This window comes from Diuraphis noxia, unplaced genomic scaffold (assembly GCF_037042655.1).
Source record: "Diuraphis noxia isolate RWA-SAM2 unplaced genomic scaffold, SU_Dnox_SAM2 contig0001, whole genome shotgun sequence".
NCBI classification, from domain to species: Eukaryota; Metazoa; Arthropoda; class Insecta; order Hemiptera; family Aphididae; genus Diuraphis; species Diuraphis noxia.
This window is the reverse complement of record NW_028301711.1, coordinates 53,547,204-53,691,382: the sequence shown is the minus strand read 5'-3', so window position 1 is coordinate 53,691,382 and position 144,179 is coordinate 53,547,204. Positions and strand designations below refer to the sequence as shown.

The 144,179-nt window shown below is 27.2% G+C and overlaps 9 protein-coding genes and 1 pseudogene across 22 annotated transcripts in view; 6 read left to right on the top strand and 4 right to left on the bottom strand.

The window, feature by feature from the left end:
- The window catches only part of LOC149060902 (uncharacterized), a 25,842-nt gene extending 5,588 nt beyond the window's left edge, over positions 1-20,254 (bottom strand). The window contains exons 1-13 of one of the 3 annotated variants that reach the window (XM_089217609.1): positions 20,083-20,254; positions 19,912-20,017; positions 19,567-19,768; positions 17,642-17,829; positions 17,354-17,434; positions 16,841-16,948; positions 14,375-14,473; positions 12,904-12,942; positions 10,842-10,931; positions 9,562-9,732; positions 8,950-9,174; positions 3,573-3,806; positions 3,230-3,334 (exon numbers count right to left, since the gene is read on the bottom strand). In XM_089217609.1, the coding sequence (XP_089073735.1) occupies positions 3,230-3,334; positions 3,573-3,806; positions 8,950-9,174; positions 9,562-9,732; positions 10,842-10,931; positions 12,904-12,942; positions 14,375-14,473; positions 16,841-16,948; positions 17,354-17,434; positions 17,642-17,829; positions 19,567-19,669 (1,443 nt within the window). In that variant the 5' untranslated portion in view covers positions 19,670-19,768; positions 19,912-20,017; positions 20,083-20,254. Of the gene's footprint in view, positions 1-3,229; positions 3,335-3,572; positions 3,807-8,949; positions 9,175-9,561; positions 9,733-10,841; positions 10,932-12,903; positions 12,943-14,374; positions 14,474-16,840; positions 16,949-17,353; positions 17,435-17,641; positions 17,830-19,566; positions 19,769-19,911 lie in introns of all 3 variants that reach the window. The other 2 variants (XM_089217610.1, XM_089217611.1) reach the window with 2 other exon arrangements.
- Positions 20,255-29,785: 9,531 nt separating this feature from the next.
- On the top strand, positions 29,786-35,607 carry LOC107162211 (BUD13 homolog). Its single transcript, XM_015509009.2, has 6 exons — positions 29,786-29,965; positions 32,054-32,147; positions 32,701-32,980; positions 33,872-34,023; positions 34,752-34,948; positions 35,267-35,607. Exons 1-6 carry the CDS (start codon positions 29,953-29,955, stop codon positions 35,437-35,439), a joined length of 909 nt encoding a protein of 302 aa, XP_015364495.1. The 5' UTR covers positions 29,786-29,952; the 3' UTR covers positions 35,440-35,607.
- Positions 33,193-33,769, bottom strand: LOC149060901 (uncharacterized; annotated as a pseudogene).
- A 719-nt stretch (positions 35,608-36,326) lies between the features above and the next one.
- Positions 36,327-42,673, bottom strand: LOC107162214 (carbonic anhydrase 1-like). The gene is made up of 5 exons (XM_015509012.2): positions 42,526-42,673; positions 39,513-39,663; positions 38,651-38,756; positions 37,926-38,153; positions 36,327-36,880 (listed from the first exon to the last, which is right to left on the bottom strand). The coding sequence occupies exons 1-5, from the start codon at positions 42,671-42,673 to the stop codon at positions 36,392-36,394; spliced, it is 1,122 nt and encodes a 373-aa protein (XP_015364498.2). The 3' UTR covers positions 36,327-36,391.
- Positions 42,674-48,010: 5,337 nt separating this feature from the next.
- Positions 48,011-56,538, top strand: frj (membrane bound O-acyltransferase domain containing farjavit). 9 transcript variants are annotated; one of them, XM_089216869.1, is made up of 9 exons: positions 48,011-48,029; positions 49,439-49,713; positions 50,336-50,462; positions 50,693-50,849; positions 50,927-51,078; positions 53,094-53,308; positions 53,403-53,570; positions 53,653-53,794; positions 54,668-56,538. In XM_089216869.1, the coding sequence occupies exons 2-9, from the start codon at positions 49,505-49,507 to the stop codon at positions 54,854-54,856; spliced, it is 1,359 nt and encodes a 452-aa protein (XP_089072995.1). In that variant the 5' UTR covers positions 48,011-48,029; positions 49,439-49,504; the 3' UTR covers positions 54,857-56,538. The 9 variants fall into 9 exon arrangements, with proteins under 9 accessions (XP_089072995.1, XP_015364482.1, XP_015364488.1 ...); XM_015508996.2 differs by lacking the exon at positions 48,011-48,029 and adding an exon at positions 48,804-48,956; XM_015509002.2 differs by lacking the exon at positions 48,011-48,029 and adding an exon at positions 48,808-48,956 and having other exon boundaries at positions 49,444-49,713.
- Positions 56,539-59,237: 2,699 nt separating this feature from the next.
- LOC149060900 (52 kDa repressor of the inhibitor of the protein kinase-like) lies at positions 59,238-60,789 on the top strand. Its single transcript, XM_089230774.1, has 5 exons — positions 59,238-59,597; positions 59,688-59,846; positions 59,920-60,115; positions 60,203-60,534; positions 60,635-60,789. The coding sequence occupies exons 1-5, from the start codon at positions 59,238-59,240 to the stop codon at positions 60,746-60,748; spliced, it is 1,161 nt and encodes a 386-aa protein (XP_089086900.1). The 3' UTR covers positions 60,749-60,789.
- Positions 60,790-63,293: 2,504 nt separating this feature from the next.
- On the top strand, positions 63,294-79,075 carry LOC107162225 (uncharacterized). 2 transcript variants are annotated; one of them, XM_015509030.2, is made up of 9 exons: positions 63,294-64,335; positions 65,281-65,426; positions 76,317-76,458; positions 77,217-77,389; positions 77,512-77,694; positions 77,792-78,015; positions 78,081-78,325; positions 78,395-78,539; positions 78,650-79,075. In XM_015509030.2, the coding sequence occupies exons 1-9, from the start codon at positions 63,933-63,935 to the stop codon at positions 78,951-78,953; spliced, it is 1,965 nt and encodes a 654-aa protein (XP_015364516.2). In that variant the 5' UTR covers positions 63,294-63,932; the 3' UTR covers positions 78,954-79,075. The 2 variants fall into 2 exon arrangements, with proteins under 2 accessions (XP_015364516.2, XP_015364515.2); XM_015509029.2 differs by having other exon boundaries at positions 63,295-64,335; positions 65,212-65,426.
- An 8,046-nt stretch (positions 79,076-87,121) lies between these two features.
- On the top strand, positions 87,122-112,914 carry LOC107162197 (uncharacterized). The gene is made up of 6 exons (XM_089217930.1): positions 87,122-87,571; positions 95,099-95,236; positions 102,028-102,142; positions 103,224-103,640; positions 105,843-106,120; positions 112,033-112,914. The coding sequence occupies exons 1-6, from the start codon at positions 87,122-87,124 to the stop codon at positions 112,564-112,566; spliced, it is 1,932 nt and encodes a 643-aa protein (XP_089074056.1). The 3' UTR covers positions 112,567-112,914.
- On the bottom strand, positions 88,850-91,406 carry LOC107162199 (MAPK/MAK/MRK overlapping kinase-like). The gene is made up of 3 exons (XM_089227154.1): positions 91,007-91,406; positions 90,310-90,947; positions 88,850-89,260 (listed from the first exon to the last, which is right to left on the bottom strand). The coding sequence occupies exons 1-3, from the start codon at positions 91,404-91,406 to the stop codon at positions 88,850-88,852; spliced, it is 1,449 nt and encodes a 482-aa protein (XP_089083280.1).
- Positions 112,915-114,952: 2,038 nt separating the features above from the next.
- LOC107162220 (NFX1-type zinc finger-containing protein 1-like) lies at positions 114,953-137,338 on the top strand. 3 transcript variants are annotated; one of them, XM_089215650.1, is made up of 16 exons: positions 114,953-115,098; positions 123,253-123,367; positions 127,429-130,324; positions 130,384-130,467; positions 130,549-130,820; positions 130,886-131,029; positions 132,344-132,611; positions 132,675-132,876; positions 132,995-133,142; positions 133,221-133,373; positions 133,451-133,711; positions 133,766-134,003; positions 134,437-134,602; positions 134,668-134,779; positions 134,873-135,090; positions 136,069-137,338. In XM_089215650.1, the coding sequence occupies exons 3-16, from the start codon at positions 127,474-127,476 to the stop codon at positions 137,126-137,128; spliced, it is 6,177 nt and encodes a 2,058-aa protein (XP_089071776.1). In that variant the 5' UTR covers positions 114,953-115,098; positions 123,253-123,367; positions 127,429-127,473; the 3' UTR covers positions 137,129-137,338. The 3 variants fall into 3 exon arrangements, with proteins under 3 accessions (XP_089071776.1, XP_015364506.2, XP_015364503.2); XM_015509020.2 differs by lacking the exon at positions 114,953-115,098 and having other exon boundaries at positions 123,133-123,367; positions 132,404-132,611; XM_015509017.2 differs by lacking the exon at positions 114,953-115,098 and having other exon boundaries at positions 123,134-123,367.
- The last annotated feature ends 6,841 nt before the right edge of the window (positions 137,339-144,179 follow it).

Genomic DNA, 144,179 nt, shown 5'->3' with positions numbered 1-144,179 from the left:
TCGAAGCATTATTTCGACTAGTTATGCTGTACACAGACACAAAAAAAAAGAAAAAAAAACACATTCAGAATCTAAAATGAAAGAAAATGTTATATTATAAAAAAATTTTATATATTTATATTTATATTTCTTATTTATTTTATATTTAGAACATATTGATTATTCGGAATTCAATCTAAAAATGTGGACTGACAGATCTCAAGTAGACATAATAACTAATTCAGATCAATTTTTTGAAATATTATCGCATAGTTATTTCAATGGGTAGAATCAGTGGTTGAATTGGAAAAACAAATAAAGGTGGACTCTAAATGAAGTTTAACAATTAAGCAAATCAATTTAATGGTAACCCTATTCCTTGATGAATATAATGGGGTACGCTATAATTTGAAGACAAAATGAAGAGTAGCTCAGTCAACCCCCGCGTACTCCCCCAATTCAACCACAGGGTAGAATGGAAAAAAGTTCACCTTATGTGAGCAACGCCGAGGCAGCGGCTTGTATAGGCGCGTACAGTAGAGTTCAGTTAAATCTTTAACACACAGTCACACAACCTATTGATCACTTAATATGCATACATTTACAAGACTCGCATGCATGCAATTTGAAAATTGCCAATTTGAACTTATTAAAAACTGTTCACTGACCCCTTTAATTGCTATGTATACTAATAACAAATACCCATATTATAATGTGTATTTTTGAAAATATTAAAATTATGAAAAATAAATTGTAATTAAAAATATATGATTTTTTCTAAAATAAGTGAATGCATTTAAAAATTTTATATTTTGAAGTCTTCATTGTACTTCAAAGATTTCTAATTGGGTCTAATATGAATCATTAGTATAGAGAAAAATATGCAACTTCAACAACTCTTGAGGCAATCTGAGCTTTAATAATTTTTATATTCAGTACCTCTCGACAGGCTCAACATACTATAAATGAAATAGTGAAAAAAATAGTTTACTTAAATATATTTAAGTTTTCAATCTTTAGGTAGTAATGAAAATCTATTAGTATTTGAATGAATGTTATACCTGGGGTTAAGCCCCCTGCATCACCCCTCTTACCCTATCTTTCCCCTAGATCTGGACCTGAAGTCAAACGCATACTAACTGAATGCCTAAAGTTTGATGACCCAAGACAACGCAACATATCACATCAACTAGGAAAAGCTTTACAACTCGACTTCCAATCAAATACTAATGTCATAAACTTCTTACAGGAAATAATATAAACATGAGCTTAACTGTAAAATAAATATTAATATACAGTGTAAATTAATAGCCTAGTAGCAGATAAAACTAAGCCAAACAATAAAAAAAAAAGCGGGTAAGTGGATATCGCTCTGCTGTACATTAGGTGGTGGGGTGAACCTCTGACTAGGGTAGGATAGATTTGAATGCAATGATAGGTTTTTTATGTGAACTTTTTGAAGTGTTGGTAAAAAAATTTTGGACGACCAAAAAAACTTGAAAATTTAGTACAAGATTACTTATGAGTTGTTCTTATTATAGCAAAATTAAAAATCGTTAGACACTATTTTTTTTATAAGCGTTTATAATTCAAATTTTTATGAAATCTGTCGAAACCGCGAAAATTTGCAAGTAATTTTGAAGTTGAAAAATCATAAAATTTGTTGTGTTTATAACTAAGGATAAAAATACAATACTAAGTTTTCTATTAGTTTTCCTTCAAGTAGCTATAGAGAAAACTCAAAACATCATTATAGGAAAAATTTTAAGTGCGTTTGAATTTTAAATTTTTACGAAATAGCATAACGATAACGATTTATCCTGAAACAATTTTAAATATTTGTTATTATTCAAAAAATATAAGTCGCAGATACTTGAAAATTTTACCAGTTATTTAAATTGGCATTTTCTTTACACGATTAATTTTTAAAATATTTTGAGATATTTATAGACAACTGAAATTTTCAATTTTTCTGAAAAAATTTTTTGGCCATATAAAAATACTTGAAAATTTAACACAAAGTTCCTCATAAGTTATTCTTATAGTGATTAAAAAATTATAAGAATACATTTTTTTTTCTATTAGCATTTGAAGTTCAAACATTGAAAAAAATTCTTCAAAATATTTTTGCGAATTATTTTGTAATTCAAAATTCATAAAATTGTTTGTATTTATATCTAAGGTTAAAAAAATCGACAAAAAGTTTTCCATAAGTTTTGCTTCAAATAGCCATAGAGAAAATTTGAAGCGTTATTATAGGAAAAATATTTTGAGGGTTTGAGTTTTAAATTTTTATTAAATCGCGTAACGATAACAATTTATCCTCAAACCAGGTATATGTATATTTATGATAATATAAAGTATTATGAATTATGATAACTACATGCAATGTTTTTGGAAAAATTGATTAACCATGCCTTATGCAAAATGCGTCCTAAATGAAAAATAAAATATTTGTTTCAAAATAGAATATATGACAATATTTAAATATAATATATCCTAGATTGACAAATCATCTCTGTTCAGAATCGATTTCCGTACCTATACAATGATACCTATCATAGCATTCAAATTTAACCTACCCTAGTCAGAGGTCCACCCCATCCCCTAATGTACAACAGAGCGACATCCACTTACCCGCTTTTTTTTATTGTACATTAAGTATGATAAATTTTTTGTGTTTATTTTTTAGTATTGAAAATAAAAATTTTTTTTGGATAAATTCAAAGTAGCCTACTTGTGAATCTTGTTATAAGAATAATTTTTATGGTAAAAAGATTTATCTAAGTCAAGAGTTAATTTCTTAGAATTTTTTTAGAATTCAATATTTTTTTGGTTAAATTAATTTTGAATGTAATGACTTTTTTGAATATATGATTCCTAAGAATTTGTTGACATGAGTAGATTTCTTAAATTATTTACTAATCATATAATATTAACAATTTTTGTTATATGTTTAATTAACATAATTAACATAATTTGATTATTTGTTTAGGATAAACTCGTAGATTTTTATTTCAATATGTACAATGAGTATTATAATTATGATTATTATTATTTATTAATATTTATTCATATTATTGGTATCATTTATTAATATTATAATTATTTATATTATTATTTATTTGATTAAGCCAATTAAATTTTAATTTTATAAATATACTTATTATATGTGATTTATAGCAAAACAATTATATTGAATTTTTAAGTAAATTTTAATGTTGCCCTCTTAAAAGCAAATTTAACTTACTTGACTTGGAATTCTAACAAGACAAGGATTAACTTTATACAGATCAATTAGTGTATCTATCTCAACAATCTTGAAACAGCCGTAGTCAATAAAAAATACTTTAATCTAAAATTGGAATAAAAAAAATACATAGATTTTAACTTTATTTTTCCAAATAGAAATTAATACCTATGTCATAAAACTGTTATTTTATTTTTATAACACATAATATAGATTTATTATTAGTTATTTTTTGAATTAAAAACCATCTATTAAATAGTATTAAATGATAAAAACTTTGTTTTAAAATATTAATATAACATGTACTATATTAATTTAAAATACAATTTGCATAATTTATTACCTGATTATCATTGACGAAATACTCCACTTTAACTCTACCCTTAATATTTGGTTTGTAATAAGCCAAATATGTATCTTTATAATCAATATCTCTGGAGTTTTTTAAATGAGGTCCAAAAAATTGATCAGATGAAAAAAGTTTTTCCAGAGATTTTATAAAATCTTGATTAAACTGTAAATAACAATATCCAGCTTCAAATGATATTAGTTTAGCTTCAACAGAATCAAATCTATCCTAAAAAAATATATACATATACAATTTTAAATTATATTTATCATAATGATATCATAACAGGTAGATAAAAAATATTTATTTTGACAAGTCCCGGTCTGAGGGCAGTTAAGCATGTAAAAGAAGAGGGGAAAAGAAGATAGGAAGTAAATTTTTTTTTTCAATGGGCCAAAGCTTTTTAACAAAAGTAAAACATTACATAAGATAATAAGTGATATTAATAAAATTAAAAGTAACAAATAAATACAAAACATTTTAGTCTATAAAATAAAGTAATTAGACATTATGTCCTAAAAATAACAAAGTTTTAGCTTTGACTACTTCATGAGAAAAAACAAAAAAAATCTAAGACTGTGGAGATTCTATTGGCGTTAAAAATAGCTTTTGAAAAAAATGAATTTTTTCCACTAATAGTATTAAAATTAGGTATATGGAACAAATCAGAATTTCGTGTACACCAACTAGGGATTCTAGGGCATCTGGGCAGTTTATATTATAATTTAAAATATCATAAACAAACAAAATATCTATTTAATCACACGCCTGATGTTAAGAGAGTCAATACCCATAGAGTCTTGAACCAAAAGGAACTAATCTCTGGAGATAGTACAATGAGTAATGAAGGCAATACTATTCAGAAATTTATTCTAAATATTATTAAGATCATTCGAGTCAGTTGAATAAAAATATTAATATTAATTATAAGACCAAATTAAAGAGCCAAATACTAGGTTTAATCTAACTAAAGTAGTATACAAATTTTTAAAACATATAGGATTTTAAAAGTCCGCAGTATTTCTAGTAATATGACCCAAAATTTATACTCTATTAGATTCTGAACGAAGTGATGAATGTATTGATTTTACAATGTTTTTTTTTTTTTTTTTTTTTTTTGTGTCTCTGTACAGCATAACTAGTCGAAATAATGGTTCAATTTCTGTTGTAACGTTGTTACTACTGTATTATTTATTAAGTCATAGTTATAGGTTATGTTTATAAAATCATATATTACTTGTACACACGTTGTTATTACACAATACACATGTTAATACATTCTGCGATATTAAAAAACAAACTGAATTAGACCCAGTTTTAAGCAAACTAATTGAATTTTACTTTACTGGATAGTGGATGGCCGAATAAGCCACCTTTAGATAACTCAGTCAAATTATACTATAATATGAAAAATGATTTAGTAGTAAATGAGGGTATCATATACTTGGGAGATAAAATCATAATTCCTTACAAATTAAGACCCTTTATACTTAAGCTACGACATGAAAGCCACCTAGGCATCACAAAAACAAAAATGAGAGCCAAACAAATAGTATTTTGGCCAGGAATGTTAAATGAGATCAAACAATTCATTGGCAATTGTAACACCTGTAATAAATTTAGCAATTCTAACAAAAAAAGTTCTCTAATACCGCATGAGATCCCATCATACCCATACGAAAAAGTAGGAGCGGATATACTAACTTTTGCAGGTTCAGATTAAATAGTTATAGTTGATTACTTTTCTAAATGGTTTGACTTAATCATTCTCAAGTACAAAACGGCTAAAGAAGTAATACAAAAATTTAAGCCAACTTTTAGTACTCATGGCATCCCTAGGCTATTCATTGCGGATAATATACCTTTCAACTCTGTTGAATTCACATCTTTTGCTAAAGATTGGAATTTAACTCTAATCATTTCAAGCCCACATTACCCCCAAAGTAATGGTCTGGCTGAGAGATCAGTACAGACTTGTAAAAAATTGTTAAACAAATCTCTAGAAACTGGAATTGATATTGAATCAATGCTTTTAGAGTATACACCCATAGTCAGTTTACAAGCTTCTCCCTCAGAACTACTCTACAGCAGACTGCTGAGAACAAAAATTCCATAAGCTCACTCTATATTGAAACCTAAACTCCAAAATCAGGTCAAATATAAATTAAAACAACAAAAAATTAGGTACAAAGCAAATTATGATAAGTCGGTTGTAACTAACAAACCTAATTTCAAACCAGGTTCCAATGTGTTAGTCCAAAAAAATAAGAGGTGGTTTCCAGGAGAAATAATTACTAAAGCCCCAACTCCAAGATCTTATATCGTTAGAAATAAAAAGGGAAATATAATCAGGAGAAATATCAGGCATCTAAAAAATATTAACAATGTTCCAAAACTTACAAACTTAATAGCACATCCCAGTAACCACAATGAAGAAGCACTAGTTGAGGAAAATAGAAAAGATAGTTTAATAGTTGAATCTAAAAGGCCAAAAAGAACTATTAAAAAGCCATCAACGTTTAATGATTTTATCTTGTATTAAGTATTTATTTTATAAGAATATTAATTATTTTGTATTTGCCTTGTCTTTGTCACTACGTATCTCTCTCATTTTATTTTATTATTATTTTTATTTGTACTAGTATGTATTATTATGTTAAAGAGAGAGAGATGTTGTAACGTTGTTACTACTGTATTATTTATTAAGTCATAGTTATAGGTTATGTTTATAAAATCATATATTACTTGTACACACGTTGTTATTACACATTATAATACCTCATTATGTGAATATCATTAAATATATAAAATACGTTTAAAACAATTTCAAACTTCGGGGATGGTTTCCGATGTAAAAGTGAATATCTTTTGGTGCATTATAGAGGTCAAAAGTAAACATTTTCCAAAAATTTTCAAAAAAATCGAGAAAAACAAAAAAAAAATGACAGAAAAACGGGAAATATTTCGCAAAACCAGTTTTAGACCAAATCGATTTTTTTATATGGTTGTAATTCAAAAACCAATCACTGTAAATACTTGAAATTTTCACCAAATATTTATGTTAGTGTTATCTATATACAGTTTAATTTTCAAAATTTTTTGACGTAAAAAAATGTTGGACGACCAAAAAAACTTGAAAATTTAATACAAGGTTCCTTATGAGTTGTTCTTATTGTAGCTAGAAAAAATTAAAAATCGTTAGTCACAATTTTTTTTTATAAACGTTTATAGTTCAAATTTTTACGAAATCTGTCGAAAACGGGAAAATTTGCAAGTAATTTTGAAGTTGAAAAATCATAAAATTTTTTGTGTTTATAACTAAGGATTAAAAATACAACACTATGTTTTCTATTAGTTTTCCTTCAAGTAGCTATAGAGAAAACTCGAAAAAACATTATAGGAACAATTTTAAGTGCGTTTGAAATTTAAATTTTTACGAAATAGTGTAACAATAACGATTTATCCTCAAACGATTTTAAAGATTTGTTATTATTCAAAAAGTATAAGTCGTAGATACTTTGAAAATTTCACAAGTTATTTAGATTGGCATTTTCTTTACATGATTTAATTTTCAAAATATTTTGAATTTTTTTGAGATATTTATATACAACTGAAATTTTCAATTTTTCTGAAAATTTTCTTTTGAAGTGTCAATAAAATTTTTTGGGCCCTATAAAATACTCGTAAATTTAATACAAAGTTCCTCATAAGTTATTCTTATAGTGATTAAAAAATTATAAGAATACCTACATATGCACAATTTTTTTCTATTAACATTTGAAGTTCAAATGTTGACTTAATACGCAAAAATTACGACAATGTTTAAATTATCTTAGATAGAAATTCATAAAAGTTTTTCCTTTTATATCTAAGATTTGAAAATTTAATACATGGCTCCTATCATATTTTTACAATAGCAATTGAAAAATAAAAGAAATGCGTAGTCACATTTTTTTTTACAAGCATTTAAATTTTAATTTTGACAACATAAGTAAAAATCACAAAAATTCGCAAATTATTTTAAGCTAGAAATTCATAAAAAATTTTTTTCAAAATAGAATATATGACAATATTTAAATATAATATATCCTAGACTGGCAAATCATCTCCGTTCAGAATCGTTTTTCGTATACAATGATACCTATCAATGCATTCAAACTTAACCTACCCTAGTCAGAATTCCACCCACCCCCTAATGTACAGCATAGTGATACCCACTTACCCGCTTTTTTAATGATTATTTTATGATTTATTTTGTAAGACAGATCAAATTCAAAACAAATACCCAAACTGTAATAGAAGAACATCTTTCAAGAGGATGATGATCAATAAGATAATTATAAAAAACAGGACTTTTACAGTGTGAAAAAGTTATAATTTTACATTTATCCTAGTTTAAGGAAAGAAGTTTCTTTTACTCTATAACACAAGCTTATTTAAATTAGATTGTAATTCATTTTGGTCAACAACATTTTGGATTTTACAATAAATTTTAACATCATCAGCAAACATCGAAATGTTCATTGAACTATCTAAAATAAGAGGAAGATCATTAATAAAAATAAGGAAAATAAGTGGTCCCAAATTAGATCCTTGTGTAACTCCCGAGGTAACTGAATATTCATTGAAAGAATGAAAAGAAATTTTAACTACTAGAGTTCTTCAGAGATTAAAATAATACAATTTACTAATATTTTTTTTTTTAAGTAGTTTTTAAGCAGGTAAAGACACTTATCAACAACTATGGCAACAAGTTAAATTGTTGCTTCTCTCTTTCCCATAAACGTATCTAGTTGAAAAAGGATTCAGCGTTGTTGTTCAGCATTTGACGAAACAAAGAAATCATGGACATTTGCAACAAAGGTGATCTACGTTTAGCATTGACCAATATCCAACCAGACATCGCCACATTAGCAGCTACTCATCAGGCTCAGGGTAGTCATTTATAGGTATAATTTTTATATTTTATAACTTTTTTTTTGTATAATAAAGTAAAATTGTTTTATTAAGTGGTGTAAAATATAACCATTACTATCTAAAAATAAGAGTTTTTAATTTAATTAATAATGTTATAATATACTGATGAATAAATATATATATATATATTTATAAAAAGAAAATTTGATTTTACATGAGGGAGGCGTTAGCAGTTGGTTATTACAATAAAAGGAGTCGCTGATCGAAAAAAGGTTAAGAACCACTGGTCTAGCGCATGAGATATTTTTTAAAAGATAATTTGCTGACAATCATTCTTTTAAATATTTTAAAACTTTCTTAAATGTTTAAAAAATAATAATAACTGTAGAATGAAAAATATTCAAACAAAAATTTGTTTTTGATATTGTGTTCATGACAAATAATAAAAACTTACTCCAGAAGTAATCTTTGGTGTTACTTTTTCAAAGTAACTATTGATTATAATGTCATTTAAATTCATCTTAGTTTCCAAATCATATAGAGTCACGGTAGGGGGTTTTGTAATTACACTGTTTGGAATTACAATACACTTGGTTTCCAATAATTTTTCAATTACAATTTCTTTGATGAATGGGAATTCATCAAATATTTTCAACTTATTTAATATAGTTATCACTGCCTGAAAAACATTGAAATTATTAATTGGAAATTAGCAAGTATTTTAGTAATAGCAAGTCATAAAGTTGTGTTTTTAGTCTTAATTTAAAAAATATATGTTTGAAATAGTCTCAACAAATGTGCAATTTAAGTATTTTTAAGGTATATCAGTTTTGATTATTTTTAAATTAAGAAAAACAATACTTAATTATACTATATTATAATTTCATAATAAGCTCAAAATAATTTCAAAGTTATTTTTTATGATTGACACAAAATTGGGGATCTATGTTGTTAATACTAGTTGATGGTTGGGTTATAATGGGCGCACACTAAAATTTGTGAACTTACATTATTGAAACATTTATTATAACAAGTATTTACTAAAACTGATTAATAATCAACTTACAGTAGTATTGCTATTTTCCAAAATGACACAAATGGTTGAAGGACTAAACACAGCTACCACTGTAACAATTTTCTTGCATTTATTTTCAAATGCATACTGGTCGATTTCCAAGTCATTTTCCTTATTATAATATGTAGGAATTTGTTTAGGTTGTATTGTTATACTGCTTACCTTAAGAAATATGATGAAAAAATCAAATAAGATTTAAAAATTGTACATTTTATATTAAATTAGTGATTAATTTAATAATCATAAATAAAACTTGATACTTATCACCTGTTTTTCTTATTTAATTATATATTAAACCAGTTGATCCCCATGCACTTCGTTGCCCGTTAAAAATACCGAATATATGATTCAACATTTTTGGTTAATTTGTCGTTTATACCTGGCTAGTCATGATCAAAACTTCCCATGAAATATTCCAATGAATTTACCCTATCTTAATCTCCATAAAAGATTTATAACACGGTCATTTAAAATACAGGAATAAAAGTATATTCAACCATAATATTTTCTCGCAATTTTAGCTTTGTAAAGGTGGAACAGTTTATAAATTGGTACCTAATAACGGATGTCTCATTTCTTATTCTTTTATATTAATTTGTATAACCAATAGCAACCATATAATACACAAAAATATATTTAATATTATTATTACTTCAATAAAAAATCTCAAATTTGCAATAAAAAAATTAAGGTGAACTTATCATTATAAAATATAGTCTATAGATTCATGGTATTGTGTAGTTTTCTGGTAAAAAATTAAATAGTTAAATAGTTTCAGAGATTAAACTGATCAAACAATTTTTCTTCTATATATTACATAGCCTTTTTAACACTGGCAGGGGTTGAATTTTGAAAAATCCATCTTTAATGGGTGTCTACACCATGAAACAAACAAAACTACTGTCCAAATTTCATACTATAGCTTCAGCAGTTCCGGCTAGTCGATGACGAATCACCCAGGACAAGTCATTTTATATATATAGATAATTAAGTAGTGCTACTAAACTACTAAATTCAATTTTGTTATTACCTAATGATTAATATATATTATAATTGATCGATATTATATGTTTATATATTTTTACTTTGTATATATATGCAATTTAACATTAAGAATGAAATTTAAAAAAGTAGCAGAAGAGAGTAGTTTGTATTACTATTTCAAGCTCGAACCAATAAATATTAAAATTTAATTTTAAAGAGAGAAAATAAAGTATAACACCAAATTCATTGCATATGTAGAGTTTGTCAATTAAAATTTATAAGTTTACCCTTTCACTAATATTGCATTTTTGTGCAAAAATTTCTGAGAGTTCCTGAAATGAATCTTCTATTATAGTTTCATTCTCCAATTCTTTATTCTAAAAAAATAAAACAAAATAATTATTGAGTAATCATAATAGGTACTTAATTGTAATTATTTTGAAGTTTTGATTGATTGAAAAATTAACAAGTATATAAATTCGTGTTCAAAAGCAGTAGCAAAGGTACAAGAAAATTAATAACTAAAGAAAAATAATCTATATCTCTACTAAAATAATATTTTCAAGGACAGCATTTATTAAAATGTTATTAATAGGGCTTGGAAGTTGATGACCTTAAAAACAATAAAAAAATGCCCTAAAAAAATATGTTAAAATGACATAAAAATGGCAAAAAATGGCAAAAAATGTCCTAAAAAAATGACCTAAAAATTACAAATATTAATATTATACATTTTTTTTAAATATTTTACTCTATTTTACTATAAAATTCAAAATATGACATAAAAATGACAAAACTGTCCTTAAAATAGGAAGATAAAAAAATAAAAAATATTTGTTTTATAAATTTATCAAAGCTTACAAATTATTTAAAAATTAAAATCATTGCATTCCACAATTAGAGCGTATTTTAAGTTATCGAAAGTAATTGAACGACGATTATCTGTTAATAAATATTTATAATTGAAAAAAAATTTCTCTCTACGTCTACTGAAGTGATTGGGGAAAATCTGAAATGTACCAAATCATCAGTTAAAATGACTAAAAATGTGGGAAAATGACTAAAAAAATTCAAAAAATGACTTAAAAAGTAATAAACACCAAAAAATGCAAAATAATGCAAAATAAAAATTAGTTATTCATATTCACATGCTTATGAAACAGTTTTGTAGCCAGGAGAGTATCGTCTAAAAAGTTCCAAAAAAAAATGCAAAATGCATCAACTTCCGAGCCCTAGTTATTAACTTTATTAACTATAAACTTACTCATCAATGCATCATGTATTTTATTAATATTTCATTTACATGAAAAATATACAAACATTTAATAGCATACCTTAACAGACTACCAGAATTAGGCATTATTCAAATAAAGAATTATTCTTCATTAATTTATTCTTGATTATTATTTTTATTTTTATTATTATTCTATATTCATGATCCCCCCCCCCAAAAAAAAAAAAATAATAATAATAATAATAATAATAATAAATTTAAATCCTAAATAATGGATCGTAATTTAAATTGCTGGGGGCTAAGCCATCCCCCCAATTTTTACATAATTCAAGTAACGGTATTATAAAATACATAAAAAAAATGTTTTGTGAAAATGTATGATAAAAAAATTACAAATTATTTTTGTGTAGAAATTTACTTATGTTTTATAATATACATATATTTTGGCATATAAAATTATTTTTTATTGTTACTGTAATTTAATTACAAATTTGCTTATAATAGTTATAAATTATAATGGTTTTTTGCTAGTAACATATTTAGTTACCTTTTGTTTGATACTGTAAACCCATACTGTTTTCACATTGCTTAGCCCCAAATATATTTAGTTAACTAAACATCCTAAATATATCTTGATAAGGCACAATTCATGCTCATATGATTGAGATTAGCAGGTATAACACATGAGTTAAAAAATTAAATTAATAGCATTCATAGTTTTAACGAATACATTTATTCTTTATTCAGTGGACTAAAACTATTCAGAATAAAAAATTATTCTTTATTTATTGTTAAATCAATTATGCATGCATTTATTTTGCCCAACTCTGCTAATAACTCTGTGATATGCTTACATCACTTCACAACTGAATCATGAACATAGATTTTAATCAGACATTCTCAAACAAAAACTTTTAAGAGACAAGTAAAAGTTAAAAAACATCACGTTTAAAATTAGGAGTTTATACCGACAACGTTTGGTTAAATAATAATAAAAAAAATTGTTTAACAACTAAAATATTCTGTTCTGAAAGAAAATAAATATAAGGTTAAAAATGTTTAATTATTGAAAAAATCAAATTAATAAACGCAACATGGATTTGTTTTTAACTTACCAACACATAGGAATTAGGCATTTGTTGAAAAAATTCTACCTAGAAATCACCAATGAATGTTTAACATAAGATTAGTATAATGTAAAAAACATGTGAACCTCCACCATTAAGCGAGGAGTACAAAATAGAGAAAATATGGTTACTTTCAAATTCTAAATCTAATTAACTACTGAAAGAAATAATTTGTAACAATAAGCAAACAAAAAATTAATTGCATACATGAAGATTAGAATCCTATCATAACTTAAAATTAAAGTATGTCCCCAAACAAGTTCATTTTCTTTTTAAACCGTATACATAAAACCAATGACTGTTATAATAGATCTTAATTATAATAAAAAACATAGATTAAATTACTAGATTACTCTCAATACTAGATAATTTAAAGGGAGCCGAGATGTCACCAGTAAAATTTCACTAAATATAACTTTGCCCACAAACAACATCCCTATTAAAAGGCCAGTATTAGAAATAATGCAAAATTCATATTGCAAGTTTTAAGTGAGTATTTTGAAATAATTAAAATCACAATGATGTATTGTCATTATTGTAATAATAAACATATATAAAATTCTTAAAAAAATAAAATAATCTTCAATTACAATATTTAAAACGCGAAAATTAAAAACATTTATGCACATTTTTATCATGAAATTTTATCAAACAATTAATTTTTTTTAAATTTTAAATCCAATAAATTTATACTTTGTACATAGCAAAAATTAATTCAAATTAGTCAGACTTAATCTTCTACTAATCACTATAAATGTTGTGTTTATATCTACATAATGCAGACCAATCAATAGACATGTGGAATTACTGTTCTTTCGTAATCATACCCAAGTCAGTAGTTAGTACTAAAAACAAATTACAGTTTCTCAGAATAGGTGTTTAAAATGTATTATATTGAGCCTAATCATGGACATAAATTATAAATCCATGCATCCCTGCTAGTAACTATGTACTTAAATACTATAATACAAATAAAGGTATATTATTAGAATTAATACATATTAATCAATATTTATTTTAATAATTTAAATAATAATAATAAGTACCACTGGGTGAAAAATTCAAAAAAAAATAATGATTGAGGGTCGACAATAATACTAATAATAGTTTATTGTTTTGAGTTATTTGCTGATATACTAGTTTTGAGTAGGGAGGTGAAAAAATACAAATACATTTCAATTTCACGGCAACCATAATTTTTTTTTAATATTCTGTTTTTATATTTTTTATACCATTAAGTATTAAAACCAAACAAATAAATTGTTTTTGGTTACTGTATATCTTTATATATATGCTGTTTGTTTGATTAATTCCAGTTATCAACATCTTAAGATATATCTACTATCATATACCTAAAAACCTCTCACTAAATACTAGATATGCATGTGACATTTTGGTTTTTATTTATACATAGCTTACATTGTATAGTATTACTAAAGTTTGATTCTATCACACTAACCTTAGCATCAATTTGATTAATATCTTTTTTCTGATATTTTTGTAATCGATCTTGAGCATACACTTTTAATTTCTCTTTTTTGTTGAACAATTTATTTTCCTGAAATAAATACTAATTTAAAAAAATTGACAAAAACACAAATTTATACAACGCCAAAGATTAAAATTGCTGTTAGTTTATGCAACTTTAAAATTGATTCTAAAAAGTAAGAGTTGTTGAATCCAGTAATGGTAGTATTTTTATTTATAACTAGAGCTCGGGTTTGTATGTTTTTGCATATTATTTCCTTTTCAATTTTTTTATATTTTTGTCAATAATCTTCACAAATTGGAATTCACAACTAAATTTTTACATTGCATATTTTTGCATATTTGACTGTAAATGTATATTTATCTATGAATGCACAGTTGCAAAAACATTTTGGTCGTTGGGAGTAGTAGGACGCGGAATTATCGACACAGTTTTAGTTATCTTAATTTAAAATACGTATTATATGTAACATGTGACATATACATTAGAAATATTTGAGATAATCAAATGGTTATCATTGATAACTAATCGATGTAATACATTTAATCTATGGAAAATATGCATTTACCTCTCATCCCAGTAATATCAAGATGAGGAACATGAATAGTCGCTGCTATACTACATGGAATATTTTATAAGATGCCAAAAGGTAATTGAAAAGCTCAAAGACGACGCACAATGTGACAAAAAAATACTTGATATTATTAAATATAGATCAGTTGTGAATGAAATAACATTTATTTTTCATTAGTCATTTTTAGTTGAAATAATTAAAAAAACCTAGAAACACAATATATGCTTTTATCTGAAAGTTTTTGTTTAAAAAGTTAATTAGAACAAAAAAAAACGATATTCCTGGACTTAAAAGGCAGCAAAATTATAAATGAAAGAACAGCTGATTTCAAAAAGGTTAATATTCCAGAAATAAGTAAGATAAAACTGATATAGTCATTTTGTAGCCAAAGGGTAATTCGAATTATTATTAATATCTCATATTATTTGAAGGTTAAAGAGCTTAGGTACTAAATTACATATATTGTACAGACAGATTTTTGATTCAAGTAAAAATTATTAAATTATTAATAATATTTTTAATAGTTAAATTATATAAGTAAATAACAGTTTTTTTTTTAGCTTCTCAAAAATTTAAATTTTGGAATATTAACCTTTTTCTAATCAGCCATTCATAATTAAATAATATTTTTTACAAAAACAAGGACCTAAAAATATTACGTAAAATTAATAAAGTATTGTTAGGGGAAACAGAAGCAGTTGAACTCGATGAAAACTATCAAGAGCTCTTTTAAATTTTCTCCAATATCTTCAGTTGATTGTGAAAGATAATTTTTGATATATAAGCATTTATTAACAGATAGATGGCATAATTTTACCTAAGAAAAACTTGAACTTCTTTTAATAATTAATTTTAACAATTAAGAATAAAAACATAATATTTTGAGTTACATATTTTATTTTATTTTTAAACAGGAATGTTTATAAATTTATTTATACGTGTTCTTTTTTATAAATTTATATTTTTTTCAAACTTAATACAACTTTGAACTTTTAAATAAAATTATTTTTACTGCATATTTGTTGCATATTTTAATGATTTTTATTGCATGTAATATGGCATATTTTGATACATTTTAGACTTTAGTGCATACAAATCCAGGCTATATTTATAACAAAGCTGTTGCTTTAACCTATAAGTCAATTTTTTTGGATGCTGGTAATTGAAATAATAGGAAAATAGTGAATATTATTAGGTACAAAAAAATTTATGAAATTACTGTTTCAATTAGTAACCCCGTGATTAGATTTGAAACATTGTTTTAAATTGTAATCTTATTTGATTTTAATGATTATATACATCATAATCAATGATATTTTTAATATTTATAGAATAATTTCATTTAAAAAATGAAAGTAGCTGTTAAGCTAATAAGATTAGTAAATAACAAAATTAATAATCAAAAATTAAAAGATTTATGGAACATATATTGTAATTTTAATTTGAACTCCAAAGTTGTCATCTGGTTGACAAAAATTTAAGTGAATTTATTTAATTTGAGTATAGGTAATCTTGTTATTAGTCGTTCAAAAATGTTATTCATGTAGGTTTTTTATTATATATACACAATTTAGTATCTTAAAATTAAAGGTTTTTATAGAATTATACACTATTATTACAATATTAACATATGATAATTCAGCATATTCAAAAATAAATAAATGGGACTTAGGCCGCTTCAAATAGGTTTATCAGGCTCAGTGTATAGTTAATATATTTAATTTATTAGGTATCAACTACTCAGCTAAGCAACAGATTTTATTTTAACATAACAAGATTTTACCCCCATTTTAGCAGCTTAATGAATATATTCTATATTAAACATAATAATTAATTAAACATTTTGAACAATAAATACATACATATTTTACTTTTGGCAGTTTATAACTTTCTTTTTTGGTAGGATTTACATCAGATGTATGTTTTTCAAAATTACTGACTGGTTGTCTTTTTTTTTTCAATCGATATTGCTATAAATAATCATAAACATGTGTCAAATAATTAATAATATAAGTAATAACAATTCAAAAATTATAAATCAAATTACATACAATTATTTAAACAAGAAAATAGGTAATGAATAGTGTAAGCAATATAATTTTAACTAACAATTAATTAGACAAAAGTTATTATATAAACCTAAAATTAATAAAAATGTGGTAGTAGGAAATACATCAAAATAAGAATTAGTAGGTGATAATAATATTTGTTTTAGAAAATCATTAACATTTATATAATTGTCTTTGAAATACAATTCTACTCTGTTTTTAAATATTTTAGAATATAAATTACATAGGTATGAAAAAATAAAAAAATAATATTTTAATATCTAAATAATTTTTTAAAAACTAAATAATAAAATTTAATAAACTTACCATAGAACTATCCCAACCTTTATAGGTATTATTCAAATTCTTATATGGTACCATAGGTAACTTAGATTTTGAACGTTTAGACTAAAATAACAATACATGAATAAAAATTACTTACACAATTATTAGTAACAACTTACAAAGTATATTGATCATTAAAAATGGGACTGGAAATGAAAAGAAACATAAGTATTAAGAAAATCATATTTAATGAAACTGTATTATTTCTAAAATGATTTTAAATATTAGTTTATATAAAATAAATAATACCAATCATTATTTTTGTACTACCTTAGTTTTTTGTTTATTTATCAATTTTTCTAAGTGTTGAGTCTTTCCATCACTGACAACATGCACAAATTTATTCATTCCTTTATTTTGAATTTTGAATACCTTAAGTGACTCAAGAAATTCTACTAAAGAGTTGTATCCTAGTTTTCGATATGGTATAGGTTCACCAATTAAATTATAATAATCAGCTGAAAACATAAGGAATAATTTAAAATACAATTGTTTGGAAAAATATAATATCTAGGTAGTTGAAAATGAATTTGTATTATAGCTTATTACCTATTTAGATCAAAATGTAAAAGGTACAGACTACAATTATATAATATAAAATATTTATATATTTTACAAGTATGGGGATAGTGTATTATATTTAAATGAATAATGATAAAATAAAACATTTATAAGTGAAGGAAACTATTTATAACTAGTTTCTCAATAACATTAATAAAAGAGCATGTGAAATACATTCATCATACATGTATCTCATCACAAATTTAATATGACATAATTCTAAGGTAAATATTTATATAAGAAGTTATTAGTTAGTCAGTGGGACAATAGATATTGTTACAAGATTAAGAAGGAAAACATTAGCTGCGTTTAGACCAAGAAGATTAAAGATAGTTTTGGAACGCGCCGTTCCATCTTTTGTATTTTAAGCCTTGCGTGTAAATACTAGAAAATGATTTAAGAAATTACACAGTTTTTAGTAGATGAAAAATGCATGTGATGGCTTGTGCGTCTAAACGCTTCACAGGTATATGAGAAGAGGTTCCATGGTCTTACAAAATAAAGATAATGACTTTTTCAATTATACAGAAAATGATAGGTAACAAAACAAATTGTAAAATAAAAGTTAGTATTTAATAAAATTAGTCGTTTTCTGATACAGAAAAATTCAAAATAGAAACTCATACATTAATAACGCAGTTGCAAAATCATAATAAATCAGTGGCGTAGTTACAGGGGGGAGGGTGTAAGAGGTTTCCACCCCCTCCCCCTCTAACCACCCAAAAAAAACTTTTTATATTGGTATTTTATCTTCTGTGATACTGATTATTTTTAAAGTAATCTTTTTTTGAATTTTTTGATGATGAAATTAATACCAATTTGAAACAAAATAAAAATGACGTTTAGTTTAACTAATAACTTGTAATTTGTGTCATAAATATATTTTAAACCTCCCCTCCCCAGAAAAAAATTGTATCTAGGCAGCTGTAATAAATTATATAAATCAATAAATCTATTGTTTGGTTTTTTCTATATTTTATAAAGTTTGGAGACAAAACTCGAATTCATCTGAACTAAAAATGTATGAATTCAGTATTTATAGTATATATAAATGTTTAAAATTAGATGGATAAAAAAACATTTTCAAACATAATATCTTCATAATTGTTTTATCAATGATGATTCTCAACTGTAGTGAGGGACATTAATTTTTCAAGTTTAATTTAATTAAATAAAAGTCAAGGAGTACTGTGTGTTGGAAATAGTTAAACTGCCTATCATTAATCACTAACAAACTATTATCAAGAAAGATTAAAAAGCAGGTTAGTGGGTAACGCTCTGCTGTACATTAGGTATCTAGAGAGTAACTGCAATTTGAATTCAATAATCATTATTATACAAAAATAATTCTGAGCTAAGAGTCTGTCAGCCAATATAATCATTACTAAATATTATTATGATTAAAATAACTTATTTTACTATTACAAATTAATACTACAGCTATTACGCTATAAATAGTTTTAAAATTAACCTACCAACATAATTGAAAATATTGTTTAAATATTTTTTTCTACTTATTTTAAGTCATTATAGCACAAGATTCAGGTACAATGTACACACTACACACTTATATCAACATAAAATATACCTAGGGACAGTAATACTAATTATATCTGCTAATAGTTAGTACTTACATTCAATACAATTTAATTGTACACCACCTTTATTTGATGTGATGGTTGCTCTTAAATTAGAAACTATCTCAACCTGATCAATTTCGTTTGAATTCGACATCATGGAATATGTAAAAATAACGACTCTAAAACGTCAATTAAATTCAATCTTTAATATTTTATCTACGCATTTATCTACGCAAGTATGGCAGCATAAAATGCACTGAAACACAATTAAATACGAACGTTAATTAAGAGCTCAAAACATAAATCATTGTTTAATAAAAAAAAATAATGTACAATGAAATAGGTTACTATAGTTCCCATAACAAATTTAATATTCGTATCGGAAATTGCATTACTTACGACTTGTGATTTAAAAACAGCGATAACTACAAGTACGGTAATTATTGAGAAAACTCAAAAGCAATAAGCATGAGCTCCGTGTCAACGTTCAGGAATAAAGTAATAACTACAATTTAAGTTAAACTTAAAACAAAAACGATATTGAATAATATTAGGTTATGTGATTATTACTTTTTTGTAGCAAAAATGCATGGTATCGACGACGTCATGTTACGTGGTTCAACGGTTGTAAACATCCAAATTGGATTCAAATAACAGCTATTATAGTTTATAGATAATAGATATTATCGTTAATCGCAGTACATGTGACAAGTCTACAACTGCACCTTACGGACAACGGCACTGCCACTGCCACTCTGCGCAGACGTCAAAAAGTTACGATCCACGTATTACCGCGTTGGTCAAAATATAATAATATCATATTATTGTCCATAGTATATACTGTAGTTTGTCTTTGTGTGAGTTATTAGCAAAGTCATTGATTTTGTAATGTACTATAAATAAAATATAAATATACAATAAAATCCTAAACACAGCCTAATTAGCCTATACTATATATATACCTATATATTTATGCTATATTATGAATTTGTGTATTAAAATATACATTAATTATTTATAATTAGTTATTTATAAATAATATTTTTAATTTTCATATTGCTCGTCGTGATAGGTGTAGTGTACTATTGTAGTTGTCGTATATATAGTATATTATGACTAGTGGTCGGATTTATATTCTCTTAAAATCCTTAAAATATGATGTTTTTATGTCGCATAAATTAGGCAATATATTCTCTTAATATTCTTTTAAAATACCAGATATATGATGTTTTATGTCCTTTAATATGCAAAATATTCTTTTAATATTAAAAAAAATTCAGTTTAAATTTATTTTAGCTAACGAAATAATTTACGTGCTATCGTCATCGATAAGGAATACCTGGAGATTAATTTTTATTAAAATCCAGAAATTAATTATTTATAAACAGAATTATTTAGTGAACATTATACCTATCAAAGTGCTGATATACGTAAAATATATTCATTATATGCCGACATTACAAAAATATTCTCAAATATTCTCTAACGTGTTAAATATTCTCTAACCCATAAAATATGCTATTTTATGCAGAATAAATTTTTTCCTATGAATTCTGTTTTTCATGAATCGTAAAGATTTCTCACTCCCACTTAACTGCATAAACTAGAAATAAATATGTAAAATCATAAAAATCCGACCTCTAATTATGACGTACGTTTATTAACAATTTAAATATTGTCAACTGACTAATAATAAATATAAATATATTGTATTCCAAATTTCCATGGACGTATAAGATTAATTAAATATACCTAGAGAGTAGAGAGTCTTAATATATCTCTCTAGATTTATGTGAGATATACCCGTGGGCCATGTATAAGCCTTTAACCTATACATTGGGCATTGGCTATACATTATTATTTATTATTTATTACTATTATATTTGATTAATAAAAGATATGTCCATAATCAACATGACTCGTTCCCTAAAACGATTACTAACACAACTACACAAGTCACAAGTGTAGTTTCAAAGTATTATTAGTATTAAAATTTGAATTTTAAACCGTTCGAATACACAGTCAATTTAGACAATTTAGTCAACAAGAGGTTTGTTATCGTCCCGCCTGCAATGCTCACCGTATTATGTTTAGTTTGTGATTGTTAAACTATTTTAAGAAATATTTTAGGAAATAACTAAATTATTTATCATAAGTGGGTTGAGTACAGTTAATACGCGTGCCGGATAAACCGCCGTCGCAAGTGGTGCATTGCACCAGGGCCTCGATAGTCGATATTATAAATATCAAGCTATAAAAAAAATAATATAAGAGAATAATATAGATTCTAATTTCCAACATAAAATAGGTTCTTGATAACGTATGTTTTGTTTTTTACAAATAGTATAATATTAGATTTTGGTTTGAAACTATTTTTAATTTATTCCCATCGGTATTCGATGAGTTAATAATAGTGAATATTTCATCGATTGTTTGGTATTTTTTTTTTTCATATTCTTTATCGAGTTCGAGTATGCTGGTTGATCATTACGGCAAATAACGATAACGTCACGCGTCAGCACGACTAAAACCAAATATAGATATGTATCGAACATTTCCCAATAATATTATAACAAATAATTACACATCATTGCTTTCGTAGACACACCACGCGACAACACACGCCCAAGGTATACCAATACCATACCAAATGGGAAGCTCGGGATGATGCTGTGTTTTCACTCAAAGGACGTTTTATTGATGTACTTAAGGGCTTTAAGTTAAAGCTTTGACTTGTATAGCCTTTACCAACAAGAAAACAACTGAACGCGCCTTGGCATCGGGTTTGAAAACTAAAATCGAAAATTTTTAATTTGTTTTGATCTTGTGTAATTGGGAACTTGTATTACGGTCATTAAGAGTAATTTCTAAAAAAATGTTAACATAGATATGAACCTAGAAGAAGCTTTTAAAATACTAAATAATGCAGTCAATTTTATTCAAGAGACAAGAAATAGGTACAATGGTCAATGATAATGTACTAAATATCGCAAACTTGCTGTGTTCAAGATGAGGAATCCTCAATAAATTTGCAGAAAAAAGAGAATCATATATCGCCACGGGTGTGTTTCATTGAAATATGTAAAGCCTCTCCAAGTTAAAAAATAAAATTGCGCCTATGCGTTCACGGGAGTATATTACCAATCAGTCAGCGTACCACGATTTAGTATTTGGCGTACCACAGTTTGAGAACCGCTGGTCTAGGGCAACTCGATAGTTTAGCTCGCACTGTGCATCCTAACAGCTTGAGTTTTTGTGACGGTAAGAAGTATCACTACCATAGACCTATAAACTAGTTTATAGGTCTATGATCACTACAGGGCGATTATTCCGTGACTAAATCTAACATTACAGTAAAACGCTGGGTAGGTAATAATTTAAAAAAAAATTAAAAACACTGACCAAGGGGGGCGATCGCCCCCCCCCCTTATAACCGCCACTGTGTCGATACGATTATCAATATCTTTGATGTTCGACTATCAATCATTAGGTACACAAATAAAATATATCAATTAAAATCAAGTCTATATTATTAAAGGTGGCAGTGGCGGCGCGAGCTAAAATTAATATGTGGGCGAACTAGACTTAAAAAGGCCCTTTTTTTAAAATTTTTTAATAAACATTTAAGTAACAATAGTTATTTAATAAATATTAAGATTTACAATTTTTTAAAACAATAAACTCTAATTATTAACCTTTTATTTGCAAAGTAGTCAATATAATTTTAATATTTTATTTATACATAATTATATAATTAAATACATATTTTTTTTAATTAATAATACTGTTAGAAGTTTCATTTTTTTTTATTTACAAGAAATGGACTTTTCGGCTTTTTGCTTCACTAAATGTTTTAAGTATATCTTCGTAATTTAAATTATTTGAAATTTTCGTTTCATTGGACAAAACTGCTAATGCTGAGAGTCTTTCTTGTGTCAACGTATTTCGTAGGTAATTTTTAATTATTTTAAGCTTCGAAAAACTTCTCTCTGGTGAAGCTGTACTGACAGGAATAGTGAGCATAATTCTGACTGTTATATAAACATTTGGATATATTTCTTGTAAATTATTTTCTATTATGTATTTGATGAGTTGTTTTGCATCCTTAATAAAGTCTGGTTAAATTGAATATAATTTTCGGTAATCCATCGATACAGAAACGAGGATAAAACGCAACAAATTGAACTAACAACAACTGTCAAAATGAAATTATGTTATCGAGTTTAGATAAAATCGGTTCGCCGAATCGGTCAGTCTGGCCCCGATAACGCGGTTTATATGTTAATTATAGAATAGTCGCGGTCGTTTGCCGATCGGCAACCGACAAAACGCTTAGTGTGATCTGGTACTTTTAGTAATGACTAAATATGACGAAATATAACATTTATGCTTATGATTTTTTTTTTAAGGGGGCTCCAGCGTATCATGTTTTAAGGAGTAATATTTAGGCAATTCACATAACATGAACATTTGGGCTATGTCTATGTGTGAGTAGTAAATGAACATTAGTGTGTGTAATCCATTATCGCGTGCCACGGACATTCGGTCGTCGACAGTATTACGAATTCCCAGAACTACGTATACCTAATTAAAAATATATCATGTTCAATTGCGCGCGTTATCTTTTACCACGGTTTAAGATATATCGTATATATTATATATTAGTATTATATATATTAGTATTATATTATTATTATTATATATTAGTATATATTATATATATAGTATATCTTAAACCGTGGCTTTTACTATTATATTACCTACTAACTACTCGGCTTTCGCTGCAATTCGCAAAAATGTACAATTACATTATACTACACAAGAGAATCACTTTGTTATTTCATAGTTATTAACTATTACATTGCTTAACATTTTTATACAAATACAATTATTTAAAAAAGTAGTGTTAAAAACCATCCCCGATAGGAAAAGGAAACTCACGTTCATTTACTAAATCAATTAATTCTAAAACCATATAAAAAAATAAAAAACTTAAAAATTGATACATTTTTTTTCTCGAAATATTCAATATAGCCAATATGTAAATTTGATTTTCAGAAAAATTTATATGGTTAAAACACTTATTTAAGTCAAAAGGCTGATTTTTTAAAAAATTTTTAAATATAAATATTTTCGTTAGGTAAATTATAATATAATTTTTAGTTTATACATCACAAATTATTAAAATAAATACAATAAAAAATTAATAAAATTTAACATGCACTTATTTAAAAATGTTCTTATAAAATATTTTTTAAAAACTTTATTATTATTTGAAATTACAAGGTTTCTAACATAATCTAGATCGTAATTTACATAACGAAAATATACTTACTGTTATTATACTTTGTATTTCCTTGAAATTTTAATATATGTGGGTTGTATTAAATTTGGAAAAATATAATTATTATTGTCGCCCATTAGTAATGTTCTATACCTATCCAATAATCTTTATCGGCTAATTGTTTCCGACTTCCGAGCATCTATGACGGCCGGTCGGCAGCCGCGAGCCGCCGCAGAAATAAACTCTCGCACGCGCAGGAACATGTCAATACTTTACGAAAAGTGAAATATAATATTCATGTTTGCAATGCTATAAAAACTACTAAAAGCGGTAGTAAATTAAACATACTTCCTGAAGGCCGATTGTAATTTTGAAAAAATGGTTGAATTTATAAACTTCTAGACTATGCTCTTTAGGAATCACTTTTTTGATTTAAAATTAGATGTGCCAAAAATAAATACAAATGTAACGTAATTATTTCATGGAATTTTTGAAAAAAAAATCGTTATTTTAAGGTCTTTTAAAATTGAAAATTGAAAATCGACTTCCTAAATAACCTAGATATTTTGTCAAAGAGTTCATACATGTATAAAAAATTAAAATCGGACATTCCAAAGTATGTGTAATTTACTACCGCTTATTGGTCTAAAACGCTTGAAAAATTCGTCTGCTGCGACCCCCTTTATAAAATAATTTCATGGATACAAAAATTTTTGTATAGATACTTCTCCCATATTTTTCTATGGTTAATTATAAGTCCCTTTGAAACGCGAGGCCCTTTGAGGTAAGAGGCCGTGGGCAATGGCCCACTTCGCCCACGCCTAGCGCCGGACGTTTTACGCTAAGACTTTTTTTTCCGTCTACCTTAATTTAGTGAGCCGTGAACGATACGTTATCGTCATACTAACGTCACTATAGTTTTTTTCAAATTGAACGTGAACATAAAAAAAGCGGGTAAGTCGTGTATGTTGCTCTGCTGTACAGTAGGTTACAAGTGGGTTACTGTAATGGATGGAATTAAATTTGAATCCAATGATATTATATCATTGTATATACAAAAAACGATTCTGAGCGAAGAGGGTTTATCTGTGTAGGATATATTATAGATTATTAAAAATTTTCAAATCTTAGATTTAAAAAGAAAAATTTTTATGAATTTCTAGTTTGAAATAATTTGCGAATTTTCGTGATTTTACATATGTTGTCAAAATTCAAACTTTGAATGCTTGTAAAAAAAAAATTGTGACTACGCATTTCTTTTATTTTTCAATTTTTATCGTAAAAGTATATTATGAACCTTGTATTAAATTTTCAAATCTTAGATATAAAAAGAAAATTTTTTATGAATTTCTAGCTTAAAATAATTTCTGTATTTTCGTGGTTTTTACATAATATGTTGTCAAAACTCAAACTTAGAATGCTTAAAAAAAATTTATGACTATGTATTCCTTTTATTTTGCAACTGCTATTGTATAAATATGTTAGGAGCCTTGTATTAAATTTTCAAATCTTAGAATTAAAAAAGAAAACTTTTATGAATTTCTATCTAAGATAATTTGAACATTGCCGTAATTTTTACGTATTTAGTCAAAATTTGAAATTTAAATGCTTATAAAAAAAAATTGTGACTATATATTTCTTTTATTTTTCAATTGCTATTGTAAAAATATATAATGAGCCTTGTATTAAATTTTCAAATCTTAGATATAAAAGGATAATTTTTTATGAATTTCTAGCATAAAATAATTTACGAATTTTCGTGATTTTTACATAATATGTTGTAAAAATTCAAACTTTGAATGCTTATAAAAAAAAATTGTGACAATGTATTTCTTTTATTTTTCAACTTCTATTGTAAAAATATGTTAGGAGCCTTGTATTAAATTTTCAAATCTTAGAATTAAAAAGAAAAACTTTTATGAATTTCTATCTAAGATAATTTGAACATTGCCGTAATTTTTACGAAGCCTTGTATTAAATTTTCAAGCTTTTCTACAGAACAAATACATTTTTATTGATATTTATAGAAAAAAAAAACTAAAAAAGTTGAAAAATTAAAATGTCAGTAAACAGCTCAAAACAAATCTAAATATTTTGAAAATTTTATCAAATATATAAAACGCCTATATAAACATTCAGTCAAAATTTCAAGTATCTGCGGTAATTTGTTTTAAAGTTAAACCAAAATAAGGAAATCGCTAAAAGTGAAAATCCAATGTTGTAAAAATTTAAATTTCAAATGCTCATAAAAATTTAATTTGAATTTCCGGTGGAATTTTTATTTGCGATAAAGATTGAACAACTTGTAAAGAATCTTGTATTACATTTTTAAATCTTAGATTTAAAAAGAAAATTTTTTATGAATTTCTAGCTTAAAATAATTTGTGAATTTTCGTGATTTTTACGTATTTTGTCAAACTTCAAACTTTGAATGCTTATAAAAAAAAATTGTGACTATGAATTTATTTTATTTTTCAACTGCTATTGTAACAATATGTTAAGAGCCTTGTATTAAATTTTCAAGCTTTTCTGCCTAACAAATAAATTTTTATCGATATTAATTTTAAAAAAACTGATAATGATCGAAAATTTGAAATGCCTATGAATAGTTCAACTTAAGTCGAAATTTTTTGAAAATTGCATGTATCTATGATCATTTGTTTTAAAGTTACATCAAAAACCAAAATCGATTTTGTCGAAAAATGAGTGTGCGTAAAATTTCCCGTTTTTCTCTTAATTTTTAGTTTGTTTTTCTCAATTATTTAGAAAAGTATTAAGAATTTTTTACTTTTGACCCCCCAAAGTACCAACTAGATTCACTTTCTGATCGAACGAGGTACTGAAGTCAAAAATCGAAGCATTTTTACTTCCCCAAAACGTGATGACAGACACACAAAAAAAAAACACACATCATGGTAAAATCAATACATTCGAAATCCATGCTTTAACGAAATTAGTGTAATTTAAAATATACGTAAACAATAATTTATTAAATTAAAATTTATTACATATCTAGATTACACACTGATTTACGATCTATACCTAATGATTAGATACACTAGAAATTTACTATAGTATAGATACAGCAGATTTACTTATTCAGTTTTTTTTACTTGCTATATTTTACTCATAAGTTTTTAATTATTTGAATGACAATTCACATTTTTGATTTCATTCCTACCTTTTTATAAATTTAAATTAAATTCCTAACGAGTAGATCATTAGTTACAACTGTTATAAGTAACTTTAAATTATTTACATTTTGATTATATGCAATATAACTATTTGTTCGCAGTTCTATTTTATGCATTGAAGTTTTCAGAAAAATTAAAAAATAATAATGATAAAAAAAGTAAAAAGTAATTTCTTCAACAACACTTTTTTCTCATGACTTTAATTAAAAAATCTTGAAGTTAAAAATGATTTAAAAATTCAATACCGGTAACAAAGTAATATACATAGGTAATATATACAGGGTGTTCCGGGAGGATTTACCAATTATAATATCTCCTGAGATGATAAAAATATATCATAAATCTGATTTTTTTTTTATAGACTCGTGTGGACAAGGGCAACCTGTATTTTTTTTGATTGAGTAAATTTGTATGATAAAAAAGTTAAAACATTATTTTTTAACTTTTTAATTTTTGAAAAAAAAATAATTAATCTAAAATTAAAATAAATAAAAAAATAAACGTAAATGTTTATATTTTAATAAATTTGAACGATTTTTAAGACGCTCAATGTATCTATTTATCTATATACCTTTTAATTAATATATTATATAAAATAAATAAATAAATAATATTATAAACTAATACTTTCTTATTATAATTTCTGCATGTGGTAAGAAAATTAAAAATTAAATTAACGCATTCGTTTTTTCAAAAAACGTGAATGTGAACGCGTCCGTCTAAAAAAATCACAAACGTGAACACGAACGATTTCTTTTTTTAAGAATTGAATGAGAACGTTAATGTTTTATTTTTTACTGTACATTCCTGAACACTATATAATTGTTAAACTGTAAAGTGTAGTTTGTAGGAAAAGGAAACACACTATATTATGTCTGTATGCGGGGATCAGACACGTTATTCTGACGGTTTTATTATTATTTATTTAAGTAAAAATATCTTTAATTTCATTAAAAAATCAAGACAACGACAAGTTCGGAAGAAAAATTCGCTATTAACTTTAATCATAGCAAAATAACCAAATTATGTTACACATATTTCTAGTATTCATTTTTTTTAACTAGTTGTTAAAAGTTATAAAAAAGTTACTGATAATATAACTTTTTAACTACCTAGTTACCTACTGTCCAGCTTTGGATACCTCTATACTTTCCAATTAAAATAAAATCAATAGTATTTAATTATAATATGCTCAGAAAAATCGAGCGGTGTTTAAAATCCCAAAAAGTAGGTGGTTAGTTAATAGCTATACAATATACTACATCGGCGTAATTCCATTAAATTTCAACAGGTGCAACATTTTTATCGGTCCAATAATCGTAATGACAAATTAATTCATATTACTCATATTTAAAGCTAATTGCATTGCTCGCGTGTACTTTTTATATTTGATAACAATATAACATAAACAAATATCAAAATCTTTAGGTACCTATATTTTAAATACTATATGTGCTGTATCTGTATATTATATTATATTATATTATTATTATATTATATTTTATTATATTATTATTGCCGATAATAGGACCGACTAGACTATATTATTTTGTAAATTTATTCATAACTTATTTTTCCTTTTTCAAGTAAACCATTTAATTAAAATGTAATTGGAACATTAATTGTGTATCACATCGTATTTTTCCTTTTACCAAATTGTATAGGTATTATGCAACACTGGTGGCCTTTTTCTACTTTAGTTGTTAGTGGTTCTTTATTATCTATGTTAGTGATCATCGCTGTTATCACTGGCCGTGTTCGTGATAGCACGGTTATCTACAAGTTGCATTGATTATAATATTCATAAATTTCAAATAATATTGTTTGTTATTATTCCGCATTTCCAGAATTTGGTAATTTTAAATTTACATCTTACTGCATTGGTAGGTAAAGATCTGGCTTGCGACTAAATAAGTTCAGATTTGACAGAACTCTATTATTTATTAGTCTGAAGCAGAAAAAATGTCAGAAAAAGGTGAGTCAAACATTACCTAAATGATTTTTTACTTATTTCGAACATCTTTGTTTACTTGTCACGAAAATACTAAAATGTTGTGTTCTTTAACTTAATAATATGTCAGGGCACTATTTGTTTTCTCTCATTGGTCTATGGACAACATAGCAAATTGGTAAATGGTTAGCTAAGTATTGTGAAATTCACCTATTATAAATCAAGAACATTAAGATTAACTGTGTTCTTATATTAACTTTTTTATAATATTTACGGTACTTTTCTGTTATCCCTACTACCACGACCCTCAATTCTGTTATCTTGACTACCGCGCTGATGCCGCGACTACTCAATTCTGTTTATTTCGACTACTATAGTACTATCCAGATAGTTCTGTATTTTAATACATAATACACAATACACATCATGAATTGCCATTTATGTAACAATGTATATTAGTATAACGTTTATGAATAGCAATCACATAAATTATTACAGGTGTAAAACCACAATTTAAGGTAGTACTAACTTAAATCGTGTATAAAACATAAAATCATCAATATTATCACAAACCGTCAAATTATAAATTCTAAAATTATCACAGCAGTGGAAAGTTATTACAATATAAATCAAAAAGTCATCAAAATAAATCAATAGATCAATAAAAAGTCAAGCGGTAGTCGCGGCATCGAGCGGTAGTAGGTATAACAGAAAAGTACCTATTTTACTTTTAAAACATGATATGAGTGTTTTTAAATGATAATATTATACACACTTTAAACTCTTATAATAATTGAAACACTGCAAAAAGGTTAAAGTTTACAAATAGTGCACCAACATTATCTTAAGTGTAATACCTAACTAATACATATCAAGCAGATTTTTGATGTATTTTTAAATTAAGAGTTAACTTAGTCTTTTCAATATTTTATATTGTATGTACATTTGTATTAATATGTATGTTAGTTAATTTGCTTGAGTCGTGATTGTATCAAATCTAAATATTCAAACAGTCATTGTCAACTGTTTTTAAATTTGACAATTTATAAAGAGCAAAGATCATGCTTTGTTTCACGGCACATCCTGAGGTGGTCTGCTCACTGCTGTGTACCGATCCCATTTTGAACAGAGTACAGTTCCAATAGAACATACATTTTAAATTCTTGTAGAACCATTTTTAGGGATATATTTTTAGTACAAACATTTACTAAACTATTAGTTCAAATTTTGAATTATATATATCAAAATGTTCATAAAAACATGATCCACTCATTAAGTAAAAAACGGGAGTTCGTATTTGAAAAACAAAAGTTTGAATCACTACAGAACACTTCTTATGTAGAACAAAAAAAATTCAAGAACTTTAAAAAGTTTTCCTTGAATATATTTAAAAATAACAAAAATCAGATTTTGAATCAATTCTTTATTAAAGCAAAAATGGTGAATTTTTGAAATTTCAGACAAATTTTGATGGTAAAACCAATATTTATAGTCAAATTACTTTTTAAAATTTTTTTAAATATCAATATTTTTGGAGTAAATTAATTTGAAACATATTACATTTTTTCAAAATACTCTTTTTGAGAATTTTCTGATAAATTTGTTTCTCAATAAATTATTATTTATTATCCATATATAATTTTCATAATTATTGTCATTTATTTTTAACTAGTATACAGTATTTTATTAAATTATATATTATGTATTTATGTTAAATTGTGTCATTGTGTATATAAAGATATTATTTTAAGATATAAAAATAAATTAATTGTTGGTTTTCTTTTTCTTCATAAGAGAATTTATACAATTTTGTGTAGGTTTTGTATGCTTTTAAGTTGATAATGATGATTCATTTAAAATTGATAGTAATAAATAGTGGTATAGGTATCTATTTCCAACCAGACATTTTCATGAGGAAAGCGTCAAGAGAATATATATTACTATTAAAATAAAAATTTAGATTAAATAATGATACTGAATAATATACATCAGTGTATAAATACTAAATGGTTAGGTTAGACAGTATCATAAATGTTAATGCAAATTAGCATAATTTAATTTATTGTTTTAAATTATATTTTAAATAGTAATAACAATATTTTATATTTTCAGAGTCTAAAAAAAAGGTTATATCTCAAAAGGATTATCTAAAAAGATATCTTTCTGGCATAAAGAAGAAAAAAGATAAAATCAAAATTCAAAAAAGGTATTTTTTTAATATATGACCATGGGTTTTGGCCCCATTTTTAAGTATTTTTAAGTGAATGTATAAATTTCTGGTTGTATTATTGTTAAATTTTGCATAACTTCCAACTTAATTATTTGTTTTAATTAAGGATTTGATTTTATATAAACAAAAAACTGTAGCTTTTATATAAAGCAGGGGTCTTCAAACTTTTTCAAGGGCCATATAAAAATTCAAAATTTTTTAGTGGTTCAAACATAAATTAGGTATTACATATAATTTTTTATTTTATTGAAATATATATAATATATTAATATTTAAAAAAATAATTCTTATAAGTTATAATATACTTCTTAATATAATTATGAGATACATGTAGGATTAAAATTTTGGGTATTATACATATTTTTAGATCATTAATTATAAGGGTGAAAAATTGTTTGCAGGCCTTTATCTAGCTAAAATTTAAAAGTGAAGCATAAAAACATAACAGAATTTAACACAATGCTCAACTTTACCATTATATACTAAAATACAAACAAAAATACTTATATTTATGACATTTCTGTTGTAGAGTACAAATTATTGATGACAATATTGATTATGTTGAAAATGAAGATGGAAATAACATTGAATTTGATCCTGTTGATGAATTTGCACCTCAAATTGTAGGTGTTATTGATGAGAGACCTCAAGATATTAAGACATTGGACATGTACAAAAATAAAAATCGGTGGAAACGATTAGGTGGAGATAGTGACATTGAAGAAGATTCTACTAAAATCAATGTTGATCAAGTCAACAATTATGTACAGCAAATAAATAAATCCACTTTAAATGATATCATAAAAGAGGTATTTTAGTCATAAGTTAAATTTTAAAATAAACATAACAGCTGCTAGGTATAAAACAGGGGCGTATTTAGATATTTTTTTTTTTGGTGGAGTGGGAGGGCTGTGGTATTTTCTCCAACTGAAATTCCCAATTCAGCCTATTAAAATCATAAGTTTAGAAAATGAGTACACAATTTTTAATTTTTGTTATGATTTTTAATGTTTTAAAAGAATTAATAATAAAATAATAATAATAATAATAATATAACAAATCTTATTAAATTTAAATTTCTTTCTTTGCGCTGTTGGCAAATTTGTCTAATAAAATGTCATCTGGTATGTCAATGTCTCTATGAATAGCTAATAGTACAAGTCCCACTAGTCTGGATTCTGAAGTTGTATTTCTTGTCTTCTCAACGTCGAAAAGCTGCAGTCAGCTGAAGCAGTGGATTATAGTATTATAGATACTATTTTTAGTAATTCATGTTTGGGTAAATTGAATTATCACAGATACTCAAAGTTTCTATAGCAGTTTTGGGCCTTAAATTGTGTTCAATATTCTTCCACTTAACTTGCCAAATTTCATACTCTACTTCTATAACGTCATATTAAGCCCGGATAAATCATTTTCATAAAATTCAACATCTTTTATATAAATTATACCTGATTATACCGTATAATCGTTACGAACAAAATCGCCAGACACATTGCATTAATAACTTGTTCGTTGTTACCTACTAATAATTCTTTATAAAATTATATAGAACTTTTACGATTTACATCTGATAGGACATAATAAGCAGACTTCATAAATAATTCCTGGTTTTCTAGGAGGGGGGGGGAGCTGAAGCCCCCTCATCGCCCCTCCCAATAAATACGCCACTGATATAAAATATTATTCTTAATTTTTAGGAAAATGAAGAGTCAATAGAAAATGGTATGCCTATTAGACGTGACCGAAAAACGGGTAAGAAACGAGACCTCAAAAAAGAAAGAGAAGAAGAAAGAAAAAAAGAAGAAATATTAAAAGAGCATAAAGCAAAATATGCTATATGGGGAAAAGGGTACCTAATTAATTTGTACATTATTAATAATTATTGATGGAATCATTAACCAAGTATTAAATATACTTAAACTATTAAATAAATCCAGGTCCATTGTAAGCTGACATAACAACGGGCAGCCCAAAACAAATATTTCCAATCCAATATTCAGTTTCCCGAATGAAATAAATATTATGTTTAACCCTCTACTTTCTCTTCTCACCATTCTTATACATAAAATTACAGTAAATTATCTATGATTATTATCTCTCATTCATAGACCTTAAACTAATAGATGGAGCATGTCCAGCCGGCGAGGTTGGGTTATATATTATGTATAGTAATATACTGTTTATTATATCATCGCACATGTGTGGTGTGCTACCTTGATCACCACCATTTTGTATAGACGTCAAAACTACTACCACATTGTGTCTATTGGTATAAAGTCTATGGTCCAATTGACAATTGCAATTAATATTATCATTATCATCTTTATTATTTCATCCCTTTTATCTTTTAGCTCTTAGCTCAGTTATAAATGTTTATACAGCCCTACGGCTATATTAAATCGCCAAATAATATTTAGGTATTATTTAATTTTAATTGTTGTATTGCACTATAGTATTGAACTAATAGTTATTTAAAAAAAATGAGTATAATTAAATTAAATTTCTTAGTAATCTAACCGTCTTATGCAGACTGGGTAAGACACATAAATTAATTTTATATAAACTTTATAATTTTAGTGTAAAACAAGTCAAGGATGCTGAAGAACAATACCAATCTGATTTGCATGAAATGCAAAAACCATTAGCAAGATATGCAGACGATCAAGACCTGGAGAATTTGTTAAAGTCTAAAATCAGAGAAGGAGATCCAATGCTTGAATATATCACAAAAAATAAAGGATCAGGTGAAGAGTCTCCTGATGGTGTGAGACATGGTAAATTCCTAGTTTTTAGTATTTTAATAAATGAACCGTGAAGTCAAATTCTTAAAAGTTCTAAAAATTATTTAAATAAATAATATGGAAAATGTTGATGATTTTTTTTTTTTTAATTATTTCTTCTTTTACTTATTATTAAATTGTACAAATGTAATTTCCTAACACACAATGATTCTTTGATCTAACAATGTTTGTAAATTTTAATCACCTGTTAAAACATATTTAATGATAAATAAAATGATTTTTCTCTCAGTCCACAGTTAATATAAATGTAGTTATCATAAAAAATTATAATATTTTTTTATTTTTTTTTAGAAGTAAGAGAGTTTCGAGGATTTTGTCCACCAAATAGGTTTGGCATACGCCCAGGATTTGCTTGGGATGGTGTAGACAGATCAAATGGTTATGAACAGAAATGGCTATTGCAGCTAAATTCTCAGAAAGCTGTGGGAGATGAAGCATACAAATGGAGCTGTTCTGACATGTGAATTTGTGTGATCAAAGTTTCAAGTTTATTATAATTGGCACCTATAATTATGTTAATGTGTATTCAGACCAAAGTCTATTATTATTAAATTATAAATATTTGTAAAATGTCTAAAACAATCAAGTGTGAACATTTTGTTTAAAATAAAAGTGGCTATTATAACCTACAATACTTTTAAAATATTGAAAAATAGTTTAAATTTTTCTTCTGATTCATGTGTGAAAAACATATAAGAAGGATTGGAGCTAGTTTCTTTTTATTTGTGGTCTCAATATATAAAGAAATGTCATAGATGAATTCAGCGATTTTACAATTACAAACAGATATAATGACACAGAATCTAGATCTTAAATTGTGGATAAAACTGATTATTACTTTTTAAAACAAAATGTTAAGAATCGTAATGAAAAATGCTAACACCTGTAGCAATTTATTGTGTATAGTATATAGCATACCTATTGACGATAGACATAAATATAAAAATGGAAATAAATCGCCTACTGACCTAGACCCATTAAGAAAGGATTTTCTGGTAAGCCTCCATCAATACTATACTAGGTGGCCCCAATTCCAAAAAAGTGGGCAAGTAGGTGTTTGTTAATATGTAATGCTGATATAAACAATAGAGGTAGGTTAGCTAAAAAGGGCCAAAACCAAAGTCATACCACTCGCAGCTAAGTGAAAAAATTCACGTTATTTAGTTATTATAATAGGTATATGTATTATGTTTATAACATAACATGTAAGTGCATTACGACAATAGCTGGTCGTAAACTTAAATACGTAAAACATGCACATTGCACAAAGAGTATACACATTGATAATTATAATGCGTAATTTACTATGTTACTGTAACATAACAGGTAGGTGCATTACAACAATATAGTTGGTCGTAAACTTTGGTACACAACACATATGAACAGTGTACATGTGTTGTTAAATATTATGAGGGATTACTTCCACGACGGTCTGGTCACGTAATTGAACGATAACTTCGACCGCAAATGCTTTTCAGATTCAGCATCGGCCTTTTGCTCGGGTTCGGATTGACTATGGCTGCTTATGACAATTGTCTTCGCAGTTGGTGGCCAGTGCTTGTGGACTGACAGTTTGTTCAGGTTATACATTCGCCGCAACAGTTGCGTTTTGGTGGGTTTGACGCACAGAGTCCAGCTCGAATTGCCACCTTTTTCCGATGCGATGATGGCCAACGATCGGCATCTCGAAGTCTGACGTAGTCCAATGGAAGGTGTTGGAGCATCTGTTGCTGCCATCACCACCTCCTCTGTTACGACGTCGCCGTCTGTCGAGTTGCTATCAATGACGTCCAACACCACCAAAAACGGACGAATATTGTTGCCGGGTGGCACTGGGTTGGCCTTCCGGTAATTTCGATTGATCGCGTGTCCGCGCTTGTTCCTCATGCAGCGGAACTGTTCCACCTGAGCGTGACAATTTCACGTAGAAAAGTCGCACATGTACAAATTAGGCACATAATAATAATAATAATTTTATTTTTTCATAATATATAATATTATTTGTATACGTTTTGACAGGTATCTGGTACACGGGAACATTGTATTATTTGTAGATTATAGGGATAGGCTCAACGAAATTTAGTGACGCACTCAAATAACAGTATAAGGGTGTCGGTCGACAGCCCTGCCCCTATCAAAATGGTAAATATAACTAGTAACTATTTAAAGTGTTTTTAATGTAACAACATTGACAAAACAAATTTTTGTTTGGAAATTTAATCAATGATATGATGGTATGTTGTAAAAAATTTTAACACCCCGTACAGAAAACTAGTGTGGGCCACTACTGGAGTATGTGTAACTGCTGTCTGGAATTGCGAGATTGTCTGTTCTGAACGTGTTCCAATAAGTTTTTAGTTGGCGTGGTTGCTGCTTGCCAATAAGACGATAGGTAGGTATAATACTAATAACAGTAATAACAAATAATAATGACTAAGTGTACTCGGGCTAAAAAATAATGTTGTATTAAGTGTTATAACTTTAAATATGTACTACGATATGTCGATTATTAGTTACATGATCCATAACGGGCAATAGATCCACACATCATATTTTAATATTCTGTAGAATTTTAGATTCCGAGCGAAGCGAGTGATAGACTGTTGTGGCGGACTTCCGATACCGACAGCGGTAAATACTGAAAGCTACCTATCCCTAACTAGGTATATTATATGGTAATATGTTACCTGTATATGAAATCTGATTGTTGCATAATTCAAGAAAAATCATCTCATTATTTTTATACTAACAGAAAATTATAGTAGGTAATTAAAAAAAAGAAACAATGACTTTACGCCAATACCTATCTGCTAAAACTGTAATATTAAGTAGGTGATAACGACGTACCTATTTACATGACAAATTAACTATTAATATGTATTAAATTTCTTATGCTAATAACCTATATGTACCTGGTAGGTATATATAGCCATATAAATTATATATGTACCTGTTCACGATTAACATCGAAAGTTTTAGTAAACACTATCCATTGAGTTATGCCACATTTGCATCCACGTTTATCGATTTTGCCCAAGTACGTAAAATACTCACATGGTTGATTATAAATTAAATAGCTTAAAGGAAAAACCGGTATTCTAGCTGTTTGTCCAAATGTTCGTACATTACTCAAATTAGTAGTTATGTGATCAATACCGAAATGTTGGTTTTCTGTCACCTATGAAATATTAAATACCTGTATACTGTTATACTTAACTTATTATATTGGTAAGCGTCTTTACTATTCGATCATTGTAAATTTAATGTATTATACTATAATTTACCTACTTATAGTAATAACTACTTATAAACTGCATTTTGCTAAAGATATTTAAACCCAGCAACCTAGGTATATATTATGCAATATGCATAGAAATAAACAAATTTCAAGTTTATGAAACCTTTGTTTGGAAACTCTCGCGTATTGCACTTAATAGAGATTTGTGGATAATAGGTTAGCTACCCCTGACTTAGATAATAATATTTAGGTATATTTAGCATTAAATAGATATTAGGTAGTAGGTTCATAGCTCATACTAAGAAACAAATAATAACAGCGTGAAAAAGTAGTTCTAGAAACAATATACTCACTAAAGAAAATTATATGGAACACTTAAATTATATTAATATCAGTATAGGAAGGTGGCTGGTAGGATACACGTTCAATATACTTACGTTAAATAAATATGCCAACGTTACTAAACCATTATTTATTGATTCAGCTTCGAAAACTGTTTGACACGACCCTTTGAAAAATATTAAATGCATTTCCAGCTTGTGTCTAGAGAAGGAGAAAGTATATTAATGGTTTTTTTAAAACTCGTTATCAGTGAAAAACTATAGCTTCACCTAAACCTATAGGCTAATAATACCTAGGGTAACAGCTTAAATTTTCATTTGACATTTATCAAGGAATTTAATGTTTAAAGCGTTTCAAATGGGTTTACTGTAGCGTTATTAGAACTATAAATGAAGCATAAATTATTCATTGTTAGGCATATACTATATAATTTAATATACGCGGTATTGCTTTTAGATGGATAAACGAATCATTTGAATAATATGCCCAGTGTGCTGGTTGCTTGGATTCTGCTAAATTGGTAACTTAAAAGTTATAATCTCGAGGGTACATGAATTGCGTATACCAAGTCAGGTAAGCCGTAAATGTCCTTTTTGAATAAATTACGTCCAGGTAAATTACATTACTTTTTCACCCTGCAGTTAATATTCAAAAGTGGTTCCTAAAGTAAAATTGAAAAATACAATTTAAATTTGAAAAATAATTTACTGCAATTTAATGTATGTTATAGATTCTAAACGGAACGATGACTGTATTGCTTTTACAATGATATATAGGTTTTTTCTGTCTGTACCTAAATATTTGTTAAAGTAGAAATAAAGTTTCGATTTTCAACTACAGCATCTTTTCTTATGGGGAAGCGAATCTCGATAAGTGTGTGAAAGCGGATGTAAAAAAATGTGTAATCCCTCCCCTCATCAAACGAACAAATATCCTGAGCGCGCGCATAATACTTGCCCTCGACCGTTGACGATATGTTCGTTGACGACATCACCACTATCGACGTCCGTCCAGTGGAAATGCAAATGAGAAAAATTATACTTGTCGTCTAGATTGGCACCCATGATGCAAGGTTTTCGATCGGCATCCCATAATCCATTCATCGTTACTGTACATTATAATGATGCACGTTTCACACGATGGAAATAATAAATCGTGTTCGACACGAATAATTGCGCAAATTGGGTAACATACTAACATAAGACACATCTAATGTATTATCTAGGTATTCACTATTCACACGGTTTTCGTTAATGATTAAGAAATACATTTATGATCTTTATAATATCAATATTCTATAATTATCATTTTTAATTTTAGATTCTGAGCGGAGCTGAGAGATTTTTAGTGATTATTTACAATGATAAGTGAGTTGTAAAAATGATTCAATCTTTAACTTAAATGTTTTTTTCTGATATCAAAAAAGTTGATAATTTGAGGAGTTAAAGTTCAAAATTCCTATAACTTTTCTTAATAATTAAAAATTAATAATATTGTGGGAAAACTTAAAAATGTTCACTAAATATTATATTAGTGTATTTTTTAACCATAGAATAGTTTAGAATATTTTTATTCTTTTTGCATTTCCAATAGACATTTGGAAATTTAAATTTTTATAGTTTTTTTTCTATGGCTAAAAATTAAAATTAAGTACAAGATTCCTTACAAAATGATAATTCTAGAATTTTTAAGAACTTGAGTGGATCTGTTTTAGAATTTTCACGAAATTAAGTATTCAAGCATAATATATAATCTCATAATATTTCTCATCAAATTATTTTAGATGCATTTTGCTGTAAATCAAAAAGTATTAACCGTGAAACTTGATACATAAATTAATATTTTCTATAATCGATACCAGGGCTTCAAACCGTAGGTAATGATTTTTAGTGGGTAATGGTTTTAGTTCGTCTACTATTCTTTTCGGTTTTAAAAACCGGTTAATATTGGTTTCATATTTTATAGTTTTTTAAAACCGTTTTTCAAAATAATAAAACCGGTTAATTTTGTTCTTTTAAAATTATAGGTATATAATTTTTTTTTATATAACAACTTTATAGGTAGGTACCTCAAACAGATTGTTGTCATGATTATGAAATAATTTACACATTTTTAAAATTTAATTAATTTAATTAATTTAATTAATCTTTAATTTTAAAAATGATAGCGTATTTTCTATAAATAGTGTGGTGGGAAATTAGTAGCCAGACCACAGATATATGCACAATAAGTCAATAACTATATATATATATCTGTGAGCCAGACTAAAATATTAATAAATCGTGGTCCGTGCATACCTACCACTATAATTTTTCATATTATTACAAACAACACAGTCAGACCAACTTAACAAAATCTGTAAAATTAAATATTATTATTCATAATTATTAAACATTTAATTATTTCTGTTTGAGAACTAAAAATATTTCTGGTTAACTATTTCGTTTTCGTTTTATAAAATAACTAATTGTGGTTCCGTTTTTGTTTTCGTTCGTATAAATTTTCCGAAAAAACCAGTTAATAACAAAAACGGTTTTAACCGTTTTGAAGCCCTGAATTCAATACAATATAAAAATAAAATGGCTTAATTGTTTTTATACAAATATTTGTGAAATTTTTTCAGGCGTTCAAATAATAATAATAATGAAATTAAAATAAATTACTATGTATACCTATTCTATATGATCAAATATACGAGTAGGCTGACGGACGGTCTCCGCTCAAAATTGTTTTTTGTATAATAATAAAATAAGCATTGATTAAATAATTACCATTAAATAAATATTTAACATATGCATAACAGTGTCTTACTCAGTAACGATTTACAATTCATCAGAACAAGTAAGTAGGTACCTATACTTACCTTTATTGACTATTGAGTTATATACCTGCACGCATTTTTTTAGCATTGAAAATGTCTACAACCACCGAATTATTATTGTATTAGAAAAGCGTAATCCGTGTAGTCATATAACAAGTCTCCAATGCACAGTGGCGTATTTAGGAATTTGTCATGGGGAGGGTTCAGACAATTTTCATAATACAGATCCCTGGAGGGCTTCGCCCCCCCCCCCCCAATTACTTACTCTTTATTAAATAAATTTACCATATTTTATATTTTTATATAGAAATTCAATTTATTACAATAAATTAACATATATCCATTTTGATGTTAATTATTTATTTTTAAGCATATCAAACAACATTTATATTATAAAATCCAATTTTCTAGGACTTAATGACATTTCATTAATTATTTCATCAACATCTAGATGTATGTCCCGATGAATAGACATCATAGCTAGTCCATTTAGCCTCGTCTACATAATAATACAATAATTAAAAAAAGCGGGTAAGTGGATGTCGCTCTGCTGTACATTAGGTGGTGGGGTGGACCTCTAACTAGGGTAGGTTAGATTTGAATGCAATTATAGGTATCATTGTATACAAAAAACGATTCTGAACGGAGATGATTTGTCAGTCTAGGATATATTATATTTGAATATTGTCATATTATATTCTATTTTGAAACAAATATTTAGTTAATGTAATGCATATAGTAATACGTATAAAAGTAATAAAGAGCTTACAAAATAATTCAGCTTACATATTAGTATACATATGTTATTTAAATGCATACCCCAGACCCCTACATCCCACAAATGACGCCTGCAATGTGTCCAGTAATTACCAAAAAGTAGTTTAGAAAATTTTTACATCGATCGTTTAAACAAATATATGAAGATACTTAAAATAGGTACCTAGTAGTCAACAGCCAGTAGTAACTATACTAGTATAGTCTATATAGTAGGTAAGTATACTGAACGCATTGGACTAAGTATAAACAATTTAATTCAGTTACCTACTACAGTTTCAGAACGTCAATATTTATTGTTAATTAAAACCATAAATAAGATTATAGTAATCTCTATATGGATAATATTTTGTGATTTCGCGATTGTAACCTTACCAGTCAGACCGTTGTTTTGAAGTTTTATTTTTTTGGGCAATACATCAAAGTACCGAAATTCCAACGGCGGCATTGTCGTGACAAGCATGTCGTCAATGTTGACGGCTAGCGGCGACATGAGTATGTCGTCGACGTCTCTTTTCCACATATCTCGCATCATTTGTAATGATTCGTCTACACCATGGGAAATATCTATTGTAGGTATAATCAGTGGTGTATTGGAGGGTATACGGGGGTATACGGCGTATACCCAAAACGTATTTGTCGATCAGAGCGTATAGCTTTTAAAATATACTTAATACGCAGGTATACGCCCGTATAGGAGCTATCCGTATCTATACTATCTAATCAATTACAAGAACGTACAACTACACTTATTCAAGGCCAAAAGCACATTCAAAGAACAATAAGGATTATAGAATCATTTAAAGTTACTCCGGGAGAACATATGTCTGAAGTTTCTACACTTAAAGAAGTTATGGTATTTAAAAATATTCAACTTTCAACTAACACTAAATTAATTACTATTAATCCAAAACAGTTTATTTCAAGCATTACCAATAATCTTAAACATAGATTACTTGAAAATAGCAATGAAGAGACTATTATTCAGGATTTGTTGATTATGGATATTAGCATCTGGCCAGAAAATACTAATATTAGGCACGGGGAAAATGAAATGAAGCGTATACGTAAACGTTTTTTACTTAATGAACAAAATGCTATCAATGGTCTTCGACAACTAACTGAAGATAATACACTTTTGCCAAAAAAAGTCATGCCTGAAGTCTATAATTTGTGTAAAACATTTCCAATATCAACAGCTGAGTGTGAAAGGGGGTTTAGTCTAATGAACAATATTTGTACAAAGCTTAGAGCTAGACTAACAATAGTAAACATAGCTAATGTAATGTTTATTAATATAAATGGCCCTCCATTGGACAACTGGAACCCTGAATATTATGTTAAAACATGGCTGGTTCATCATAGAACAGCTGAAGATTCAAGAACCAAACCCAATCAGCCAAACAAACATAATGTCCAAGAAGAAAAAATAAGTTTGTGGAAAATATTATAGTAACTACTAACTAGTAATAAATTATTTAAAGTTGTATTTGTTATTAATAAATTAAGTTACCAATCAGCTGTTAATATTTGTCTAGAATTTGCTACTTTTTAGATATATGATTAATTTGTGAAAGACATCACCATTTTAAAATCAAAAATTTTGTTAATAAATAAAATACAATTTTATCTATTGAGTGAGTATCTGAATAATAGTTAAAAGTATATTAACAATTAACATACAAACTGAAATACTGTGTATATAAAAATAGAAAAAGCGAAGATTATAGTACAAATTGTTTAATGTAGCTTGTAATGTATTATGTAAGTAATATTTCGAGCGTAGCGAGAAAATTTTTTTTTTTGCAATAAAATATAGCTTAAAGTGCGTATACCCAAAAATTTGTTCACCAATACACCACCACTGGGTATAATAAAATACTGAGTAGAATGCAATAAACATACCTAGTTTAGGTTAGAACATATAGAAACTTTGCACTTAAATCATCGGTACCATGAAAAACAATTACGTGTGTAAAAATAACTAGGTACAGTAAAAATAATATATATGATATTTGTAATTTCACCATATGAAATTTCGTGTGTTAAATTTGAATTTAATAATAGACAATGAAAAATATGTAATTATTATAATGGGGAATATTTCTATCATATTTTATTATTAACTATCATTACTAACTTTTGAATCAATACTAGCTAGGACCTTACCGTAGGATTAAGAGAATGGCGGTTCATGATGGCAGGCCCGTATTGGCCCAACCAGGGTAGACACTAGATAGTAGATACATTAGTCAAAATATAAATATTTAAAAATTACTTTGAGTTAGAAATTCATAAAAAATGTTCTATTTATGTCTTAGATTTGAAAATTGAATACAAGATTTCGAATTAGTCTTCCTATCTAAAAGTTTACGGAAAAGCCTATTAACTTTTTACGAGTGGTTAAAGTTTAGATGTTTTTTCGACTTAAGATATTCAGCTGAAAATTAATGAATTTTAATCGAATGATTTTCTTATTTCTTGTAATTTTTGTATTTTTGTATTTTTTTGTAAAATTCTTTATTAGGTCATTTTTTAAAGAGCTGAACAATAATAAGCTTAATTGATAAGAAACTAATAAATATTAATGTGAAAATAAAATAGTAAAGAAACTTTCAATTTGTATATTGTTTTTAAGTCAAAGACGTGTATATTTTTCATAAATATACATTACAATTTATTTTATGCATTGGTACTTACTTAAAACTCATTATATATTTGGTAATTAGTTTTACAGTAGTTATAGTTTAACATGTTTATCTAGTTCATTTTTAAAAATAACTTTATAATCACTGCATATAACAAACAGTATTTAACAATCCTTTATTTATTATTTTTATATTACTATTAGAATTATGATGTTATATTTATTGTTATGAAAGTAATTATTGAGTATAATAAAATTTATTTTGAATCCTAGATTAATCAATAGATTTTCTAAGTTGAACAAATATTGTCAAATTAAAATATATTATAACAAATAAATACCTAATTTAAATTATTAATTTATCAATATATCGTACAATTTTTAAAATATTTTAGACTTTTGTTTACCTTTATTGGAAATGTGTTGCATATCACTCTTGGGGCAATCTTATACGTATAATCAACTTTCACAAGATTATGTTTTGACCCATAGTATCACAAAATTATATTATAGAAATTAAAGTTGATACTTTAAAAATTATAGTGCATAACTATGGTACCTAATCAATGTTCAAACAAAATAAACTTCAGACAATTAATAAACAAATCAACAATAAAAAAATGTGTTTTTAAGTAGCCAATTACATTTATATTCATAAATCCTTTAAATCTTGTTCTTAGAAATTAATAAAATGAGTCATATAATGGAACCTTAAGGTTTATATCAACTGTCGATTCAGGACATGGTTGAACGTCTCCAGTTTCCGCTATGCTTCTCTAGTGTCCACTGGGTCTCTAAATGTTGTGGTCTGCTGCAAGGAAGAGTACCTTCAGTTAAGAATTATGAATTTATGATGCATTGACTCATAATTGAAAATGTTATACTTACTTGCTTAATTTTTAAAATTATATTACAAACATATAGATATTGTTGTACTAGATATATGGTTAATAAAAGTAATAAGATAATATATAAGTATGATATAAATTTATATTAATTGCTAGTTTGCTACCATATTAATTTTTAACCATAAATATCTATAATTTATTGATGTCTGTCATTTGTAAGTACTAAGTTTGAGAAAACATATGAGAGTGTAGTGTACTAGTGTATATCCTCTTAAGAGGATTCGATAAAGGATTTTAGACATTTTCTTTGCAAAACGTATCAATTGATTAATTGAAGGTTAAATGATAAGAACTGTAACTATACATTTTAATTTGTCATCAATATTGACTTTTCCACATTTTTGATATTATCTCCCAAATTCCTAAAAAATTATATATTTATATACAATAATAAAATAGAAATTAAAAAATTGTCATATTTCAATATTTGAAGAAGTTATAATCAAAAATGTGAACTGAAAAAATAGACTAGATGACAAATTCAAATCTGTTTTCAGAATTTTTATCGCTTCACCATACTGATCGGTACGTTTGGCAAAGAATACGACTAAAATTCTGTGTCACACATGTGACATAAAATTTGAACTTAAAATGCATATAAAAATAAACATATCTTTAATAGTCATTTTTGAACTTTCATTAATAAAACTTGTAAGAAACCTTACATTACAATGTCTAAACTTTTTAACGGTCTCTTAAATTACCTACTTTAAATTTTTAATTAAGGCAACTTAAAAGTACCAACTATAGATTCACTGTTCTATTATTAGAAAGGATGCTGAATCTCAAAAATAAGAGAATTATTACAGACAGAAAAATAATACACATTGCCTACTATAAACAAAATAGTAGAAAACTAGTAAATACAAAACATTTTTAATTCTATAGTTCTTAGTAAAATACTAAAATGTGGTCGCTGCTGAGCATAGAGTAATATAGAGGGGCCGTTGTAATCATAAATTGAAGCCAAAACTCGGACTCCTTTTGACTTAAATTTTGTTATACAAGCATTATAGGGAACGGCCCCTCTATATATATTACTCTGTCCTGCAGAGCCGTATGAATTATACTATTATGTATTGTAATAGTAATAACTAATAGTTAACCTAACTTATATTGATGAAAACAATGTATTTTTTTATCAAAATTCTGAATATATTATTTTGTTTTTGCGATTGCATGTTTTTAAGTTTTCAAAATTAATAAAATTAAAAAATCCATTCATTTTAAACACCTTTTAAAACAATGGATACTGGAAAGACCGTTCAACTCAAAATACACTACCTATTTTAACTTTATCTATAGTCTTCGGTCGATAGTGCAATTATTCCATTATGCAAGTGTATACTTTACTGTAGTAGTGCAGTGGTTCTCAAGCTTTTTTGGTTTACGGCACATCATTATACATTTATACATCACATGTAAACATGTTTTTGCGGCACACTCAACATAAATGTAATGAAATAAATTATCGTTTTCAATATTTTTACTAGCATAATTACAAAAATCAGAAACTTCTCGCGGCACACCTATAGTCGATCTCTCGGGTATATGGACGTTTCCCCCCCCCCGTGCCTTTCCCCCCCGGGGAATTTTAGCGGTACTGGTCATCCCCCCCCCGGACTGAAACGTTCCCCCCCGAATTGATGTTTATATTTTTTTACATAATAATAATTTTTAAAATAGGTACTTTGGTTTTACCAGAAGTATACGATCATCTTAATGTATGATATTGATTATTTAAACACATTTTTTTGCATTTTTTGACAATTTTAATGCGTTTTCTTAGTTTAAGGTATGAATAATAAATTATGTAGTACGACAAGTTATCGTCAATAACAATTTTATCATAGCATAGGCCTTTCCACACAAATTACCACCATTATATACCTATAATTGGTAATTATATTTATATATTGTAATAATAATATTATGTATTACATAGGTAAGTACAAGTTATCGCCGATAACAATTTTCTCATAGCCATATAGGCATCGATAAGTATTACCATTGATTATAAATGGTATTACTGAATTAGTAACCAATTAGTACGTAACTATGGTAACTTTAATACTATAAAAATAAAATATAAAATTTTTAAAATTCCAACCCTTCTTATCATCATTCTCTATGGTTATTTATTACCCAATTTAATTGGCAATGATTGATAAACCTACCTCAAATTATCTATATTCTATATTACATTTCTTGATTTTATGTCTCTTAGTAAAGTTCGTAACATTGTGCGTAAACAGTTCGTTCTTCAGTTCTTGTGACTTGTGAATTTAACAAATTTATAATGGAAATAACTAATACTAAAAGAGGTGGTAAAAAAATAATTTTTGAAAATTTTGTATTATTGATAAACACTTTTATTATATTCCGTGATATTTTTGATTTATATTATTTAATTTTCGTAAGCTGCAGTAGATTTACCTATTTACATTTATACAATTATATTTATATATTAATTCAATCATTTTTAGTTTTTACATTTATTTATTTGCATTGTATATTATTATTATTGTCTACTTTTTTTTTTTGTTCGTGGGGGAAATTGTCCTGTTCTGGGGGGAAACGTTCTAGATTCGATCTCTCGGCACAGTATAGTGCCGCGGTACACTGGTTGAGAACCACTGCTTTACTGTCTTGACTGTCGTAAAAAAAAAATGAAATTAAAAAAACTGTATATGATGAGGTGTATTGATTATTTTTACAATTTTATAATTTTTCGAAAAATATAAGGAGAATATTTGTAGGTTTTTTAAAGAATATTAGCATCATATTTTAAATATTTTAAAAGAATATGAATCCAGACCATATGACTCGTATGCACAGGTATTCGCTATCTCCTTTAAACAACGTTTATTAAGTAAATTAAGGAAATAATTCTTAAATAATAGTGATCACATAGTCCATATATTAATGATATTTATATTTATATGAATCACGATAATTATGATTTATGATTATAAAAGGGAAGTCATTAATCGTTGTTATATCATAATTATGACGTTGTGTTATCATTTTTATCACCAGCTGATAACCAGAAAACGCCGAAACTGATAATATTATTTTGATTCATATGATATCTTTTTGGCATCACTATCTACTATTTACTTGACTAGTTGTTTAATTGTTGTATATTACTGAAATTTAGATTTTTCTACTTATTAAATAACCATAACATCGATTTTAAAACTAATTATTAGATTCACTGTATTGAATGTTGATAAGTTCATACAATTTAGGTAAGAATACATCATTATATTTGAAGTTTGATTTGGCACTATGTGGAATAAAGGTTATCATCAGTAATCAATTCATAATTTACATAAGTAGTCGAAATTATAAACTAAAATAGTGAAACAATTAATATAAATACATTGTTGCGTATCTAATATTTGTTACTATTAAATACGCCTAATTATTTATTCATAAAATAGTGTAAGTAGTTGTAATATTATTAATTATTAATGTGTAAAGTGTAAATACTGATTAATTTCAATAATATTTTAGAATAACTATTGATTTTTGTTGTTTATTCTTTTATTCTTTGGAAATCATTTAATTTTGTATTACTCGAGTAAGTTGAAATAATTGTTTCATTTTTAATGCTGATAATATTTATAAGGTAATATTACAAGTATGAAGTAGATGATTGTTATAAATATTTTTAATTTAAAAACAATGCTTTTCTTGTAAAATTAATTATTGTTTGCCTACTGCCTAGGTTAGAACAGTTAGAAGATGAAGTTATTCGTCCCTAAGGTGCAGTTGATGTGAACTACAATTAACCATGTATTCTGATGACACTGTTTATGTTGGCTTATTGGTTGTATCATTTTTATTTAGCTTTTTATTCAGAAAAGTTAAACACAAAAGTGTTAAACAATGGATGGCTACTGTTTATGGAGCAATTATTGTACTGACAGTTTCTGGCTTACATGTAGTCCATCCGATAATTTGCACACTAGTCAATTCAATTTTGATACAAATCGATAAAAGGTATGACTTCATTAATTACATTAATGTTTGTTTAGAATTAAGTTAATAATTTGAGTAACACAATAAAATGATAAATTCACGACTGGTTAATTTTTAATTTTTAATATACCAACCTCTCCTTAATATTAGGTCTTGTCTTTGTCAGACCTGAACTCTTTGTTTGGAGCACCTGAACATATAGTTTTATTGAATAAAATAAATTAATTTCCGTTTACTATACTTGTACAGTTATACATCAGTACATTAGTACTAAATAGAGTAAAAATTTAAGATAAATCTTGTTTCAAAGGAATTTTGATTGGCTGTATCAACATTAGGACAATATGCATATAAATGTTTTTGATTAAAATTAAATTATAGTTAATTTATACCAGAATAACAGCATATATTTTATATGTTTAGTATGTCAGTTTAATTTTAAATTTTTCTTATAATTTGATTTAAGTAAGAAAATAATATTATTTATTGATTCTACTAAAATTTAATTTTACACTAATTATAATTGCTGGAATCTGATATTGTGTTCAATTTAACATTAAGTAAAGAAATGATTTATATTTATATGAATATGCTTGTATTTTATTCAATCATTCTATAGTTAAAATTATTTTAACTTTTTCAGGCGTTGTCATATATTAAGTTTCTTATTTTCATTTGGATATTTAATATTCTTTCGGATGACAACATATTTTGGAATACCATACCCACCACCTCATACTAACTTAATTCAAATGATGCTTACTCTAAAGGTATGTAAGAGAATTTAGTACCTATGCATCTAAATACCTAATAATTTTTTTAATAAAGGAGTTTCAACACTAAATCATTATTTGTTAAGATATTTTTTGATATATATTTAAATTAATGTTAATATTTTCTTGTTTCACCATTAACTCTTTAATGCTTATATATATATATATAATTTTTTTTTTTAAATATAAATGTATTTGAAAACTTGCAATTAATTATATTTTAATAGCTTGTTGGCCTTTCGTTTGAAGTCCATGACAGTTATCTAATTAAATTGAAACAAAAGGATGCAAAATTTGATGCTGAAAAAAAATTCAAAATGATTTGTCAACCTAGTATTCTAGAAGTATTCCATTATGCATTTTGTTATATAGGCATTTTAACAGGTAAATATTAAACAGGAATTTAAAAATTGATTATAAGAAAAAATTAACTAACTGTTTTTAAATATTTTATATTATAGGACCCTATTTTAAGTACCGTACTTATTGGGATTTATTTAATCATAATTATTGGAGAAAAGCTACTTATATTAATTTATTAATTAAAAAAATTCGTATAATTCCAACTTTAGTAATTTGTTATTTGGCAACTTCGTGGATATTTCCATTAAGTGTAAGTAAATAATATTTTAATAACATTTTTTTGGTATTTAATAAAAATTAATTATAAAACAATTGTATTTAATTAGTGTTGAATTAGAATTTAACAAACTTAGCATTACTCCTTTCTTCTTTATTTTATTTTTAATTGAAGCTTATTCTAAATCTAAAAAGTATTTCTTATTCAATTTTAAAATGATTTAAAGTGATCATAGTTTATATTTTTATTGAAAAAATTTCTTAAGTAAGTATATTAAATGACAACATGATATACTTAATATTTGATCGTAATTATTTATTTAGTACATCTTTTGAATTTAAATTTTTTTAAATTTTACTTTGTATACTATGCTTAAATACATACTACCTATATTAAATTTATAATGAGTAAATGTTTAATGAAACAAATGAAGAGCAATTTTTCAATTTATTCATTTGAAATACTATGTACAATGTACATAATATTCCAATAATATACATTGTTTCTATGTTATACTCATTAATAGTAGTCTTACTTCACTTTTCAAATATATTCAGAATATTTATTTAAATACTTGATTTTGGTGTCATTTGTATATGAATCTAAATACAAATACATTTTAAAAGTTAGTTAAGTTCTTTTTTAATATATTATAATATTTGTATATTTACCACAAATGTATGGTTAAAAATGAACAATTATTAATTAATACATTCTTTAATTGTTTAAATAATTTCAAAAGTCACTTACCTATTATATTTTCAAGTAAAACTTTAGCGAGGTTGATACAAATTTTAGGTTTATCATCTGCATATTTCATGAAATCTTAAAACATCTTATAAGCTTTTGAAAATATTATTTTAAACCCAATGTTTAAAAATCACAAGATACGAAACAAAAATGTTGTTTAATGAAATATGACAATTAAAGTTAAAAATATATATAGTATTTTGGAATAAAATACCAAAAAAAAGTATTTAAATACAATTATTAGAATACTTAATAAAACTTATTATCTTGGTACATATTCAAATACTTCTTAAAAGGCTATTTATTATACATACATATTTATATTGACCCAATATTTTATCCAGTCACATTTGATCTGGTTCAAAAAGAACCCTCAACAAAAAATCAAAAATTTCGTTCTAAAAAACTTCCAGTAAAAAAATTAAAAACCAATAAATAAATATATAAAAATTAGAATTAGAATTAAAGAAAAATAATCTATAATATTATAAAATATAACTGTATTACTTTTATAATTCCAGCATATTATTTCATATTATTACATCTTAAACAATAATTCGTAATTTATAATATATTAACTAAATTATTATTTTTTTTACGTGACATTTTTAAAAATTATGAAAATTAAATTAGTAGGTATTATAACTTCTATATATTTTTATTTTTACCGACTTTTTAGCCTGTGATTATTATTTTTATATTTTTTTACCACACATTTTTTAGCTGGACATTTTTGGTACAGATTCTTTTTGAACCGGATTAAATGCTGCTGAATATAATATACTGTACTAAATGATGTGGAACCCATATTTATATTTATCACACTTAATAGCTTTAAAATACTCGCTAAAAGTATAATGAAAATTAACTTAGTTAAAATGGATTTTATAAAAAGATTAAAACTATAAATATAAGTTATCAAATTTATATTTAAAAAAAAACATTTTTAAAGCTTACAATCATAAATAAACTGTCCGTAAAACATTATAAGACAAATTATTTATCTTTTTTCTTAAAATTAATTTCATACAACTTTAAGACACCAAATTGTATTGCTATTAATGATAATTTTATCATTTAATACATACATATATTATATTATATATATAATACCAATTTACTTTATACAAGTTTTATATATAATTTCTTATGGTTAAGAATTAAATATAGCAATTTATTTAATAATAAATTATTAACAAACAATAGTAAACTAATTATAATACTAATTAAACATTTCAATTAATTTTTCATTTAAATACAAATCAATTGTAATTATGTTTAAATTTAAAATATTTTAGGAATTCAAAAATGACTCTTTTTATTCATCAACATCATTATCATACAGATTGTGGTATATGTACTCTTCATTTTTTATTTTTCGCACAAGATTATATTTGGGCTTTATTTTTTCTGAGCTTATTTGTATTGCTTCTGGAATGGGTGCTTATCCTGAAGTGACAGATCCACAGTCTGGGAGTGGCCCTACTAAAAATTTCGAATCATTAGAAACAGAGTATGTATTTATTTTTTTACAAATTAAAAATATGTATTGATTTGTGTACTACCTTGAAATTTTTAAAATGTTTTGTCATCTGTACTATTCATAGATATTCTGTGAAAGGAGAAGCTTATAATTTTGATTGTATTGAAAGTATTGATATTATGAAAGTAGAAACTATTTCAACAGTTCGTGGAGCTACTAGAATTTGGAATATGACTATACAGTATTGGATTGCTGAATATGTGTATAGAAGAGTTCCTATTAAAAAACTTAGGTAAATATATTTATATTACTTGTATATTGTATGTCATAGATGTTTAATTAATTACAATTACAATCTTTTATTTTTATTGAAGAACATTGGTAGCATTTGGTATTTCTGCATTGTGGCATGGCATATACACTGGGTATTACGTTAGTTTGTGTTCAGTGCCTTTTTACTTAGCAGTGGAAGATATTTATGATAGGCAGTACCGTAATTATGCTGACTCCGCTGGCGTAAGTTTAATTTTTAAATCAATTATGAAAGCATGATTATTGATTCTTTAACAGGATGGCATACTAGTATTTGTTGTTTCCATCTTACAAACGTATAGCATGGCCTATTTTACGTTTATAAGGCGGAGAAAGCAAATGCCTGTTTGGCGCATTAATAACAACCAAAAAGTTAATATATTTTCATAAAAATTAGAAAATTTTAAAAGTTAAGCTAATATTAACCTTCCAGCGAGTGCTGTTGTTAATAATACAAAAGTTTTTGTTATGTATTCTTTAACTTTTATTCTATTTATATTCAAAAATGTTATTCTCTATGTTTTAGACTAAATAAACAAAATATAAATTTAAATTTAAAAAAAAAATTTCAAAGATATGTTGCTATAAATTGCATTTTATAAATGCACTTAAATTAAATAAATTAAAGTTTAAAATGCAATAAATATATCAATATTTGATGTGTTAGTGATTATCATAAATCATTATATTATATTAGCTCTGTTGTAAAAAATAAAAATGCGCAGCTACTCTTGTTTTTAATAATAGTGCTCTTGCTCAAAGGTTTTAAATGGAATATATAAACATTTGCCATTCAATTTTTTTATTCTTTTGAAATATTAATCAAATTGATAAAATAAATGTAGGGCGGTTTTTACTTAAAACAGAAATTTTAAGTTTTTTCTTTACTTAAATAAATAATAGTTTAGTGGACATTTAAAAATTGTTTTTAACGAATAATTAATTATTTTTAACATGATAAAAAAATCATTTTTTTGTTGGATAAATAATTTATTTTACTTATAAAACTCTGTTTAAAAAAATGTAATACATAGTTATGCTTATGACATATTAATACATTGCATTTGTTTTGTATAGAAACGTATATTATGGACATTCTTCTTATACACTATGAAAATGTATCAGTTTTCATTTTGGGGATGCACATTTCAACTGCTACATATCGACCTCATATATAAATACTGCCAATCCATATATTTTCTTCCATATATTGTTTTGATAACTATGTATGCCATTTCTCGATTTAACAACATCCGGACTAGTTGACCAAATAAAACTATTTGGCCTATTGCAGTCAACATCAGGGAAATCCTCTAAAGAACTTAGAGTCTGTTGTGTTATATTTTGTTTTGTTTTGGTAAAGTATACCATAATTTTAAAATTAATGTGTAAGTTGTATATTTTTCTTATATCTAATTGGCCCTTTACACCAATGGGTTTACATGAAAAGAAAATACTGCCTTTTCACCTTGATATGAAAGACATTTGTAATAATATTTTATACAATCTATACAAATATTTTTAATTGCTATTTGTATTACGTTTAATTTCATAGATAAGTGTAAATACACTAGATAATATACTCTTGGTTAAAAAATATATTTACTTTTAATTATTAATTATGTGGCAATATAACTGTTATGTTGAGTAAAATAACTGATAATTTTGGATAAATAATATTAGAGAATATGTTATGTGTTATGCACGACCTTAAGTGCTGATATTAGATTACAATTTATCTGATTACACTTCTTAACAAATTTATTCCTTTATAAATTCTATAACGTTTATGTACATTAAAACTTAATATATATTTTACGAAATGTCTTTATACAGTGTTCCTTTTATAACATTAATATGTGTAATATTTGATATAAGTTTAAAATATAAATATTAAATAAAATGTCAATGGTTAAACTGTTAAAGTAATATTTACTTAAGAGGACGCTACACAACCATTTGTTGTCTCCGTTTTACAAGTGTATAATATAGCAAATTTACGCTTAGCAGATGGCATTTAGCTCCGTTAGTTTAAAAATTAGAATGAATCAACCTATTATGAAACTTGATATAAGAACATTATCTGTGTTTGTATGTGGGTATGTGGGTTTGTGGGTTTTTTTACAATAGTTCAATTTTGTAGCAAGTTTTGCGCATATAAAATAGCGTAAATTAAAAATGATAACTTAAAAACTAAGTTATCTAACCCACCTAGAAACTAAGCGTAAATTTGGTATGTTAAGCACTTGTAAGACGGAGACCACAAATATGTGTATAGCGCCCTCTTAATTGATTAAATCATAAACCTACATCTTTATGTTAAGATATTAAGTATATTATGACATTTTGTAAATATATTTTCTAAAAAAAATAGAAGCTTTCATATAATTTGTTTTTATCGTATAACAAACAATTTTACCAATTTAAATTCATATTAAATATATTTTTTAATCATAAGTATTCATCTAATATTTTGTGCCATATTGTTTTTTATAATATTAGTAAATATTTGAACTTCCGACTAACATACTTAAATATATTTGACATTTGTTCTATATTATTGTTAGACAAAATATACTTATATAGTTATATGGCTGTATAAAAGTCAAGACACATAATATACGCATAATTATAATATATAGTTTAAACTGGCCATACTCGTCTAAGTTATAGGTATTTATAATTTAAGAATAATGTACATTTGTATGCTTTAGTATAGCACCTGTGTGTACTATATGTACATAATTTATTATATTTAAGTTAACTATAAAAATAAATGTAACTTTTGTGTTTTCATAAATAACTGTTTTGTATATTTTTTTATGTTTTGGGGTACATTAATTAAATTATTAATTGATTGTTTTAATTAAATTATATTTTTTTTTTTTTTTGTTTTATAAAATGTCTTTTTGAGAAACGTAATAATTGAATAAATGTTTGATTGTTAATTATTATTTCTTTTTTAGCATTATAGTATATATTTTAATTATTGGTTGAAATAAATAATTATAAATAATTTTAACATTTTTATAATGTTAAAGTATTAATTAAATGTTCCAACAAAAAATTACTTATTTTATTTTTCTATAAAGTTATGCATTATACATTATTTTTAACCTAATGTTATGGTGTGGTATTCCTTGTGAAATTCATTTAGTGCAGTACATGTGAAAGTTGAATGATTTCTAAATAATGTGAGTAATGTACACAAAGAATTTTAAAATGGTCCAAATGTATATTTTATTTATGAGACTCCAAGCCGATATTTATAAAAAATGTATTTTGTTAAAAAAAAAAAAATTTCTAACAATTAAAGCATATTATACAACACTCACAAGTATGTAGATAGAGCCATAAAGATATGACGGTATATATAATAATATATATATGCTATCTATATTATGAAGAACCTATAAATGAATTATATTAATATGAAATATTATATTGTTTGATACTATGGTATTATTATTTTATTATATTATTCAAAACATGAATTGCGTAGCATACATTTCTGTACGGACTACGGGAATACTTAGAATATAGAATATATTATATTATACTAAAAATAATTGTTGAAATTAAGTTTTGTGAAATTATAACTTCCCCCCCCCCCCCCTAAACTAAGGTTCTGAAGCCGCCTCTGGGTGTTAGATTTCTAATTAAAATTAATAGTAAGAAAAATATTGTTTGAGGAAGTATTTAATTGGTATTGAAGACAGAAGTAGGTACTCCAGTATTCATATTGGCATAGCCACATTTCATTAATTTGAAATATAAAATTATAAGAACTTATGTTTAAATTTATTAGATTTAGATGACAATTGGTCCGATTATTTAAATGAGTTAAAAATTATTAATTCACATAAAACAATGTTGTATTTTTGTGAAAATAATTAAAAAGTCATTGTAAAAAAATAAATTTTTTATGAAAAACACCTATATTAATCTTTGTGCATAATTTAAGGGGAGATGCGTAATTTTGGGAAAATTTAGTAGAGGGGTGGAAAATGTGAATTATAAAAATTAGAAGAATTCAGTGATGACACCTTATAGTATCACCCTCCACTTTGACCACTAGACACAGAGTCACAACTAAAAAGATGCCTGATACATCAGACATATTGCATTTGGCCAAAGCACATAGTTGTTGCTAGAATACATTATAATAATAGATAGTTGTAGTATTTGATAGGTAGGTACTTAAAAATTATTCAATAGCTATAAATGCCTATAATACTCAAGGTAGGTAGGTACCTACTTTACAACACTGGTTAATAGTTTTAATATTCTGTCATTTTATCAATAGGACTCAAACTCAAGTAGGATATAGGCAGGCCCGATTGGGGCGGTGAGCTACCAAGAGAGCCTCGGTGAACTGTTTAAATATGGACCTGTTATCTTTGGTTATGAGTGTTAAATTGTAATTATTAATTATTATCGTAACAATATTTTGCCAAAATACCTGATCAACCTGATAGTGACTCTTCTCAAATTCCAAGCGTTGTGATCTTAGACAACTTACATAAAGTGTTGTCTTTACCAAATGTGTCCAATGTCCAAAATGTCCAGTTATAATAGAACTATTAACCAGTCGACATGTTCAACAACTAGTCTTCAATTAAATCACAACTTCAGATGGGTTACTTTATGCCAACCACGTGGAACCAATAAAAGGATTTTTTGATCTTTATTTGAAGCATAAACTTGTAGAACATGAATGTCGAATTGGCCAAAGAAACGCACAGCTAATACGAATTGTGAAATTGACCCCTGAAGTCAGAAATCATTTGAATCATTTACTAGAGACCCATATAGTTCGTCTGAAGTTACATAAGGCATCTAATTTTCATCAAAATGAATTATATTATTTTTAATAAGTAAAGTACATACCTACTTGTAATTTTTTTTATGTTTTAGCCGTTTTAGGACCTATTTTGTTCGTTTTTGTAGTTATCTATGAATTTTATTGAGTAATATTTATTGAGTTTATAATTTTTATCAATTAATGTAATATCTAAAATATTGATAATCTTACAGTATTCATTTTCGGAAAATGTGTAATCAAACGTCAAGTGCTAAAACTGTGAGTTATATTTTATTTGGTATATTTATATTATTCTGCCACTAGATATGGAATTGTCAATGGAGTTAATCGCTAAAGATCAACTAGAAAACATTCTAAAGCAAAAAATATATAACTGGCAGGTGGCAGGATTAATTGTTGACAACAATATGTCATTTATAGCAGGCTCCCTTGACGAAATACTGGATGGTGAATCGTTAGTTGAAATTAAATGTTCAGCTAGTGTCAACAATTTTACACCAGAAGGTGCTTTACAGGACAAGAAAATTAAATATTGCTTAATTTATGGCAATATTGTTCTTAAAATGCAACTATAATTATTATTATCAAGTACAGGGTCAATTGCACTTCAATCATAAAACTTATTGCTACTTTTGTGAATGGACCCCAAAAGGTAAATAAAAATTATGCGCAGTTGGGAATACATTTTTAAGTTGTTGATGATATTTAAATAATAATATACGAGTGTGGAGATTTGTAAAATGGTTAAAAAATTATATTTTTAAAAAACCATCGGTCATAATTTTTTGGGAATTATGAGTATTTTAATGAAGTGATTTTCAAATGGATTCTTTAAACTTAGCTGTCTCAACTGCTAGTAATATTAAACCTATAAGGAATTGTTTGGGAATTATAGAGAAGTTGTACGTTTTTTTCAATACACCCAAACGTAACAATGTTCTGCTGTCTTGTATTGAAAATAGTGATACTGATATGAAAGTGAAAACTCTTAAACGTCTTTGTGCCACAAGATGGGTACAAAGATATGATGCGGTTCATGATTTTGTTGAGCTATTTGAGTTTGTCTTAGAAGCATTAGAGACAATTTCAGAGTGGAATGATTCATCCGGTTCTACTACAGATGCAAATTTACTACTTAAAGCTATGGATTCTGAGTTTATAGTGTCAGTCTATGTTGTTAAGGTATTTTTTTTTTTTATAAATATTGAAATTAAAACAAGTATCTATAGGTAAAAATTATGGAATTAAAAATGTAATTTCTTATGTATTTAGCTGTTGTTTTCATTTGGTCTTCCTTTATGTAAGCAATTGCAAAAAGAAAGGATTGATTTAAAGGAAGCAGTTGACCTGACAAAAGACATTGTTTCAGAATTGAAATCTATGAGAAGTGAATGTGATAACGAGTTCAACAAAATATTCCTACAAGCAAAGGTTAAAAAAATTACACAAATATATGTTAAGTATATACTAGTTATTTATATAAACATTTAAAAAAAAAAAATAGGCAATGGCTGTTAAAATGGATATTGAGTTGACAGTCAAACGGTTGAATAAAAGACAAACAAATCGAGCAAATCCATTGTCTGATCAACAAATGGATGCGGAAACTTACTACAAAATAACTGTTTTTATACCATATGTTGATTATTTCATAATTGAATTGGAAAATAGATTTTTGGCACACTCAGACATTTTCAAAGGTAGTTTAATAATATAATATTATTATTATATAGTAATATTAACAAATATTATTTATTAGTGTATTTGAAATTGTTTTACATTTTTAGGGTTTGAAAGTTTATTTTCTTCTAATACAATTTTGACTGAAGTTGAAGAAACTTCATTTAAGAAATTGGTTGAATTTTACCAACCAGATGTGGAAAACTTAGATATTTTACTGGTTGAGCTAAAGTTGTGGAGGCGCAAACTAAGCAGATCATCTTATACTGTATCAAAATCAGCTCTTAAAGCGCTTATTGAATGTGATGCTAATCTATTTCCTAATATATTTATATTAATCAAAATTTTATGTACATTGCCTGTATCCACTACAACACCTGAGCGGATGTTTTCATCCCTAAAAAGAATAAAAACATATTTAAGAAATACCATGTCTGAAGTAAGACTAAAAATCATTAACTTTTTATTCATTGTCATAAAACGATTGTCATTACATTTTCATAATAATTACTTAATAATCCTTATTTGTTATTAAACAGGATCGATTGAATGGATTAACTATGTTGGCTGTCCACAAAAACGTACACATTGACACAGAGGAGATAATAAACGAGTTAGCCAAAAAACCAAGGAAATTGGATTTTATTTTATAAATTATAAAATTTATGGAAATAAAATTTTTGTATTAATTTAACTGTGTATAGAATTATGTTTAAAAAAAAAACCTGTTAGGGAGGTGTGGGGGACTTTGGCCTCCACTTCACGTTTATCCAATTAATTAAATATCCCCCCCCAGAACCAAATCATAACTACGCCACTGTACTTGTTTGTTATCGCCCCGCCAGTACACTGTATAAAATTTATTTCCCAGTCATTCTTATTTGTTATCGCCCCGCATATAGTTATCGTGTTTAGCTCGTGATAGATGATCTATTTTGGGAAATATCTTAGGAAATAACTACACTTTGCGAGACATTTTATATCATACTAATATAATATTAAATAAATAATAATATATTAGTACGTCGCTGGGCTTAGTAAAATGTAATAATAAAAAGATATTTCTAAGTTCTGGCCTCCTTTGTAAATTTATAATTATAATACATTACATAACAAACAAGTACCCAAATTTTAAATATTACATGTCAAATTATTTTTTCAGCTATATGAATTATTTAAAGATCATTTTACTGAAGTCGATTACCTTATCGGTACTTGCTTACGCCAAACATAGAAAATTTTCCAAGTAATTGTATGATTCAGTATTATGTAGTACATAATATATCGTAATATATGTATATTGTGTAATACACTATTTATATGGTTATAAATACGAGCATTACATTATAATAGGTATGCGGGTCTTGATTTCTTTCGATTCAATTCCAGTAATTCCACCGATAATTATTTTACCATTAGCCGGATTCTTATTTCTTACTCATTGTATTCGTATTTAAAGACCGTATCTATATACCGTACTGCGTAGTGTTTGCATTATTCAAATGTACAGGCACAATTCGGTAAGTATCTATATAGCATACTTATATAATATGAAATGTATAGTATGAGATGGTCCAATTGGATTTTAATCATTTATTTGACTTTTATATTTCATAGTAAACTGCAATAGCAATAATAATAAAATATTGTTCCCACAAAACATATAAATAAAAGTAGAGTTATAAACCTGTGATAGAGGAGTAGAGGGAGTTTAATGCGTTGTTGACAAAAATCATTGTAGAATAGAGAATAGCTGTAGAATAGACCCTGATTAACATGTACTTACTAAAAAAGTAGTGAAGTCACCTACTATATGAACGTACCGATCGTCCAATCATTAATAACAAACCACAAAAAATATTATATTGTTAGATGTTAACACATCTTGTCTGCGTGGTTAACATGCTAAAAAACGCGATCATTCAAATTATTAAATTTGGTACGTCAGTTACTTTTAATGGGTTTTATCACAGAACAATGGTTTAATGTTCCAAAGCACAATAGTATGGGGCGGATCCAGCCAAAAATAGCGGGGGGGGAGGGCAGTAGTATTTCATAGACATAAATATAGGGACTGTTTTCAAAAATTAATAATTAATATACACAATAAATTTTACATGGATATCAATTTTTTTTAGAGAACGGGGGGGGGGGTCACATTGGATCCGCCACTGACAATATAGTTAACAATAATTTATATTATATCAACGCGGCGGCCCAACCGCCCAACGTTCATCGCTAGACGCTAGAGACTAGGGTTAATGCTGTTTAGCGTCACCGTGTTTCGATAATATTCGTTATCGTATTTTTGATATTACTATTAATATTTGTACGTGAACAGTAAAATATAGAGTAGTATAGAGTATTTGGTATAGGCAAATGTTCGTTGTCGGCTTCTTTAATCGAATAGTGGTATAATAGGCGGTTGCATGCAAGAATGCAATACAGTATACACACACTCATGCAGCGGTTCCCAACCTTTTTAGCCGGCGGTGCCCTTTTGTTTGTACACATTTTGTTAGGTGCCCTTCTGTGAATATCACGAGGTGCGTGATAAAAATAAACGCTATTTTTCATTCATAACTGATTTAAATAGTTTTATTGAGCATATTATTAACAAATTATAATTTTATAGTTGAAAGTAAAAAGAATGAATTCTGCTTTAATAGTGAAAAACTAATAATTAATGAGATATTTGAGGCTGTTTATTTTTGGAAAGTTTGGCAATATTTTTATCTTTTTTTTTTTCTATATTACTGAACACATACTGACACATACTAAAAACGCTATATTTAATATTAGATTTACAGATAGTATGCTAAGTAATTTTATACGTAAAACAATTTGTTGTCTTTTCAACTACAATAAATTTAAATTTTTAATATATAATTTAATAATTTTTTTCATTCTCGGGTGAGCCGTGGGTGCCCCTTAAATGAGCTCGCAGTGCTCTTAGGGCACCGCGGTGCACAGGTTGGGAACCGCTGCACTAATGTTTATTTATTTACTCACACAATGACACAGTTTAAATGTACGTGTGATATGTATTGCCTAAATATTACTCCTTAAAACATGGTATGCTGGAATATAGTATCCATATTGCATACCAATAGTTATAACGATAACGATAATAATAGAGTAATGATAAGTGTTAACACATAAAACCGATAATGTTATTATTCAATATTACGCCAATAGGTTTGTACCTTAAAATAACTATTATTAGGTACAACTGCCTACAAAGATAATATTAGAATTGTTGGCCAAAACCCAATAGTCAATAATATAATTACTAATTAGTGTAGACCATTATTTGTAGTTGGTTTTTACGGCGTTCTGTCGCTGTGGACTGTTGTGCTGTAGTCACTCGTCATTGGTGTCGTTTAACAATGTGTGTGACGCATGTAAGATGTATCATTACATTATAAGTAGAGCGGGCCGACGTATGTATCTCATTTGAACGAAAAACTGTTCGTACCAATTATTCCTATTATTCGTTTTTTTTTTTTTTTTTTGTTTCCCCTCCCTGCGACCTTGTGCGACGCGTATTGTGACGGATGTACACGACTGTCGAAGTGTCGACGACGGTTATTCATTTCGTCGTAAATTAATCCTGACAATGACGTTTGTTTGATCGTCTTGAAAAGAAATATACGTACAACACAAAATTCTTATCAGTCGTATTTTTGCCGATTCGGGTAAAATTATGATTATTACTCTGTACTAACATTTCTTTGTTCCTTGAACGCGTCGTGCGCTCAGTCACTCGTGTACTGCATTGCGAGCAAATGTACTAAATTTACTGTATCACTGTTCGAAAAATACTGAACACAAGTCATGGATTTCAAATACCTGTTAGTGTGTTGTGTGTTATTGATTCCGGCCAGCACTAGTGTGTCCTTCGACGAAGTTGATGATGTCTTCGAGTTGACTTCCAAAGTGTTTGATTTTGTCAGCAAGTCATGGGAGGTTGCTGACAGTATTGAAGATCGTTTAGGCAATGAAAATACTCCACTCGTGTGGTACACAAAAAAAAAAGAACGTAAGATTCTATCCTTCTTTGGACATATCACTCATCTCGTGCAAATGACCCAAAAGGAAACAAATGACATAAGGACTATGATGTTGGGTAGTCTTAAAAAGCTGCAATCCATGCCTGATGCTGTTTTGAATGGATTACAAATCAATGAACTTTTAGAGTCTGTTAGATCAATTGAAAATGATTTTAATACTATGGAAGGTATGTATTATATATTTATCTATATTATTGTATGAGATAACAGTTCAGTTCATAATATTTCTACCTACCTAGATACAAATTTAAATTATGTTTGCATAATATAAAAGCACAAAAGTAATTTGAGATATTTTATAATCCTTGACAGTAATTATATTGATTGTCATTTTTTAAACTATAATTAGTAAAGGGTAAAAATACAAAAATTACCTATTACAATACATATTTTAATTGCAAATTTTTCAGCCATCAGATGATTTTTTTGAAAATGTCAATGTCTTATTACAGATATTTTAATGAAAGTTTCTGAGTTATATTGCTTTATTTAATAAGGATAATAGTCTATTAAAATAATAGTATCTACTTTTGTTTTCAAAATTATTAGTTGCAATATTAATCCTTAAGCATTAATTATTTGTAATATACCTAAATAAATATTTTATATTCTACACTTAAGAATTACCACAGTCATTTCTATTTAAAAATTATTTATTGGACATTTACTATCCATAGTATTTAAAGTAGAATAACTAAAAACTTTTTGTTCAAATTTCAATTGTCATATCATGTCAATTTTTTTTTTAAAAAATCATCTCATTTACAATTTACATGAAGGTTCTTATTAGAAAAACCAATGTTGGTATCGCCTCATTAGACTCTTAAAATGCTGTGAAAAATCCGAGAAAAAATCTAAAAATCAATATTTGAATATGATATTTAATTTAAACACAAAAATAGGAAGAGCAAGGTTAAAAAATCAATTGGTGTATAGATTAGGTTGTATATGAAATTTAAAGAAAAATTAATTTGACTCGTTTAGAAATATGATCAGGTTTAGTCCTCTTCGGTTTACTGTGTTTTTATATTATGTTTATTTAGAGTATAAATATGAAGAAAAAGATAACAACGAAAAAAAAGTAAACCCTACATATACATCTTATACATTAGAGAAATTTGCTGATGCAATGTTGTCATACTCAGCGGGATCTCCTCATAAGCAAATGGCAAAAATTCACTCTTTCATTGTTCCGGAATGGGAAGGATTTAAATTTCATACACACGGTGGTATTTTCAATATTTTGCAACATACTTTGGTAAGTAATGAACAATTTTGTTACTTAATTAATTTTTAATAGGACTCATTTTAATTGTACCTATCCTATGTACTTGTTCTTACAAGTGTGACATATCACACACAACAGAGACAACATGAATTATTTTCATATATATAAGTTTAGGCCGTATGATAAATAAATATAGTTAAAGGTTTGTAGTCTGTTGTATATTATTGATATAAATATACATTGCCAAAGAAAATATGAAAATTATTATCTAGTTGAATAGGTATTTAGTTAGTAAGTACCTAATATTGTTATTTTTATTTTAACTAAAAAACGTACAATCTGTAAGGTAATGATTTACAATATATACAAGTGATTTAAGAATTATATAGAAAATATAAAATAACAAACAATAAGTTATATTAAATTACAATTATAACTATAATATTGTTATTCAATATTTAAATTGACTAAGAAATATGATTACCCAGGTATTATATAACACTTTGTAATACCTATGTTAATAAGTTGATAGTTTATCAGTGAAACAATAATTTTGTATTCAATTTTACTGTTTTATAATATAAAATTGTACATTCCGTTTACACCTGAGTGTATATCGTAATAGTTTTTTTAATTATTTTAATTTGTAGATTATAATTTATAACATAGGTTAGATCTTAGATACATAACAGCAAAATTTGCCCATCACTGATATCTACACGTATGGTATTCATTTTGAGTTTAGCGATTATAAAAACAAAATAAAAAACCACATCTGATTGACTAAAATACCAAAAGTTTTTAAAGTAAAATCCTAAAATATTTTTTATTATTATAAATAATTTTAATAAAAATTATAAATTTATTAGCGTAAATTATATTGGACAAAATTGTGAGCGTGTTTATTGTGTATCGACTAGTTTTGACTACTGTCTACTTGAGGTATTATTGACTTATATTAAAATTCTTCGGTCACGAGTCACGATGTCTGCAGACTGCTATTGTCATATCACTAAGCTGAAGGCTCTACATAACTCGAATTTTTCCTCAAAGACTCGGAGTAAATTAGAGCCAGCAAGTGATATGAAAAAGTAGACAGGTCTTTAACTTCATTGGGAAGCAAGTAGCGAGTGTTCTGGCTGATTGCTTGAGGTACTGACTACTGAGATGTAGTGAGGTTTGAGATTTTTCAGTAGCAAGGAAGTAAAAGTGATAGCGAGTAGCGAGTAAATTTGACCCAAGTGATCTACGCTTAATACGATTTTAGACATTAGTAATGATTAATATAAGTAATAACAATACCTTAACATAATTATTTTGCAATTAAAAATTATCTACTTGTATAGACAAATTGACATCCCATGTAATTATAACATAACATACATTTGTATGCACGATATATGTTACTGTAATAATAATTAATATTACTCTATAAAGACAGAACTCATTCAATGCTGTCTCACTATCGGCATAATAATTAATCTCTACATACGGTATTTCGGTGTTATATAATCTGTATAATATGTATATTGTACAGGAAATTATTATTTAATAATTATTATAATTATTATTCTAAATCTATCTATTTATTTTGGTTTGTAGATATAAATGGTGCTATTGTATTAAGTTTAGGTACTTTATTAAGATAACTACTTAATGGTTATAAAATTATAATATTATTACAATAATTTATAATTAGGACTTTATAATTAATTATTATGCATTTAAGCATAGGTACTTTGTTTAGGTATTTTAAAAATCTAGATGCCCGCTTAAAAATATGTTGTGTGTAGTTGATATTTTTTTATTAATACATCATGTTACAAACAATGAACAAAAATATAGTATTCTTATGAATTGCCATTATTTTGTATTACACGTGTAGATAAAAATGTTCTTACACAGCCAAACAACTAATACGGAAATACCTCTATAACCATGTTCCATAGCAATAATATACATTTATTATTTATATATTTTATTATTATTATTTAGTGTCGACATGACATGTTGACGTGTGTCTAAGTCTAATAGAATTTATTATCACCCGGATGTGTTGTCTCCATCTTATAAATGTATAACATAACAATTCAAAATCATTGTCAAATACTTAAATATGACAACAAATGTAAAATACATAAAAACAATTCCATAACATTTTATTTTGCGACTTTAACTACTCGGCTATTCCTTAATATTTAGATATTAAACACCTCTAAGACATAGCCTCTAGTTAACTATGATTGGACGTAATTTTCTTACCTATATTATTGACGTTACAATAAAAGGCTAGGAACTTCATGCCTTAATAAACCTTCAAATAATGTTTGTATAGCTGTAAATATGTCCAAAACTTTTATCTATAGAGTTTAGGACATACATACTTTATAGAGTCTAAACTCTAAAGAATTACTATATAATATCATTGATTATAAATAATTTATATATAACTATATTATATAGTAATTTATAATCAATGATAATATATATACTTTTAAAAACAAAGCACCATATAAAACCTTTTAATTTAAATATTTAGATAATATTTGCAAAATTATATACTGTAATTTATTATAAAAATGTGAGTGTTAACAAATAATTATTTTTATTTTCCGGTTTGTCTTCTTCTTTTATCAAGTTTAAGTCTAAAACGAATAATTTCAGACCATAAATTATAAATTAGTTATTTTGGTATCATTATCGCCGATAATTTATCGGGAATCATGCTTGTGTACAAATATAAGTAACAATGTGAGTGAGCAGCGAGGATAACACAAATACTAATTTCAAAATACTGATTTTACAACCATCTTACTATACGATATATAATATTATATATTTAACTAGGGGTTGTATTTTTTAGCCTGTCCATAGCTGAAACCTAAATCTGAAAAATTTAAAAATATACCTATGTTTAAAATATCTCATAAATCATAATAAATAAATATGTATTGATATTCTTTGATTATGAATACAGGGTGTCCCACAGAGATCTGACAAATGAAATAACTTTTGTTCTAATTAATATTTTTAAAAAATTTCTTTTAAATATAATTCTTACATGAACACTTGCGCTACATTTTTAGAATACATTTTTTATTTATTTTTTTTTAATACTGAAAATAAAAAACTTAAAAATTGATAAAATTTTTTTCGAAATGTTCAATAAAGCCAATTTGTAAATCTGATTTTTAGAAAAATTTATATGGTAAAAACACTTATTTAAGTCAAATGGCTGATTTTTTACAATTTTTTTAAATATCAATATTTTCGTTAAGTAATTTATAGTAATTTATAGTTTATAATCACATATTATTAAAATAAATGCAATAAAAAAAATAATTATATTTTAACATGCACCTATTTAAAAATTTTCTTATAAAATATTTTTAAAAAACTTTATATTATTTGAAATTAAAATGTTTCTAACATAAACTAGATCGTAATTTACTTAACGAAAATATTGATATTTAAAAAAATTGTAAAAAATCAGCCATTTGACTTAAATAAGTGTTTTTATCATATAAATTTTTCTAAAAATCAGATTTACAAATTGGCTGTAATGAATATTTCGAAAAAAATTTTTATCAATTTTTAAGTTTTTTATTTTCAGTATTAAAAAATAAAAAATAAAAAAATGTATTCTAAAAATGTAGCTCAAGTGTCTATGGATTATATTTAAAAGACATTTAAAAAAAATATTGATTAGAACAAAAGTTATTTCATTTGTCAGAATGTCAGATCTTTTTGGGACACCCGTATACCAAATCAAATTTATAAGAAATTGGTTATATAATATTGATCGCTTTACCATTAAAAAAAACGTCACAATTATATACAATATTATAAATTATAGGTATTAGCGTAATATAGTAAATTTTACGCTCGGCAGATATGTTTAGCTCCGTTGCTTTAAAAATTAGAGTGAATTGGCTTCTTATTAAATACAAAGGAAAGATTATTATATAAACGATAGATTATGGGTTTTTTACGATATTTTAATTTTTAAGCGAGTTATAAGCAGTGATGGGAAAGAACGCGTTCATATTTTCGAATTATGTCATAAATTGGCACGTAGAAAAAATCCTATTTGCCATCCCTGTTGTATGCTGTTTTCACTCTACAGCGTGTTCCATAGAATACAGATTGATTGGAAAAATATAAAAGTATCTTTATTATGCAATCAAGATTATTTTTAATTATTATTTTATTTTCATTTATTATTTAAAATTATTTAAACTACTACTCTGTAATATTATAATTTTCAAATTTTAATTAATTACATAAGATAAAGTATATCGCATAGTTGTGTATCGTCGGTCTCGGTGTCGACGTACAGACGCACGTATTTTTAACGCGGTGACACAGGCTTTACGTCGAAAGTTAAGGGTAATTTTTTCCTCTCCAATTCCCTCTACCTATTCCCAAATAAAACGTTTTCTAATAGTCAAGAGTCAATGCTGTGTAATTTTATGTACAATTTTTCTTAAATCATCTTAATAGAATATTTATAGTTAGAAAAGCAATTACTTTTTAGCATTCTTTTTAAAATCGATCTTAGTAGCTCCATTATATGCACAAGTATGTACATTATTTTTTGACGAATATTTAATTAATTTTATTACCATGGAATTCAGAAATTAAATACATTAAAATAGTTAAACCTGCAAGTATTTGATTTCTGGAAATTATTTACAATGTACATTTTTATATACTTAACTCATTACTCAATAACATGATATTTTAACCATACACATTGCTTATATAAAATAAAACTATATAAGATAACAGGGCAATTGTTTATGAGCACAGTGTTTCACATGATGACTATAATAAAATGTAAACGTTTCATAGTTCATACAATAATATTATTTGATTCATACGTGGGGATAGGTTAAATAAAAAACTAATACATATGATTTTATTAGTTTAATAATTACAAATATTTTTAATTAATATAAACAACTGTAACTTTGAACAAAATAATAAGTTTGCTTTTAACTGGAATATTTGAATACCTATTTCAAATAATTCTAAAAGTTTTTTAATAAGTAGGTATGCGGCTAATTAGAATGTATATAAATATAAATTATAATTATAATGAAACCGACATTCAAATAAGATATAAATTAAATTATGAAGAATTATTAAGTTGGTATAGAATAATAATGAATAACAATATCAATGAATTAAGCTCTGAACTCTTCAAGAAAATTAGACTAAGATAATCTACTGTTGTTTACAGACACAGTTAGTTGTGTCTTGGTACCATAACCATTTTTTAATTTATGAGTTATGACTATTAATCCAGTCAATGGGGGGTTTGGACTTGCAAAAAATACTTAAGTTTTGAAACTTGGCGTAAATTTTCGTCTCGGGGTCTTGATTGACCAAAAAAATGCACCATGCTTCCGAAGTCCGCGGCCATCCTCCATCTTGGATTTTAGTTAATAATTTCACTTTTTTACGGGTTTTCCACAATATCTCTAAAACTATTAACTATAATAAGAATAGCTCACGTGAAAATTTTATATCATAACATTTTTGACCAGAAAAATTCTATACATTTTTAGCGTAAGTGTAATAGATAAGCGACAAGTCCATCCGCTCGTCATAGAATGTGGCACCGCGTGTTATAATATTAACACATTTATTATTTATATGTATGCACGTAGTAAACAAACAGCCAAATTCTATGACGGAGGATGGACTTTGTCGCTTATTTATTACACTTATGCTAAAAATATATTGAACCTTTTTTGTCAACAATTTTATGGTTTTCAATTTTATATAAGCTATTTTTATCGTAAAGTTAATAACTTAAAAGCCAAGTGTAAAAAAGAGAAAAAATGTCACCTAAAATCCAAGATGGCGGATAGTTGCAGACCTCTAAGGGATGTAGCATTTTTTTTGATCAATCAGGGCCCCAAGACAAACCAAGCGATGACTTTTTTGGAGCCCTATATTGACTTGACTATAACTGGAGCTTCCGAATTTGGGGAAATTCTGTTATTCCATATTTTTCTGTCCTTAAATTAGGAAGTTTGTCTCTTATTTCTTTATAGAATTAGTGAATTTTTATTAATTATGATAATTTAGAATACATTGTGTCTCTTGAATATTTTTAAAGAAATCATGTTAATTGCCTTCACTAAAAATCTTTAGTAAGAATTGTTGTCCACAACAAACAGGCAACAATAAAAATGAATCTGATTAAATCACTGATATCTGGCTTTAAACCGGGGTATTTCTAATTATTATAATATTATTTAAATTTAAAGTTTGAGACACTTGCCCAAAACCCGTATAATTTCTAAGGGTGTTAAGTGACACTACTGTGAAAATTACAGTATTTTTTTGACTTAAATTATCCATAAACTATATTTTATACTTTTATAGACTGTAAAATACTAATAATTGCGACTAGCTTATGACTAAATTGTTGTGTAGCGATAATCTCTGTGTAATGAACTAATAACTAATATTACAGCCAAGATAGACTAGTAGATAATTATAACGTGTCTACTCTTTTGCAATTTACTATATACCTATTATACCAGCTTCAGCTGTTTTATGATAAACAACATTTGCTGTGGAAATCGATTAAACAACTTTTGAGGGATAAGCAAATTGTCTTTGTAAGCCAAAAGATGTAATAAAAGTAACTTGTTTTGAAAACAAACTAAGATTTGGTTACATCTACATTTTAACGTTTATTTTGATAAAAAGTTGTTTTAATAATCAGTATTTAATTTATTTACGCATGCATACTTATAATAATAATGATAAATTTAATCGTAAATGCTTTTCATGTATTTTGAGATTCGCGAACTTTAATCTAAACTTAAATAAAAGTTATACATCGACTGCATTATAAAATTATAATTTTTACCCAATGATAATAACTATAATTTATTCAATCGTTTTATAAGTTTCGTTATTATAACGATATACCGTATCACTAGTTTAAAATATGTTGATACTGTTGAGAATATATATGTATAAGTTATATTTTTAGATATTTTTATTTTTTATGTGTATTACCCACCCCTCACGAAAATAATCTAGTTGCATCGCTGTAGTAATAGGTATATAGTTTATATTTAACCATTAAAATTTAAAATAGTGGAAAATATTCGGAATTCATCAGTGCGGCAGTGCCGATGTCATTGTAATCAATTTCCACTGTGTTTATATCATACATATATTTCAATATTTTTATATATAATATTGTATATTTGTATTATACATAAGGGTACACAAAATAGTATAGATTGATTCTATTACAAATAAAAATTACATATTACGAAATAATCGATGTTGAACTAATACGATTTTTTTTTTATTATGTCATACCATACATTGGTATGAGTGGTATGAGTAGTATGTCCTCAACTTGGTTCTGCGCATCTGTGCTGTTGCATATGTTACTCTGTTTAGTGAAATAATTGTTGTCCACTGCAAAACGCAGACAGGCTTACGTCATAATTAAACATATCTAGTAATAATAAAAACACGCTTGCAACTACTGAACGATATTTCGTTCAAGTTGATGTCATACCACTATACCAGTATATTATTCACTATTTAGCCATGTGTTACATATATTTATCTAAATATTATAATATTAAAATATTAATACTTAATAGAACTAACTAATTTTATTGTTTGAAACGTACTAACAATTATTGATGATTAGGGCTCGGATTTCGATAAATTTATATTTTTTTTTCTGAAATATTTATTATAGGTACAAGGTACACCATGGGTGCTTTCTAAGACTCAAATGTGTTTCAAGTACAAACTATACTTACAACGAAATTATTTCATGAATTGTTGAGGTTTTTATTGTTTAAGTGCATTTCTAAACGTATTTAGGGCATTAGTTTTTAGATCATTCACCTCTTTGCAGTAACATGTATTATGAAAAAATATATATTAACATATTGTATTAAAATAATAAGATAATCTGATCTGATCATTAAAATAAAACGATTCACAAATTTATCTTAATTTCAGTATAAATTCTGACAATTTATTTAGAGTTTTTAGATCATAAATGCATTTTTGGCATGGACATTTAAACCCGAGATCTTATAATAATATTAGATTAAGCTGAACAGGTACACTGATACTATTATTAATTACCTATATTTACAAACTAAAATATGAGTATAATATTAAATTAACATTCATGTCATGTATCATTATAAATTATAATCAGTGGTTTATATGGAGGGGATTATGCGTCCCCTTAAATTTTAGTCTCCAAAGGCCGGGGGGGGGGGGGCGCTTGACAAGAAATTTATTATAAATTTATGTTGCGTGTATTATTAAATAGCTTACGCACACACACACACATGATTAATTATCGAATTTAAACGTATATTATTTCACGAAAATAATCTTCATGTGTCTGAAGATGGGAATGTGTGTGATAAGCGATTATTAAATAATACATTATTGTGACTAAAATAGCTTGGTGTGTCTAATTTACTATACTGGCTATATTGGTTATATAGTATACTTGTATTTATAAGTAATATTTATGATACTTATTACTAGGGCCCTGAATTGTATACCTTTGCATATTTTTATTTATTAAATTAAAAAAATAGCTAGGTAAGATACAAAGTTGAATCTTAACCTAATGTGTTGGTATGCAAAATTAAATGTTGCATATTTTTGCATATTTAGAACATTTTAAATTGTTATGCATATTTTAGCATTTTTCTAAAATAAAATGCATATTTATGAAAAAATAGTACCTATTATGTTATTAATACTAATACTTAATGCTATGTCATATGAAAAACCCATGGATGTGAAAAGAAAAAATTTGCCTGAAAATCGAAGTGCATTTTTATTTGAAAATGTATCCAAGTCTCTATTAACTGTTAACTGTAACTCTCAGTATAATTTTGAAATATTATAAAAATATAGTAAATTTGTTTTTATTTGATTTTTGTTCATGAATTTTTATTTAGATGAGTGAATGTTCAAAATGCAACATACTATTGAATATATCATACCAAATACAATTAAATTATTACAAATTGGCATTTAATACATTTTTTGTTATTAATATACCTTATTAATTATTTAATGAATTATATACATTTTTAAACTAAATAAATTTAATTAAAATGCATTTTTGTTCACATATTTTTAGTACTTATTTGAATGAAAATCAGTGCATATACGCATGCATATTTCATAAATTTGTAGTGCATATAATTCTGGGCCCTACTCATTATTTATGTGATAAATAAATAAATTTTAATTTGTTTTTTTAATGATATGTTTAATACAAAATGTGAACACATATGTTTTTAAACATTTTAGGTTGGGCAGCTTTAGGGAGGGCATAGGGGCCATGAGATCATTATTAATTAGGTATTAATTAATTCAGAAATACAATTTTAACCATAACTTTCAAATTAAGAAGAACAAAGAAAAATTTAATGTTTTATTTTAGATATTAATTTTCCTTTTATACTGTAACCTACCTATCAATTATGTACCTACTATTCATTATAAAATTATGTAAATAATATGTTATTGTGTTACATGCATTGGCGCAACTAGAGCTCTATTTCTCCATTCTCTAATTCATGAATTGTTACTTATCTTTGAGACATTACCATTGTTAAGGTTATATATTTTTTATTTCATTAATATTATATTATAAAAATAAACTGTTCATTTTTACTCTAAATAATAACTTAATACACTCGTTTTTGCTGACTAACTAACACTTGCTGACTAATTTTATTATAGTTTAAATATATACATATCAAAAAATATTGGCCCCACTCCAGGCAAAGAACTAAAGCTGATCCTGATTTCAGGCAATGAATTGCAATTGCAATTTATTTTTTACTTAGCAGGCATTATATGTTTTAAATCATTTTTCTCAGGAGAAATGATTTTACATACTATTTATATAATTTTTTTATGAACAACTGTGTGTGAAAGAAACAAATCATGTAGGTTTATACCTAGTGGGTTTTTTTAGAAAAGCTTGGTTAGATAAATACATTGGAAGAACTCAGCAAGACAGAAACGCTCCTTAGTTGTTGGTAACTTTAGTCTCCCCTCAACATTTTTCCCACTTTAACCACTGATTATATATTATATATTATATATTAGATTCTGAAGATAGCGTTTTTATTTTATATTTTGCTGTCATCGACATTTGGAGTAGTGAAAATACATTGATTTTCAACATAAACGTCTTTTTAATAGAAAAGTGAATCTAGTTGATGCATTTAGAAGGTTAAAATGAAAAATTCCTAGTAATTATTATGCAAAACCAATTTGTAAAGAAATCGTTTTAGATTCCAAACGGAGTGATGAATGTATTGATTTTACAATGATGTGTGTTGTTTTTTTTGTGACATATAAAATAATAGATACATTTAAAGGTTAAAAAAATATATAAAAAAGAATTATATGTTAATACATTATATATATGTTGTGAGCACTGAACAAGTGGTTGCGGGTGGTCTGAAAAAAATAAATATTGCAATAACATTATATTTAATCTGAAAAAAAAAGATGATATTGCATTATGAACACACACTCATCATGGCAAAGATCAAACAAATAACTAAAGGTGGTATTACAATGAACATATTAAATGAAAATTGTGTTGTCAGCATTTGACATTTTAAAGTATTGTATCAGGCTCTAAATGTTAACATGTTCAATGATATATTTTTATTCATTGAAATATTTCAACATTTGGAGAAAAGACTCCGTGGTCCGTATCTTTATTGATTATGCTGTTAAGTGATAGGTATTAAAATTGTTTTCTATTTAAGTATTAAATATAAATTACACAATACAATTTCAATTAAAAATTGGAAAAAACATATTAGTAATATTATTAAATAATTTTATACTTTAATATTTTAGGAAAATAATGATATGCTGTGTGATCAAAAACAATCACTACAACAGTTGATTTATAATTTATACACGACATTGCATCTTACTCAGTTAAAAGGATATTCTGTTATGCAATATTCATGGATGTTATTACAAACATATGACAAAGGTATTAAAATAAATTTTGCATGTTACATTATACTAAAATTTATTAGTTCCTGCATGCTTGCCTGTGGTCTGCATTCATATTTGCATATTCTACTTATCACTTTAAAAAAAAATATTTAAAAATTTCTTGAAATAAATTCATAATGAATAACATACTGTATAGTATTTAGTATAAACAAATTAATGAATCAAATATCATAAAATATAAACTGATAATTGTTTATCATTTGAACAATATTGTCACAAGCATTATTAAACAATCTATAGAAGTTCTAAGTGTTTAAGATCTAATGGAATAGAAAAATATTTCGTGATCAGATATTAAAAATCATATTTATTAAAAAAAATTTTTTGGTAGTTTTCATCTAAAAAACTATTAACCATATTTCTTGGAATTGTGAACTTAAAACATTTTAATGAGATATATGCAGGGGTTAAAGTGGGGGGGACGCAGGAGGACTCAGTTCCCTTACCTCTGACGGCGGTTAAAAAGCGTCCCCTTTAACAAATTAGGATTTTATACATTATACATTATACATAAAACTATATATGGAACGCTTAAAACTTTTTGGAAACATTAGTCCCCTCTGGAATTTTTTCCCACTTTAACCTCTGGATATATGAGATAAAAATACTAGCTTAATAAAGCATTCTTAAAAATCTTACCATTAATATTAATTTGTGCAGATCTATCTTTGATCTTTCCATCTGTATAAAGTGTTATCCAAGAAACTGTTTCTATAATTAATTATTGTACAGGAAATTTTACATTTGAAAGAACAAAACAAACGGAACATTTTGAGAAAATAATCATTGAACAACTCGATGCTTTAAAATCTTCGATTATTTCTGCTAGTAATATATACTGGAGATGTGACCCATCAATACATGTAAAGGATAAAACGTATTTAGAAGTTACACAGTTATTACAGGTATAATAGAAAAAAATTAATTGAATAAGCTAATAATTACTATTATTGCAAAGTAAATATGTTTGTTATAACATGTAAATCATATGCATTTGGAGATCAGTGATTCATTTTTTATTAAATAGGGTTACATAGAAAATGAAGCTGATATGAACAGAGAGCAGAGCTGCTTGAAAGACTGTTCATACTATGAAGTCGCTGAACATAAATCATGTTTTAGAGATCAATTTTGTGCTAAACAGCGTGTTTGTAATGGACGTATATTAAATTGTCAGTATTTTGATTCTGATATGAGAATTTGTCAGTCTGTAAGTTTAGTTTTGTAGACAGTTATTTGAAGTATTATAAGTTTTTTTTTTTTGTAATGTATTTTTGGTTAATAATTATTTAAAAAAATTATTGTAGAAGTTTGGAAACAATAGACGATATGATTATATTGCATATGAAAGAGGTAAAGTCTTAGGTGATTCATCAGTTGAATGCAAAGGTACAACAAGTATGGTAGACAGCTGGTGGACATTTTTGGTTTGGCATTGTTCTTACTGTTTTTGCATTTGCGATTCAAATGATTCTGCTTCTGATAGATACTTCAGTTTAAAACCTTCATTATCTAATATTAATAAAAACATGTAAGTTTCAACTATTAATTAAATTTCTGTTCTTACATTTTTAATTTGTTCTATGCTTTATTTAGGGTTATAACCGGTGTAAAGTTTGTTAAAGTGAATCAAATGTTCCATTTACAAGTGCAAGAAGGTGAACTTGGCCATCGAGGAGTAATAAATGAATTTTCCAGACGATGGATTGAAGTACCTGGTTCTGAGTTTTCATATAAAAATAAAACATTAAAAGATGGTGTTGACTATCATACATTAACATACGAAGCCCGCATTATTGATATTGACAATGTAATTGCTCCTGAAAATACGGTTGTTACAGGTAAAACATTTTTACTATCCGTTATGATCAAAATACTTAATTAATATATTATATTATAAATTATTATAGGATTAAGATTTAGAAAGATCGGATCTCATCTTAATATTGAAGTCCGCATTACTCCTTTTGATTTTATGAGTGGTAAACTTATTGATCCTGAGTTGAAAAGTTATTGGATCGGAAATGAAAAAACTGAATTGTCCCCTGATCCAAGGTTTGTGAATTATTTTTAATGTCATTTTTATTGTGTTAATTTCAAACTTATTATTTATGCATATGTGTATTTTAATAATATTAATGTGTTTCATAATTTTATACTTACAGAACTGAAATTGATATAAATAATTCAGATTTGCCAACCAAATCAAATACTGCATCTGAACCAGATATGTCTTCAAATAAATTCCTTAAGTTTACACATTCATCTATTGACCGCGATGTTGCACAAACAACATTACCTTTTATTGACATGCAGACTGTAGCACCATTTCCAGGTGTACCATTGTCTGGAATAGGAATTTATTTTAAAGGAGCTAAAGGTTTTGGTGGATTTATTGGCCCTAGTATTTTTACTTACAATTTAAGTAATAACATAAATCCCAGTTTATTCCAAATACATAACGTTTAAAAGTGTTATTTATTTTAATCTGTTTTCTGTAATATTAAGTACCTAATTAAACTTATAACATAAATGAATCTCAATTGTATAATTATAAAATACTGCTTATTAAAGATGTGCCAAAATAAAAATAGCATTACTTTTTTTTATCTGAATTGCATAATATATTTTAATTAAAGTCAAGGTTTAAAAATATTATTTCTAGCATTGGTAATTTATACCTTATTCATTTCATTTAAATATTTTTGAATATTTGTGCTTCATTTGTTTTTATTTTTATTATTTTTATATGTAAAGTTTGAAGAACAACTTAAATAAAAGTCCTACAATTGTAAACATTATTAAGCACTATGTTATTTAAAAATATGTGTATGCACTTTTTTTTTTTTTATGGTTTATCTTTATTTTATATAATATATTTGATATACTAAACTTATTAACTTATGATCAAATATTATAAATGCAGTGTACTTTTTTTTTTTTTTTTAACAGTTATGCTATCTACCAGTTCTTAAATATTGGGGTAACGCATATCTGACATGTATAGTATCAATTTTGGTTTAATAATAAAAGTATAAAATAGTTTAAAAAACTTGAGCATGTTTTAATTAAAATTGTTTAGATATTTAATTTAAATAATCAAAGAAAGATAAAATCAGGCATTGTAATGTCCTGCTAATTATTTGGAAGTTATAGGAGCCAAAAAAGGAAAATATGCCTGAAAAAATATAAAATATGCAAAAAAATATCTATTTGTTTACTAAAAGTTTATTACTTATTTATATGCACGAAAAAAATCTAAAAACTTATATATAAAAAAATTGTATTATTGAAAATTAAAATATGAGGTGTAACTGGTTGGCATTAGAGATTTTAATGAACTGAAAAAATAGTTTACAAATATATTTTTATTTTTTTGAAATCCAAAATAAATAATTTAAAATTAATTAATTTTTTTAGAAAATATTAAATATGCAAAAATCAATTCTTAATTTTCAATTTTCAATTCAACATTGTATAGCTCGGATTTCTAGCTTGGTCTGCTATAAATCGATAACATACAGAACAATATACACCTATAACATCCGAGCTCTAGTTATTGGTTTATTACCTATAAATTATAATATAATTGGACTATGATGATTGATGATGCTCGTTTATTATAATTTTACCGTTCTTAAGATACAAAAGACACAGTAAGCAGTATTTGATGGTAAGTTTGAAATTAAACAGGATACCGATAAACTCGTATTATTTTCAGTGGCGGCTTGTGATAGTTTAATATGGGAGTGCGATAAAATTATTTTTTTGAAGGGACAGTAGCCCCACACCCCCATCGATCTTTGATGAATACTAAATCTATGATTGGGCACACTGAACAATTTGACTTTGACGCCACCGAGACAAATACTTCATTTCAACTACTTTATTACTCATAAAATGATATATTTATTCATAAAAATAAATAATAATAATAATAATAATGCAATACATTTTTATTTTAATAAATTTATCAATAACTTTTTGATTAAACCTATTATCTTCGTTAAACAAACAACTGTCCTTACTTAACATAGTTAAAGCGTTGAGTTTCTCTTCACACATGGTACTTCTCAAGCATGCCTTAATCCTTTTCAATGTTGAAAAACTTCTTTCAGCTTTTGAAGATGTCATTGAAATAACTATTAAGAGTTTTAGCAACTTAAAAACTTCTTTAAATGTATATTCTCCATATTATTATATAATTTAATAAATAATTTATAGTAGGAATTACAACACACATAAAGTACAAAAATCATTACCTCCAGCTCGGTCTTTAAACACTCTTGAACAAAAACTAGATCTAAGAAAATAATCTGAATTATTTATTTCCATTAAAATTTGATTTCTAGTAACATTTAAATTACAGTCTAGTAACTAATTTTGTATTATTTAGATATTGCTTTAAAAACCACAGAATTTGGAAAATGATCTTTTAAATTTGGATCCAAGTTAGAATAAAGGTCAATTAAATCACGAAAAACACCTTGATTTTTTGATGTAATTTTTTCATCGTGACCACGCAAAGAAAGTTCATTATTTCCACAAAATTTGACACCTGTTCATTATGTCGTTTTATTTCCACTTTATAACCGGCATCGATTTGGTTTCGAATGTTAACCATACCATTATTCTATTCTGTGACCATACCTAACATTTTTAAATTCGCTTCATTTTGAAGATTTTTAAATGAGTTTTGGAATAATTGCGTATTAAAACGGCGTTAATAAGTTTTATTTCCTTTATTTGATTTTTGGGTTAAATCGAATGAAGTCTGTGATGGTCTTCCTAGTGATTTTATTTCAATTTTTTTTCGAACGACAAAGATGTACATTTAAATTTAATCAATTCTTGAAAGGAATTCATAGTTTTAAATAATAAATTGGAAATGAAATGCTATCATATTTTACCTGTAATAGCTGTCGTACATAACACGCCACGTACAAACTACAAACTACTTTGAAGGCCAAATACAAATAAAATAAAGATCTCAAATAATAATCCAAGTAATATTATGTGAATAATATCACTAAAATCACTGATACGGATAACAAAATATATTTCCAGTCATTGTTGTCTGTCGGAATTTCTTTCGCTATTAGACGAAAATATCGAACTCGTCGCGCTGTAAATACAAAATCACAGATCGCTGCCGAAAATGATCTACGAGAATATTATCGCACTATGATAATATATAGGGCAGAGGACTTGAAGCATTTGCATATTTGTTTTACACAGTCACAAAAATAGCAGAGTACCTACGATACAAATACACTTCATGCTTTCACAAAGTTAGTTTTGAAATTTTATTGTGCATATAAATGCATATTTTGCGTTATTTTGGTTTTCAAGATATATTTTACACTTTTATACGCTATTTTATACTTTTTGAGACATATTTAACTTAAATCGATTTTTTTCACCGTGACATTTCATTTCAAACAATACAGTCAAAATGTTTGGATAAAAATTTATTTATTTTTAATTTTCGTCGTATGGTTTTTGACTGTCCACGCGCACACATTTTTCGTCGAAGCGATAACGATCTAACGTCGTACACTGCCTACGAGGCTACGACATCACCAGCACACCTTTGTGCGCACCACGCGGGCTTTTATTCGATTAGGATTTATTTATAAAACGTTTCTAGACATGACATCAGACATAATCAATATTTTACTATTTTAGTATTTAGTCTCAGTCAGTTCTGCGGAACGTACATTCGTGTTTAAAAAAATTTTTAAGTAGGCACATAATATTATGGGGTTTTTAAATGCATAAGTCCTTACCGCTCCCCTGCACAATAAACTAACATTTAACAATGTAAATATACCTTGGAGCTCGTCAGTAAAATACCTCGGCTTGACATTGGATAAACGGCCAACATGGCAGCCCCATATGTGCTTATTGTAAACCTTAAATTACAGATTGTACAATTCTCTCGTTTTAAAAAAAAAAATAACTCATTCAAACTTCAACAGATGCCTGTCTATCAGCGCCTATCTATGTTATACCCTATTCTCAATAAAAAATCTCAAATACAGAAAAAATGCTCTCTTCTTATATATAAACAAATTCTACGTCCACTACTCACGTATGCGTGTCCGGTCTGGGGGAAATGCGCGTCCACTCACATCAATAAAATTCAAATTTTTCAAATAAAAGTGCTACGTATTGTTGCCAACGCACCTTCGTTTATAAGGAACGTAAACCCTACACAAAGACCTTCAGATCCAGGAAATCACAGACCGTTATTAAAACCTCATCAAAAAACTTCCATACCTCACTGCTCAACTCCACTGGCTCACTTCACTATCAACTCCACGTACATCCGCCTCAACGTAGATTAAAACGTGGACGTCCGCATGACCTTCTGGTGTAACAGCTTCACATTATACAGTAGCTGTTGCTACTTGTAGCGTCAATATCAAGCTATACAATTTGTCATTATTATATCTACTATATATACTATCATATTGTAATTATTATTTCAATATTGTTATTGTTATACTATTATTATTATTACTTAAATTATCATATTCATTCATAATTGTTTAAAATGTACCAATATAATATCACTAGATGTAGATAGCCATGGCTAGGAACATCTTAATTATTATTAATAAAAAAAAAAAATTCATAAGTGCTTGCATATTTATTAGAGCTTTTTAGAGCTACAAGTCCTCTGCCATAATAATATAGTATATTTTCGCCACGACCCGCGGCCCAGTTGTTGAAGTCCACCAATAATATTAAACTCGTCGCGCTATGATACAACAGCGGCTGCGGTCGCACCATCTCACCTTAGCACAAGCCACCACTGATTATACTTAAAATTCAACTATCGTTAAGGGAAGTTAAAATAATTTTTTTCATTATTTATGTCTGGTTAAAGGATTTACATTTTCATAATTTATAGGTAAATTTGTGATTCTGATTGTTGAAAGGAACGTATTGTGGTCATGACTAAATAGATACGTATATGGTCCCATTGTTATGTGTTTTCTTCCGAATTAGCGCATCACAACGTGATATGTGAACATTACACCATAGTACACATAAGTCGTAATCTTGAACCTTGGTAGCAGAATACCTAACGTTTGAGTAGTTAAGTAGTTGATTCAAAAAATCAAAAATTATAATTTTAAATTAAATTAATTTTTAAAATATAATTTAGTATTAATAATATGAGTAGGCAATGAGAAGCCGAAAACTTTTTTTTTGTCTGTCATCACGTTTTAGAGTAGAAATAATATGCTTTGATTTTTGACTTCAGCCCCTCTTTGAAAAGGAAAACTCATCTAGTTATGGTACTTTGTAGATTAGGTAAGTTTAAAATAGTTTTCAAAAGCGTCAGGAAAAACCCTAAAAAGTAACTTAAAAACGCCATTATTAATTTTCCACAAAATTGATTTTTTATTTTGCTGTAATTCAAAAACGAATCATTGTAAATGCTTGAAATTTTCACCAAATATATATATTAGCGTTATCTATTTATAATTAAATTTTCAAAATATTTTGGCTTTTTTTAAGCTATTTATAGACACATGCATTTTTCGATTTTTCTAAGTTTTTTTTTATTGAATGCCTTATAAAAAGATTTTACTGTCCAAAACATCTTTAAAATTTAATACAAGGTTTATTATAACTTATACTTATCGTAGTAAAAAAAAATCAAAAATCGTTTATCAAAATTTTTGTTTATAAGCATTTCAAGCTCAAATGTTTACGAAATATTATGTCAAAATCACGAAAATTGGCGTGGAATTATAAAGTTGAAAATTCATAAAATTTTTGTGATTTATACCCAAGGTTAAAATCCAAAACAAGGTTCTGAATAACTTTTTTTTCAAATAACTGTAAAAAAAAACTCCAGAATCAATACTCGTATAGAAATCATTTTGTGAGTTTATAAAAATATATTATAATTTAAATATAGCTAGGTAATATAATACATCCTAGACTGACAAAACATCTCCGTTCAAAATCTTTTTTCGTATACAATGATATACTTGCCATTGCATTCAAATTTAACACATACATTATATCAGTGGTTCTTAACCTTTTTCGAATGACGGAACACTTAACATTTTATAAGATTTTCGTGGAACACAACCGTAAAATAAAATAGTAGTACATACATTTTTAATTTTTTTATATATTAAACAATGAATGTATAGCATAAAATTGTTTGCATGCTATACATGTTAGTGTTAGTCACTAAAAAATAATAAAATAATAAAAAGAGTTTTAAAAAAATTAAAAATTTGAAATTGAAAACTTTGTATGAGATATTTGTGCCTGATGATTTTTACAGATATTTTCAATATCTGGCCGTATGTACGATATTGCTACTCTCATTTCTTCTTCAATATTTGTCAGCCTTTCTCGTTTCTTTGTTTTGATATTCGTCAATGTTGAAAATCCAAGCTCACACAAGTATGTGGTTGAAAATTGTAATAAAATTGAAATTGCTTTTTCAGAAATTTAGTAGTGGTGAGAGGTGAAACTGGTGACGGTTATCGTATAATATAATAATATAATATACTGACAAATTATATGATTCGAAAGTTAACGATAACGTTTTTGTGTACAAAAATAAACCAACAAAACCTAATTTGGTTCTATTTTGAAAGAATTTTTTTTCACTGATTTTAAAATTTTGGCGGAACACTTATATCAGGTCCACGGAACACCGGTTAAGAAACACTGCATTATATTGACCTACTCTCCATCACTACTATACAACAGAGCAATACCCACTATAGCTAGCCCACTTTTTTAATTTTTATTACAAGTTTTACAAAATTTAAATGATTTGGGACTTAATCGCAGATTAGTTGACTGAGAGTTTGTTTACTGAGTATATTCAATAATTTCTAAAATTAGAGTGAATTTACCTCTTATAACATTTAAAGGAAAAAATATTATCTAGGGCATTTTGTAGGATTTTATTATTTTTAATTAAGTTTTGACCATTTTTAAACGATATTTTAAACATTAAGCGACGAAGGCATTTTGCTGACGAATATGAAATACCAGTGGTCAAATTTTGTTCTTGGAAGTCGTCAAAATTCAATCCAAACCCACTAAAAATAAACTCTATGATCGCTCCTGATGAGTCGTCATCCCATATTATGGATTTTATTAAAGGTTATTTATCATATTCATATAGATATAATAATGTCAAACCAGTATGATTTTTTTGCTCTTTACTTTCACAATAACACTAACAAATAACAATATTGTAACTTAATATTTCAGAGTATTGTAAACTGTAGTTATAACTTATAACATTCACTGAACAAAGCAAATACTTACCTAAGACCTAACACTTGTGATGGTACGAGTGTTTTATTTACATAATTACATTATATTTTAATCTCGTCAAACTTATTTCAAGAATGGTTGCGTTTTAAATGTTTAATATTTATGCAACTGTCTGACTTGTATAGTCACAATAGTACCTCTACCCATTGTACGGCTGTAGTGACCCTTATTGATATAAAACTATTACATTTTTCAACAAACGCATTATTATTATTACGCTTCATACTCGACCCTGTCGCATACAAATCCGATTTGTGTAACTTCTACATTTTTCACATTCCCCTACAAGTGTTCCTCTAATAGGGCCCTAGGCCGAAAGTAATAAGAATAGCATTCTCCCGTTAGTAATAGATTGCTTGACGCTTGTGCATCTTATGAATTCGTCGAATCCTATGTAGGTATACATTATTTCAACTAGTCATAATATTATGTAGAGATGAGTGAACTCTGAACTTACCCGGTAATTAATTTTGCGTAAATTTTAGCATTTTTTCACCGTTCATAACATTGAGTGACCAATCATTTCAATTTTATCGTTTTCATTAGCACAATAACAATATTTCAATAGTACTTGGTTTAAGGTTGCAAGTCGAACCTATAAAAATAATAACATATAATATTGTAATAAAAAATAAACCAAGAAAATACATACTATAATAATAATATGCGTGTTAATATATTTAAATATTCCCACTTCCGCATCAATGTTGACATTGTACATTTTACAACGTCACGAAAATATGGATAAATGATTTTATTTTTATCACAATAATAACTATACTGTTTTAACTAAAATAAAAATTATAATTTTTTAGAAATAGATCTACATCTAGTTCTTTAAAATATTTTAAAGATTAAAATAATAAATCTAAATTCATTTTGTAGGTATTGTTTGTTTTTTCTTTATGTTGGGTAAGGGGGTCAGGGGTTCTAGTATTTTTATGATCTACTACTGTGCTGTCTTTTAAGTATTACCTAAACCTAATGTCTTCCAGTTACATTAATATAAATGTGTAGATAATTAATTACATGACACTTACTTAAGCCAGGTAATAGACACTAGGTATCTTGATATTCACTGACTACCATATCATACAACCATAAGTGATATAATGAATGATTACAATATTACCAAGTTCGTAACAAATGTAATAAACTGAATAAACAAATAAACTGATAACTATTACTATACGCATTATTAGACTAATATGTATATCTTATCTATAAAACACATTTTTTAAGTTTGAGTAAAATAACATTTTTTTCTCGGTAAATCTCACTTCTCCGGATGTATGAGACAGGTAACAATGCGACGGTTGATGACGTTTATTCTCGCCATGTTGATTGGATTTCTGTCGCCGGCTTCCGGCCGTTTGGCACCGTACGTCCCTGACTGGCCACATCAGTTGACCAAGGCCGCGTTAATGGGTTATGTGAACAAAACGTTTGGACCTTTGCAGCGGTGTTTAAAAGTAGCAGCCGACGACACTGTTGAGGCGGCCGCTATAGTGGCCATGCTCTACCCGCAGCGAGGCAACGAAAGTGCAGGCGGACATCCGTCCAACGCGGACGCTCCCACCAGGACAATTTCGTTGGACACGTATGGTGGCGTTCCAGTGTTCTGTACCGCCTATATGGTCATTGGACGTCGGCTAGAGACGATTGAAAAGTATTTCGAATATTTTAGGAGTGATATGGCCGAGAGGATGTTGGTGGTCGTCATACAGAAAAAGAAGTACATTAAGCCGTTCATCAAAGTAAGTTCCATATCAGTGACCTCAACCCCACCAAAGTCATCCCTCAAAATAAAAAAGACTCCACATGTCCGAATGTGTCTGCGTCTTACTAACGTACAACATTGCGCATTTTAAGGGCAATAAGAGCTATATTTCATTTTACTACCTAAAATACGGCAAATTGAAAATTAAAAGTAAGATTATCTATGTACACCTAGGCCTTAAATCATCCCGAGGCATTTATATTTATATTTTATTGATTACGAATCAAGTATTTTGATTAATGACTAATGAGCATTTTAAATCTGTACATCTTATTGCTTAGTTCGGTTCTTGTCAGTTAGACAACATCCTAATTCCTAAATATGCATGACTACACTATTACATAGTACCTAGAATTTAGATTTCATTTTCGCATATGTTTGTGCAATAAAACATTTTCGAATTTCGTTCTAATAATTATTTGTTGCTCCAATTTTGTAATACCTACATGCAGGATAGAATATTAAAGTCATATAAATCATAAATTGAATCTTAATTTCTTACTATAAATAGGTACAACTTTATGAAATAATAATTACAATATTATTTTAAAAAATACAACTTCCGTTATTTTCATTAGAAAGAGAACTCTTAAAGTATAAAAAAAAATGAAAATGAATTACGTGTTCCGAACAAGATAATAATTTTACTTGACGTTATTACTAGTAATCAAAAAATTTTTTTTGAGAATAAAGACATCAACTGCTAGGTCATTAGCCTGCGATTGTATTTCATTACAGTTAAATGGTTTTATCTCAATATTAAATTTTTTAGTCAATGCCGATGGATTTGAAAAACTATGAATTATTACTAATTTTATTTTATAATAACTGCAGTTTTGACTTAGGTAGACTATCTTACCATAATTTTATTTAAGTCTTATTTGTTTATCTATTGAATTATTTATGTTTGCTGTCGTCTTAATTAAACATAATTGATTCTGTGGAATAGTTAAAGTCATAAGTAAACACATTTACAGCATTATTCAAATAGATATTTATTATTTACAGCAGATGCCTGGTAAACCAGTGGTATCTACTAACTATAATAGCCAATAGGTGACCATGTAAATTGTACGAATGATTAAATAATTAAGTTTCTCATTTAACGGTAACTACTAGTTGGAAAATGTTACAAACATCAAGTATTCACGTGTGTTGTTATCCTTTTTAAAAGAAAACTTACAACAGCTTAACGCTTAAGTGTTATTAAAATTGAGTTCAAGAAATTTTGTTTTGAAAAAATCGTGTAATTTTATCATTTGAACGGTGGGCGGTTGACACATTTATTTCTAACATTTCTTATTACTGAACTTTTGTTTAACGCCGATACTGAGGTTGTCAACATTTGTTTTGACGGTGAAATATCTTTTGTATTGTCCTTTGAACATGTTATACTACGTATATTTTGTTTTCGATTTTCAATGCGGATATTTTCAGGTTCTGGGATGATCATAGAATTTTGTAAATTGGTCTTTGAACATAATATTTTATGCAAATTCGACTTCCTTTTATCCAATTTAGATTGATCAATATTTTGATTTATTTCTGCAGATAATCTATCAAAGGTTTCAGCATTTACTGAATGTGTCTGCAAAATTTGGAAACGATCTCCACCAGGACCTTGCTTTTTAATTATCGAAGACTGTCTGTTTATTGATGCATTCGACTAAATTGTAGACGTTTAAGAAATATATTAATTCAATATCAATAATATTATATTTATTTTAAAAAGGAACTGTTTACAGTCTCACAACAACTAGATAGTAGAAGTTTTATAAATATATGTAATGTAAAAATCCTTATTAGTACTTACAACGTGAGTACAATGTGAGTTATAAGCCTATATAACTAAAGCGTATAACGATTTTCTATGAAAAATTGAATTGAATTACCTATATAAATTACACATTTACGTGATAATTTTACGTTTAATAGATATTTAAAAACACGATTCACGAAATAAAATTTTAAAATCAATTTTTATAGGTAAGTACTAGAAACTAAAAATTCAAGTTGACAGGTATCTAACAATTACAATACTTTAAAACACAATTAAATATTTGATAAACTAGGTACTTACTAATTAAAAAAAAATATTTTCGTAAATAATTTTACTGTTCTACTTATTACTAAAGGCTGCGTATGAGTTGATTCCTGAGTACCTATTTATCTGTACCGATACCGTTAAGTTGATTCCTGGGTCATTAAGACTTAAGAGGTACGTACAAGTTGATTCCCGAGTCATATATTTTTTTCAATATTTATTCAAATATTCAGCCTATTAGCGTAACATAAGAAACACCACAAGTGATGGGTTGGCAAAAATAAAATAATAAATAAAGTTTAACAAAAATATTGTTCATTTTAGTTTTTTAAAGTTATTAAAAAAAATTATTAGTAAAAAAATGTACTTTGTAAAAAATTATTATTAAAAGTTTAATTATTCAGTAAAACTTTATTACACATTGATTTAAAAATAGGTATGAGATTACCAGAATACCGTGACATCACTCCTCTCAAAAAATTTGTTTTTCTTGGTTTTTCTTAGATTTTCTTGTCCCTGCATTGCTCAATCATGATATCTATTGATATACAACAGTAGGGAATAAAATCATACATACTTAATCATGACCCAGAAATCAACTAATACATAAAGTATCAAAGTATGTCTCAGGAATCAACTCACTTTATGCACTATTAAACACTGTAACTTACATTTTGATCTATCTTGGATAAGTTATTTATTGCTTTATTTCTTAGACATTTTTCAAACTCTATTATTTTGCATTCATAGTCAGTATTCTTAATTTCATAAAAGTATGACTTTCGTAATAATCGATCAGCTGAATACCTCTTAGATGGATCATACACAATCATATCTTTGATTAATTCATATGCCGGGCGGTATGGTTGGTATACTGAATGCAGTCCAACTCCAGTGGTTCTTTCATTTCGTTTATTAATTTCGTATCGTGTGATGAACACATCAGATTTATGTTTTTTAAATTTATTAGCTAATCTTTGGTCTGGAGAGCCTAATATCCGGTCAACCTTTTCCATCTGGTCATTTTCGTCTCGACCATCGAACATTGGTTGACCGGTAGCTATTTCATAAAGTACACATCCTGTAGCCCAAATATCCATCTTAGAATTGTACCAACCTCGTGTTAACAAGCATTCAGGTGAGCGGTACCATCTAGTTGCCACGTATTCTGTGTATGGATGACCTTCAGTGACACGACAAGCGGTTCCAAAATCACCAATCTTTAATAACCTATCCCGCGATCTCAGCAAAATATTTTCTGGCTTGATATCCCTATGGATAAAGCCATTCTCGTGCAAATATCTTAAGCCTTTACAAAACATTCTAATTAATGATTATTATTATTTTAGTTTGTTACAACAATTATACCTTCCAACATTTGAAACATATAAGTTTTAATTCTATATTCTGATAGTGGACATTCTCCGTTTTCTATAACGTCATATAATGATTTTTTCATCAATTCTGACACTAATATAATTTTACCAGTTTCTTTTTCGTGATACGCGCTTTCTATCATAATTAAGAAGGGATGTTTTTCCAACGAGATTGATACATTAACTTCGGATATAGAGTTCCATGTGTCAGCGTTTACTGTATTTCCATAATTTTTTTTTAACACTTTTGCAGCATATTCTCGTCCATTGTTTCGCTGCACACATAACCATACTTCGGAAAACGTGCCTTCACCGATTTTTTTTTTCAAATCAAATTCCGAATTAAAATTATTAGAATTTTCTCTACTACATAATTTTACATGAGGTGACATTAGGCCTAATAAGACTAAAAATATAAAGTAAATAGCGGTGTTTGTATTAAATATGTACAATATTTCTACTTTGTGAACATATTATTTCAACGTTTTGGTTTCCATACAAACACTGAAATCAATTTTAGTTAATGTATATCTTAATGGTATAGGCCAGAAATGTTTATTTTCTTTTTAAAATGTATGTGTTATAATTATAATGTGCATAACTGTATAACTACATATACAGTAACAATACACATAATGTGACATTATAGTTATATGAGTATATTTAATTTTCTAAAGGAATTGGAAATGTATTAACGATTATGAAATTCAAATTGAGTATAGAATTCAGTCGAACAATTAATACCAGATATAATTATCAATGTTATCATAGCCAGTTGTCAATAGTGTCATAGGTAGGTATGTCAATAGTGTCATAGGTAGGTATGTCAATAGGTGAATAGGTAGTATTATGGCAGTGTTATGAGTATATATTTTTATAACAATGACCCAGAAAACTGTTAGCTGTTGAACATTTATTTTCTTTGTCTTACACACATAGTTGAACGTATACTGTACAATCTCGGTATAATCCGATACATATCAGACCACCTACTGCATGCCGGATTAACGAAAACGGCGGATTAACGGGGGTTCACATAAAAACGCATTTTTTCTTATTAAATTTTACATTTTTACTGATACATATAAAAAAATGAATTACATTATGTATTATTATTATTTATTAATAATTATTATTATCGTTATACAACACTATATCTAACCGGTACGGCGGTACACAATAATCACTCACAACACTCCAACGTCAACTGAATAAAAATAAAATATCTAATAGGTTTATACGTATTTTTTAGTTTTATCCAACATTTTATCGTTAACGATGGTAATTTTATGTATAAAAAAAATATTGGTACGTATATAGGTTACCGAAATTGTACTGTATTTACATATTTGTACCTTCAACATGCTAAATAGTAAAATACTATGTAATAAAATACCTATAAAATAAATTCCAAATTAATCAAATCAGAATATCAGATTCATTATGTATACTATATTCACTCAATCGTTCATAGTTTATACCTATGCAATATACTAGAGGTGGCCAACAGGTCGATCGCGAGGTGAATTAGAGTCGAGATCGCGACACCCATTTGGGATTTTTTAATTTTTTTTTTTTTTTCGTAAATGTGTGTATCTTTGTATACTTATCCCACTAATACAAAAATTAGATTTAGAAAAAGGCAATAAATAATTCTGAAAAATGAGTCTATACAGTGATATATAGAGTTATATCGTGTAGGTATTAAATTACGTGTTGTGTGAAATTATGAAAATTAAACGTGTTAATAATACTTGTGTACAATAATAATATAATAATACTTCTATTTAATTAATAATTAAATTTTGATTTGTTTATTGACATTTTTTTTTTGTTTTTGATCGATCGCGACAACCTTAAAAAACTCAGAGGTCAATCCCTAGTTTTTTAAAGTTGGCCACCCCTGCAATATACTATAAAGTATTAATATAAGTCATTAATGCCATCAACCATTACAATTAGAATATAAAGTATAATGTATAATACTCTAGATCAGCGGTTTCCAACCTTTTTAACCAACGATGTCCTTTTGTTTGTACAAATTTTGTTAGATGCCCTTCATCATCTGTGAATATTACGAGGAATGTGTTAAATATAAACACTAGTTTTCATTCATAACTGATTTAAATAATTTTATTGAACATATTATTAACAAATTATAATTTTATAGTTGAAACTGTTGAAAGTAAAAAAGAAAAATATTCTGCTTTAATAGTGAAAAACTAATAATTAATGATATATTTGAGGGCCTCAAATTGAGGCTGCTTATTTTTGGAAAATTTGGCAACATTTTTATCAGTTTTTATCTATTATTGAATTATTCGACACATATAGCCACATAGGTAATAGAAAACACTATATTTAATATTAGATATACAGATCTAATATTTTGTACATAAAACAATTTTTTGTCTTTTCAACTACAATACATTTTTAATACATAATTTAATAATTTTGTTCATTCTTGAATGAGCTGTGGTGCCCCTTAATGAGCTCGCGGTGCACAGGTTGGAAACCGCTACTCTAGTCGCCTCTAGATATTTCAAGTACTCACGAATAATATTTTTAAACTATAACTATATAACTTAAATTGTTATTCTTATTTAATATATTATTTCGTACAAATTTGAACTTAAAATAACTATAAAAAGAATAAAAGATACCAAGTTTGAAAAGTTTTTAGATTTTTTTGTTACAGAATTAACTATACTTACGTGAAACCTTGTTTTAAATTTTCAATCATTATAGCTATAAAAGTTAAATGTTTCATACATTTTTAAGTTTTAACAACTAAATAATTTGAAAAATTTGAATTTTATAAACAATTATTTAAAAAAAAAAAACGTGCCATTTTATTTCTAATATTTTCAAACTGCTATTACATAAGCGTATGGGGAAATCTTATATTCAGTTTTCAAGCTTTTATTGACTTAACATATAAAAATGTTATTGCCATTTATAGAAAAAATAAAATTAAAAAAAGAAAAATTTCAAATGTCTATAAATAAATTAAATTTGTTGAAATATTTTGAAAATTTTACCAGGTATGAAATATAGGAATTGATAAAATAAACATAAGGCATAAATTTCAAGTTTCTACAGTGATTCGTACTTAACAACAATATAAGATTATCGATATAAGAGGAATCGAGTAAAAATATCTGCAATGTTGTAAAAATTTGAAATTCAAACGCTCATAAAAATATAATTTGACTTTCCAGTAGACATTTTTTATTTGATAAATCTTGTATTGAATTTTCAAATCTTAGATTTAAAATGATAAATTTTTATAAATGTCTAACCCAAAATAATTTGGAAAATGTCGTGATTTTTACGTATTTTGTCAAAATTCAAACTTTAAATGCTTATAAAAAAAAAATTATTACTGTTTTTATATGTTTTTTAGCTACCATTGTAACAATATATTTGGAGCCTTGTTTTAATAATATTTTTAAGTTTTTTTACCTAATGAAAAAAATGTTGAAAACATGTCTCACACTATAAATAATTTTAAAAAAATTGAAATAATTTGAAAATTTGAAATTCCTATATAAATGTACAATGAAAATTACGTTTGTCTACGGTAATTTCTTTTAGAGTTACACTAATATGCAAAATCGATCTTTCGTAAAATTTCCCGTTTTTCCTTAATTTTAATTTTTTTTATTTGGCGCTTCTTAAAACTATTACGAATTTTAAACTCCCAACCACACCCGAACGCACCATCTAGATCAAATTTCCCACAGGAAAAGATACTAAAGTTTAAAATCGAAGCATTATTTTTATAACTTATACACATACACACAAGGAAAAAACTAATCATTATAAAACCAATAAATCCATGGCTCTGCTCGGAATCTAAAATGTTGTACGTTGTTAGTGGTATCTACATATTAATATTTAGTCAATTATCATAAATATTTTTTTTAATCTATTACCATTCAAGTTATACAATTATGTAGGTATAGTTAGATTAGTAATAAAAAAGTTGGGCTTTGAGCTTATAATGCTATTTTGCTATTTATATTATTTCTGTAGTATATCTATGAAATTTGTACAGTTATTATAGTACATTTTATTACAGTATTCACCTTCATACTTCAATTACAAAGATGTTATACTTATAAATGTGTTTTCTCAAAAAGAAACAGTGTATCAAATGAGCATTTACTTTGAGAAATTCGTACCTATTTCCAAGAATCAGGACCAATGGTTTAGACATGTAAGTATATTAAATAAATAAATATTAAGTATTAAATAAATATTTATTAGTATAAGCAAAGTAGAAGTAAATATTCAGTATCCATCATATTATACTATTACTGTAATAATAAAACTGGTCAATCGTAAATTCATACTTTAAATTTTTACCAATATAATAATAAGTAGGTACATAGTAACAACAATACAACATATAGTTTATAACATAAGTTATAGGAAGAAAATGTTTAAGGTTTTATAAGCAAATAAATTACTATTGAGTACGGAGAATATCTATATAATTAAATATATGTATATGGAACATCATAATAACAATAATTTTATATAATATTTACTTGTTATTTAATAATTATTTAAATTAAATTTATTTACAATACCTAATATAGTAAGCTATAAAATTAAACATTTTATAAATATTTAACTATACCTAAAAGGCTAAAAATAGTTTAATATTTCTACGATTTTGACGAAACTGTCAAAATTCTAAATTAATACATAAAAAATATTGTGAATTTACGGTCAACTTTTTTTTAATTGCACTAATATTATTTTATAAGAAAACTTGTTTTACATTTTCAAGGTTTTGACCAAGTGAAGAGTTTTTTATTTTTGTACAATTATTGAAAAAACTTAAAAATTGAAAATTTTATCAAATACTAAATGACTATTTGTTTAAAACTTAAAGTATTTATACAGTTAAAAGTTTTGAGCAACGTCAAGATTTTGTTGATAACTTATTTTGCATAAAAACTAATGTTTTTCCTAAAGCATTTGAAAACTATATTAAACATTTTTTGCTTTTGACCCTCTCAATAATGACCAACTATAGATTTACTTACTAACAGAAAAGATGCTGAAGTAGAAAACTAAAGCATTTTTAGTTTTTACTATCCCAAAAGGTTATGACTAGGGGTAAGGGCTGGGATTTTAATGCCCTAAAAATTCCCTTAAAAATAAGCAAAAATAACTTGAAAAACTAAAAAATTGTACAATAAAAATTAAAAAAGGCGGGTAAGTCGTGGATGTTACAGTATGGATGGAATTAAATTTGAATCCAATGATATTATATCATTGTACATAAAAAACGATTCTGAGCGAAGACGGTTTATCTGTCTAGGATATATTATAGATAATTAAAAATTTAAATTAAAATATTTTGGTCGTCCAACATTTTTTTACCGGCACTTCAAAAAAAAATTCTCAAAAAAATTGAAAATTTCAGTTGCCTATAAATAACTCAAAAAAAGTCAACAATTTGTGAAAATTAAACTGTATATAGATAACACGAACATAAACATTTGGTGAAAATTTCAAGTATTTACAGTATTTTGAATTACAACCATATAAAAATATCGATTTGGTCGAAAACCGGTTTTGCGTAAAAATTCCCGTTTTTCTGTCATTTTTTTTTTGTTTTTCTCGATTTTTTTTAAAACTGTTGGAAAATGTTTACTTTTGACCTCTATAGTGCACCAAGGATATTCACTTTTACATCGGAAACCACCCCCAAAGTTTGAAATTGAAGCATTATTTCGACTAGTTATGCTGTACACAGACACAAAAACAAAAACCTAACAAAACAAAAACACATCATTGTAAAATCAATACATTCATCACTTCGTTCAGAATCTAAAATGAATTTATAAATCTATAAACACGGACTTAAAATTGTCTAAATACCTATGATACAATTTCAACTTTTTTTCGATTTATATTGAAAAAATGATCTTTTGGTAGTTAAAATACTTGAACATCGTAATAAATATTTTGTATACATTTTCCTTGCAACAATTAAAATATAATGGTAGTCGAAATAGATATTTTTAATTATAAAGAAATCTATAGTGAATACGTATATAAAATATTAACTTATAATAAGCATAATATTCAAATGTTGGATCAGTTCAAAAGTATTAAAAGTCGATAGCGAAAACGGCAATATTGAAACAACATTGAACAATGAAGATACGTGTTTTAAACGTTGTTTTCACGTTTATAACGCGAAACATTGAAATATATGTAACAGGAACGTATGCTGTGATCGTGAATGTTCGTGAAAATGTGTGCCAACGACTACGAAAATGTTATTTGGAAATAGCCAGCGCGTGCGAGTCATGCGACCCTGGTACAACCATTTTCGTTTCATCAACGCAAATATACTCTATTCCAAATAAGAACAGGCTTCGGCGGCCGACTTCTACGCATGGGCTACAAGTACGGACTTCGAACACTGCCGCTGTGGCGCGACGACGGGAGCGACGTAATTACTAATAATTAGTCTATCATAGACCAGTGACCTGAACTAATAACTTAAAATGCATTGTATACTCTGAAATAGATGGGGTGCGGAGTGGTACGTTGTGTTTTATTTTCCGTACCGTCACTCGCACGCCACATAATCACATACTTACGCTATAGGTATCACACCACATAAATTTTTCTTGTTAAATTTTTATTCCGTATATTATTTTTATTGCCCGATGTAATAAGTGCGTAAAAAAAATCCTATAATTTGATTATTTACAATTTATTATAATAAAAAACAATAGTAAATTGATAAAAATAAAGCATGATAAAAAAAATTAAAAAATGGTTTAAAAACATGATAAAAAATTTTTAAAAATGATTAAAAAAACATGATAAAAACATTTAAAAAATGGTTACTCCGAAACTTCTGACGAGGTTGTTTCTCCTGTTATTGTTAGTATACATGATGGTTCCATAGCATCTATCATATCGTCCATGATTTCGTCCGCTTTCCATATTCTGTCCCAGAGCATATTTTAAGTAATTTTCACTGGGTGGCACTTCAATAAAATTGTCAACCAGAGGAACATAGAAAGAAAATCGACTCTCCTATCTCAAAAATTTTGATATAGGTTTATTAACTGTACTCTTCTGAAAAATACATCTACAAGTTGTATATAGGTTTATTTATTGAGAATTTGAGATATTATTATTATATCCAAATAACCGATTTTTCAATAATAAAACTTTGATAAAATAAGTAGAACAGAGTATATAATATATTTCTATCAGTATCTGTATTTAAAAAAATACGTATTAAAATTTAAAATTATATGTTTGAATCTATGGAAAAAAATGTTTGTATAAATTCTTAATTCTGGTATAGCTCTGGGTCAGGTAGTTTCCTTCTTTTCTCTTTAGATTCCAGAAACTTAGCATTTTAATGACAGCTATATTATAATAGTATACACTAGGTATACAGTCAACAAACAGGATAAGATCATTACTATTTATTAATACTAAAATTCGTCCAATATGGGCTTTTATAGCAAATTACGGACCGATTGAAAAATATTTCTCGAAGGGCCGAGACTATCCAATCCGGTCCTGGACGAGTATAAGTATTTGATATTTCAATCACAGAACAATGCTATGAAATATGAATACTTCTAAACAATTGTATGAAAGTAGTATAAAATTTACCTATAGAGTGTATGGTCGCCTCGCCTGTCTTTCATCAGGAGTACAGGATGAAAATTCAAAATATGTAGAAAATTAGAAATGTTGTAATATAGCACCTTATTTCCACCCAACCTTCAATTTACGGTGACGATCGACGACTTCCGAAGAAATTGATAGCATTGTTAAAATTACGTGTACTATTTTCGTACTACATCAGTACAACTATATCTATTCGTATAATTTATATTATCAATAGGTATATAATATAAACAATTGTCAATTCTGACAAAATAGTTGTGAGCATGTGACATATTCTACATTCAATAAGATATTATTATTGTTTATTATATAGTATGGGATAAACTATACAAGAGTCGAAAGCTTAAAATAGTTTTATGTTCTTTATACATATATTATATACATAATAATTGACATTGGTACCTATCGGTCGTTATGAGAATGTATTAGTCAGTGGCAGTGGGGCACGATCACCCACCAGTGGGTAGTATTAAAATATCACTGGGGGGCACTAGTGTCCCGTACTTTGTATGTTAAAATATGTTATGTTCTGTCCTCTTCTTCGATGACATGCTTTATAAAATTTTTCCAATTTTGAGGTGTAACCCTTTCAATTGCAGTGTTCAGCAGTTGGCGAACATCTTCGATTTTATATGTAGTGTTGTTCTGCTTCACGTATCCTTTTACCATCGCCCATGCCAATTCAATGGGATTGAATTCACAATGGTACGGTGGCAATCGGAGTACGGTGTGTCCGTTGTCCTTGGCCAAGTTGTCGATTGCATAGGATTTGTGCTGGGGTCGTAATTTTCGGCATTCCGCTAGAAGTTCGGGCTTCAACAACGTAGACAATGGCCGCTCATGGACAACATTTTTAGAATTGAGCCACTCTAATATATTTGCCTTTTTCCAACTGTTATTTGGAAATTTTTCATTTTCTACGGAATGGTACGGCGCATTGTCCATGACGATAACAGAATTTGGGTCGACTGCAGGGATATCACCTGTAATTCTTTCGGTATTATCTTCCATTTTATAATACGCAAAATACAAATAACAATATCACTTCAACACAAATCGGTTTAAACGGACAGGCGCGTAAGTAAGCGGTAATAAGCACGTAAGCGTCGTCGCGTTATGATGCAGACACGTACACGTTACACACACATACCGGCGGCATCAAACATTGGTCGCCTCCACCGAACATCGGCCGCTGTCGCCGTCACCACCGTTAGACTAACGGTTGATTTAGTGGGGAATAAAATAGGTGGAGCCTGACCGCCGCACGTCGAAAACTGGTCGCCGCCGAAGCCTGTTCTTATTTGGAATAGAGTTATAGTCATCGATATTATTGAATCTTAAAAATTCAAAAAAAAATGTTTTAAATTTTTATGAAATCGCGTAATGATAAGGATTATCCTCAAACGAGTCAAACGAATTTAAATATTATTTGTTATACTTCAAAAATTATAAGTCATAGATATTTGAAAATTTCGCCAGATATTTAGATCGGAAATTGAAAAATTGAAAATTTGTTCAATAATTGTACCACAGATTATAGCACATATATATTAGACGAGATGATTATATTGTGATTACGAAATGTTTTCATGGATATTAGAGAAGAATTTGTTTGAAAATTTAATACAAAGTTCCTCATAAGTTATTCGTATAGTGATTAAAAAATTATAAGAATACATAGGCACAATTTTTTTTTATTAGCTTTTAAGTTTAAATATTGACAAAAAATCGTCAAAACCATGAATATTTGCTAATTATTTTGTTGTTCAAAATTCATAAAATTGTTTGTACTTATATCTAAGATTAAAAAATTCAACACTAAGTTTTCCATAAGTTTTTCTTCAAATTTGAAACTTCATTATAGGAAACATGTTTTGAGCGTTTGAGTTTTAAATGTTTATGAAATCGCGTAACGATAACGATTCATCCTCAAACCAGGTATATATCTATGATAAATGATAATATAAATTATGAGGTATCATAAATTATGATAGCTACATGCAATGTTTTTGGAAAAATTGATTAACCATGCCTTATGCAAAATGCGTCCTAATTGAAAAATAAAATATTTGTTTCAAAATAGAATATATGACAATATTTAAATTTAATATATCCTAGACTGACAAATCATCTCCGTTCAGAATAGTTTTTCGTATGCGACGATACCTATCATTGCATTCAAATTTAACCTACCCTAGTCAGAGGTCCACCCCACCACGGCATGTACAGCAGAGCGACATCCATCACTTACTTGCTTTTTTTAAATACAAAAATAAAATATTAGTTTTGTTGTAAATATTCTGGTTTTTACTATTTTTACAATTTTTAAATTTTATTCAATTGTTTTCAATCTAAAATGCTTACATAAATACAATTCATCAAAATCATGAAAATTGGAAAATTATTTTTTAATTAAAATTATATAAAATGTTCAATTTGCATAGATTAGGCTTGATAGTTTAATAAAAGGTTCCTCATAAGTAAAGTTCATATACTGGAACCAAAAATATGATATATTATGAACATTTTACTTTACAATATGTTATGTGATTTTTTCGGAAACAAATTAAATCAAACTACCATAATATTAATTGTAAAACAAATTACTAATGTAGCAATGTACAATGAATTTATAATATATAGGTATGTTTATATATTTAAAATATTTATAATACAATATAATACAAAATATGCTAGGCTGAATAATACAAACAAAATTAGTACAATAATATCTCATACCTATTGACAGACAGTCCGTCTCCGTTCAGAATTTATTTTCGTATAATATGATATTTCATAGAAATAATTAAATTTATCACATTCATTATTACAGTGACAACTCTGACCTCTGTATAGTAATTGGAATCTAATTGACCACCTTTTTAGTTTTGAATAACCTATGACTCGACTAGATACAAGTTTACTATCAGAAATCAGAGCCACTCACTAAATTATTATTTGTATGATTTATTATTAAACTGTTAAATTTTTATTAGTTATTTTTATGTTTAATAAATCAATCATTATTAAAAAATGGATTTAATAAATTACATTTTTTTTAAATTAGGTATTACCTTTTTTAAACTTTTTTGCATATCTGTAGCATTTTTCTATGATTTTCATTGCATATTGTGATATTTTTATTGTATAAAAATCTAACCTTTTTATAAGACATTAATTGTGTTCAGATTTTGAAATGTATACCAAAAAATACTTTTTTTAAATCTGTTTATTTTTATATTTTGACAACTACAATCTTTTTCTTAGTATTATATTATATATTATATTATAATATGTTTTACAATTATATGCAATTATTTTTAGGACTTGGAAGGAAAACAAAAAGTAAAAAACTTTCATAAGACCCGAATCAAATTATTGGCTTACAACAATTCATTTTTTAGTAGTTTGATAAAAGACAATGGAACGGGAAAATTAAGTGAGTAATAAACATGTTTCTGCAGAATTTAAGCTAGGTATTTCTGCCACAAAAATTAAATTATTTAACTTAATTTAAATTTTTCTTAATCCCAATTTTAAGTAAAAATACCACTATAATTGTAGAATACTTATACTATACTTATATATTTATACTAATACACTACACTTATTCACACTTACAGATGGAACAAAAAATCACGACATTCTCTCGAGTTTTATATCACACCTAATCTCACTATTTATTTCCATTATTTCAATATCTTCCTTCTCTTATCAGTTTTAAATGCAGCTGAGTTACAGCTAATAGCAACTTTCTGATTTCTCTACTAGACATTTCTCATTAAAATTCACGCACAATAACGTAAAGTTATCATCTATTAATATACCTTATCTTCTTTCATTTTCTTATTAAATTATTTAAAAATAAATACCTAATTAATTGCGAATTTACGACTCGACTCAACTAACACACATTGTATTTTGTAAAATGTAATGATTGTTTTATGCTTGTAATAGCATGTGATATGCTGACACATTTTAATATATCAAATTAGAAAAAATAAATACTTATTCACAATGAGAAAAGACAAAATATTAATTTTTAATTTTTAATTAGGTATACATACAATTTTATATATACCTATATACCTGAATATAATATATTTAGTAGCCTGTAGGCCACACTTACACTTAATTTGTAATAACTTTTGACACACATTTATTTTGCGTATAATTCTTATTGATAGAATTAATTTAAAAAAGTTAAGTGAAGTAGGTACTGATAAGATCATGGGAAATGGTAGTTCTTGAAAAAATGTTTTACCACAAAAATATTATGAAAAGTATAGCACTAAGATAAAATTAAGAATATTTTTGATAAACATATTGTCTTTTTAGCATAAATAATTTGGGAAAATGTATATAAGAAACTTATGCTAAATATTATATTATCGTCATAGTATAATGTTTGACAAAAGTTATATATACAAACCATGGTACGCGATTCTATAAATCCATTCATTAAGCGCAGAATATTTTATAGACTCTAGTAAAATCCTTAAATTAATATTTTAATACAGGCTTATCGTATGGCGTTGAATGTAGTATATTTAAAGAAATCGCTACAAGATTGAACATCACATGGGATACTTACACGTCTGACGACAAAGACAAATGGGGAACAGTGTGGTCGAACAATACAATAACCGGTGGTGCGCTCAAATGGCTGGATACTAAAAGGGTTGATGTGTCCTTTTGCTCTCTTTGGATTGATCACATAAAATTCAAGTTTGTTGACATGTCTAAATTTTGGACATTAACGTGTTTAAAGTTTTTGGTCCCCAAGCCCCGGCCGTTGCGAGAAAAATGGGACTTACTGTTCAAACCGTTTCCGTTAATTTTGTGGCTATTAGTTTTATTTTCTGCGACGTTGACCACGATTACTGTATGGATTTTGGCAGGAATTCAAAAAAAGATTGGCTATGAAAATATTAACGGTTGGTACTTAAATCAAATATAAGATTTAACCATCCTTATGTCATCTACCTATAGAGGTTATTGGTAGGTATAAAAATATTTCTGTATGAACGACATATGAAGTTAAAATTTGCAATTTGTATTTTACCCATATAAAAACATGATTTGTAGGTATTGAAAATAAACTTTTTAACTAAAATCACATAATATTTATATTAGAAAACGCGAAAAGTCGGAAATATTTTATCAATACTCTAAGTACTTATAAATTTTAACTTAAGGGGATTCGATACCGACCGTTTTTAAGGAGCTTAGTATAGGCAATTTTAAGGCCATTCCATAGTGCATGCGTGCATGGCGTGTATTTGTGTTTGTAGTAAACGATCATTGGTGTTAGTGCCCCCGCCTGCCCACATGACTACTACAGCCCGCAACATTATGATATTTCTTATCTTCGATTATGTCGGCGTCCCGTAATTAAACTATAATACCTGTATACCTTATACAGTTATACCTGTATAAAAATATGATAAATATACATAGTACATGTACATCAATTATTATAGATACTAGATAGTATATAATTTGCTGCCTGACGTAATTTTCAAATAATAAAGTAGTTTTTATGATTATTTTATTCGCCTTTTAGACTTAATTTTTTTCGTTTATATTTTTATGTAATTACCTATTACCTACCTGTATACTATCTAAATTGTATTTATTTGAGATTCAAAAAAATACTCATCACTGCAAAAACTTTTTTATTTTATTCAATTTATTGTACGTATTATACATTATTATAATAGGTATCTAATTATAATATTATAAGCCTGTTCTAAGTGGAAGACCTCGGTCAAGTCGCGAATCAATTATTTCCGGAAGTAAACATTCCATGTAAAACTTCTTCAACTTTGGTTCTATATCCATCCAGAACTTATCATCCCTTTCAATTTTCTCTACTATAAGTCCTATTAATTGGTATAAGTATAATTATTATAATTTTATATAAAAAATGGCTAATTGCATACATTTTCTTTTAACTTATAAATTTAAGCTTCATTTATAATAATTTTTACCTTTAGGTGTCCATATACAAAAATAACAAAACTTCCTATTGGTTATATGTAGTTGTCCCTGAATTTGATAGAAATATGCATGTGATGTTTTCAGCTGTATATTTCCATCATTATACGGTCATATATTTGAATTTTTTTCATGAAAGGCCTCTTCCGGCGTATAATCTAAATATAAATTAAAATGTATGACGTATAATGATGGAAATTAAAGACAACTTTTGATTCGTTGTCTTGGTTTTGCAGTTTAAAAGCTGCAGTTTATCATGATAATAATATACATTTTTATTTCATACAAATATATACATTTTTTATACATTTCATGATTAGATGCGTAAACGGTAACATATGAATATATACTTAAGAGTACGTGATTGCAGTGGTATTTGTTGTCTCCGTCTTACCAGTGCGTAGTATAGCAAATTTACGCTCAGCAGAACACTTGTAGCTCCTTTAGTTTAAAAATTACAGTGAATAAACCTATTATGAAACTTGATGATAAGAACATTATCTGTGTTTGTATGTTGGTTTTTTACGATAATTCAATTTTTAAGTGAGTTATGAGCATTTTTAATGTACTGTATATTATATCCTCATAACTCACTTAAAAATTGAATTATCGTAAAAAACCAACGTACAAACACAGATAATGTACTTAACATACACTTTCATAAAAGGTCGATTTACTGTAATTTTTAAACTAAAGAAGCTACCTAATACAATTAGTGTTTTGCTGAGCGTACATTTGCTATATTACGTACTGGTAAGACGGAGACAACAAATACCATTGTTACGTACTTTTAAGGTACTTACCCAGGCCCGTATACAGGGGGTGGAGGGATTTAGGGGTTCAACCCCCCCCCCCCCCCCCCCCCCCCGATTTTTTTAAGTAGTTATATATTTATAATATGTTATCACAATCTTGTCGGAAGACGGACTTACTTTTACCTATACGAATGAATATGGATCTTCAGTTTGAGATTAAATGTTTAAATACCCATCAAATAATATTTTTCTTGTATGTAAATAGATTTATTTACAAACGGATCTTACGAAAGAAAAATGTATATACCTACTATTATAAGATATTATTATTTTTATGTTTCAAATGTACGTTTTATTTATAAAATGTATAAAACTGTTTTATAGCATTTACTTCGTTATCAGCGACCATTTTTTGGATTATCGGAATGATGTTGTTGACTAACAATCCACGTACTTATAGAATGGGACCTATTAGACATTTGATCAGTTGGTGGTGCATGTTTATATTCATCATGTCTACTTCGTTTTCCAGCATTCTTTATTCATTCATTACAGCGTCTGAGTACTCAGACATTGTTTTGGAGGTTGAAGACATGGTGAAGGCCAATTACCACTGGGGCCTTACGTATCCACCACCTTATGAATACATACTAAAAATGGAGGTAAGACTGTAATATTGTTTATTTGATTTTGTGCAAGGATATAATTATATAAATTAATTTTAAACGTTTTTAATGCATTATTAAAGGTACATATTATATATATATATATAGTAAATAATGATCATACGTCAATTGTGATCTTTTGATTTATTTTTTCAAAACTCGGTCTTAATTCATATTTTTTTAATTAATCACAAGGATTAATGGGGAAAGAGAACTAGGGACTTGTCACCTTTGTTTTTCTCTATATTAGCACGATTCTGTATCATATATATATATATATATATAGTTATATGTTATATATAGCGCGGTGTATCTACGAACTACCTATCAAGTTTGGCTTAAGTTCGCTGGATATTTTAATGGAAGGAGGCTTGCAAATGAATATAATTACAATTTTATTTTGTCCAATCTAATAATTATTGAAAGATATTTCTAGTAAAAAAATGCTCAACAGATTATTAACTTTGATGGGAGTTTTTGGTAGAAAATTTGACCCAGTAATTTTTGGGAGGTCAAAATTAAACAATCCCAATAATAATGAGTAAAATAATTGGAATAATACGAAAATTTGTTAAAATTTAAATTATTACATTTTTACTTACATTTATAAAAATTGTTTGGTAAAACACAATATTATTTTTTATAAGCATTTAAAGTTCAAATTTTGACAGAGTCATAGTTAATTTTTAGTTAAAAATTTATAAAATGTTAATTTTTTATAGCTACCTAAGTATTAGAACTTTAATATACGATTCCTCATATTAGTACCTATAGTTCATACTAAAGAATCACTGACCATTTAAAAAATGCGGGTAAGACGTGGATGTCGCTTTGCTGTACTGTAGGTTACTGTAATGGATGGGATTAAATTTGAATGCAATGATAGGTATCATTGTATACGAAAAACGATTCTGAACGGAGATGATTTGTCAGTCTAGGATATATTATATTTAAATATTGTCATATATTATTCTATTTTGAAACAAATATTTTATTTTTCAATTAAGACTCATTTTGCATATGGCATGGTTAATCAATTAGTGTAGTTATCATGTAGTTATCATAATTCAAAATACTTTATATTATCATAGATATACATTTACCTGGTTTGAGGATAAATCGTTATCATTACGCGATTTCATAAAAATTTAAAACTCAAACGCTCAAAACATTTTTCCTATAATGACACTTCAAATTCTCTCTATAGCTATTTGAAGCAAAACTTATGGAAAACTTGGTGTTAAATTTTATAACCTTAGATATAAATACAAACAATATTATGAATTTTGAACTACAAAATAATTTGCACATATTCATGGTTTTGATGAATTTTTGTCAGTATTTGAAATTCAAATGCTAATAAAAATTTAATTTGAATTTCCGGTGGACATTTTTTTTGTGATACAGATTGACAAATTTGTAAGGAATCTTGTATTAAATTTTCAAATTTTAGGTATAAAAGGAAAATTTTTTATGAATTTCTAGAATAAAATAATTTACGAATTTTCGTGATTTTTACGTATGTTGTCAAAATTAAAATTTGAATACATGTAAAAAAAAATGTGGCTATATATTTATTTTATTTTTCAACTGCTATTGCAAAACTATATTATGAGCCTTTTATTAAATTCTCAAATCTTAGAATTAAAAACAAAAACTTTTATGAATTTCTATCTAAGATAATTTGAACATTGCCGTATTTTTTATGTATTTAATCAAATTTTGAACTGTAAATTCTTATAAAAAAAATTTGTGCATATGTATTTTTATAAATTTTTAATTACTATAAGAATAACTAATGAGGAACTTTGTATTCAATTTCCATGTATTTTGATAGGGCCAAAAATTTTTTATCGACACTTCAAAAAAAATTATTCAGAAAAATTGAAAATTTCAGTGGTCTATAAATATCTCAAAATATTTTGAAAATTAAATCATATAAAGAAAATTCCAATCTTAATAACTGGTAAAATTTTCATGTACCTAGGACTTATACTTTTTGAATAATAACAAATATTCAAAATCGTTTCAGGATAAATCGTTATCGTTACGCTATTTCGTAAACTTTAAAATTCAAACGCACTTAAAATTTTTCCTATAATGATGCTTCGAATTTTCTCTATAGCTACTTGAAGCAAAACTTATGGAGAACTTAGTGTTGTATTTTTATTTCTTAGTTATAAACGCAAAATATTTTATGATTTTTCAACTTCAAAATTACTTGCAAATTTTCGCGTTTTCGACAGATTTCGTAAAATTTTGAACTATAAACGCTTATAAAAAAAATTGTGACGTACGATTTTTAATTTTTTTTAGCTACAATAAGAACAACTCATAAGGAACCTTAAATTTTTTTACCGACATTTCAAAGAAAAATTCTCAAAAAAATTGAAAATTTCAGTGGTCTATAAATAACTCAAAAAAAGTCAAAATTTTTTGAAAATTTAACTGTATATAGATAACACTAACGTACACATTTGGTGAAAATTTCAAGTATTTAAAGTGATTAGTTTTTGAATTACAACCATATAAAAAAATTGTTTTGGTCGAAAACTGATTTTGCGTAAAAATTCCCGTTTTTCTGTCATTTTTTTTTGTTTTTCTCGATTTTTTTTAAAACTGTTGGAAAATGTTTACTTTTGACCTCTATAGTGCACCAAGGATCTTCAATTTTACATCGGAAACCACCCCCAAAGTTTGAAATCGAAGCATTATTTCGACTAGTTATGCTGTACACAGACACAAAAAAACAAAAAACAAAAATACACATCATTGTAAAATCAATACATTCATCAATTCGTTCAGAATCTAAAAAGGTATGCAAAAGTACAATGTTTTCCCCAAAAATGACTTCATGCTAATGGTACCTGACACCTGTTCTATTGATAAGTAGTTTGTACACTCATATGTACACAACTTACATGAAATAAAAGCAAATAATATTATAAGTGATTTATAACCCAAAGTATGTGCATACCAATTATATGTATAAATGAATGTTTTTATACCTATATTATATACCTATAGTTTATAATTTTAAATTTTGTTAGTGCAATGTAGGTAGTACAAAAAATAAATTTGAAATTAAATGTCCTTAAAATAAAAATAATATGCTATTATAATATTTAAATACCTATTACATATTAATAACATATTGATATTACGACAAAGTAGTGTTATTCAGACGTGCATTAAAAGAAATCCTATATGTAAAAAATAATAAATAATGTTCTAAAAGAAAAATACTCTAAATATCCACGTCGATCGCCCGATAAAAATATCTTAATCAGCAGTTCGTTACCGTGGGAAAGCGGAAACATAATACCCAATATAAATATTATGCTTGCTCCACAAATACAATAAATTGTAAAATAGTAAACAAAAACTTAATTTTTCCATCACGGCATGTCGGCATCATATGCATGATAATTGATTACATAATTTGTTTATTAAAACACAATCGATATTTTATGTTAATTTTACCATAGATTAAATATACTAAGTATTTTACTACTAAGTATATTTAATCTATGATTGTGCTCATGGGCGTCCCCAGGGGGGCAAGACGGGGCACTTGCCACCACTGGAATAATGTTATTTCCAGTTTCCACAGCAATTGGTAAAATTCTGGTATAATAATGTTTTTTAATGTTTTAATTGTAATAATAATATCTACCTAATTGTAATGTTTTAATTCGTAATTGTAATAATGACAAAACATAATAATTTACTATGAATAAAATAATGTTAATTTATTTTTAAAATTAATTTCCCCCCCCCCCCCCCCTAGAAAAATGTCTGGGGACGCCTATGAATTTGTACTGCCTTTTGTGGACTTGGCTTTACAAAATAATAAAATAAAACTACACTTATAAATTATAATATTAATATAGTATAATAAATTCTAATAGGTTCCCATCAGAATAGAATCGTACACGATTTGATCGCTATGCGTTGGTGGCCCACAGCTAACGTTTTTAGAAATAAAACAGATATTTTAAACGAATATAAATTGATAACTTAGATATGTAGTATAATAATAACATAATATAATTGTAGTACTATTAATTGCCTATAAAAATAAAAAATAAAAAACTATGCATAAAAATTTATTTATTTTTAACTTTATACTCTATAGTCATAAACGCTTAACTAACCTTAAGATACAAATGATGTATAAAAAAATAGGAGAAAACAATTATTGAGATCTTAACTTCTAATCTAACTTCAAATTAATTTATTTGACTATTGATTTACCCGTATTCATGTCGGTGATCATAAATTTTAAATCATAATATTTTTACATAACTTAAACTCGCTTCGAAATTAGAATATTAAAAAAATCTATGAGATAACATTGCAGGTAATAATGTTCTTACCAGTTTCCATTATAAATCTGATATATAATATAATATACGTATATTATATAAATGATAAATCCGAATTTTTGTAATAATTCTATCGATGTGTTATAAAATTATTTTTTAAATTAGGATTAGGGACTTGATGAACAGATTAATTTATATGCATCATTGATGCGGCATCAAAGAATGGCTAACATACACTAAATATATAGGTACAAACTACCAAATATAAGTCAGCGATTCCGCATGGTATCTTTCATTCAAACGATTTTGCATAAAACTAATTTGAGACGTTGCCTTTTAAAAATAATTTAAACAAAAATGGTTGACATTTATATTATATAATATATTACATATTATTGGACGTAATATAAAATTATTTTGGTTTTACCCCAAATTCTATTTCCATTTATTTTAAATCTATTTTCACTATTAATTTATTATATACATTTTTAGTAATTTATTTTAACAATTTTTTTTTATTTTGTTGTATTAATTTTACTTTAACAATAGAGTTTGAAAATTAAAATTATACAAAAATTATTTACATTAAAATATTAAATATTTATATATCATGCGTTTGTCAATTTAACACAGGATTTCTCGGCTGGATTATATTTGAATAAATCGAATTTTTTTAAACAAGTTAGTGGTACATAAATACACATTTATAGATAAATTTCAAAATTGTTATCATTTCGATATATTGTGCATGCACAGTTAATAGTAAAATATGTATTTTTTTTTTTTATTGCAACGTCCATTTTTTACACCATATTTGGATAGGCCTATTATTTAAAAGTAATTTTTATGAATCAACTATGGTTCTAAATTCAAAATTGACTGAATAACAGCCATTTCAATTTTAATAAATATAATATAAATTTCTACGATTCATTAAAATAATAAAATGTTTAAAACTTATCAAAGCCATTTACAATTATTTTATTATTGGTTACTAGCATAATATACTTATTTATACTCATGTTTATAATACGTATAAAAAATAATATGTAAAAAGCCGCACGGCCTATGGAGTGGAGACGCACCAAAAAGACGATGATAATAAATGCGGGTGCTACGAAAAAGAATTTATAATAGTATTTATTTCATAATAAAAAAAAAGCTTAAAATATGCAAAATTGTACATTTTAAATTTAGATTCCTATTCGGTATAATTGTAATTAAAATAACCCAAGTACAACTTTTATCAAAGTATCAAACACAGCTACACTCATTGAACGATTGTCGCGATTGAACCACTGAACTATCTAAAACAAACATTGTTGAAAGATGCAAAGAAGTGCGCGTGAGATTTAAGATTTGATTTAATTTTAGACTCTTAAATCACAGCATTACTAGCATCGTCACTTAATCATATGTGTTGACTGAAAACGATGAAAAGTATGCGGTATAATTAAACTGACCCGTTTTAAATGACATTACTTTACGATAATAATATTATAATGTTGCTTTTGGTCGATAGCTCTACAAATAATAATAATAATAATAATAAAATTACATTATTTCACGAAACGCTTGCAGAATCCGGTTCACGTGGAGTTCAGCAAGCAGTTCGTACCGGAACGCGGCGTGGACGATCGGATCAGCCGACTGAAGCGCGGCCGGTACGCTATTCTGACAAAGTGTCTGTACGAGAAACACTTCATGGAGTTGGATAAAGTACCGGTGGCTATGCTGAACAACCTACGGACGGGCCGGACGTGCTTGGGCCAGTTCTACATCGGTTTCGGGTTCGCCAAGCGGTCGCCGTTCGTGAAACCGGCCAACTTGGTCATCCAGCGGATCTTCGAGAGTGGGCTGATCGATTATTGGCTGAGCCGGTTGACCGAGGTCCGCATGTCGCCGGCCGCGTTCAAGCAGGTGTACGAGTTAAGGCCACGCAAACGCGACCACCCGTCGCCGCTTAGCTACCGACAGTTCAAAGTCGTGATGGTCGTATGGATGATAGGATGCTTGTTGTCCGCGGCCGTGTTCGCCGTCGAATGTCGGTATGGCCGTGGCGGCAAGCACCGAACACACCGAGCCATGTTCGCGCTACAGCCGCCGCCCATATAATAATATTATTACCATAGATAGGGTTATAGCAGCAAAAACAGGCAAAATATCCATGAAAATATTATAAAATATAAAATGTGAAATATGCAAGAAAAATTTTATTTACTTACCTATTTAAAGCGTGTTGCTTATTTATTAATACGCACGAAAAAAATTACAAAGACATATGTTTAAAAAAATTGTATTATTTAAAACTCTTATATAAGTGATATATAAAAAAAAAATTAAAAATATGGCGCGTTACCGGTTGGCGTTGGAGATTTTATTGAACTGAAAGAATAGTTAAATAAATATATTTTCATTATTTGTGAAATACGAAATAAATATATGTTGAATAATACCTGTTAAGTTGTTTTTCACTTTACTAGCGTTGTGTTATGTAACATTATTTAAAATAAATTGGTTAAGAATGAAAAAAAATTTAATTTTCGTAGAAAATATTAAATATGCGAAATCAATGAACATCGACGAAATATGCACTTTTTCTCTAAAATTATTGAAATATGCAAAATTTGCATTTTTAATTTTCAATTTTTAAACTCAACATTGTATAGCTCGGATTTATAGCTTGGTCTGCTATAATTCGACAGCATACAGAACAATATGCAACTCCTATATAACTTCCGAACCTTAATTATTACTATTGTTTATCAATAATATTTTTTTTCGGATTTAATGCTCATTATTGTCAATGATTCTATACCATTACAGTTATTGTAAAATGTCGGCAGATCCAATTCCGTGTGCGTCAATGTGGTAGATGGTTTTTGACAAATTTAGGTTTTTAGTGTAACTAGTAACTCTGATGACTGTAGATGCATGAAATTGTCAGTGGAAATTGTATTAGTATTTTTCTATACACCATACGATTTTAAACATTTTGACTTTTGAGCCTTATAGGCATATGAAACTTTTGATTTTTATTTAGTTTTATAGATCCTATAGACGAAGTGATGAGCAGACACGTAGCCAGGATTTGATTTTTTTTTTTTGGGAGGGGGGGGGGTCGAAATAAATTTTAACAAAATTTTTATACATGATTGATATTCAAAACCTTATATTTTTTTTATAAACTGAAAGATTAAAACTTTTATAATACTTACACTCAATGCTCATGTAACAATGTAAGATTAATATCTCATGAAACTATGAAAGACATTGTTGTCTGCGGGTGTAACACGATTGCGCCCGGCTTACCTTTTTCCATTCAAAAAACGCAATACGATTGCGCTCGACCAATTAGCAATATTGCGCTCGTCTATAACCTTTTTTACCAGCATAAAACGCAACACGATTGCGCTCTTAATAATTTTCCTTCCCAATTTTACAGGCTTAGGACTGACAACAAAATTAAATTGTTGGCTTGGTTAAAAATTTTGAGTTACAATTTTTTTTTTTTTTAATAATAATACTCTAATAGTAACTCTAGCATAGATATTTCTTTTTAATTAAAAATGTCCAATTAAATATTTTTTTTAATTTATTAATTATAATAATAATAAGAATAAAAATAATACAAATGTATAAATTACAATTTTGTGGCACAAAATTTTGGTCCCATTACTTTCAAATATTCTAGCAGAGATATTTCATGGATAATAAGATAAATTAACAATAAAACATTATCTCGATTACTCGGTTGTACATATGGGGAAATCAAGTCCAAGGAAAACCAAGTCCGACTGTATTTTTAAATAGTGTACTAGAAAATTGTTATATAACATATACATATACGGGACAAACACATATATATATATATTAGAGCGCAATCGTGTTGCGTTTTATGCAGGTAAAAAAGGTTATAAGACGGGCGCAATATTGCTAATTGGTCGAGCGCAATCGTATTGCGTTTTTTGAATGGAAAAAGGTAAGCCGGGCGCAATCGTGGTTCACCGGTTGTCTGCTGATATATGCAGTGGCGTATTTATGGGGTGGGGGGGGGGGGTACTGGGGGTTTCCCCCCCAAAGAATTATTGAATGCGTCTGGAGACATTAAATTTTAAATATTTAAATATTATAATAATAATTATAGTAGGATTATTTTGTAAATTATAATAATAAAGAGAAAAAAATGTAACATTTAATTGAGTATTATTTATTTATTTTTATATTAAACTATTTAGTTTAAAACTTTTAATAAAACCAGTGTACGATAATATTAGGGTTTTCGGCTATGAAAAGTTGAAATACGGGCAATTTATAAAGAAAAAGATTACCAAATACTAATCATTTTTATTATTATTAGGCCCGGATCACACTGGTATTTTATCGGTTGTATACGTTTCAGCAAATTGGTCATTCTGGCCCCGATAATGCGGTTACGATGTAACGATGTCGCGGATTTTATCTGTGTATTATGTTATTCGTGACGAATGAGTGACACGCGACGTTGGACGGGCGGTCTTATTTTGATTTCATATTTGGTAGTTAATAATTAATACTTCCGGTTACAAGTTAATACAGTGAAATGGAGCCATTAAAAAAAAAATAAAGACTTTAGATTCTTATTTTACGAAGTCAAACGAAACCAAAGTAAGTATTACTTTTGAATTATAATAATTATATTTAAATTATTTATTTTATACGCAATACGGATTAATTTAATCGGTATATTAAATTCAAAATTGTATATAATATTATTATATTAATGAATTACAATTTACAAATATTATACCACAAAAAATTATTATTATACTACTATAATATTATGATATGACACCCCCTCCCCTAATCAAAAATTTTAAATACGCCACTGGATATATGTATATATATTTCAAATAACGACGCAAAGTCAACACGAAAGTTTCGATAACATGTACAAACGACACATGCCCGCATAATAATGTTATTATTGTTATTTTTTTTTTTTATAGATAATTAATTATTTACGTTATATGACGTTGTTGACTTGTGTAGACTTTCCGCGATAAAAATAATATCTTATTATTGTAGGAGATGGTCGCAATCGTCATTCGTTGTCAGAATGTTTAAAAAAAAATAAAAGAACAAAATTAAATATTTTGAAGCATAATAACATCATAGAATAACGATAAGATGAATAACATTATAATATTATAATAATTCAACGTACGCTCCGAACAAGGTGGGCGATACATCAACCTATTAATAAAATAAAAATAAAAAATTGTATAATATTTAATAATAATAAGTGGTTGTCGTCGTGGTCGGCCCGACGCACGGCGCGATAGCGCAATCAGACAATATGTAAATTATTTACTTATTTACAATAAAAATAGTTTATTATACTAATTCCGATGCAATTATTTTTATAATATAAACTGTAGCAGTCCCTTATACAAAATAGGAAAGGGAATTGGAATCGCTTACCCGCTGCCTCGTCTGACATAATATTATATTTATCATATTTATAGAAAAGCATTGTTGAACTTTGGTGTGTGTGTGCCCTCCGCACTGGAGATATTATACCGATTATAAGCGATACTTGGCTTGTTGTCAACTGTCAACCGACGGCTAGAACGCTCGAAACCACCGATGTTATTTTTAGATTTCTAACAAATTACAATAATTAATGATATAATTATTTTATTTTATTATTATTAGAATTGTATAGAACTTACAACGGTTTACAACTGAAATTGTAAGCAACGTTTACACTACTTATATGCACGACATGCCACTGTACTAAACCTATGTTTAATTTAAATAGATCGGAAAATAACTAATCATTTTTTTCGTACTAAATAGTTGTGTATTTTGTAATAAAGTAATACCCATTTAAAAGAGTATATATTATATTTTTTGAATTAATACTAACCCTCTCTTTGCATGAATTTGTTGAAAAAATGGGTATTTTTATTCGGTATTCGTCAATTGCGCCTGAGCATTTGGCAATGACACACACTGTCTTGGTTAGTTTTAATTTTTATAATAATTATATTATATTATAATATATTAGTTAAATATTAATTTATATTATTATTAATATTAATTATATTATTTTTATAATAATGTGTACAACAATAAACAAAAATGTATACATTACACACAATTTAAACAATTTATAATCTAAAAGTCGATGACTGTAAAAGTTTTAAAACATTTGATATAAAAGTGACTTGTCTGGCAACATCAGCTTCATCATATTGTGAGGCAATTAAAAATATGTCGAACAAAATATGGTCAAATATCATATTTCATTACACACGTAAAAACCATAGTTGCAAAACCTATTTGTAAGTTCCTTATTTACCAAATATAGTTTAAAATGTAATATAAAAATTAATTAAAATTTTCAATATGATAAATATTTTAGAAAATAAAATTTCTCAGACTGATACAATTTGTGACTGATAATTCTCTGAATGATACTATTAAACCGATATTTTTTTTTTGATATCACTGTCAAGCGACTCAAGCCAGTTGTCCAAATTACTTATAACACTATTGATAAATAATAAATATTTGACCTTTGATTAACAAACATACTCGTAGAATTAAAATAAAATAGAATATATTTGGCGTGAAGTGTGAAGATAATTATTTAGAATTTAAACAATTAGGCTAATATTATTTCTCTTATTTAACTCTAAATAAGATCAGATGATTTTAAATCAATTTAATAATTAATTGAATCGATGTATTACTTTTTTTTGTGTGCGAACAAACTATCTAAATATTTTACATTATTTAAATTCAAATTTGATCAAAAACCAACAAAAGGTAATAGCAACTTCTTGTATACTAGATATTTACATTTGATAAATAATTATTTTGTATACAACCTAGGTTACAATAATTTATAATTTAAGAACTGCAATTAAGTAAATTAATTTAATCGTATACAATTATAATTTATAATAATAATTTGAAAACACTGTAGAATTTCTTGGAAGATCATCCTTTCAAGGACTAATATAAAATGACTAAATATTGAAATAGGAGTATTTGTTTTTTCCTACATACCTATTACCTATTCATAATAAGTTTTTAGTATTTGAATTACGATTATGATTACAATATATTATGATTATGGAATATTTAGTAGTCGTAGTAATGAATAATAGTATGCACTATGCAGGTAAACGAAATAATAATAGAATGAATTAAATTCTTTGAATTATTTTCGTTTATATATCATTGTATATATATAATATATTCAATTTATATTATTAGAAAAATAAAACTAATTTAGCAATAAGTATACCATTTACAATAATTATTCAACTGTAAATAATTATAAGAATAACAAATATTATATAATTTATATGATCATTGTGGTAGTCGTCATTGACGATTTCCGGGGAAAAAATAACCATTACTTTGCTAAAAATAAACGAAAATAAAATCCAAATGCACCGTCGAAAAGTTGACGTTTCACTGAATAACCGCGTATAAAAACAGAAGAATTGCTTTGATAACCGAGTAAATAATAAAGCTATAAAGATTCTTATACAAATTGTCGATTACCAGTCGACCTCAACGCTCAGAGGCAACGCCACTGTTGTCGAGGCACTCAACGTGATAAACAACTACTATAAGTGTGGGGCTATACACGGCGAATATCGCCGTCACTGAAATCATAAATCATAATATATTATGTTATTTTAGCCTCGCAGAGCGATAATCGCCGTGAAATCCACCGGACGAATTTCGCGGCAAATATCATTGTGAATAGCCACAAATAAGCATGCCTGTTCATAGCTGGACTATTTAACAAATTTCCATGACAAATGTTACTAAATTTGTTTTATAAAAAAGTCTTAATCATTAATTTATAAAGAAAATAAATTCTAGCAAAGTAAATAAATGATTGAGATAGAATCAATTAATTTAAAATTTAATTTACTTAGCATTTATTAATGATATCACATCTTTATAATGCTGAAGTCTTATAGATGAATAGTTTTTTTTACTTAGCAATTTTTTACACGGAGTTCGACGAAGTGTTTTTGTTGGGATATCAGTAGTTTTTTATAGGTAACATATTTTCATATACTGGCATGTAATATGTAACTTTTTATGTTTTTATTAATTTATTTTATTATTATGTTTGTTTATTTAATACACTCTATTTTTTTTTTTTTAATCATCAATTTTTTCTCCATTATTATAATATATACATTTTTACTCCCTCGAGGCCATCGTTCAAAATGTATTGCAGTGTCATTACATTGTAGCCATTTATTTTGATGTGAAATTATGCTTGTATAATGGGCTTCATTCATATATGGACCATGATGACAGATGACAGATTTTAAACCATACGATTTACCATTAACTTTAATTATTGTAGTGGGTAATGCATTAATGGTTAGGTTTGATATTTTAGTATTGATAAGACTGCCCTAAGATAAATTTAAGAAAATTATAGTTTAGTTCATTAATATCTGGAATACTAGCTGTATAGTTGATGTTCTTATTTATTACTTTTTTTAGTTTTTTAAATGTCTTTTGATAAATAACAACGTTTTGCTTTCTGTATCTAAGAACCCATTTCAAAATCCTATCTATAACAATTCTAGACTTATAAAGTGGTATATTTGTTTTTTTTGATTTCTTACAAATTTTTATGTAGTTATGGTGATTTAATTCCAGTGGCGGTTATAACTGACTTTTAAGGGGGGGGCGGAAATTATAAAATTCATAGGACAATAATGAGTCGTTGGAATTTTTCCCCAATATTTTGAAATAATCCAAAATAGGTTCACCTTGTACTTACAATTAAATAAAAAAAAGTATAATCACAGATGCACAGTTAATCAACCATTGTAATAATAAAAATCTAAAATACAAGCATATTATGTCTTTTTTTTGTTCAGCAAAACGTGTAATAATATATGTGAGTTTATGAGTATATAGCTTTTATTATATTTTTAGATTTATATTAAGAGGACGCTTCACCCGCATGTGTTGTCTCCGTCTTACAAGTGCGTAACATTACAAAAACTGTTTCACACGGGAAAGAACCGAGAAAGATATAGTTATAACTTATAACTAAGAAACGAAATTTTCACCACATAAAAAGGAGGATTGTGTCTGTGCAATATCGTTTTTATTTTTTCGATATCCGAACTACAAAAAAGTTATTCATGCTTAAAAACACAAAATTAATATATTATAAAACAATAAGAATTTTTTTTTGTATAAATGATATCGAAAAAATAAAAACCATATTGCACAGTCAAAATTCTCCTTTTTATGTGACACCATTTTACCATTTTATGGTGAACATATTGTTTCTTAGTTATAATTGTATCTTTCTCGGTTCTTTACCGCGCGAAACAGTTTTTGCAATGTTACGCACTTGTAAGACGGAGACAACACATACGGGTGTAGCGTCCTCTTAAAATTATCGTAATATCAGAATGGGAAATCTATTACATTATTGAGATTATTCCTAGCAGCCTATATATATATACAATATACATATATAAACAATGGCACACAACTTTCCGAATAACATATTATACTTGTGTTACTATAACTAACAAGGTTAAGTTTACTTGTTAGGTCATCCGTCTGCCCGCAGGGCAGGTATGCTCTCCTCCCGCGACCCCGGAGTGGTCGCCCACCCCCTTCCCCCGCAGGTTTGCTATTTTAGCCCCGGGGGGTTTGGGGGCCGAGCCCTACGGACCTCCAGTTTGGCGACCGGAGCCGGTAGGCGAAGGGAGCTACTATATACACTTATTTATGTACAATGTTAATACAATGTTGAATTGTTGTAATTTTTTAAATGTATTATATATTATGTGTTAAATAAATATATTATTATTTAATTGATATTAACTTTATTTTGTAATTATTCTTGATTATTTTTAATAAATTATTATTGCGCCATCGTTTTTAATAGGTTAGAATACGTATGTACAAAAAAATAACAAAAATGGTCCTCCACGCGACATTATAGTAGTGTTGCGCGCATACGTATAAACGTAAAATTGAAAACTTTGGAAGGCCATAACTTCGAAACTAAGTGAGAGCGACCAATTCTGATTGCACCATCGTTCTTAACTCGATGAGTTACATAAGTTTCGATAAAAAAAATTTAAAATGTCGAGGGGGAGCCAAACTGCAATTTGTTCCACATAAATGTCAGTAACACTGATAACAGAAATTACGAATACGATAAGCGAAGACGCAGGCAACGGCGGGAACCGCTGCCCAGTGTACCCACCGCGACGTAAACGTCTAAGCAAATACTATAAATGATATAGTTTAATAGTTATTATTTAGTATAAGGAACGAGGGGGTCATACGGTCTCCTGCGCTGCTGCGTTAAACGACTGAAACGTTATAATTAAAAACGGTCGAGCACAATATCTTTTTGCTTCAAAAATACTTGACTTTTTTGCTAATATTATCGGCATTATTCAACCAATTTTTTTCAAAAATGACAATGGTGTAATCTACAAATCATGCCCGATCTATTGATACTACAAACATACCAATCCGTTCATTAATTAGGTCTGTAGTCCAGGCTAAAGAAAACGGGCAAATTTACACACATTCAATGGGTAAACTCTGGCTCGTGTAATGTACTATGGTAGTCGGTAGTGCTCTGCACGGTCCGTTATTTTAGGGACCGGACCGGACTTTACATTTTAATAGAAGACCGAAGTCGGACCGTTTCATACTTAAAAGTAAACAGAGGACCAAAGTCGTACCGAACCCATAGTACATATAATTTTTAGACCGAACCGGACCTGTAATTCAATTAAATTTAATAAAGTAGACCGGGACCGGACTGCCGGTTCGATCTTAAAACATTCTAGACCGTTTTTGGACCGGACTGTAAAGTTTATGGACCGAACCGTAAAAGTGTATGAACCGGACCGTAGTAAGGTTCAGTTAGTAATGCCTAAATCAGATCATATGATTTATTTTGTATCAGACCGGACCGGACTATATAGGTTAGTCTATACTCTGTATCAATCTGGACTGTAGCAGTGTAGCGGACCGTAAAAAAGTACCGGATTTTTAACTAAGTTATTTTTTCTTGACTTGTAACATTTACCTAAAAATAAAATAAGAAACACTAAACTTAACTTTCATATTTCTATATCAACTGGACTTCATAAGATAAAAATAAAAGTTAACTTGCCCATACTTGCATACTAACCTAACCTAACTGGGTTTTTAAATAAAAAAAATTATAACAATTTTAAATTATTAAATCCAACCATATATTTTGTACTGGCTAGTGGCTACTACCGAATGGAGAACTGGAGAGTACCTACACAAAAATGTATTAATGTGAATAAATGAGTGAATGACACCAATATGATATTAGTATATAGTATATATTAGTAATAAGATAATGAAAACCAGAAGGTACAGTAGTTTCTTTGTATAATATTTAAAACAATGTAAAGTTAAATTAATTTGATGATAATTTTATAACATAATATCTCACCAATTACCATGGTTTAGATCCTAAAAGTTTCATAATTAACTTTTAATTTAATTTAATTTCTAGTTTCCTCGACCATTTACTCAGTATCAGTGTTGCCAGGTTTGTAAAGAGTACACAGTACTGAGTACAGCTATTTTAAACTTAGGTATAATACATTTCATATGAAAATGTCGTACCTCATAAAGTCATAACTATTAACTAATTGCTAGTAGGTACTATAACTATTGTCTATTGATAATCAAAACTAAATCATAACTAAAAATAATTTCGATTGTGTAGTAAAATAATTTTATATTTTGCAATTTATTCCTCCAATTACAGTGGAATATATTTTATCGTACACGTTTAATTGTGACATTATTATACCTATATAGTATATTATTCTTATCGGTAATCGACGTCGCGTCATCGTAATTTCGGGGAAAAAATAAATACCCACATCCAGCACTAAAAATAAACAGATCGCTTACAATAATTTTCATAACGTTATCCCATCGCCTGTTAAAATAATGAACAATCAAAGTGAATCAATCCTATATTCCTATTTAGATTGTACTGTGATCGGGACTGGACCGAGTTCGGACCGAACTGAGACCGTACTAAATTCAGACCAAGCTGAGACCGGACCGAACCAATTTAACATTTTTTTTTTTTGAAACCGAACCGGACTGAAAATAATGCATTTAATCCTAGGACTGGACAGGACTGAACCAAATAACTCCTTAAAAATAATGAACCAGACCAAATAGACGATTCGTTAGTTTTTATGTATTAGGACCGGACCAAACCGCACTACGGTCCGGTCCGGTCCGAACCGGACTGATTTAGACCGGACCATGCAGAACACTAGTAGTCGGTACTTCGGTGGTGAACTAGTGAACTGTGAAGTAGTGATTGCTTCGCTTTCGATTTTTTTTTTTTATTTAGCTTCGCGCCACTACCGTTGCACTGAATCTTGTCCATCTAGTCCTCCCCACTCCCCAGATATGCTGATGTTCTGATTTAAACTGTAAACATTGTAATCATTATATACTTATATATTATATATTATATTATTATTATATATTATACATAATATACTTATCATTATCATTATATCATTATATCATTATCATTATATCTATGCTTCAACTGTTGCTTGCCGTACGCATTGAACTATATGATACCATGTTATCATATAGTTCAATGGCCGTACGTCGTGTGGTCGTTTAACCAACTCCGTCTGCGGTGTATTATCGAATATTCGAAATATCATAGTATGTAATATAGTTCAAATCGTTTAATCGTTTCAGATATAGAAATATCAAATAACTGCGTGCTACGATCATTCAGTATTTTCATTTTTCCGTTTCTATTGCCTTTTACCTACGTGTTGCGCAGCGGTACCGAGTTTTGTGCAACAATTCAGTAAGTACTTTAGTGTATAATTTATAAATTATAATGCAATTGTCATATTATATGAATACTGCGATCGCTTTAATAGGTATATGGCTATAGTCCTATTTACCCTCGACTGTCTAATCGGGATAGGACGACTCTGTGATTATTTTTTTGCCACTCCAGTAAAATAATAAAAATATTACGCTAATTATTTCTATAATAATTATTAATGCTTCAACGCATTACGTATCATTTTATTGACCGTCCATCAAGCACGTATCCAGGATCAATTTTCAGGGGGGGGGAGGGGTTTAAAATATTTTAAGTCCGTCTTCCGACAAGATTGCGGTAACATAATATAAATATATAATTACTGTAAAAATGTCGGGGGGGGGGTGAACCCCTAAATCCCCACTGTAAACGTGCCTGCCATCCATATTTATTGTTCGTGAGTCTTGGCTCGCCAGCGGTTCTATGATCATTACGCCTGACGGGTGTATTGAGTATTCAGAATTTTCGACGAGCTAACGTCATCGGCTGCGCGATTCAGAGATATCCACAGATTTCTATATATTATAATTATTATTACTGTGATTCAATGTTTTCATTTATGTGCCGTAGTAGGTAGATAATAATCTGTTAGGCATTGCTGTCAGTTGTCTAATAGTATAATACATTCTACAGCTCATTGAAATGTGGCATCCGGTTGATAATTTCATATACAGTGTTTTCTGTGATTATCACACCGTGATATACTTGGGCGCAGGGCCGGACTGGAAAAGTTTCGGCCCACTATTCTCTGTATGCAACCGGCCCAATTTGAATTTTCCTATATTTAACGGCTCAACTTGAACTAACAAAATATTACATTTTTCTCAATAATATTTCTACCTTTACCAATATTTTTTAAGAATTAGGATTTAGGAACTTTTTCGATGTTGATTACAAAGAAAATGTAAAATATATCAATACATAGGTATAAATCAGTAACACCAAGTAACAGTATGACAAATTAAATTTTATAGTTATATATTTATGTAATTATGTGAACGATAGTAATTTATATAAAGTATGAGATGAGTTTTTAATAATATTATCTAAAATATCTTCAAACTTTAAATCATTTAATATTTCTTTTTTTACAGACAATAATAAAAAAATTCTTAATATTTTTCTAAATAATTGGGATAAACAAACTACAAATTAAGGGAAAAACGGGAAATTTTACGCACAATCAGTTTTCGACAAAATCGATTTTGATTTTTAATGTAACTTTAAAACAAATGACCATTGATACATAAAATTTTCACTGAATGTTTTTATAAGTATATTCTATCCGCCATGACGTTTTCAAAATTTTTTGACTTATGTTGTACTATTCATAGGTATACAAAATTTTTGATTATTATTAGTTTTTTTTAAAATTAATATCGATAAAATTTATTTTTGGGTAGAAAATATTGAAGATTTAATACAAGGCTCTTAACATATTGTTACAATAGCTGTTGAAAAATAAAATAAATTCATAGTCACAATTTTTTTTTATAAGCATTCAAATTTTGAATTTTGACAAAATACGTAATAATCACAAAAATTCGCAAATTTTTTTAAGCTAGAAATTCATAAAAAAATTTTCTTTTTAAATTTTTAAATTTGAAAATTTAATACAAGATTCCTTACAAATTTGTCAATCTTTATCACAAAAAAAATGTCCACCGGAAATTCAAATTAAATTTGTATTAGCATTTGAATTTCAAATATTAACAAAAATTTGTCAAAACCATGAATATTTGCAAATTATTTTGTAGTTCAAAATTCATAATATTGTTTGTATTTATATCTAAGGTTATAAAATTTAACACTAAGTTTTCCATAAGTTTTGCTTTAAATAGCTATAGAGAAAATTTGAAACGTCATTATAGGAAAAATGTTTTGAGCGTTTGAGTTTTAAATTTTTATGAAATCGCGTAATGATAACAATTTATCCTCAAACCAGGTATATGTATAATATCTATGGTAATATAAGGTATTATGAATTATGATAACTTTATGCAATGTATTTGGAAAAATTGATTAACCATGCCTTATGCAAAAGGTGTCTTAATTGAAAAATAAAATATTTGTTTCAAAATAGAATATATGACAATATTTAAATATAATATATCCTAGATTGACAAATCATCTCTGTTCAGAATCGTTTTTCGTATACAATGATACCTATCATTGCATTCAAATTTAATCCCATCCATTACAGTAACCTACTGTACAGCAGAACGACATCCACGACTTACCCGCTTTTTGGCATTTAAAATATAAATAAATTAAATCAAATCAAAATTACGTGCACTCGGATCACAAACAACATGAAGAAACAAACATGGCCAATGTAAGATTCATGAAAACCTACTCAATAACAGATTATTACTTGTCTTGATTGGTCTCAGAAAACGAATTCTTCAAATTACATGGACTATAAATACAGCTATTTACGTTATTTTAATTAATACAAGCAAAATATAACGTAATATGCATTTAAAAACCGTGTGTATGCCATAAAAATTTGTAAAATACAGACATATGCAGTATATGTCAAGTGATGGGAAAATATGCAAAATAAAACTTTGTATTTTGGGTTAATTGACTATAATTAAAATGTGTAGCTGTGTACATTAGGTGTATATGAAGTCACTGTTATGAATTAGTTCAATTTTAATTCAATAGCGATTCTATAATATTAACAATTCTGAGAGAAGACGGCCTATCCACTTATAACATTACTAAATTAATTTCATGATATTATTGTGATTGAAGTAATTTTAGGTATAGTTGGTTAAATTCATTCATCGAAATAGCATTTGAAAATGTCATTGTGTGTAGACTGTATACAATATAATAATGTACTCAGATGTCTAATAAGCCCATCAATAATGTATTTTATAAGTTACAACAAAGTAACTAAAATCATTATTCTTGATTTTAATATGTAATTTGGCTATATATTTTTTGGATTTTTTGGTTTTCATGTATGAACTATTTATGAACATTTTTTTTAAACTATTCATCCTTAGCTATAAAAATTAAAGATTTTATAATTATTTAACTACAAAATAATTCAAAGTTTTGATAAATTTGGTCAAAAATTAAACTTTAATTACTTATAAAATCAAGTCATGTGTCATGCTTAACGATTAATATCTATTAACTGCTTTTGTAATTATTTATAGGGAACTTCGTATTATGCATAGAAAGTTATCAAATAAAAATTTAATGAAAATTTCAAGTACTTGTGGATAATAATTTTTGAATAACAACAAATTTCATTGTATGTGTCAACATTCATGAATATACCAATAATTTTTTTTTGTTAAATGTAGGAAAACTTAAGAAGAATCTTGCATAAACATTTTAATTATTAGATACATAGAAAATTTTTATGAATTTTTTATTTGAATCGTTGGCCAATTTATGTTATTTTGATAAATATTGCCAACATTTTTACTTCAGACTTTCATAAAAATTATTGTAGATTTACACTCAAATTTTTTTTTATTTCTACTTACAACAACTTAAGAAGAATATGCAACATTTTCAAATGTTTCTTGAAGCAGTGGAAAACAATTTTTATCAATAATACTTATAAAAAAGAATTGCAATTTTCTTATTCCTTTAAATAGCTTATAAAGAATAACAATATTTTGAAAATTTTATTATGCATAGATATTGCTAATATTACCATAAAGATATTCACGGTTTTTTTTTTAACGTTATACTAAAAACCATAATATGAAATATAAATATAAATATATAAATTGAAAACTGATTTCGCATAAACATCAAAGATTTCCCTAATTATTTTGTTTTTCCTGATGCTTTTGAAAACTACTATGCATTTTATACAATTAAATTAATACATTGTTATTAATACTACTATATAATACTCTGCTCAAAATCTAAAATTATGTATGTATATATTCTTAAAAATTAAATAATTATAATATCAATATAAAAATAAATTATGCTAATAAAAAAACTCAATAAAATTTATTTAAGTCTATTATTTACTATAGATATATTTAATACTATTACAGGATACATATGCAGTTCTATGACTAGCTGTATATTGAAATTATATTATGTCTAATCAAAGACACACAAATCAGAACGACCAAGGTCAAAACTGCCATCCTAGAAAATCAAGAAAAAATCGATCAGTAAATTCAGAAAACATCCAATTTGATTTTAAATCACTCACACTTCAAACTGGACAGTCACGTTCAATTAGTTCTAATACAGAGAAAGAACCAAAAAAAAAAAAAAAGAATTCAGGTAATAAACAATCACAGGAGACATTAAAATTTAATTCAGGAAATCGACATGAGCGCGGGATATTATTGAAACAAACTTCAAAAAATGTGAGTGAAGGGTGGGGGGGGAATAAAAATGAACAAAAACCAGACTTGGATAATGGCACTAATGAAAAAAAAATCAAAAAGTATTGTTTTGGATTTAAGCAACTCAAAGAGTTATGTGATAAGGATCCTTCTGACATTATATTTGTGATTTGTAATAAAAATAATGGATTTATTGATCTGTTTAAACAAAATATAGATCCTGATTGGATTTATTTGCTTATGAAAGTTTCAGCTAAGGTTTGTTCTTCAGAATTACTACAAAATAAAATTTTTTTATTAACAGAATTAACATGTAGTCAATTTTTTAATCATATACAAACCTATATACTCAGTACACCTTCTGAAAAAAACAAAAATCTATGCAACAATATGAACGCATTTTATGAAGATTGTTTAGTAGTTTTTCAAAATATAACTACATTATTTCCAAAAACAGCTGAAGAAAAATTGAAGGAGATAGTAGTAAGCAGTAATATTGCTTTATCTGGTATTCAAAATTATTGTAATCATATTAAAATAAATGAATCTACAATTTTTGAAATGAACGAACTCCTAAAAAAACTGAATGAAACCAAAGTTACAGAAGAATTACAATTAAAAGAAAGATTTATGATTGAAAACATAGCTCAAATTATGCCTCCTCCTGAAAATTTTAGGGAACTTACGGTATATCCAACAGCAATTGATCTTGAATCTGGAGAACCATTTTTACGACCTAATATCACAAAAGGAGCTTATCAGAATGTAGAACACTATTTGGACGTTCAATTTCGACTTCTACGTGAAGATTTTATTGCTCCTTTACGAGAAGGTATACAATTTTACAAAGAATCAATAATTGATCGTCAACCTCAACGTCAAAAAAAAATTAATAATATTCGTATTTATCGTGATGTTGGATTTCTAAAAGAAGGCGAATTTGTTCGTGATAAATATGGCTACCAGGTAAACTTTGACAAAAAAAAAAAATTGAAAATCAACTGGGACATTGCTAAACGTTTTATGTATGGTTCTTTATTGCTATTTTCTACCAATAATTTTAAGACATTTTTTTTGGGTATTGTTTTGGAGCGAAAAGTTTCACTTTTAAAAAAAGGAGTCTTGATTGTGGAATTATTAGAAAATGCTAAGCCTTTATATGATAGATCTCTCACCATGATCGAGAGCGAGGTTTTTTTTGAACCTTACAAGTGTTCCATGGAAGTACTTAAAAATATTAATAGTTGTAATTTTCCGATGGAAAAATATATAATATCTGCTTGTAATGAAATAGATTATCCATATTATATTGACACATTACCTAGACCAATGTATTCCATTAACAATTTACAAAAATTCAATATACTGAATGAATATGAATGGCCTACCAAAGAACAGTTGAAACTTGATGGAATGCAATATAGAGCATTTAGAGCAGCGCTAACTCAAGAATTTACAGTTATTCAAGGACCCCCTGGTACTGGTAAAACTTTCATAGGATTAAAAATTATGGAAACCATTATAAATAATTTATATAACAATTGTTGTCTCTTTAAACCAATCTTAGTCGTGTGTTATACTAACCACGCCTTGGATCAGTTCATGGAGGGTATTTTAAGTTTTACTAAAAAAGTTATAAGAATTGGTGGGCAATCCAAATCTGAAATAATAGAACAATATAGTTTAAGAAATATAGCCCGCCTGTACAGAAGATCCATTACTACTAATAGAGGTCTAAGAAATGTCCAAGATGAAGTCAGAACAACTATGGATAACATAAAATATTTAAAGAAATGTAGTGAAGCAGTGTCATATAATGCTGGAATACTAGAGTTATCGCTACTGAAAAACGGTATGCCTAAAAAATATCATGGTTTTTTTAAAACTTCCTTAGATCTTCTTTCTTGGTTATTTCAAGATACTGATTATTTTAGTGTAGACCCAATTAGGTTTTTAACTGAAATTAGCCACGACTTGATTGATAAGGTTTATAATTCTGAAAAATTATTAGAAATTAAAAAAGTTGTGAATGAAGAAGATGATGGTGTCGATGATGGTGTCAATGATGAGGAAGATAAACAATATGAACCAGATTTTCAGGATATAGATTATATTCCTAAAAATGTTGTTATTTATAGTTTACTTTTAGATAATGTAAAACATTCTTGTAAGGAATTACTTGAAAAGAATATACAATTAGTGAATCAATCAAATTTGGATGCAAATTTCTATAATGCATCTGAAGAAGCCAAATTTAACTTCATTGTAATGGAAAAGATACACGATTATTTTGAAAATATGTTGAATTTGGTTGATACTGATATTGAATTACCGAAATCAATTCAAAATATATATGGATTAAATATGAGTCAAAGATGGTCTTTATATTTTTGTTGGGTAAGGAAAACAAAAGAGATGTTTGAGCCAAAAATAATGAGTTATGAAGAAAAGTATACTCAAGTTTATAAGCAATATTCTGAACTTAGGGAGTTGGAAAATATAGAACTTTTAAACAAGATGCATGTTATAGCATTAACTACTACTGGTGCTGCTAAGCATAGAATAATGCTGGAAGGTCTAGAGTCACCAATTGGTATGTATTAAGATTTTCAATTTCTTTATAAAAATGTAATTGTTAATTTTCATATTTAGTTGTTGTTGAAGAAGCTGCTGAAGTTCTGGAGGCCCACATTGTTTCATCACTAACAAGACATTGCCAACACTTAATATTGATAGGTTATTATTATTCATCTTATGAGAAAAATAATGTTGACAATTATGGCACCTAACATCAGTTAATTATTTTTCATTTTATAGGTGACCATAAACAACTTCGTCCTAGTAATGCAGTTTACAAATTGGCAAAAGATTTTAACTTTGATATTTCATTGTTTGAACGTATGGTCAACAATGAAGTACCTTGTTACACATTAGGTGAACAACATAGAATGCGCCCTGAAATAGCATCTCTTATAACTCCATCAATCTACAATGAATTGAAAAATCATATTTCTGTTTACAATAGAGAACATATCCGTGGAGTTAAAAAAGATATGTTTTTCCTAAACCATAATGTGTATGAAAATGAAGTATGTTATTTGATTATATTTCATCACAATATAATTTGTCTAATACAATATTTTTGTGCATTTAGGTTGAGGAAATCTCAAGCAAAAGTAATGATCATGAAGCTAAATTTTTGATTATGTTTGCAAGGCATTTAATTTTACAAGGATATTCAACTAATCAAGTGACCATATTAACAACTTACAGTGGTCAATTATTTCTAATTCGTTCAGTAAGTTTTCATATTTTTTTCAATTTGTATGTTAATTCATGTTTGTTTGTAGAATATAAATTATATTACTAATTTCATTTGTACTTATATTTTTATCATTTTGATTTTGATGTGCCATGATGTTTGCAAATTATGTAGTTGAGATGGTAAGTGGGAGACGGAAAAAAGCTTGAAACAAGTAAATGAGAGACTAGAAGAATAAAAAGCAGCTGTATTTAGTAAAATGATTATATTTAATCAGAGTTGATTATACAAAAGAATGAGTGATTTTGAGGGAACATCAAAAATAGCATTATGGAGAAAATGTCTGATGTTTGGTGTCGAAAAGATTGCACGTAAGAGAATAATGATCGGTTTTTTAATACTTATGAGACAATATTGACTGTTACACAAGTTATCTTACATTTGAAGGTCATAAAGCAATGGAAACAAGATTGAACATTATCTTAAAATTACACTTGATATCTTAAATATGTTGACCCTATGGAATTCTGACTTATATTTTAATTTTATTCAAATTAGACAAGTAAATAATAATTTTAAAACAATAGGTTTAGTATTTACAGTACCTAATATTTGAGGAGATTTACTAATTGTATTTAATAAGTGTTAATTGAAAGAGTAGAATCAAATATTAAAATATTATACCTAAATCACTGATAATATGAACACATACTATTGAATACCTTTGATCATATACTATGGATGGAGCCATTTCTCAAAATTTGAAGCACATAATATAAGCAAAGAGTTACTCTTTGAGATTTGCTATCTTTGCATGTGTGTGTGTAATCATTGTTCTAATAACTGAATTTTCCCTGGGAATTCATAAATAATAAATATTAAACCAGTATACTTGCCCATGTGCAGATAATGCGTCTTAATGAGAGACTAGTTGCTAATATTATGTTCTTCAAATTGTTTACACAGACGAGATAGGCATATTTCCATCCATAGTATATGATCTAAGATGAAGACTTAATGATATGATAAGACTGAAGAAGTAAACTCAAGACCTAGAAAATGTTATTACTTTGCATTTTTCAATATGATAAGGTGATTTAGAAATTATTGTAGAATGAAAAATTGTGATTAATAAAAAAGAAAAGTTGAAACAAAGCTATATACTTATATTTGAAACAAAGAATGACAAGAAAATAGCGTGTACCTGAGAAAGGAGATCTATCTTTATGAATATGGTGTTCACATATAGTTGGAAATGTAAGATGAGGTCTAAGAAGAGAAAAAATTATTATTATATTTTTATAAAATTATTATATAATACGATTAATTGATGTTTTAATGTATTTTAAGTTAAGGAAAAAACACCCCATGTTAGATGGCATGAAAATAACAGTTGTCGATAATTATCAGGGAGAAGAAAGTGATATCATATTGCTGTCACTAGTTAGAAGTAATGAAAAGGGAAATGTAGGATTTTTGAAAACGGAAAATAGAATATGTGTTGCATTGTCAAGAGCAAAATATGGACTTTATATAATTGGTAACATGGAAAATTTGTACAATTCTGGTAATTTGTGGAAACAAATAAAAGAAACATTAGTAAATCAATGTTCATATGGTAAATATATTTTTATTTAGCTTTTGGTTGATGACATTTTATTTTTTTACCTAATGTTTCAAGGTGATGAATTGACTTTAGAATGTGCCGTACATTCTGGTATTATAACTAAGGTTTCAAAGAGTGAAGATTTCAATATAATTATGGAAGGTGGTTGTACAATGTTGTGTAAATCATTGTTAATATGTGGTCATTATTGTTCAAGTGTATGCCATTCTCATGACCGTGAACATTTGGTATTGAAATGCAAGGAGCCTTGTAACAAGTAAAATATTTTTTTTTAAATGTATTTTATTTTCATTTTTAAGATTTTATTTATCATTAAAAAAAAAAAAAATTATAATTTATTATTTTGCAATATATAATATATTTGTGTATTATAGATCCTGCGATTTTAATCACCCATGCATAAAAAAATGTTATATGGAGTGTGGAAATTGCAACGTACTTATGACAAAAGAGTTACCATGTGGTCATCAATCGCTATTACCATGTTATGTTGATATTAATACTTTTCTGTGTGAAGAAATGGTTGGAGTTTTACAATTGCACTTCTAATATTCCTAGTGTATATTTTAATTACAAATCGTATTAAAAATTTTAATTTAGGTGGAATCAATTATAAATGAATGTGGTCATAAGGTAATTAGAAAATGTCATGACAAAAACCCAAATTGTTCAGTTAAATGTTATATTCGATTAGATTGTGGTCATGCTTGTGAGCGTAATTGTCACATAAATGATGATCCAGATCACGAGAAGGTAGAGTCAGGTTTTTAAATGTATTCATATTGTAAGGTATAGTAATAATTATAGTATGTTAAACATTTTATTCACAGTATAATTGCCTTAAACCTTGTGAAAATATTAATAAAAAATGCTCTCTGAATCACAAATGTCTAAAGATGTGTTATGAAGATTGTTCATCATGTACTGTTAAAATCGAGAAAACTCTGCCTTGTGGACACATTAAAAATGATGTTCCTTGTGGATTAAATTCTAATGAGATTAAATGTAATTTACCATGCATTCGTCCATTAAAATGTGGTCATAAATGTTTAGCTAAATGCTATGAACCATGTAAACCTTGTGAAATAAAAGTAAGCTTAATATCCTCTTCAGTCAGTCTGTTGTTAATTTTATGTTCTTTTCAGGTTAAAAAAGTGATACCAGACTGTGGACACTCAATTACAATTAAATGTAAAAAAATTCCACAACGTAAGCATTGCAATAATAAATGTGATCGAATTTTAACTTGTGGACATAAATGTAAGAATGTGTGTGCAAAAGAATGTATCCTTGAAGAATGTGATGAAATTGTAGTCCAAAAAATCAGTAAACTTGCATGTGGTCATAATAAAGTTTTTGTCTTCTGTTGTGACAAAGATAAAGGTAATGTGATTAATTATTATACTGTTGAAACATTTTATTTTTAATTCAAAATGTTACATATAAGTGTTTTTAATTATGTATAATTCATTCATTAAAACAATATGGTCGTTTGACTTATTTATCCCTCGATAGAAGGCAGCGAAGTAAAAAAAAATGATATTAAATATACATTTTAACTTTTAAAATTTAAAATTTATTATTTTTATTTATTGAGAAATTTTTTCAGTTAAGCTTATAATATGTATGAAATACAGTTGATGTATACACTTGTTTGTTATTCAAATATCTTTTAAGTTTGGAAAAAAAAAATTATGATGTTATTGATTTTATGAATAATGTTTGATTGTTACATTTATACATTTTATTTGTAATACCTATACTTATGTTGTGCAAATAGAAAATTGAACTAATAAATAAAAATAATATACTGTAGAGTTCAGACTGGACAGCCAATATCTTCTTGATAAATGTCGTGAACCATGTCTACAAAAACTAAATTGTGGCGACATTTGTTTGGGCACATGTGGAGATTGTAAACAAGGTCGCTTACATGTACCATGCAGTGAAGTTTGCAATAAGATAAACCCATGTAATCATACGTATGTGTTTATTTTTATAAAAAATCTTGATTTTTTAATAATCTTATATTTAACAATTTTTATAGATGTAAATTCCCCTGTAAGGAACGGTGTCCACCTTGTAATCAAAACTGTATTTATTCTTGTATCCATTCTAAATGTCCTCGTCGGTGTGGTGATGAATGTGCACCGTGCATGGTAATAACACAATAACCAATAAAAAAAAAAAAATGTATATATTTCTTTTTAGTGAATTATTATATTTTTGTTTTTTTTTTTTTATATATATAGGAAAAATGTGAATGGGAGTGTCCACATTTGAAATGCACTAAAAAATGTAATGAAATATGTGATCGAAAACCCTGTTATGAGCCTTGTACATTAAAGTTGAAATGTAGGCATGAATGTATAGGCTTTTGTGGTGAACCATGTCCTCCTTTATGTCGCATTTGTCAAGAAGATGAAGTTACTACAATCATTTTTGGTAATGAAGATGAACCAAATGCAAGGTACGTTTAATTATACAGAAATACTAAATGTATTTTGTAATTTTTTTTTCATATCTATTTAAATTAATTTTAATACTGTCAGTAAATATGAAAATTAAATTAAATTATTCATTTGTATAGTTTTGCTGAAGACAAGATACAACTTTGTCATATCAGACAAAGATTAGGTATATCATTGTACATTGCAACAGCAGTGAAAGTGTATGTTAGTGTAAATGTGTGTAATATATTTAATGTATGAAATGCCTAGGAATTCTACACAATACCTGGTGATTTTTAAAGAAGCGTAGTTTTTTTTACATTCATTTCCTAACTATTTTGTATTATAACTATGCAATTCATAAAATGACACAACAAATTAGTAGCCTATAGAATAGAGAAATCACTAGGATAATCAATTTCCTTTTATCATATTAAAGACAATTAATTTTAGAATTTTATATGCGCACAAAAAACTATTTACTACCTAGTACCAATTTAATATTACAGAATATAATGCATATACGTGAAGAAAAAAAATTAATTTGTAAATTGTATGGGTAGTTCAAAGCTATTAATTATTATTACTATTTTATTATTCTAGAAAATACAAACATTTATGTAGAATGTAAATACTCATAAGGGAAAAATACAATACAATTGTTTTAATAAATCTAAATTTTGTTGATACAAAATAAATAGTATTAAAACTTAAAGGTATTCTTTTATCAGAAAAAAATAAATATATTTAATATGTTTAGGTTAATAAAAGTAGTTCACAACTTTGTAAATTAGAATGTCATTTTGAATTTCAATGAATCTTATTTTTTAAACATTTACATCAGTTATTTTGACATCTTATTAAATATGAACTCTTATCAAAGACCTGTCCTGATCCAGTTGCTTCTTAAGTAGCAATAGATTGTTAACCCAATTCTTTTTCATGGTTTACTTCTTCTTAAGACACAAAATTTCATTTTGTTAAATTTTTTTGTTTAGGTTTGTTTACTTAGAAGACTGTAAACACATCATTGAATCAGATGCTTTAACTAATTGGATAAACCTAAATAAAGAAGAAATATGTTTGAAAGAGTGTCCATTATGTAAGACACCAATTTTAAAAACCCAACGTTTCATGAACCAAATAAAAGTTATAGTAGAAGACATTTCAATAATCAAAAAAAAAATGTATGGTAAACTAGATGTTATTAAAAAAAGCAAAAAAAAAATTATTGAATCCATAAAAATCTTGAGTACTGAGTTTGATTTAAATTATATTGGTGAACAATATTATGGATATTATAATATCAAACGTCTATGGGTTACATTTTTAGCTTCATTGAAATTTGTTGGAAAGCAACAACACAAATTCTATTTACCTATAAAAGATTTAGAATCATTAAATTTTGTCATTGATTTGTTTGAAACTACTTCAAAGATCAAAAATAGAATTGAAAATATTAATGATGTACAAAAGAAACAAATCATCACTGACCATTTTAAGTGGTTACTTGAAGTTGCTCTTACTTATTCTAGACAATTATCTAACCAGCAGAAAAATGATATAAATATGGAAGTTGCTAGAGGTGCCAGGTTAATAAGTTTATTCGACATGATGTGCACTACAAAGTTTAAGATGGCATATGGCGGTGTGATGCAAAATTCTTATACAACTGAATTAAAAGACTTAGTAGGGAATATGGAAGCTCTGTTAATGTCTTGTAAAATATACACTGTTGATAGAGACAAAGACATAGAAAAGTTATCAAAGTTAATTAAAGAAAAATTTGATGGTCTGGCAGTGATCAGCAACGATGAGAGGAAAATGATACACAAAGCAATGTCCACCGAATTCTTTGACGGCCAACGCGGTCAAGGACACTGGTTCAAGTGTCGAAATGGACACATTTATGTTATTACTGAATGTGGAGGGCCAATGCAACAAGCTACTTGTCCTGAATGTAAAGTACCGATTGGCGGACAAAACCACCTACATGTTGCAGGCGTAACAGTAGCATCAGAAATGAATGGTGCTACTCATCTTATGTTTCAAAATTGATTATTATCATGTTGAAAATTATTCAATCAAAAAAATGATTATAACAGCTTACATTTTACAAACTTAAAGTGTAGTATGATTACATTTTATATATTATATGATGTTGTGTTTAAAATAATTATTCTAATTTAATTAAGCATTGGAAATCTATTAATGTTATGCATATTAACTAACTACTTCACTTTTAAAATATACTTAGCCATCCAATAATTGTTCTTGTTTTCAAATTATTATAAACATTAAGAGATCGCTATGAAAATCACCTACTATACTGTTATCTGGATAGATATTGGACGAATATACACATTACAAAGTATGTAGGTATGTCAGCGATATTGTGATACGCATATCCCCCACTCTTTCCTGTGTGTTACGTTTACCTCCTCTCATTGGTTGCATATATTAAAGCATGAAAATCGGATAACCTAACTCATGAGAAACAGTGAAGATGTACAAATAAGATTCAAATACGTGTTGTTGCTGACATACCTATATTTTATCATTATCACAAATGTGCACATGGGTATTTTAGAGTACATATGATATTTTTTTCAAATTATAACAAAACATCAAACATGTGCAACTATATATAAATTCAAAACTTTTAATTAAAAAAATGGTAAACTAGATGTTTTTGAGAACCATACCATACCATAAGCACTATTAAGGGGGGTGCTCAACTTCCCAATTTTATCCATAGCTTCAGTTTCTGTGCTGCACTGCTGCTTACACAATTTTAGCCCCCTCAGATAAATTTTCATAGTTGCGCTAATGACGCAAACCAAATTAAAACCTGATGCATTTTATTTTACAAAATTGTATGAAAAGAATGTGGTCTATATGACCTCATAATATAGAAGTTTCACTGTAAGTATTTATACCCAACTTTAAAAAAACATTATTTAATTTGCATTCATTGTTATACTTTCCTTGCTGAAGCTTAACTTGACAATATAATATAGGTATGGTATTTGTGACATCCGACATTTTAGAACCAATTAAAGAATGTATTTTAAGTATACATTTGCGATAATAATAAACATAAAATAATTTTAATAAAATACAAAAAATTACTCATTAAAAATATATTTGTATTTATATTAAAATACTTTTAAAAGACAGTTTTTAAATACGTATTATGTATGTTTGATATTTCAATACAAATAACACCAAATACATATTCTGAATACATTTGAAAAGTATTTTTAACAAGATTGAATTCGCAATAAACATTTAATATAAATTAAATTGTCAATATATATTTTTTTTTTATAAATAAGAATTATTTAAATAATAATATTTATAATATACCTAATAAATTGTAATATAAAATAATATTGTGCAATCTCTATTTGTACCTATTAATAATAGGCTATTATTGTTTATGTCTTTATTACAATTTACCGGCTCCCTTAAAAATGTCTAGTTATGACTTATGAGTTTATATTATACTTGATTAATGGTAATTTGACTCATATTGGTGAAATAATGAAAATAATAAAATTCCTATGTACCTAACCGTCCTTACCTATGCCACTGCTTGAAGATGAATTATTTAATTAAGAAGCCGAATGTTGCAAGAAAGATTGGATATTTGGATGCAATGATGTCGATATTTGTAGAACAAGAACTAGCATCACAGATAAATTATGACCAGTGGCGTAACTAGAACTTTTAATGCTCGTGGCAAAATAATCCAATCGGGCCCTTAGTTTTATAAATTTGGAAGAAAGAGATATGACGAATAGCCTATAAAAATTAACCACCTATAAAATTCTACCCTTCTATAAAAGGTTACGAACAATAAAAAACATGTTTGGTGTAATATTATTTTTATAGCAAAATTTAACTAAACATTTTTTTGGTTTAAAAAATATATACAAAGCAATACAAAATTTCTTCTTTCTTGCTTTTGCTTCGGCAAACATATCGATTAAATTTTCAAAGGTTCAACTTCTCGGGCTGTTTCTTGTTCGATTGAAATTAACGTCAGGCCACTTAAACGATCTTGCATCATTGTACTCCTTAAATATCCTTTAATAATTTTTAGTTTCGAAAATGACCGGAACGCGCTTGCAGATGTAACAGGAATTGTCAAAAATAATAAAAGAGCAGTACATACTTCTGGGAAACTGGCTGTTAAAGAATGATTTTTCACGATTAAAAGTTGAGCAAGATCTCTAGTTGAATTAAGTAGACTTATTTGATTTTTAAGAGTTGATCTTACAGCTAAAATGTTACGTTCGGTTTCAAAGACAAGCGATTGCGATAACATTCATTCTTATTTCCATTCTACAAATAACAATATCATTAAAATGTATAATAATATTAATATCGACAATGTCAACGGACTGGTAAATAAAATAATCTATAAATATAATCGTGATCAGTTATTAAATTTATTTTATTTTACAAGAATATACATATATTTTTAAACGGAATCGTATTTATAAATTTCACTAATGGTGATTTGTTTTTGAATGTATTTTTTTTTTTTTTTTAAGGGCTCTCTAGAGTCCTGGGCCCGTGGCCCATTGCCCGTCATGCCACCCTATCGTTACGCCACTGATTATGACGATGTAATTGATGAGTTTAAACATTTACATCCTTTTGACAGAAGATTATAGAATTATAATAGTATTAATTAAATTAGATTCATGTTGATCTATTAGTTATAAAACGCAAAGTTTAAATTATATTTTTACTAATATATATTGACTATTATTATTTTCCTATTATACTATTATTTTGAGAACTTTGTAGTTATGTAATACATTTAAAAAAAAATTCTGATTGATGTTTTTTTTTTGAAGGGAGATAATGAAAATTGAGTTATTTTTAAATATATTGGCATCCCCTGCTAAAAAAGTCTGCACACGCCTATGTTATATGTAATTTGGTTCATATGTAAGAGAATTGGCGCTGTTATTAACGAAAAAAAATTAATCCCTTATTTCTACCAAAAACGTGGCTGAAGCCATTTTAAATTATAAGCAAAGAATTAATAATAGGTATATGTGAATCGCAGAACAATCACTTCACACACTTAGTGTGAGCGAAAAATAATCACGTTGTACTAATAACACTAATTTACCTATAAGACAATGGATGAAATAGCGTTTGAGATTTGGGGGCTGAAGTCTAACGAACTAATATATAATAAATTAATATATCGTATTATTATTAATAATACTAAATACTGCTAGTACCCAACTGGGAATTACAGTAGTATCGGCGCCTGGTGCAGGTGCGTAGTGCGTACTTTCAATCACGACTGATTGCAACAACTGTGCCACGCAGCACCACTTTAATATAGTTTATTTATTTTCCAGGTTCTGTCATAGTTCTGTCCAACTAGTACATAATAAAATTATTGTTATTTACCTGTTACCTACATGTTTGATATTTACATACGACATACCTATCAATTAATATTACTATTACTATTATTATGTTTATTATTAATATAGGCTATTGGATATAGGTGGATAACCAGAAAATTATTTCATTAAAAGTTTCGACGATTTTTTTCGTGTTTCTGGTGGCAGGGAAGTTGAGTATACTTTTTTATAACTTATAGGTATACCTACCAGTAAAATTTTGAGGCATAAATTGTATAGGCAGATCTAAGCACTGCAGGTTATTAGATAAATGGGTATAGTATAGTGGTGCCTCGTATATAATTACCTATTAATTATTATAGTTGCAGAACGCCGAAACTACTTAAATATATTTATTATATCACTTTAATACTCGTATCAATATACGAGTATACTAGCCACTGCCCACTAGGTCAGAGTTATATAGGTAGGTATACCTATCTAGTTAGTAGATTTTTTTTTTGTTATTACATGACAAATGACACGAATCGTAATCTCTACAATTTCACAATAAAGAAAAAAACATTATCGCTTTGAATCTACGTTGTATTCTTCGCTATAAAAAGTCACTTTATAGGTAGGAAATATCTATATAGAGACCATATTAATATATTATATAACAATAATACGTTGTACGTACTACGTGAGTATTATCCAAATTTCACTCATAATAATATAGGTAATATAATATTTTATTGCCATTCGTATAAACGCAGATAGGTGTCAATATTTAAATAGCTAATTCGTAATCGAGAAGGTCTCTAGTTGTTCTATGTAAAATATGTGTTAAATTTGAATTTGTTGATTTTATTGTATTCAATGAAAAACGATTCTGAGCAGCGATTGGAGACCATCACGGTTTGTCAGTTAATATTTTTAACTTCCTATTATAGTCAGGGTTGGACAAGATACTCAAAAAGGAGTATTGAGATACTAGATACAAGATACTTTGCTTTGGAGTATCGCGATACAAGATACTAGATACTTGGCTTTGGAGTATCTTGATACTAGATACTCGATACTTGGCTTTGGAATATCGCGATACAGGATACTCGATACTCGATAGTCGATACATTTTAATAAAATTAGTCACTGGATTTTTAAAAATTATGGGGACTTACTTCATTAAGTAACTAGAATGACAAATAAAATAATTAAAACTGACACTTATTCAGTAATAATAATACATAAGTAGTAAAACAAATCAATCGTATTCATTACCTATATACTTTATCGTGAAAGGTACACTATAACCATTGATTATAGAATAGACTATAATCTTAATAATATAATAATATTCTATAATCAATGCTATAACGTAGTAACTATTAGGTACACCATTATACAAAATTATGGATACCTAATAAGTTATAAAGTACAGACGTAAAGTCCTATATTCAATGTCCGTGTGTCACAGATACATACAATATCATTGGCGCAAATAGGTGGGGGCTTGGGGGGACTAAGTCCCCCCAGTTCAAAAGTCATTAATTAGTACTGAGAATATATAATTTTTAGAAAATATTATAGGAGGGGCTTTAGCCCCCCCCCCCCAAATAATTTGTCAATTTGCGCCTGTGTACAATATACATCATACATATAACAATATTTTATGATTTATCGATACTGGGTTGAAAAATTATTTCTAACAACCTACAATATTAAATAAAAAATATTAATTTCTGGATCATTAATTATTATTATTATTATTATTTCTTATTAATTATAATTTTGATAATAAAACCAGAATTGTAGTGTATCTTGTATCGCATCATAAATTATTTTATGAAATACTAGATACATTGACTAAAAATGTATCGCGATCTTGATACTCAATACTTCATATAATTTTATTGAGATACAAGATACAAGATACAATTGGATCTAAGATACGTATCTACGATACTTGTATCGAAGATACTGCCCAACCCTGATTATAGTTAATACTTTGCTCCCAGCTCCGTATTACCTACCAATGGAAAAAAATTAGGTACTATAACAGTATTAAAGTAATAAAATAATTACTAATTTGAAATGGAAGGTTAAATTAATTGTATTACCAAAAACAAATTGCTGCATATATTAAATAGGTAGTAATTTGTTATTAATTATTATATATTATTTCATATTCCTAGATAATATAATTACCAACTGTTATCAATTTATATGTCAACACTCAACACCGATGACGTATACCTTTAAAGGTATATACTATATAGGTATAGATTATAGAACGATATGATTATGTTCGTGGTATTGGTATAAATAGCTTAAATTGAATCTTAATGGGTATTCTGAAAATTTAAGCATAATTATAAGTATAGAAGCCAGAAGCTAACTTAAGACAGTCCTTTCTGACCTTTCTCTAAGATAGCGAATCTAAATAGGAAAAAATGTAGATGACTATGCGGAGTTCTAATCAAAAAAAAAAAAAATTATACCTATATAGACTATAATTTTATACTTTACTATACCTCTTAGATATTATATTATTAATACATCATAAATACGCAGTGGCGTATTTTGGGTGATTTCTCGGGGGGTGTCAATATTTATTGAACCTCAAAAACAAAATTTTTACAATTATTTACTAATGTAAAAAGACATTGAATTAATTTTAAACAAATTAATATGTTAGGAATTGACAAGAATTTTTACATTTGATAAAAATAGTATACTATAAAATAAGTGACAACACTAATGTCCAATATATTAGGACTTTTTTTTAAATATCGGGGGGTGTCAAGACATGGAGGACACCCCCCCAAAATACGCCACTGTAAATACGTATTACGTATTGAAGACATTATTATTGACAAGTAGCAAGCAGACGGATTTTTACTGCGTACCTATATGTGTGTCAGTACTCAGTACACATATTTATATCATACAAATCATTTAACTAGCTGCTACAGTATAAAAATTGCGTGTGTTAAAGGAAAAGGACAAAGGTTATACTGATCGTGTATTGTGTATATGAATCATGAATGCATGTTATAAATTGCGCGCATCCATTGTATATAATCGAAGTATTACCTATTCTGGCTATTCTACAGGGTGATTTTACAGGAAAATCACCCTGTATACCCATAATCTATGTATTTATAATATTTATACATTTTGCGATAGAAAACAAAATAATACACTCAATAAAATAAATTGTTAAACCTATAGTCGTTACAGGGGCATTCCCCTTAAATTCACCACTGCCCAATAGGCGTATCCTGCAGACCTTCATGGATTCATAATACACCTTTAAAGATAAATTTAGATAAATAAATTTAGTCCATAAGAATATAATACACACATAAAATATAAAATGTATGGCATGTCACAAATCCCGTGGCGGGGGGGGGGGAGATTTAATAGCTGCACAGGTGATTGTAACTTCTTACCCGAGATTCAGCAGATAACAAAAATGCAAAATATGGGCATATGGTAGTTCTTAGTGTTCCTATGCATACCAAAAAGATGGAATATTACTTATGTATGTTCCTGGTAGACAGAAAAAAATCCAGGGAAAAAAAGCCACGGGAAAAATGATCCACAGAAAAAAAAACCATGTGAAAAATAAGCCACGGAAAAAAAATTAAAAATTACAAAAATCAAATATATAACAATTAAAATTAAAGTATTAAATTTGGTATTATTTAAAAATTTTTTACACATTA

What these genes read in the sequence shown, in the direction of transcription:
- frj (XM_089216869.1), top strand. Translation starts at nt 49,505, where the DNA reads ATGTATTCTGATGACACTGTTTATGTTGGCTTATTGGTTGTATCATTT. An exon ending in TTATATAGGCATTTTAACAG is followed by an intron (nt 50,850 to 50,926) that starts GTAAATATTAAA and finishes TTTATATTATAG; the next exon opens with GACCCTATTTTAAGTACCGT. An exon ending in GTTCCTATTAAAAAACTTAG is followed by an intron (nt 53,571 to 53,652) that starts GTAAATATATTT and finishes TTTTTATTGAAG; the next exon opens with AACATTGGTAGCATTTGGTA.
- LOC107162211 (XM_015509009.2), top strand. An exon ending in TATGCTATATGGGGAAAAGG is followed by an intron (nt 34,024 to 34,751) that starts GTACCTAATTAA and finishes TTATAATTTTAG; the next exon opens with TGTAAAACAAGTCAAGGATG. An exon ending in TCCTGATGGTGTGAGACATG is followed by an intron (nt 34,949 to 35,266) that starts GTAAATTCCTAG and finishes ATTTTTTTTTAG; the next exon opens with AAGTAAGAGAGTTTCGAGGA.
- LOC107162220 (XM_089215650.1), top strand. Translation starts at nt 127,474, where the DNA reads ATGTCTAATCAAAGACACACAAATCAGAACGACCAAGGTCAAAACTGC. An exon ending in ATAATGTGTATGAAAATGAA is followed by an intron (nt 130,821 to 130,885) that starts GTATGTTATTTG and finishes TTGTGCATTTAG; the next exon opens with GTTGAGGAAATCTCAAGCAA. An exon ending in CTGTTGTGACAAAGATAAAG is followed by an intron (nt 134,004 to 134,436) that starts GTAATGTGATTA and finishes AATATACTGTAG; the next exon opens with AGTTCAGACTGGACAGCCAA.
- LOC149060900 (XM_089230774.1), top strand. Translation starts at nt 59,238, where the DNA reads ATGGATTCTTTAAACTTAGCTGTCTCAACTGCTAGTAATATTAAACCT. An exon ending in AAATATTCCTACAAGCAAAG is followed by an intron (nt 59,847 to 59,919) that starts GTTAAAAAAATT and finishes AAAAAAAAATAG; the next exon opens with GCAATGGCTGTTAAAATGGA. An exon ending in ACACTCAGACATTTTCAAAG is followed by an intron (nt 60,116 to 60,202) that starts GTAGTTTAATAA and finishes TTACATTTTTAG; the next exon opens with GGTTTGAAAGTTTATTTTCT.
- LOC107162197 (XM_089217930.1), top strand. Translation starts at nt 87,122, where the DNA reads ATGCGACGGTTGATGACGTTTATTCTCGCCATGTTGATTGGATTTCTG. An exon ending in CAATGGAACGGGAAAATTAA is followed by an intron (nt 102,143 to 103,223) that starts GTGAGTAATAAA and finishes ATTTTAATACAG; the next exon opens with GCTTATCGTATGGCGTTGAA. An exon ending in AATACATACTAAAAATGGAG is followed by an intron (nt 106,121 to 112,032) that starts GTAAGACTGTAA and finishes AAACGCTTGCAG; the next exon opens with AATCCGGTTCACGTGGAGTT.
- LOC107162214 (XM_015509012.2), bottom strand. Translation starts at nt 42,673, where the DNA reads ATGTGGAAAAGAGACGTCGACGACATACTCATGTCGCCGCTAGCCGTC. An exon ending in CGTTGGCATATTTATTTAAC is followed by an intron (nt 38,154 to 38,650) that starts GTAAGTATATTG and finishes AATATTTCATAG; the next exon opens with GTGACAGAAAACCAACATTT. An exon ending in TCGATGTTAATCGTGAACAG is followed by an intron (nt 36,881 to 37,925) that starts GTACATATATAA and finishes TGTCACGCTCAG; the next exon opens with GTGGAACAGTTCCGCTGCAT.
- LOC107162225 (XM_015509029.2), top strand. Translation starts at nt 63,933, where the DNA reads ATGGATTTCAAATACCTGTTAGTGTGTTGTGTGTTATTGATTCCGGCC. An exon ending in ATATGAGAATTTGTCAGTCT is followed by an intron (nt 77,695 to 77,791) that starts GTAAGTTTAGTT and finishes AAATTATTGTAG; the next exon opens with AAGTTTGGAAACAATAGACG. An exon ending in TGAAAATACGGTTGTTACAG is followed by an intron (nt 78,326 to 78,394) that starts GTAAAACATTTT and finishes AAATTATTATAG; the next exon opens with GATTAAGATTTAGAAAGATC.
- LOC107162199 (XM_089227154.1), bottom strand. Translation starts at nt 91,406, where the DNA reads ATGTCACCTCATGTAAAATTATGTAGTAGAGAAAATTCTAATAATTTT. An exon ending in TATGTTTCAAATGTTGGAAG is followed by an intron (nt 90,948 to 91,006) that starts GTATAATTGTTG and finishes TGTTTTGTAAAG; the next exon opens with GCTTAAGATATTTGCACGAG. An exon ending in TATCCAAGATAGATCAAAAT is followed by an intron (nt 89,261 to 90,309) that starts GTAAGTTACAGT and finishes TCTACAATTTAG; the next exon opens with TCGAATGCATCAATAAACAG.